At 41.2% G+C, this 113,751-nt stretch overlaps 2 protein-coding genes across 10 annotated transcripts; one reads left to right on the top strand and one right to left on the bottom strand.

The window, feature by feature from the left end:
• The first annotated feature begins 18,207 nt into the window (after nucleotides 1–18,207).
• rubcn (rubicon autophagy regulator) lies at nucleotides 18,208–80,203 on the top strand. 5 transcript variants are annotated; one of them, XR_005946253.1, is made up of 22 exons: nucleotides 18,208–18,491; nucleotides 22,222–22,375; nucleotides 24,660–24,743; nucleotides 27,893–28,040; nucleotides 30,996–31,102; nucleotides 38,394–38,550; nucleotides 39,462–39,992; nucleotides 44,746–44,841; nucleotides 46,617–46,732; nucleotides 48,538–48,742; nucleotides 50,134–50,232; nucleotides 52,284–52,358; nucleotides 55,549–55,609; nucleotides 62,802–62,934; nucleotides 63,339–63,484; nucleotides 63,602–63,666; nucleotides 64,132–64,370; nucleotides 65,290–65,351; nucleotides 68,466–68,619; nucleotides 71,206–71,299; nucleotides 73,629–76,746; nucleotides 79,027–80,203. XR_005946253.1 is itself a non-coding variant. In XM_041214102.1 (21 exons), the coding sequence occupies exons 1-21, from the start codon at nucleotides 18,424–18,426 to the stop codon at nucleotides 73,790–73,792; spliced, it is 2,958 nt and encodes a 985-aa protein (XP_041070036.1). In that variant the 5' UTR covers nucleotides 18,208–18,423; the 3' UTR covers nucleotides 73,793–80,203. The 5 variants fall into 5 exon arrangements, 4 of the variants coding, with proteins under 4 accessions (XP_041070036.1, XP_041070057.1, XP_041070047.1 ...); XM_041214102.1 differs by having other exon boundaries at nucleotides 73,629–80,203; XM_041214123.1 differs by lacking the exon at nucleotides 52,284–52,358 and having other exon boundaries at nucleotides 55,555–55,609; nucleotides 73,629–80,203.
• A 7,625-nt stretch (nucleotides 80,204–87,828) lies between these two features.
• On the bottom strand, nucleotides 87,829–112,131 carry LOC121268992 (CPD photolyase). 5 transcript variants are annotated; one of them, XM_041173334.1, is made up of 10 exons: nucleotides 111,970–112,131; nucleotides 106,887–107,485; nucleotides 106,147–106,292; nucleotides 101,134–101,316; nucleotides 98,134–98,292; nucleotides 96,510–96,708; nucleotides 91,719–91,871; nucleotides 90,588–90,709; nucleotides 89,962–90,121; nucleotides 87,829–88,138 (listed from the first exon to the last, which is right to left on the bottom strand). In XM_041173334.1, the coding sequence occupies exons 1-10, from the start codon at nucleotides 111,981–111,983 to the stop codon at nucleotides 87,978–87,980; spliced, it is 1,896 nt and encodes a 631-aa protein (XP_041029268.1). In that variant the 5' UTR covers nucleotides 111,984–112,131; the 3' UTR covers nucleotides 87,829–87,977. The 5 variants fall into 5 exon arrangements, with proteins under 5 accessions (XP_041029268.1, XP_041029286.1, XP_041029258.1 ...); XM_041173352.1 differs by having other exon boundaries at nucleotides 106,887–107,425; nucleotides 111,970–112,085; XM_041173324.1 differs by lacking the exon at nucleotides 111,970–112,131 and adding an exon at nucleotides 109,334–109,489.
• Between the last annotated feature and the right edge of the window lie 1,620 nt (nucleotides 112,132–113,751).

The following is a 113,751-nucleotide window of genomic DNA, read 5'->3' as shown; positions in this document are numbered from 1 at the left end:
ATATCTGCTACATTCTGCGGGAGGATCTAATGCCCCTGTGGAGTGGGAGGACATCCCCTGCCAGTGGCCCTAAAGTTCACACTGCACTCTATTTTTCTGTCTGCGGATCATTCCAGGGATCCACAGGGGATCTATGCAGCATTTCACAGTCCTCAGCACATAAACTTGTCAAGGAGGTGACAGATGCCCTCTACCATAAGGCTCATCACTATGTTAGCTTCACACTTGAAGCTAGCCAGGCTGCTAGATTTCAGGGGTTTGCAGAGATCTCAGGTTTCCCTAGAGTACAGGGTGCAATTGATTGCACACAAATGGCATTGTTAGCTCCATGACAATAGCCGCTGATGTTCATTAACAGGAAAGGTTCTACACCATCATATTTCAACTGGTGTGCGATCATCAGAAGCATATCATGCATGTTTTTGCCAGGTACCCTGGTAGTTGCCATACATCCAGAGTCACTCCCAGGTGCTTCACATATTCGAAGGGCCTCAGCGAATACAGGGATGACTGCTTAGGAATAAGGGGTACCCGATCAAACAATGGCTCATGACACCCATGTGTCGTGCTTTGAGTCTCTCGGACAAGAGATTCAACGAGCCACATAAGGCAACACAATCCATCATTGAGCAAACTATTGGCATCCTGAAGATGCTCTTCTGATGCTTGGACTGCTCAGGTGAGTCTCTTCAGTATTCTTCAGAGAGGGTGTCCCAGAACATCACAGTGTGTTGCGCACTTCACAGCCTGGCTCTTCAAAGGGGGATCCTTGCCAGAGGGAGACATGGAGGAGGCTGAGAGCTCCTCGGATGACAAAGTGCAGGATGGGCAGGAACCTGAAGAGATGAGGGTCAATTCCCAGATAAGAATGTCCTTGAAGAAGCATGACATGGAAAATGTGCCCGTGACACACTGATAACCTCAAGATTCTAGAAGGAGTAAGGTATAGGCAATGGCAAACATCCAGATTATTTCTGCCCCTTACTGCCATGCCTTACTGAAAGGCCTTCACAACCAGTAACATTGATAGCAATCTCAACATTCAGCCTTGCACCTTCAAACCTCATTCTTCACTAGACCATGTTCATTGGAAAGGTTAGAGGTGAATCCTCCATTGGTGCACTGAGGGAAGTAATTGTTGCTACAACAGTGCAGATGCTGGGTCAAAAGCCTTGATGCAATGGTGGCCACCTTTCTGGGAAGGTTTTTGCGGACACTGAGATGCACACATGGACGGAGCATCATGGCTGCAGGTCTTGTGCTTTGACACTAACAATGAAGGCAGTCTTCTCCATTGGAGAGACAATTATAGTTACCCCTCCAAGATTAATGAGGATGCCTGACTCTGTGCTATCTTGTAAAGAGTATGATTGTTAGCGCATTTTGTAGATGCTTCAGTAAAGAGTTTCACACATCTCCCTGACATGACACAAGGGTAGAATAAGGATCACTAGTCAGCTACAAATCACATGAATGTGAGGTTCGTAAACAGAGGTGAACAGTGAGTGGGAGCATGGATAACCTTTGGAATAAGTGGGCACATAGATGCACATGCACAACGTTTTCAAATGAAGACACCATTCTCTTGAACAGCAAACGTATTTACAAAGTTGCATGATATTTACAATGACTGAGTACCCATGACCCAGAAGTAAAATCGAAGCTTCTTTATTTTTCTAACCCTACTGCTACATTCTCGACATCCGCAGTAGAGGTGGAGGCATCCTGCTGACTGGTATGCTAAGTTGTCTTTGATGACTTTGGCGGCCGTCCTCTAGAGGGTTGGGAGCTGGAAGGCCCTGGCCTACTTTGGGTGACCTGCTGTGAGGCAGATGCATCCTCCTTGGCCTGTGAGGCTTGAGGTGATAGGGTCACAGGCAGAAGGGATTGGGATTGGCTGGATACTCTTGCAGTCACCTGGGTGGACGGCCCTGGGGTGTCCGGCTGCTGGTCCTCCTCCCGCTGGGTGCCCGAGGGCCACTACCTGACTCCCTGAAAAGGGGTACCTGGAGGAAGGTCATGGTGCCCCGCCATCCACACCCCCCTTCTTGCCTAGCTATTGATGGATCCCATCAATGCTTATAGCGATGGAGTACAGGTCCAAGCTCACATCCAGCAGGATCTACTGGACCAAGGTCTCCAAGGCGGTCGCCACCCTTCCCACAGTGACCTCGAGACGCACGCATGTTGGAGCCAAGACATCAGACAGAACGTGGACAGACTCTTCCATCCTTCGCTCTAGTCTGCTGATTGCGTCTCGCAACTCTACCTGATTTTCTGCTGCCTGTTATTGCATCTCCAGCATGTTGGACATGGTCGTTTCCAGAGGCGCTTCATCAGACTCGGACTCAGTGAGAGACCTTGGCTTTCACTGTCTCCCACTGCTGTGGTGATGTCCCTATGAGGTGTTCCCTAGGTTGGGATCCTGACCCTACTCTACAACTTGGATTCACTAAGGTGTGTGTCTCTGGGCTGGTGGAGGGTGCAGGTGAATGCAGTGACGGGTCTTTCTCGAATGGATCCTCAGTTTCATCGTCTGAGGTGGCCTGGGGCTTATGTTGGCTCTGCTGACGTGTCTGCATCAGCTGGTACCTGTAAAAGTGAGCAGGTAGATTTGGTTTATTAACAGGCTGAAGACAACATTGCACGTCACTCATTCAGAATGTCAGCATGTGATGAACTCATCCGTACTGACTTGCTGGGAGAGGCCGTTCTCGCCTTCCCCACAGGAGCAGTCCCTGCCCTCCCATGCCAACTCAGTGACATCCTCCTCAAATTTAGTCAGGTCCACTGTATCGGCCCTCCCTCCTCTAGTCTGGGATCTCTCCCTCCAGTTGTGTGCAAGCTTGGCCTGGAAGAAGACAAGTAGATGAAATATGATGAGAAGAGATGGAGGAGAGGTTGGAAAGCATGCATGCCTTCTCTGTGTGCTGAGCCTTCCGCAGTAAGGAGTGAGGATGGAGCTTGTGCAGCACAATTAAAACAAATATACTGGCATGGATTGAAAATTGACTAACAGACAGGAACAGAGTAGGAATAAATGGGTCCTTTTCCAAGTGGCAGGTGATGACTAGTGGGGTACAACTAGGGGTCAGTGTTTGGGTCCGTTATTCACAATATATATCAATGATTTGAATGAGGGAACCAAATGTAATATTTCCAAGTTTGCTGACGACATGATACTGGGGAATGTAAGTGGTGAGGAGGATCTCAAGAAGCTTCAAGGAAATTTAGACAAGTTGAGTGAGTGGGTAAATACATGGCAGCCGGGGTCAAATTCTGGTCATAAACCAGCTGATTGCCACCATGTTGTGGTACTGGCTGGTCACTTTGACCCCTCCCCTGGACTTTGTCACAAAAATCCAGAGACTTCTTCTGGGACAAAAGGCTGCAGTGGGTCGCTGCTGAGGTTCTGAGTATCCCGCTTAGGGAGGGCGGTCAGGTGCTGGTGTGCCTACACACCCAGGTGGTGACTTTCCGTCTTCAAGCCCTGCAGTGATACCTTTACATTAAGCCCCCTCCGAGATGGTGTGCTCTGGTGACATATTTCTTTTGCCAGGTGCACGGCCTGAATTATGAACTGCAGCTCCTGTTTGTAGACAGGAGGGGCCCTCGTGGCTCCTTGCAGGCGTTGCCCGTCTTTTACAAGTTTAAAGTCTGGATTATGGTGGCCTTGCGATGCAGTTCTCTGACGTCAGGAGTAGCGGATATCATCAGAAAGCTGCTGCTAAGGAATCCGCCCTTCCGCCCTTTGCAATGCCTGGTGGAGAGGAGGGCTATAGCTGCTGGGGTGACCAGGATCAGGGATGTGCTGGGTGGCGGAGGAGTGGGCTGGATGCTACCACAGGAGTTGGCGCATTGCGTGTCCATGAACGTCCAGCTTGCAGCCTGTGCCATTCAAGACCTTGGGACAGTCATGGTCGGCCCTGATGTCATTCTGGGTCTCGAGGTGGTGCAGGTATGTGCTGGTCTTCTGTTCAAGCATACTCCTGGTCGGATGGAATTCCACATTGGCCCCAAGCCCCAAACCCTCCCTCAGGAGCCGGTGCCCTGCAACCTGAGTCACAGCGCAGAAATGCCTTCCATGGCCTTTAGTACGGTACAAAGGGGTTTCCTGTGTGGGTCACAGCGGCACACCCTTCACTTCCTTGCCTGCCGCTTGGACATATCCTGGCATGCCTTGTTGCCGCCTAGCGGCGGCGTTCCCCAGTGGGGGGCCTTCTACAGGGGTGTCCTCCCACTTTCCATTGGGGACCTGAGGTGGAGGGTGTTGCACACTGCAGTCCATACAACCGTAGGTTGTGTCGGTTCACGGACTCCCAAGATACCTGCGTCTTTTGCAGCCTTGTGGAGTCCGTGTACCATGTATGCATTAATTGTTGCAGGCTACACCCCTTTTTTAGTTTCTTGAAAAACCTTTTACTGTTGTTTTGTTTGCACTTCAGTCCCACGCTCCTGATCTACTGGCACCTGGTGTGGAGGGGGGCTGGGAGGGAGGGGGACCTCCCTGTGAGCCTGCTCCTACACTGCTACACAGGCTGACCTCCATCGTTGACACCATAGTTGACCTCCAACAGTGTCAACACGATAGGGCTGTGGGGCAGCTTGATCTCAAGGAGTCAGGCAGGGGCCCTCGGGCACCCATAGAAAGGAGGATCAACAAGTGCACACCATGGGGCCATCCAGCCAGGTGACTCCAGGAGTGACTGGCCCTTACGAATCCTTCCTTCCTGTGGCCCCAGCAAATGTAGCTCCACAGGCCGAGGAGGGCGCCATTGCCACACAGTCAGAGGACTCAGCCCTAGAGGATGCATCAGGTTCACAGACAGACATGCAGTCACTGCTATGGGAGGCCATCAGCAGCAGGTTCATTGTGCCGGACCCCGAACTCCTGGCCCCATGCACTCAATGTACAGCACAGCAGGGTTAGGAGGGCAGCCAATGGAGTTGGTCACATCAGTCGGGCGCATGCAGTGTTTCTGACAGACCCGTGTAGAGTGTGGATGAATCATTCATCAGAAGGTGGCGTTTGCCTTCACTTGGATGTTGGTGAATAGAAGAGGTGGTTATGTGGAGTGTATTTGTGTCATTGTGTGTCACTGATTTTAGTCTAATTCAAGATGTCATGGATTGTTGGCTCCTTGTTTGATGTGTGTGTGTGTCATCTGACGTGTCTGGTTGAGTTCCATGGCTAGGTGTACGTTAGTCATGCTCTCCTCTTGTTGAGTGAACCTCTCGACAGATGGGTGTGAGTATAGTATGCCTGCATGGGTCTTGCTTAGGAGAGTCGTGGGGAATGGGAGTTGATATGCTCTTATGGATTTGGAGTGGTGCGATGGCACTCCCATTTCATCAGCATTGTATCCGGTGACAGTGTTGTCCTGAAGGGTTCCGCTCATGAAGGATGCCCATAGTATCAGGAGAAGTTAAAGGTTCCCTGCTGCATCTCCATATGACCCTGTTCACAGAGTGCAAGTGACAGCCAGCAGGAATCAGACATTCAATAAGCTATATATGAATCTATGGAATGTCCACACTGCATGTGATCGTCATCCTCCTGGAATGTAGGGACTATGGGCATCCATTGCGTCTCCATGACAAAAGCCTTATCACTGAAGGTATGTGCACTGCCATCAGCCAGACAGGAGTCAAAAATTCACAGATGCAATGTGAGGATCTATGGTGTCTCCTCACTGCATGTCATCACCTTCCTCCACGAATCTAGCAGCTACAAGGGCCTCCTGAGTACGCCTGCGTTGTCTGCCCAGTGCAATGGCCTCATCGACGTCCTCCTCGCTTTTGAGGATATCCTCACCCTCATCCCCGTCTATGTCCTCCTCATCTTAGGAGATGTGCAGCTCCTCCATCTCCTCCTCAGCCAGCTCCTCTCTCCAGTGCAGCGCCAGATTGCAAAGGGTGCAGCGACAACGATGCGTGACACCCTCTGAGGACTGTATTGCAGGGCTCCACCAGACCAGTCCAGGCACCGGAACCTCATTTTCAACATTCCGATTGTTTGCTCCACCAAGGTGCGCGTTGCGGCATGAGCCTTGTTGTACCTTCTCTCTGCTACAAACTTGAGGTCGCCGCATGGGTGTCAACTGCCACGTCCTCTACGGGGAACCCTTGTCCCCAAGGAGCCAACCCTGCAGCCTCTGTGGACCCTGGAAGACATCGCGGATCTGAGACCTGAGAATGTAGGAGACATGGACACTCCCTGGGAAGTGTGCACAGACCTGCAGGATGCATTTGTGGTAGTTGCACACCAGTGTGGTAGTCGCACACCAGCTGAACATTCAGAGGGTGAAAGCCCTTGTGGTTGACGTAGTAGACCGCTTGTTGACATGGAGATCTGAGCGCTACGTGAGTGCAGTCCGTGGCACCCTGCACCTCTGGGAAACTCGGGATCTGGACAAATTCAATCACTTTCGTATCCTGGCTTTCCTGATCGCGAGCAAAATGCACAAAGTTGTGTGCCTTCACGAAGGTGGCATCTGTGGCCTCATGGATGCATTTGTGCATGGAGGCTTATGATGTCCCACAGAAGTCACCTGTGGAGCCCTGAAAGGAGCCACTGGTGTAAAAATTGAGCACTGCAGTCACTTTCACAGCTACTGGCAGTGGATGCCCTCCATGTCCTGGGGCGCCAAATCCTGCAGCAGTTGGCAGATGTGACTGACCAGTTCCCTGGACATGTGCAGTCTTCGGTGGCATTGGTTCTCGATCATCTGCAGGAATGACAAGCACTGTAGACCATGGGTCTAGCTAGGCGCCAACCAGTGATGGCTCGCTGTGGCTCTTCAGCAAAGTGCACGTAAGCCCCAGCCACCCCTTGTTCCTGAGGGTGCTGCTCCTCCCTTAGCTGAGCCAGGCGCCTCCCTTCTTCGTCTCTGCTCCCTGTAAGCCATGAGTTGTTCGGCTAGGTCACCAAGCTCCAAGCTCCTGATGTACTTCTCCTGCAGGGTGAAAGAGAGGGAAGCATGGGTTAGCTTGGATGTCCTAAGAATCTCTCCTGGTTAAGTCTGAAAGGCACCTTGATGCACCCCAGAGAGTGCTGGCCACTACTTAGATGGCCAGATTTAGTGTGCTGCCTGGCTGCCCGAAACCTCACCCACCTTCACCTGACCGATTGGCGTCAGCTTCATCCATTGAACTACATGCTGTGCCCTCAGCTCAGGCACAGACATTCTGCTAACCCACAATGCAAAGCTGCACTGTTAGCTTACACCATGGGGGAGACTGGTCCAATCCTGAATGATGACATAGCAAAAGGGGCTATAAGCACCTCCATCAGTGACTGCTCCATGGCCAGCTTTTGCAAGGAGATTGTACAATGTGCCCAGTTGTCCAATTGTTCTGCAGTCCACTAAAATGCTCATTAGTTTCAGTCTATGCCCAAGGGTTGAAAAGCCCTGAAGCATTTGGTGGCACTTTCAGGCCTCTGCATTGCTTGAGTGGACAGACAAGTTCAAGGCCTGACTCCAAGCATGTCAATGTGGCTCCACCTGAACTGTCTCAGCTGCGGAGGAATGGTCACTTTATACAAGGTTTCTCGAATGCGTGGCCGCCTCCCTCCCCAGCCCCATCACCCCGCACATGCTTGTGCACTACCATCAACTGCAGTGCAGCCCTTGGAGTATGTGTACAGTTCTGATTGTCTCCCCCCCAGCTTACTTGCCTCAACCACAATGCAGCCCTTGCCCCCACCCCACCACAGCTCACCTCAATCACAGTGTAGCCCTTGCTCTGGCACCGCACTGTCAGCACCAGCCAGGAAAATGCGACTTGCCTGTGCCCTCAGCTGAAAGCATGACACTTCAACCTGAAATCCAACAGGCAACCTTTGCGAGCTGGATACCACAGCTTCAAAAGGATATATTGGCATTGGAAGAAGTGCAGCTTCGATTTACCAATATGAAATCTGTACTCCATTAATTAAATTATGAGGAGGGATTACACAAACTAGGGTTGTATTCCCTGGAATTTAGCACGTTATGGGATGATTTGATCAAAGCTTTCAAGATATTAAGGGGAATTGATGGGGTAGTAGAGAAACAATTTTTGCTGGTTGGGGAGCCTCGGACAAGTGTACAGTCTAAAAATTAGAGCCGGATCTTTCAGGATTGAAGTTAGGAAACACTTCTGCACACAAACGTTGATAGAATTTTGGAACTCTTTTTTGCAAATGGCAATTGAGGCTACAACAATAACTTATATTCTTATAGTGCCTTTAACATAATAGCAAGGTGTTTCTCAAGAGGATAACACCAAGCCACATAAGGCAATATTAAGACAGATGATCAAAACTTCGTCAAAGAGGTAGGTTTCAAGGTGTGTCATAAATGAAGAAAGTGACGGAGAGAGGAGGAGAGGTGTTGGGAGGGAATTCCAGAGCTTAGGGTGAAGGCAGCTGAAGGCACAGCCACCAATGGTGGAGTGATTAAAATCAGGGATGCTCAAGAGTCCAGAATTAGATGAGTGTAGATATCCTGTCGGGTTGGGCTAGGGAGATAGGAAGGGGCAAGGCCTTGGAGGGATTTGAAAACAACAATAAGAATATTAAGATCAAGACATTGCTTGATTGGGAGCCAATATAAATCTGCGAGTACAGCAGACATAGATAAATGGGACTTGGTGTGAGCTTAGACATGAGAAGCAGAGTTTGGTTGATCTCAAGTTTATGTAAGATAGAATGTGTGAGACCAGTCAGGAATGCATTGGCACAGTCAAATCTAAAGAAAACAAAAGGCATATTTAAGGGTTTCAGCAGCATATGAGATGTGAAGGGTGAAGTTGATCAAAATTACGAAGGTCGAAATAGGTCACCTTCATGATGCCTTGAATCATGTGATCAGAAGCTCAGCTGTTAATTTTAAATTTGAGGCTGATAGACTTTTGTTAACCAAAGGTGTGAAGGAATATGGAGCAAAGGTTGGTTTATGGATTTAGGTAACAAAGCAACCATGATCTCACTGAATGGCAGAGCATCTCAAGGGGCTTAATGGCGGACACCTGTTCATAGATAACAATGGTATTGTCATATCACAGGAATCAATCCTGAAATGTTGTCACTCTGCTTGCAAGGCTTCCTGGTATAATAAACCAATGCCAATCTTCAAACCTTACATCAGTCTAAATTGGAATGAAAAACACAATTTCTAAATTTACAAATGAGACCAAACTGGGAGGGAATAGTTCATGCTGAGGTGGACCACAACAAGTTATAAGACACGGAGAGCTTATAGAATGGGTGTATAGCATGGCAAATGAATTTCAGTGTGAGTTAGTACATTTTGGTAAGAAAAATAAAGGAGGTCATATAATCTTGGAAAGTAAGAGTCGAAATGAGAAGAGGAGCAAAGGGACCTGGGAGTACAGATACATGAATTACATACTAAAAAAGTAGCGATAAAGGTTAATAAATTCATTAAAAAGCAAATTTAGCACTGAGGTTTATTTCTGGAGAGCCAGAACTGAAAAGTAGAGATGCTATGCTAAACTTGGTTAGAACTTTGATTAGATCACAATTGGAGTATGTGTACAGTTCTGATTATCACATTATATAAAGGATATAAAGGCACTGGGAAGAATGTAAAAAAAATTACAAGGATATGAGAAATGCAAGGTTCTATCTATCAGGAAAGGATGAGCAGGCTGGTTCTCCTTTCTCTAGAAAAGACTGAGGGGTGACCTAATATTAGTATTTAAAATTATGAAACATTTTGACAGAATAGACAGAGAATGTTTTCACTTGTGGAGAAGAGCAATTCTCAAGGCCATCAATATGTAATAGTTATCAAGCAATAAAATAGAGCAGAGCACAAAAGTTTTCCCAATTTTCAACATTGCTACCTTAAATCTTCCAAGATTTTTGGGGCACGATCTTAAACTGGAATTAATGTCACATACTCTTAACAACTGTATTCATGTATTCTTCCAATGCTCAAGGTAACAATATCCACCCTAGAATAATGATTCCCTGTAATGCATGATGAACTCATTAAGTGACAATAGTTTTATGATCATCTCAGGGAGTATCCATCTAGTTTAAATAACCAGCTGTCCGTAGTGAACTGCCATAGAAAACCAGTATCCATAATTTACTAATTTGCTCAGGCATTTGGACTGTAAACTCAGGTCAGTTAGCATCAATTACTCCAATTTACTTCAGAGTCCAACATAGAATGATTCAAAATAACACTTAGACGCATACCTCCTGATAAATAAAGAAGACAGTTAATAAACTTAAGACAGCATTGGCTTATAAAAAACTCAATGACTAAAATGCTTATGCTACTCCTAATATTAACAACAGGGTCTTGAGAGGGTTAAGCTGCTTCTCGTTCTGTAAAAAGAAAAAGGGTGGAGACAGTTGCAACATGAAACAGCAGAAAGCAAGCACACATTTAAAGAGACAAAACAGTAAAACAAAAATTCTGTAGCCTTTCATTTTAATCCTTTTTCTCCTCACAACAATTCTAGTTTGTCTGCTGTGGGCTTTTATTTTCTTTCTCTTCCTAATTCTTTTGTTACTCTTTACATAGCTACAATAATTTTATGCAATTTTACAACCTTTGCCTTCTATATTAATCTCTCTTCCTGCATAACTTCTTGCTATCTTCTCTTTTGGAGAAGAAAAACAGTGTAACACTGCAGAATTAGTCAGAAGTCCCAGGTCATTTCTGGGTTGCTGAACCAACACAACTGCCTCTCTCACTACTGTTCTCAATCCTGCAACTCCTGTTCTGCATCCTTTAAGACCATGCTTACATCCCTCAAATTTTTCCTTTCCATTGAATGCCTCTTCAGTTTTGAGACGGTCCTTTTCTACAGAAACTTCGGAGCAAGCTATAACCTGCTTGTTGGTGAACAATTATTCTTTACGTTGCCAGATTTCATTAACCGCTGCTTCCATTTCCAACTGTTTCTGCATCAATTTATCATTCTTTTCTTTCTCCTTAATTAATTCAGTAAGCATTTATTTGTGCTTGATATAGGGCTTGGCCAGAGCAACCAACCTATGTATCACAGTGATCTTAGCCCTGTCCTTTTTAAGTAGCCCCACAACCTTGCTGTGGGAGTCTTTTATTCCCTGTAGGACATACAGCTTTTAGGAGTTTTCTATCATCTTTTGAGGGAAATTGGTCTACATATTCTCCAAACTCTTCCATTGTTTAATTGGCCAAAATGAGAAATTAATCACATTTATGACTACAATGTTTCTCACTGGGGTCTGTAGACTCCTTGGGGGGGGCCATAAAGACTTTCCAGGGGTTGATGAAATAGTTGAACAGTATCTAAAGATGCAGGGCTGGAGATGGGCTTAGTGTGATTCGGGAAGCAGGAAAGGGGTGTGGCTGCCACATGTGCAGCACAGAGTGGGCTGGCTGTCTCATTTCCAAGGCAGCACACATAAATGAGCTGAGAGTGGCGGGAAGATTACCAGGTAAACCTGAAGTTACTAAGGCTGGTGGAGGGTGCCAGCTGAATTCTGCCTTGTTTAAAAGAGTAGAGTTTTAAAAAAAAATTAAGTGCTACATACCAATAAACTCAATGAAAGGCTGCCAAAGTACAAGTTTATCCAGGTATTATCAGTATTATAATTTAAACATGGAGTCTGTGATTACTAATCCATTTGAAAAGAGATCCTTTAACAATACAACTTATATTTATTTAGGACATTTAACATAATGAAATGTCCCAAGGTGTTTCACAGGAACATTATAAAACTAAGTATGATACTGAGCTACATAAGGAGTTATTACGTCAGATAACCAAAGCTTGGTCAAAGAGGTTGGTTTGGGAGTGTCTTAAGGAAGGAAAGCGAGGTAGTGAGGTACAGAGGTGTAGGGAGGAAATTCCAAACTTTGGGGCCTTGGCAACTGATAGCATAACCACCAATAGTTATAATTGGGAATGCCACAAGAAGCCAGAATTAGAGAAGCAGAGATATTTCAGAGGGTTGTGTGGTTGGAGGATATTACAGAAATAAGGAAGGGCAAGGCCATGGAGGGATTTGTAAACAAGATTTTGAATTTTACATTTTTAAAAGACATTGCTTGACTGGGGCAAATGTAGGTCAGCGAGCAGAGGGGTGCTGGGGGGATGAGACATGCTTCATGTTCTGACAGGGGCAGCAGATTTTTGGATGACTTCAACTTTACGAAGGGTAGAATATGAGGGACCAGCAAGGAATGCGTTGGAATAGTCGGTCTAGAGGTATCTAAAGCATGAATTAGGTTTTCAGCAGCAGGTGAGCAGAGAAGAGGTGAAGTAGAGCAATGTTATAGACGTGGAAAGAGGCAGTCTTACCGATGGCACGAGTATGAGTCTAGAAGCACATCTCAGGATAAAATGTGACACAAAAGTTGTGAACAGACTGGCTTAATGTCAGACTGTTGCCAGAGAGACAGATGGAGTTCATAGTTAGGGAACGGAGTTTGAAGAGGGCACCAAAAACAATGGCTTCAGTGTTCCCAATAATTAATTGGAGCAAATTTCTTCTCATCTGGTACTGGATATTGGATAAGCAGGTTGATAACTTAGTAACAGTGGAGGAGTTCAGAGATGTAGTGGTGAGGTAGAGCTGGATGTTTCAGCATACATACGAACATATGAAATAGGAGCAGAAGTAGGCCATTGGGCCCCTCGAGCCTGCTCCACCATTCAATAAAATATCTGAGTGTAATCTCCACTCCATATACCTGTCAACCCCTGATAACCTTTCACCTCTTAGTTAATCAAGAATCCATCTAGTTCTGTGTTATAAATATTCAAAGATGTTGCTTCCGTTGCCTTTTGAAGGAGAGTTTCAAAAACTCACAACCCTTTGAAAGAAAAAAATTCTCCTCATCTCTGTCTTAAATAAGCGATCCCTCATTTTTAAACCATAACGCCTGTTTCAAGACTCTCCCACAAGAGGGAACATCCTCTCCTCGTCCACTCTGTTAAGATCCCTCAAGATTTTAAAGGTTTCAGTCAAGTCGCCTCTTATGTTTCTAAACTCCAGTGGATGCAAGCCTAACCTGTCCCAACCTTTCCGCATAAGACAACCTGCCCATTCCTGGTATTAGCTTAGTAAACCTCCTCTGAACTGCTTCGAACACATTTACATCCTTCCTTAAATAAGGAGACCAATACTGTACATATTACTCCAGATGTGGCCTCACCAGTGTCCTATATAACTGAAGCATAATCTCCCTACTTTTGTAATCAATTCCCCTCACAATAAACAGTAACATTCTATTAGCTTTCCTAATTGCTGTACCTGCATACTGGCCTTTTGTGATTCATGCACTAGGAGACCCAGATCCCTCTGAATTTGAGTTCTGTAAACTCTCACCATTTAGATAATATGCTTCCTTTTTTATCCTTCCTGCCAAAATGGACAATTTCACATCTACCCACATTATACTCCATTTGTCAGATCTTTGCCCACTCACTTAACCTATGTAATTTCTTACAGCTTCACAAATTACTTTCCTACCTATCTTTGTGTCATCAACAATTTTAGCAACCATGCCTTTGATCCGTTGTGCCTCTGGATGATGTCACTGAGGGGCAGCATGTAAAAGAGAAATAGGAGTGGGCCAAGGATAGATCCTTGAGGGACACCAGGTTAATGGTGTGGGAGCAAGAAGAGATGCCATTGCAAGGGATACTCTGGCTATGATTAGATAGATTAGAATGGAACCATATAAGAGCAGTTCCACCCAGCTGCACAGCAGCGGAAAGGTATTGGAGGAGAATGGTGTGGTCTACCACTGGAAAGGCTGCAGAAAGGTAAAGAAGGACAAGAAAGAAAAGTTTACCTTTATCACACTTAGGATGCCATTTGAATACTGTGGCAGAGGAGAAAACCTGATTGGGGAATTCAAACATGGAGTTCAGGGAAAGATAGAAACAGGTTTAGGAGACGATAATATGTTCAAGGACTTTGGAGGGGAAACAGAAATTGGAGATGGGACAGTAGTTTGCAATGACGGTGTGGTCAAGGACTTTTTTTTAAGGGGAGGGGTGATGACAGCAGATTTAAATGAGGCAGGGACAACACCTGAAAAGAGTCAATTACAATATCAAATAACATGGTGATCAGCAGAATAATGGGAATAGTACTGAGGGAATGGGAGGGGAGTCTCATAGACAAGATGAGCTCAGAGAGGGCATGAGGGAAGATAGGAGAGAAGCTGGAGAAAGATGAGAGTTCATGGCTTGAGTAGGGGGCAGCATTAAACAAAGTTTGGCCAGGTGAGCTAGTGGTAAGGACATGGCTGATTAGATTGTCTCAAACTTAGTGACAAAAAAGTCTACAAGCTCCTTGTGCTTGTTGATGAGGGTAGAGAGGTATAAGAAAATGGTTTACAGTAGACAGAAGAAGCCAAGGGTTATCTCTAGTGAGCAGTTTTAACAGATGAGAGCTGTACTGGAGTGTGTTCCGTGGTCCAGCCAGTTCTGGCAGTGAATAGCGAAAACCAAAAAAGTTTGAGAACCACTGTACAATCGTATTAAATTGGAGTGAGGCATATCAAACTACATGACTACTTGAGTTTTTCACACCAAGGGCAGTAGATATTTGTAATTCCCTCCCCTAAAAGGTTGTGGATACTAGATAATTGAAACGTTAAAAACTGAGATCGATAGTCTGAACTTAACAAAATTCCATCAAGGTATATTGATGGAGCCAAGGCGGAAAAATTGAGTTGAGCGCAGGTAAGCCATTATCGGCACTGAAATGGAGTAGCAGGCTCTCGGGGCTGAATGGTTTGCCAAACAGGCTACCGGGTTCAACTTCTGGTAGGCCCATCAATGAACGGTGCAGCCGTGCGGTTATAATGTAGAATGACGCACCGCCGAATGGCCGGCGGCCGAAGGAATCCTTAAGCCCATAAAAATAAAAATAAAAACAAAAAAACTGCGGATGCTGGAAATCCAAAACAAAAACAGAATTACCTGGAAAAACTCAGCAGGTCTGGCAGCATCGGCGGAGAAGAAAAGAGTTGACGTTTCGAGTCCTCATGACCCTTCGACAGAACTTGAGTTCGAGTCCAGGAAAGAGCTGAAATATAAGCTGGTTTAAGGTGTGTGTGTGGGGGGCGGAGAGATAGAGAGACAGAGAGGTGGAGGGGGTTGGTGTGGTTGTAGCGACAAACAAGCAGTGATAGAAGCAGAATATCAAAAGATGTCAACAACAATAGTACAATAGAACACATAGGTGTTAAAGATAAAGTTGGTGATATTATCTAAACGAATGTGCTAATTAAGAATGGATGGTAGGGCACTCAAGGTATAGCTCTAGTGGGTTTTTTTTTTTATTTTATATAATGGAAATAGGTGGGAAAAGGAAAATCTTTATAATTTATTGGGAAAAAAAAAAAGAGAAGGGGGAAACAGAAAGGGGGTGGGGATGGGGGAGGGGACTCACGACCTAAAGTTGTTGAATTCAATATTCAGTCCGGAAGGCTGTAAAGTCCCTAGTCGGAAGATGAGGTGTTGTTCCTCCAGTTTGCGTTGGGCTTCACTGGAACAATGCAGCAAGCCAAGGACAGACATGTGGGCAAGAGAGCAGGGTGGAGTGTTAAAATGGCAAGCGACAGGGAGGTTTGGGTCATTCTTGCGGACAGACCGCAGGTGTTCTGCAAAGCGGTCGCCCAGTTTACGTTTGGTCTCTCCAATGTAGAGGAGACCACATTGGGAGCAACGAATGCAGTAGACTAAGTTGGGGGAAATGCAAGTGAAATGCTGCTTCACTTGAAAGGAGTGTTTGGGTCCTTGGACGGTGAGGAGAGAGGAAGTGAAGGGGCAGGTGTTGCATCTTTTGCGTGGGCAAGGGGTTGTGCCATAGGAGGGGGTTGAGGAGTAGGGGGTGATGGAGGAGTGGACCAGGGTGTCCCGGAGGGAGCGATCCCTACGGAATGCCGATAAGGGGGGTGAAGGGAAGATGTGTTTGGTAGTGGCATCATGCTGGAGTTGGCGGAAATGGCGGAGGATGATCCTTTGAATGCGGAGGCTGGTGGGGTGATAAGTGAGGACAAGGGGGACCCTATCATGTTTCTGGGAGGGAGGAGAAGGAGTGAGGGCGGATGCGCGGGAGATGGGCCGGACACGGTTGAGGGCCCTGTCAACGACCGTGGGTGGAAAACCTCGGTTAAGGAAGAAGGAGGACATGTCAGAGGAACTGTTTTTGAATGTAGCATCATCGGAACAGATGCGACGGAGGCGAAGGAACTGAGAGAATGGGATGGAGTCCTTACAGGAAGTGGGGTGTGAGGAGCTGTAGTCGAGATAGCTGTGGGTGTCGGTGGGTTTGTAATGGATATTGGTGGACAGTCTATCACCAGAGATTGAGACAGAGAGGTCAAGGAAGGGAAGGGAAGTGTCAGAGATGGACCACGTGAAAATGATGGAGGGGTGGAGATTGGAAGCAAAATTAATAAATTTTTCCAAGTCCTGACGAGAGCATGAAGCAGCACCGAAATAATCATCGATGTACCGGAGAAAGAGTTGTGGAAGGGGGCCGGAGTAGGACTGCAACAAGGAATGTTCCACATACCCCATAAAGAGACAGGCATAGCTGGGGCCCATGCGGGTACCCATAGCCACACCTTTTATTTGGAGGAAGTGAGAGGAGTTGAAGGAGAAATTGTTCAGCGTGAGAACAAGTTCAGCCAGACGGAGGAGAGTAGTGGTGGATGGGGATTGTTCGGGCCTCTGTTCGAGGAAGAAGCTAAGGGCCCTCAGACCATCCTGGTGGGGGATGGAGGTGTAGAGGGATTGGACGTCCATGGTGAAGAGGAAGCGGTAGGGGCCAGGGATGATGCCACTCCAGCATGATGCCACTACCAAACACATCTTCCCTTCACCCCCCTTATCGGCATTCCGTAGGGATCGCTCCCTCCGGGACACCCTGGTCCACTCCTCCATCACCCCCTACTCCTCAACCCCCTCCTATGGCACAACCCCTTGCCCACGCAAAAGATGCAACACCTGCCCCTTCACTTCCTCTCTCCTCACCGTCCAAGGACCCAAACACTCCTTTCAAGTGAAGCAGCATTTCACTTGCATTTCCCCCAACTTAGTCTACTGCATTCGTTGCTCCCAATGTGGTCTCCTCTACATTGGAGAGACCAAACGTAAACTGGGCGACCGCTTTGCAGAACACCTGCGGTCTGTCCGCAAGAATGACCCAAACCTCCCTGTCGCTTGCCATTTTAACACTCCACCCTGCTCTCTTGCCCACATGTCTGTCCTTGGCTTGCTGCATTGTTCCAGTGAAGCCCAACGCAAACTGGAGGAACAACACCTCATCTTCCGACTAGGGACTTTACAGCCTTCCGGACTGAATATTGAATTCAACAACTTTAGGTCGTGAGTCCCCTCCCCCATCCCCACCCCCTTTCTGTTTCCCCCTTCTCTTTTTTTTTTTCCCAATAAATTATAAAGATTTTCCTTTTCCCACCTATTTCCATTATATAAAATAAAAAAAAAAACCCACTAGAGCTATACCTTGAGTGCCCTACCATCCATTCTTAATTAGCACATTCGTTTAGATAATATCACCAACTTTATCTTTAACACCTATGTGTTCTATTGTACTATTGTTGTTGACATCTTTTGATATTCTGCTTCTATCACTGCTTGTTTGTCGCTACAACCACACCAACCCCCTCCACCTCTCTGTCTCTCTATCTCTCCGCCCCCCACACACACACCTTAAACCAGCTTATATTTCAGCTCTTTCCTGGACTCGAACTCAAGTTCTGTCGAAGGGTCATGAGGACTCGAAACGTCAACTCTTTTCTTCTCCGCCGATGCTGCCAGACCTGCTGAATCCTTAAGCCCGTTTACTAATGGCGCCCACTTTAGCCCGGTCAGACCTGATGCCACGCCCTGCCGGAGGGACGGCGTGTCGATCATTCTTGTGTCAGGAACCCGCTATCCGGGGGGCTGAGACACAGGCGAATCTAAGGCTGCAGAGCGCCACAGCTGAGAGGAAAAGGCGCACCAAACAGCGCTCGGGGCTTAGTGTGCGTATGGAGGCCGATATCCGGGGGGTGGGGTAGTGCCGGTTGTACACGGGCGCGCCCGGGGTGGGTGTGTGGAGCAGCTGAGGGTATGGAGGAGGAGCTGTATATGTGTATGTGAGGGGGAGGGGTGGTGGTATCCGGGGCCGTTGTTAGGGCGGGGCATAGCCTGACATCACGTGTTGTGAAGGAAGGCGGCGGCCTGAGAAGAGAACGAGAAATCGAGTGTCGAGGTAGCGGTCGCGGGGAGGTGGGCTGTGGCTGGAGTGTACGGCCTTGAGAGGTTGCGCGAAGCGGATGCGGAACAGGGATCTTACAGCGGCCGAGACGGTTACTTGAGAAGCCGGGGATAGAAGCTGACTTCTCTGGGAATGCCCTGGGAGAGGCCGGGGCTGATGAGGACATGTTCTCGACATGGAGAGAGGATAACTGGCACCTTGACATGGAGAGCGCCGAGGAAGCAGAGTGCAGGTACTAGCCCGAGTCTGCTGCCTTCAAATATGTCTCCGCTTCTGCCTTTAACTTCTTGTCAACGGGTAGCTCCTGGTTTGTATTATTCTGTGTCTGGGGTTTCCTCCTCATTCACGATTTACAAATCTTGTACAGTACTTGGTCTACAGGTTATAATTTTAGTTGGTACAGTAACAGACATTACTCAGTTTCCAGATTATAATTTATTTAAATAGCACAGTAATAGTGAGCAGCTGGAGGCTGCTATGATGACAGGTGCCTCCAGAGCAAATTTGACTCCAACTGGCTTGCAAAAAACCTTGGAGCAATTAGCTTGATAGGTAAGTCACAGATTTCCATAATATAATTTATGTTCTTGTAATCTTGTTGCTGAAAGGTGAGACTGAATTTCACGTATTTTGCGATGTATGTCTGCATGAGCATGAAGATATGTGCATTTTTAAATTTTGGATTAGTAAAGAATTTTCAGGAGCAGCTTATGGTATAATGGCAGATAGATTTTGATGTCTTTAGTTTGAATCCTTTAAACTGTTTGAGGTAGACTCCAGACAGGTGGCTGTATTCATTTGATCTGTTGATGTGATGAGTGGGTTTAAGTGGTTCCTAAAGGTCATCTTTTGCATTCATGATGCCACTCATTATATATTTTAGAGATTTTTTTATTATGGAATATGAATGGTGACCTCCAAGAAAAAGGTTAGTCCTGGAGAATGGAATTCTTTTAATTTTTAGCCCTTGACCTTAGTCCAATCATATGCTCCATCACCAACCTCAAGAGCAACATCTTACACCATATGTGGCTGTTTTTTCATTAAACCTGGCATCCTGCTGCCTTTAAGTGAGATTGCTGAGTATGCTTGTTAATTGTGATCTGGTTTGAAAAAAGTTGACTAATTCAGGTGTATGGATTAAATAGTTCAAATAAAATAAGGCTTTCTGCACCACTTCCAATAACAATTTAAATTAAACACCTTTTGAAATAAGAGGAACAAATTGCAGTGCCAAATTAGAAATAGTTTTATGCTCTAGACCCATGCCCACTAGAAACTGTAATGAGTGCCCTTTTTTTTCATATAAGATATTTATAACTAACAAAGGAAACTCTTATCCTACTAGTTTGGGCTCAATTTGAACTTGTATTCTAGAGAAGTTAAGTCTCTAACCACTGTACCAACCTGTTCCCAGGTTATAATTTTAGTTGATACAGTAACATACATTACTCATTCCCCATTATTCTTTCATTCAAAAAATTGTTCCTTTGTTTCAGATCTTTTTGACTGAAAACACAGCTAATTTATTCCTAGGCCACTTCTAGTTTTGCAACTGAATGGTCTTGTGCCTCTGGCAATCTGATTTTTTTCCCCCTTGTTCTTACATTGGCAACTGAATGCTGTTGTAGGATCATGGAGAGGATCCCACATTGCAGCATTTTGTGATGCTACATGATTTTTTTTTATTGTCCCTTGTCAATTTATTTGCCACAATTGGTACTGCTCTTCTGCCCTCTTAAATTCAAGTCCTGCCTCATCTGCAAAGCTCCTACAGCTAAGCGCAGAACATTATTGTTTGATCAGGTAGTTGCTCATTCCTCTTGTCCACCATTTGTCCTTTTACAGGATAAGTGTTTAAAAAAGTTGTCGTAATAGGATTATAGCACAGAAGGAGGCCATTCACCGTCAATGCTGGCTCTCTGCAAGAGCAGTTCAGCTACCCTCACACACCCACCTTCTCTCTGTAGCCCTGTAAATATTTTCTCTTGATGATAATCAAATCTCTTTTGACAGCTATGATTGAATCTGTCTCCCTTACAATCTCGGCAATGCATTCCAGATCCTAATTACTCTCTGCGTGTGGCCGGGGGGTGGGGGGATAGCTTTCCTCATGCCACCTTTGGGCAGGATATTTGGAGTTACTACAAAATGTGATATAGTGGTTTGCATAGCTATTTAGCAACTTTGCGGAATACTAATTTTATTCAGATTACATTTTATACTTACTATGACTATTTGCTCAGCTGAAACATGTTGCTGTATTGCCTGATATAAACCTCTATTATAAACCAGTACACTATTGCCAGTATTTTAGAAATAATTTATGTAGCTAGATTAAATGTGTAGGCATTGGTGTCATGTCTAAACTGGCTGACTGCTCAATATAAATTGTTTTTCTCTTGTGCTACTTAATGTTGGTGACATTGCATAACCTCCAAGGCATCTTTTCCCTTCATGGTAACTGCCAGTATACACTTGCGCCTCATCCTCTTCTTTATTTATATAATGTCACTTACTGACATTACCCAGAAAGTAGGGATTCGGTTTTCATGTATGCTGATCACAAGTTGCTTTATTTTTCTACCTTCTCTTGATTTCAAGGTTATTGCTTGATCTTCCAACTGCCTCTCTAACATCAAGTCTCGGATGAGTCAAATGGAGCAATCATTTTTGATTCCAGTAGGCTTTTACATGTTTGTCCTCTGCAGTACATTAGTTTTGTTGAGTCCAAAGTGCAAAATATGACGTTGATGGATCCAGAATCACGTTTCTCTTTGCATCTGTTCCCTCGTCTTATTTGTCTTCACCTTTGCAGTTACTGTTACCTATTCACGCTGCTGCTGAATTTATTGATACGTTTGCTTGAAGCTTGACTCCTCTTATGCTCTTATAACAGGCCTTCCTGCTTCCACTCTCCATAAATTACAGTTATTTCAAAATGTTGCCACCTGCATTCTTTCTTGCTGAAAACTTTTTACTTTCATAATCTCTATATTTATTGTGCTTCCCTGCCTCCCAGTCCTCTTAAGATTTTTATTTTTGAAATCCTTGCCCTTATTCTTGGACATCTTTGATAGCCTCATTCCACCATGTTTCAGTAACTTCATTCAAGTGTGTTACTACTTGCACACTTCACTCCTCCATCACTTCTGTGCTCTTTGCTCCTTATCCTCTTCAATCCACTCTTGGTGACCATTCTTTCAGTTAGCAGGCTATTGCTTTTTGGAATTCCCTTCCAAAATCTCTCGGCCCTACTCCCTATGCCCCTGTTCAAAAAACCTCCAATTCTCAGCACCCAGTCTTTTGTTTTGTCTTATTTCATTCTTCCCTGCCACCCTGTGTCTTTTTAATCCTCTGCTCTGTTAAGACTTCTAATAATTGATTTCAATGTGAGCAATAGTAGATAAATTCAAGTTGTTGTAAATATAGGTTTTATAATGACCTATGTATTTACGTACACAATCCATCTGCTAGGTTTGATTTGCTCTCTGGCCTGCTATTTGCAGCAATATAAGTGGGCTATTCAGTCAATTATTCTAGATGAATGAAGTTAATTTAAGGGAATGGTGCTCAGTTAAAGAAGGTGGCTGGTTTTCTATTGCCTTCTCTTATATATTTCCATTTTCAAGATTGGTTTAATTAACTTTGGTGTTTCTTTTTTTTTTGAAGGTACAAATTCCTTTTCACACCACACATGTATCCAGGCTATTTGTGTTGTTAAAGGGTGCACTGTTTTACACACAAGCTCATCGGAGGAGATGATTAGTGAATATCAACCATAGAATATAATTAACTTGTTATTTTGCATGAAGGATCCTATTTGTTGTAATAGAAAGTGTCATTGGAAATTGGCAAATAACAGCTGAATTTTGAAGCAAGTGTTGTTAAAATGTGTGACCTCCATAAAATAACTTCATTTAGGTTTGCAAATGTCTTAATTTGTTTTTAATCTACTACAGACAAGAACAGTGGAAGCTCCTGGGAGGTCTGAAGACCACTGTGGAGGGGCTGCTGTCAACCAACAACCCCAATGTTTGGTCTAAGTATGGAGGATTGGCACGACTGTATAAGGACATGAACAAGATTATGTGTCATGGACTTCTGGAAGACAAGGTCTCAGTTATTGTGTTTTTTTTCTTGCAGTCGGGTGGAGAGCTTGTTCTAATTAAATATTAATGACTATCTATTTGCAATAGCAAGCAGAACTTGAGCCAATAAATAATCTAGTCATTGCAATCAACAATTCCAAAGAATCTAAATTATCATGCTCATTGGTTCTTACTCCACACATTCCACTGAATTTATCAGATTGTTGAAGGAGTTTTGGTTAAAAGTAACCTTTACCAACATGTTCAGTTTGCTTGAGCCACTGGGGAAAAGTAATTCAAATATGAAAGGGATTTTTCTATTACTATAGTTGTGAAGACGACTGCAACAGAACAAGTTCTATTTTTGGTAGGACGTTATGATTAATGCTACTTTGTGATTATTTTCTGAATTCTTGAATACTATGCACAGTTATCATAGTAAGATTGCATTTAATAACTTAATTTTACAATTGAATTGTAACTTAAATCTTGTAGCACTGAACACCTGGACCTTGCTAAATTGATTCTGCTCCTATGCGCCTTTTAATATCTGATTGAATGTGCTTGTGTTATCTGCAAAACTGCACAGAACAATTTTACTTGAGTGACTTAAATTGTTTACTGCATACTGGACACTGCGCTAGCTCAACTGAATCCAGTATGAAACTAGTGGTTAGCTTTTGGACTAGATTCATAATACACTAACAAGTTTCTTTCTTCCCTTTATCCATCTCCAATCTCCCCACCCTTCCATAAAAATTTGACAATCTGTTGTATGATATTCCAAATTAAGAACTGTTTATTTAAAAAAAAACTGCTCGGATGACCTATCAATTTTTGCTTCATTTGCTGTCATTTGGCCTCTTATGGAGAGATTTCAAACAAAGTTTCCAAGTCCTTCTTTCTGTGGAAAGAGTTTCATTGTATTTTGCTACTTGACTAAGTTTCCATGAACTGGATAGTGTTACTACTGGTTGTATTATATCGTGGGAAGCAATGATCTTTATTCCAGTCGTTTGATTTGTACAAAGCACTGCAATCTGTTAAAATGCTGAAGCAGGTTAAGGTTCAAATTTAAAACCTGCACCTTGGTAGAAAGTTTGAGTTGTAGCCCGTAGATGCTGATAGTAACTGGAATGGGTTTAAGGCTGTTTAAGCTTTTTTTGTTTATCTAAAAGTAACTATCTTGCATTGATTGGAGTAGATTTTAATTAAAGCACCAGGTTCTGATACATTATGCTCATACAAAGGAGAAAGGTGTTTTTATATCAATGAGCTTAAAATAACTTTCTTCTTTGTTGTATAACGCAATGCTGTCTTTGCATTCAAATGGATTTTTGAAGATCCAAAAGAAACACTGCCATAGATTTATAAATCTATAGAATTCACAGGCTGTGTCAGTGAAAATCAAAGCTTTCTTTCCTAATTTTTGTGGTAACATGTTGAAAAGAAATAATTCACTTTGGTGCAAGTCTGTGACATAACTTAAGAGGTTTGGACACTGTGCTGAGCCACTAAATTGTCCATCATTCTATTTGAAATTCCGATAACTGGCTCCCATGGCTACTGCATATTACATGAGTGCTACTGCAGTACTGTTGCACTCATGTGACTCATACTGCAGATGTGGGGTTTTTTATTCACTGTTTAAAATAACAGCATGTCAGAATAGTTCCTTACCACATTCTCTATTCAAACAAGCTATTTTTCGTTCCTCTTGGTGGGAAGTTCACAGCTTCAACATCTGCACAGCTCAGTTCAGGAACTTGATGAAGAGGATTTTGTGATATCATAGTATATAAGGCAGCATTTCTTTTTTTAAAAAAAATGTATGAAATATTTTGGTTTGCATTCCTGTTACTTTGTTCACCTGGAGTTACTGCAGTTATTGTGACAACAAAATAAACGTATTTTACCAGGATAGTCAATATTTTAAATATATTTGACTATGGGCTCATGGAATCAAATACCCAACAATGGGGAAATAGGGACATGTCTAAAGAAGGCTTGTTTTTGGAATGTATTTGGTTCTGTACTTTGCATACCATAGGGTTTGTCAGTAGTTTGTACAAGTTGCAAAGCAGTTATTGTTACATCACTTGATGTATTAATGTTCTTGAGTTACAGGATGTTAAGGCTACAACTGTCATAGGGAAGTACTTAACAGGATTTGCTGTCAGAATAAGGTTACCATTGAGACTGCTGGTAATTGAGTCTGGATTAAAGAGGAATTAAATGTGTGAAGAGTTAACTAGTGCTTGAGAGGATGTAAATATTTAACTGATGGCTGTATTTTTCAAATTAAACAGGTATACTCAGAACATAAAGATTACTGGCCGTTTGTAAGAGATGTCGGCTGGGTCAGCTCTCGCCTTGCTCACCATATTGAGCAGGTAAGCCAGAGAGGTGGGGGGAGGGGGGGAAATGCTATTACCATTATTATAAAATGTTTACTGTTTGCTTGATCATTGTACTTAATTCTTCGTCTACTCCAGTGGGAAGGTTTTGTGGGCAAATATGCTTTCAATTTCTCATGTTTCTTGTTTTTTTTTATTGCTATGGCTTTTTGTTTTGAAAGCTGTTGAAACAAGTTAACCTATAATAGCGCATTTCAGGACTTTCAGGCACCCTGATCTTCAAACAATATATTAACTAATATGGCTCAATTGTTGCATTTTCTACTTGCAGGCAGTTTTGTGGTAAAGTATACAAATGTCTCCCTTTCAACAAACAATCATTCTAATCCTTCAACTTTTGAAACCTTTTAATGGTTCTTCAAATTCAGCTGAATTTGAAATAGTTTTTTCTCTGGGTTTAAAAAAAAAATTGGCAGCCATTATTTTCGTGCCTCCATTTCCTGATGTGGCTCCCACAAATGCTCAGAACTAACTTGAGGTGTGATGTGCAGCAAAATTATAAACAAAACAATTTATAGTTATAAAAATTATAATAATGTGCACTTCATCTTCATTTTACCATTCTGAATTATTTCCCAAAATATAATCATTTTTGCTTAAAAGTGGTTTTTCTTTGTAACATCGATTATAATGGCTCAACTTTCGGCTGAAACTCATTGTGTGACAGGCCACTCATTTCTTCCGCACATAACAAAGTTGCTGTCAGTGATATTTTGCAATCAGCAAAATTTTAGTGGGACATTATAATTGGTATTTTTCTGAATGGTTGGAAAATCGTGCCATGGGAAGTGCTCCGTTACTGAAAGTTGGCATGACAGCCTAAGTTTCCAGAGGCATTGCTGAAAATATCAGAATATCCAGATTTGCAACTTTATAAATCTATTCCCATTTGCAAATTAAATTTGGGAGCCAGTGTGCCCAAGTTATTCACAAGCTGGTTTTGAACTTAAGTTCATACCATGTTACTGAATGCACTATTAATGTTTTAATTAAAAATGGTGATAAATGTAATCTCAAAACTGAAGTTTTATAAATAAATATGTTCAGTCCTTTTCATATAAAGATTGTAACTGAAAGTTAAATTGAACACGATAAATTATTTCTGGGACTAAAATAGAATGATCAGTAGTCCTGGTGGAAACAGATGCATAAAAGCCCCATTTCTCATTCAAGCATTATTTCTTAACTTTTCTTTAGTTTTGACTTGTCTGAGAAGTGAAACTACACACTTCAACTTAGTTCTGAGCATCTGTTTAATTTAGATTGTGCTAGTTTATAACACTGATTAACAAACAATGCTATTTTAACACGGTAGTTAATCCATTAAAAATAATTGTTTACAGGCCAAATTTAAGCTCATTAGTTAACCCATTAAAAATAATGAAAATTCACTGGATTTGCTTTTAACATGAGTGCTGGTCATCTTGTGCAGTCCCTTGGGATCGAGGGTGACTTGCTTCCACCCCGGTTCGATGAGTTCTGAGATGGCTGATAAGTTCAGTGCACGATTGTAGACTTGGCCACATGCAGGGCAGGTGGTGCTTGAAGGGTTGGGTTGCTTGCAGATTTGTGTGCTCCCTCCGATACCTTGACTTTGCTTCTACACATTCCCAATGAAGTCCCTTGCAGTGCTTGGTACATTCCCGGATGAATTTTCTCCATTTGGGTCAATCACAAGCCAGGTAGTCCCCTGAATCAACAAGGATGTTTGGACTCTTCAAGAATGCTTTCAGGACATCCTTAAAGCTTTTCCACTGCCTCTTGGGAGTCTTCTGCCACAATCGAGATCCAAGCGGAGAACAGTTGCTTCAGGAGCCTGGTGTCAGGCATACAAACTATATGTCTCGCACAGTTTTGAATGATTTGTGCCTCAGAGCTAAGCAAATTGGCTTAGGAGAGGACATTGCTGTAGGACTGCTTTTCTTGCCACCAGGTTTGGGAGATCTTGCGAAGGTACCGCTGGTGGTACTTCTCCAGTGCTTTGAGTTGCATGAGATCATTGCTGCCCAGTAAGCCATGGCCTTTGTCTTGGGTTGGAGATCCTGGTCCTAAAACACATTTTTCCTCAGTCAGCCAAAGGCTGAACTGGAACATTGGAGGCAATGATGAATTTTTTTTGGCTATGTCTGCCTTTGGCAAGAGGCGGCTCCCAAGATCTTACCATTGATTTTAATCGATGGGAGAGGTGCTGTGCTGTGGGAGCTGGTTGGGAGAGAACCTTACTTTTCCAGGTGTTTAATGAAAAGCCTATTTTCTCATCTGCTTTGGAGGAGTCATCACTGGATCACTACGTTGGCACTCCTGTTAAATACAGATATGGTGGCACAGCGTGTGGGAGTTCTTATATGTAACATTGCTTGTTCATGGGATGAGTGCCTCCAAAATATATTATCTTTTTAAATTGAGACAAATAACAAAGCAATGTGAGGCAAAAATGATCAAGGGAAAATCTGTAGGAAGATGTTTTAAAACTATATATAATAGATGCATTTAATATCCATCTCCAATTCTTGTTTCTTAATCTTGGTTTTATTAGTTCTTGCGTTTCCTTGGCTTGGTGACTACTGAAGGGGGTTTAAAAAAAAAAAAAATCTTTTTGGGGTTATTTTCCCTTTTGTTGAAATTGAAATGCTGGGCTGTAACAATTGACTGTTCAAAATACATTTACCAGTTAAGTGATGACTAATTCAAATCCTTTTCCAGTATTAGAGGAAGTAGAGCCAAAATCTGTAGAATGGCAAGGTATTAAAATGTGGAAATAGTAAAATAGATTGAAGAAAGGGTAAAGCCAAAGGTTACAGGATAAGTGATAAACCAGAGTAGAGAAGGAAAACAGTATTTTTGGAAAAGAAAGTTAGAGGAAGAGATTGGTATGTGCTTTCTTTTGTGACATCACAAGGTAGAAAAGAATTGGAGAGAAAACAATGTAAATCCAGAAGTATTAGTTCCATATTGCTGACTTGAGCTTTCAAGCTCTGTAAATTATAGGAGAAAGGTAAGGAAATCCATATATCAATGCTGAATTGTTTCTTCTGTTTTCCCAACCAAAGTATATAAGATGTTCAGTTTGAGGGGAATTGAACTGAAACACGATTTTGTAATTTTTTTTTTGTTTCTCCCCTCAGTTTACGGACAGTGATGCACATCCTGTTCCAAAAAGTAATTCACAGAAAGCACAGTGCTGGCTCCATCACAGCCTTCAGTTCCACTGCCTGTCATCACAGCTAAGGCCATTGCTCAGCAACTGTGAATATACTAGGAAATTCTACAAAGGTACAAAATAACTTAATGTGCTTTAGACTACATTGTGTAGGGTTGGAACTTAACACATCTGCTCCATACTAATGCATATGATCCTGAACATGCATAGCTGAACAGAGTTTTCATTCTAGAAGCTTGAGGGTCTCCATTTTTAACCCTTAAATTGGGCACATAGGTATAATTAGCTACAGTGAGGAAACAAATATTACACATCCCATTGCCTTTAGCCTTATTGTGCAATTGGGCACTCCAATGAAGGGTAGCAATTGCAGGAAGTCTTAGTTGAGAACTGGCTCCGAGGGCTGTTTTTCAATTTTAATTTAATTGGATGGAAGATCAAGCATGGAGGGCTGTTTAATTCCTTACTAGTCCTCCATAAAAGTACCAGAATCATTCAATTGGAATCAGCCCTAATATATGAAAGTCTGTAGGGTTTACTCTGAAAGGCACACCCTGATGATTAAGGCCATTGGATAAATACTACAGTAATGGGATTGCATGCACTAAAAGAGAAAATTACTCAAAACATTTAATCGTGGCAAAGCTCACTTCTGTATTTGAGATGCGTGATTTGACAAGTAATTTGAGAGAAGAGAATAGAAGTGGAAAGCAATGTATACGTCAGCAATAAAGTGATTTGTGTACAAAAAAGGATAACTACTCACATCAAATCGCAGACTGAGGAGGGAAAAATTAGAGTACAAGAGAAAGCTAGCTAGTAATAGAAAGATGGTTAGTAAAAGTTTCTATAGATACTTAAATAAAAGAGTTAACAAAGTGAGCATTGGTCCTATAGAAAGTGAGTCTGTGGGATTGATAATGGATAGTAGGGAGATGGTGGATGAATTAAACAGGCATTTTGCTTCAGCCTTCATTATACAGGACACAAGTAACATCCTAGAAATAGCTGTAAATTGGGAAATGGGAGGGAGGAACTCAGGGAAAATTATAATCACCAGGGAAGTGGCATTGAGCAAATTGTTGGGGCTGTAGGCTGACAAATTCTCAGGTCTGGATGGACTTCACGCCTTGAAAGAATTGGCTAATGAGATAGTTGATGCATTGGTTTTAATTTTCCAAAATTCCCTAGATTCAGGGAAGGTTCTATGATTGGAAAGTAGCAAATATAAATCCTTTATTCAAAAAGGGAGAGAGACAAAGCAGAAACTACAGACCAGTTTGCCTAACATCTGTCATAGGGAAAATGTTAGAAGCTATTATTAAAGATGTTATAGCAGGGCACTTAGAAAAATTCAAGGTAATCAGGCAGAATCAACATGATTTTGTGAAAGTGAAATCCTGTTTAACCAATTTATTGGAGTTCTTTGAAGGAGTCAGATGTGCTGTGGGTAAAGGGAAACTGGTGGATGTACTGTACTTGGGTTTCCAGAAGGCATTTGATAGAGTGCCACATCCAAGGTTATTGCAAAAAATAAAAGCTCATGGTATAGGGGGTAACATATTGACATGGATAGAAGATCGGCTAGCTAACAGGAAGCAGAGAGTTGGCATAAATGGGTCTATATCAGGTTGGCAGGGTGTGATGAGTGGTGTGCCACAGGCGTCAGTGCTGGGGCCTCAACTTCTTACAATTTATATAAATGACTTGGATGAAGGGAACCGAAGGAATGGTTGCTAAATTTGTTGACAACGCAAAGATAGGAAAGTAAATTGTTAAGAGGACATAACCGATGGCACTCTGTAGTCTCCTTAAGTGAGTGGACAAAGATCTGGCAAATGGACAATAATGTGGGCAAATGTGAAATGGTCCATTTTGGCAGGAAGGTGAAAAAGAAGCTTATTATGTAAATAGTGAGAGATCGCAGTGCTCTGAGATTCAAAGGGATCTGGGTGTCCCCATGCATGAATCACAAAAGAGTAGTGTGCAGGTAAAGCAAGTAATTAGGAAAGCTAATAGAATGTTATCTTATTGTGAGTGGAATTGAACACAAGTACGGAGGTTCTGCTTCACTTGTACTGGGGTGAGACCATATCTGGAGTATTGTGTACAGTACTGGCCTCCTTATTTTAGGAGAAATGTAACTGGGTTAGAAGCAATTCACAGATGGTTTACTAGACTGATACCAGGAATGGGCAGGTTGACTTATGGGGAAAGGTGGACAAGTTAGGCTTGTCTCCACTGGAGTTTAGAAGAGTAAGAGGCGACTTGATTGAAACATATAAGATCCTGAGAGATCTTGATAGGGTGGATGTGGAGGGGATGTTTCCTCTTGTGGGAGAATCTAGAACTAGGGGTCATTGCTTAAAGATAAGGGGTTGTTTATTTAAGACAGATGAGAATTCTTTTCTTAGGGACGTGAGTCTTTGGAACTCTCTTCCACAAAAGAAGTTGGAAGCAGAGTCCTTGAATATTTTTAAGGCTGAGCTGAATAGATTCTTGATTAACAAGGGGGAGAAAGGTTGTCAGGGTAGGCAGGAATGTGGATCGGAGGTTGTTATCAGATCCACCATGATCTTATTGAATTGCAGAGCAGGCTCAAAGCGCCAAGTAGCCTACTCCTAATTCATATGTTCGTATGACACTGCTTCAAGAGAGAAGGAAATGACTTTGCATCACTTTGAGATAACTTCCTCAGAGCTGCTTTTTAAAATGAACTTTGAAATTCCAGAAACCACAGCTGAACTGTAAATGAACGAAACTACTGCCATAGTAAATTTTTATTGATAGATTTCGAAATAAGAATTCATCAGAGCACCCATATAATTAATGAGTGACATAGCTGGCAGAAGTTCTTAATGAAGTATATTCACAAATTGAAAAAAAATGAAGTGTTGGCTGTGTCCTTTGAAAGGTTAAATCATGTACAGCAGGGCTCAGAACCAAATGTCATAGAAGAAGAATGAGTTATTGGAACAGATCCTTTGGTATAGAATATTCCTGCTATTGGATCTAGCTTACCATAACTTTGATTATGAAAATAATTGCAGTCGGTTTATCTCTTGCAGATACTGCTTTTCTGTTGAGTGATCCTCATGTGACTGCTATGTTCCAATGTCTGGAAGCTGTGGAACAAAATAATCCTAAAATGTTAGCTCAGATTGACACATCTGTGGTAAGACTGATCTTTCCCTTAGAAAATACTTAACTATGTGCACAGATTGTAATGCAGAACTGTTTTAAACACTGGAATTATATTTGTAAAGGAAGCCACGTTTGAGATCAGAATGATGTCAGATTTATTCAGGCCTCCAGAGATGGTCCCAAGCTCCAATACATTTTGTATTAATTTTTCTCTCTCCAATTTTGGATTTGTTTTATTGTGCCTGCCCCACCCCAACTCCTTTCCTGAAGGCTTTGAATCATGTTGGAATAAGTTTTAGCTCCCAAGTATCTTGTCCAAGTTGCTACTTTTCATTTGAGCCTGCCCAGCGAGGCAACTTGCTATTAATTGTTTTAATTCTGTATATTTCTAGATGCAGTCAATTACGTGAGAGAAAAGATGTTATTTGAACTACCAGAATGCTGCCTAATGTGCCTATGTTTGTTATTTGTGGTGTGCTCCTAGTCCTTCACAAACCACTGTCTGAATTTTTTTAGCTTTTCTGCTCCCCATTTTTATAACCAGAATTAGCCAGGGGACGTAACTTATTGTAGGCTGATGCAGCATTCCTTGCTTTATCAAACTGGTTTGACTAAATGGCCACATATTTGTGTTAATAAGCAAAAGACATTTTCAGGTTGGCAATTCAGAGGGACATGGAGCCAGCACTTGAGAGAGATTTCAAGTGCTGTGATTGGGAGGGAGAGGCAGGACTGGAAGTACATAGCCAGTGATAAGATTTTTCTTTCTCTATCAAATTTATTTTCTACCTCCTTCATAGGATTTTTCAGTCAACCCTAATTGAAGGTGGGCTTGTGACCTGATAGGCTTCCACTTTGAGCCAATTTGCTAGGATGTGTGCAACCATGCCTAGAGACATTGGGCTGAATTTTCCCAGAATTGCACCAAGTGTGATAGTTGGTAGGTAAAGTGGAGTCCTACCCGCTGATGAAAATGGCGGGTTGTCACGCCAAATCTTCCCGAGCCCACCTCATTATATATTCACTCCTGCGAAACACGTCGTTTCCTTGGCGGGCGGGCTCTCATGTGCTCACTCGCCATCACCCTGCTGTTGCATCACGCCACCAGCAAAGCGCTCACCTCCAGCCCGGGAGACGTCACCAGCAAAGGTAAAAAGACTGCAGCCCCCCCCCACCTCAATGACGGATCCCTCGAGAGACTGCTGGATGTCATGGTGGCCTGCCGGGATGTTCTCTAACTCTGCTCTGGCCGTAGGATGGGTAGCAATGTCACCCAACCCCGGCTCGGGAGGTGGTGGCGTGGTGGTCAGCGTGAACGTCCTGCAGAGGAGGACAGCCACCCAGTACAGCAAAAGGACGAATGATCTCCTCAGTTCCGCCAGGGTAAGTCACTCTTTCTATCCCTCCCAACTTACACGCTCTCAAACCCATTTCACACCCACAGGGCCCTCACTGCCAGTGCAAGGGACATCGCCATTCACCCATATCGTCATTGTCCTCATCCTGTCCATGGGACCACTCACCACCCACATAGGCCAAGCATACTTATCATCTGGTCCAGCAGGAGTCCTGAAATACACTCTCCCTATCTCTATCCATGCAGGATAAACTGGCTCACAACAGGAGGGAAAGGTCACAGACAGGTGGAGGGATGCCAGAATTCGAAGTTCTCTCAGAATTTGAAAACAGAGCCATCCAGCTGGCCGGCGATGACCAGGACCGGTCCTGTGCTGACGGTGAGGTTGGTGTTGCTCAACTAAGTGAGGATCCAGCAGTGCAACATCCGTTTGACAACCATGTATTGAGTGATGTGTCCTCTTTCACAGGCCACTGACATGCACTAATTATCTCCCCTTGCTTTCGCAGGCACAACTGAGAAGCAGCCGACGGAGTCCACAATCCAGAACCTCCAAGCAAGCTCCAAAGAAACCTCTGAAGAGGAATCTGAAGGCACCCTCCTTGAAGCCCCATCACAGCGTTCACCCACATCCTCCACCAGAGCAGAGACATGCACCTTGTTGGGACCTGGCTGTAGAGTAGCCTTGGGATCACAATCTGATGAGCAAATTGCACTTTCGGATCCACAGCAGATGGAGACAGGGACTTCCCATGTACTTGGTAGTAGGAGGACTTCTGGAGGCCAGAATATTGCTGAGTCTGAGACAGATGATTAGCCTCTGGACTTGGTCATGGCATAGTAGTTGGAGCTGTAAAGGCAAGCTAGGGAACAATAGGAAGATATGCACATTGCACTCCTCGGGTTGCAAGGCATGATGGACGAGTCCACCTGCTTTCAGACTAAGGTGATAGCGCCGGCATTGCAACGCACCGAGGTCAACACTGGCAGAATGGTGGCTGCCATGGAGACCTTGCTCTAGGACATCACTCCTACACTGCTGCATAGGCTAAACTCCGTCACTGATACAATAGTTGGCCTCCAACAGTGTGTATGCGAGAGGGGTGCTGGGCAGCTCGATCTCTCACCAGCTACCCCTTCTGCTCAAGGGGTCAGCCAGGGGCCCTCGGGTACCCATAGGGAGGAGGATCAGTAGGTTCACTCCAGGGCCATCCACCCAGGTGACTCTAGGAGTGACCGGTCCATCTGACTCCCTTCTTCCTGTGACCTCTGCAGAACCAGCTTCACAGGTTGAGGAGAGTGCCACCGCCACACAACAGGACCCCGAAAGCAGGCTGTGTCCTCCAAGTCTCAGCCCTCCAGAGGATGGCCTGCCAAAGTCAGCACAGGCAGGGCATCACAGTCAGCAGGCTGCCTCTGCCTCTGCTGTAGATGTCCGTAGAGCACCAAGACGAGTGGCAGGGTTAGGACAGTTAAGGAGAATTAGTCGCACAGCCAGGCATTGGGTGTTAATCACTTGTACATAATGTTCACTATTGTCAATAAACTCCCAAGAATGTCTCCCTGCCTATGGCTCCTTGTCCTGATGAGCAGTGTTCTTGTCACTCAGATGTGAAACCTTTCTGCACAAGATAAATGGCAGGTGTCTCGGTCCAGGGCCTCTTCCCTGTGCTCTGAGTGGCCTTCAGACCACAGTGATGGTCCAGTCTCTAATGATTACTGATGCCTGCATCTCGGCAATGCTGGTCATTGCTGCTAGAATGTGGTGGGCAGGCGCCACAGTTCTCTCATACTGTGTGTACTCTCAGCACCTTTTAAGATGAGGCTGGCCCCCATCACACCAGTATCTGCGACCAGTGACGCTGTGCACCAGCTCTTGAAGGGCTGAGGGTCTGAAGGCGGACAGAGCATCAGATGTGTCTAAAGTTTCATGGCTGCATCTCTGAGATAGCCCTGGTCAGAGCGTAAGCGATCTGCCCTCAGCCAGACAGGAGTCAGACATTCTCAGGGGCTATCTGAAGATCTATGGAGTGTCCTCACTGTATGTTGTCATCATCCTCCTACGATCGAGCGACTATTAGGGCCTCCACTGCATCGCCATAACAGGAACATTCTCTCAGAGGGTATTGGCGCTGTGATAAGCCAGAGTAGAATCAAACATTCACAGCTGTGATGTGAGGCTTTACGGGGACACCTCGCTGCATGTCGCCATCATCCTCCACAAATCTGGCAGCTATGAGGGCCTCGAGTGTGCCTGCCTCGTCTAGCCAGTGCAAGAACCTCATCCCAGTCGTCATCACCACTGAGGACCCCCTCGCCCTCATCCCCGTCGGTGGCGTCCTCATTGGAGGAGACATGCAGCTCCTCCATCTCCTCCTCAGCCAGCTTCTCACCCTGGCACAGCAGGTGACAATGATGGGTGACACCTTCTGTGGACCATATTGCAGGACTCCTGCAGACCGGTCCAGGCACCGGAACCGTGTCTTCAGCATCCTGATGGTCTGCTCCACCAAGTTGCGAGCTGCTGCATGAGCCTCATGATAGCGTCGCTCTGCTGTAGTCTGAGGCCGCCGCATGGATGTAATCAGCCACGGCCTCTGCAAGTAGTCTTTGTCCCCAAGGAGCCAATCCTGCAGCCTCTGTGGACCCTGGAAGACTGCAGGGATATGCGAGTGACTCAGGATGTAGGCATTGTGCACACTCCTTGGAAACTGTGCGCATACCTGCAGGATGCATTTCTGGTGGTTGCGTACCAGTTGCACATTCAGTGAGTGGAAGCCCTTGTGGTTGATGAAGTCCACTGAGTGTAGCGGTAGAGACCTGAGCTCCACATGAGTGCAGTCAATCACACCCTGCACTTGAGGGAATCCTGAGATCAGGGCGAATCCAATGGACTTTGCATCTTGGCTGTCCTGTTCCCGGGCGAAATGCATGAAGTTGTGTGCCTGGAGAAGATAGCATCCATGACCTCAAGGATGCATTTGTGCCTGGTGGATTGTGAAATCCCACAGAGGTCACCTGTGCAGCCCTGAGAAGAGCTACTGGCATAGAAATTGAGCACCGCAGTCACTGTCACAGCCACTGACAGCGGATGCTCTCCATTTCCCCTTGGCGCCAAGTCCTGCAGTAAGTGGCAGACGTGAACCACCAGGTCCCTGGACATGCATGGTCGCTGGCAACACTGGTTCTCAGTCATCTGCAGGAATGGCAGGCTGTGTCTATAGACCTTGGATGTCACTGGGCGCCGACCAGCCATGGCTCGCTGTCACTCCTGGGCAGCGTGTGCAGGAGTCCCTGCTGCCCCTTCATGAGGTTGGTGCTCCTGCCTTTGCGCAGCCAGGTGCCTCAGTCGTTCTCCCCTCTGTCTTCTACGGTCTCTGTAGGCCATCAGGCATACAGCTAGGTTCACCAGGATCTATGATCCTGATGTGGTTCTCTTGCAGCATGAAAAAGAGAAAGAGAGATGTGGTTATCATGGCTGTACTTAGCACCTTTCCTGGCCCTGTGTGACTGCCCCTTAATGCTTCCCGGTAAGTGCTGGTCACCCCTTGGATGGCCAGAGATGAGTGCGCTGCATGGCTGCCCTGTCAACCTGCAACATGGGGGACACTGGTCCAAACCAGGGTGCTGAAATTGCGAGGGGCTGTGAGCGCCTCCAGCAGTGACTGCTACATGGCCAGCTTGGCGTGGCGATTGTACAATGTGTGCAGTCCAACTGCTCCATGGTCCAATAAAGCGGTGGCAGTCTTGAAGTCTGAGATGGGGTAGTGGGCAAGGTATGGAACAGTTGGTCCTTTGGTGCCTCTGTGTTGCTTGTATGGGTGGGCAGGCTAGGAGCCTGATCCCAATCATATCACTGTGGCTGCGCCTGATCTATCTCATTTGTGGAGGCATGGTCAGTTTATACAGGTGTTCCTAATGCATGGCCACTTCTCTTGCTCACCCTGCCCCCCAGCTGTGTGGGGAATGCTGCACCAGGGCCACACACACACACACACACACACACACACACACACACACACACACACACACACACACACACACACACACACACACACACACACCTACCTCTACGGTTGGTCAGCAGTTGCCTCTAAGTTCGGCCAGCATGTGCACCCAGACACCTCCTATCCCCACCTGTGGAGGTAGCTGACTGCGATTGGTTGAAATTTGAGGATCTCACTTGTTTGAATGTAAGATTCAATAATAATCAAAATCTATTTTTTAACAAATTATTCACCACGCCAAAGTGAGTATGTGGCATTGAGTAGCAACATCTACACAGTGACTATTACTGGCTTGGGTCTGCCAAGATTTAATGTACCTCTTGTTTGTGATTAGACATGATGCCTTCCACAATTAAATACTTCCACTGTGTCATGAGTAACGTGCCAGGAATACCAGGAAGACATTCGTTTAGATAATATCACCAACTTTAACTTTAACACCTATGTGTTCTATTGTACTATTGTCGTTGACATCTTTTGATGATCTGCTTCTATCACTGCTTGTTTGTCCCTACAACCACACCCCACCCCCCCCTCCACCTCTCTCTCTCTCTCTATCTCTCCGCCCCCCACACACACACCTTAAACCAGCTTATATTTCAACTCTTTCTTGGACTCGAACTCAAGTTCTGTCGAAGGGTCATGAGGACTCGAAACGTCAACTCTTTTCTTCTCAGCCGATGCTGCCAGACCTGCTGAGTTTTTCCAGGTAATTATATTCAAACAAGTTGACCTCACATTATCAGGCCAAGTGTGTTCTTTTGTAATAGGCACCCACAGCACCTGAAGTTGCATATTGGCCCCATAGTGCCATGTACAGGAATAAATGCTTATATTCAAGGCATTTAAAAAGTTTAGTTAAGTATATCTTGCTTATATAATATTGTGTTTTCTAAACCTTCAGCGCTGAACTTCTGTGCTTTATAAAGAAAAATCACTGGTTAGCCTTTATCAGGAGTATTGAGGACAATTCTGGGCACTCTCTTCAGGAAAAATCTAAAAGCTTAGAGAGGGCGTAGAGGAGGTTTATCTGGGATGTGGGGCTTCATTTACAAGGTTAAAATAGGTGAGACTGTTCTCCCTGGAACAGAAAAGTTTAAGAGCTGACCTACTAGATGCTTTCAAGATCCCACTGCCTTTGTTGAGAGGCTTTGATAGAGTAGATAGAGAAAAGATACTCCCCCTGGTGAGTGTCATTAACCAGAAGTCACAGATTTAAAGTAATTGGCAAAAAAACCTAGAGGGGAGATGAGGAAAAATGTTTTCCAAGAAGGGGTCATACGGACACGAAACATTAACTCTGTTTCTCTCTCCACAGATGCTGCTAGACCTGCTGAGTTTTTCCAGAATTTTCGGTTTTTCCATATTTCCAGCATCTGCAGTAGCTTGCTTTTATTTTTCCAGTGTGGTGTTGGGATCAGGAACGCTAACTGAAAAGGTGGTGGGATCTGAGTCCATAAATAATTTTACAATGGAGTTGAGAAGGAACTTGAGGATGGGGATCTTACAGGAATGAGCATAACTGGACTTTCAAAGTGACAGCACAGGCCAATGGGCAAATGATTTCCTGTGCTGTTTTAAAAAAAAAATGGACAGAATGCAGAATTCAATTCTCAAAATATTGTTGAAAAAGTTTTGCAACATCTTCTGTAGTAAAACAGTAATGGGCTTTGTGTTCTTTTTAAATCTATGGCCGTATTTAATTGTCAACATAAGTTTTTTTTCGAGGAATCGAGCCTTGTCAAACAGAACCAACCTCAACATGGCTAAAACCTGCAGTTGATAGTGCTGTAGGTATAACATTTGTTGTATTACAACAGTATTCAAAGGGAATCAATTATGAATTTGTCATGCATAACAATAAACTGATTTAATCGCTTTAGACCTTTTCAGTTTCAGAAAAGTGAAGATAAGCCATAATCAGTGTGTTTATTTTAAATGTATTTTACAATATTTAGTTTGCAAGGAAGTGTAATTCCTCCTTACCAATGGTGAAGAGTCAAAGTCTGACTGCTCTACCTGGAACCAAGTGCATGTCCCATGCAGAGGGAGGCCAGCAAAGACATACAACCTCATATACCAGCCTCTCAGGTCATCCTGCCACTTTGAACTTGGGTAAGTGAAGAATAATTTTTAAAATGTATCCATTTGTTTTTAGTCTTTTTTCCCCCTGCATGTTATGTTAAATGGAAGATATTTTCTCGCAGTTTAGATAAAATATTTTCACCATCTTGATCTTTTGAACATTGTTGACCAGATAATTTGTTTCAGCACTGAGCTTCCAACTAGTTATCCTTTGTTGGATGGTTGGGTTATTTATTGCAGTGTGTGTCAGTCTGTGATTTGTGCCAAAGTTTTCAGTGTAGTTAAGCAATCTAATGTAATACAGTAATAATGGAGAATTTATTTTTCATCTTTACAGTTCATGAGTTGAAACAAATCATCAAAGAATAGTTTGTCAAATCTTTCATAATTTCCTGGAGCTGTTAACAATTAGAGAGTGTAAAACTCTGGTTACATTTGTAAGAATGGCTAAACAATCCTAATCTACACAAATAATTAACCAAACCTTACTGAACTTAGCCCTTGATCACATACATTTGATTTAGATGGTAGGTTTCTCGCACTCCTTTCCTCCTCCCCTGTCATCAGAGCAATCAGAGTAAAGTGAATACAATGCCATGAGAGTAAAATTCATATTGTAATATGAAGTGACAGACTGTAATAATGAGCTATGAAATCCAAAAATTTGGACAAAAACCACGTAAAGCACTATGAACAAACACGTTAAACCTCCATGTCCTGGCTCTTTATTTGCTAGTCTTTATTGGGAAGCACAGTCTAGCTCATTGCAGATCTTTGTTTTACTCAAGGAAGATCAGTATATGATTTAGACAAATAATTTATAATCTTCAGAAGCATAAACTGTCTATAGTTTAGTCAGTAATGTAAAGCCATTGTATTTGTAGAAAGTACAACTGATAATCCTTTCCCCTTTTTTCCCCCCTCTTCCCTCATTGATCTAGGTGCTACTCCACAGGATTTTATTAATGTAAATCAGACCCAGCAAGAGGCCAAAAAGAGGGCTAATTTGACATTTTTTCTAGATTCTACAGACCAACTGGTACCAGACCAGGTCTCTGGCAACCACCAGTTCAGTGTTATGCCCTCTGTGGAACCATTTTCTCCAGTCAGTGAGACAACAATTAGTACTCCAGTTAGCCATGGTGAGGACTCTTCGGGTGAAGTACAAGATGAGGGATCAAGTGAAATGGATGATGGACCAGAGTATTTGGCTATCGGAAATCTGGGACGGAAGGATCGCAGCTCAAGTCAGTTCAGCAATAGTTCCTCCTCTTGTTCTGGAGGTTCACAGAAACTAGTTCCGTTGTCAGATCAAGTTCCTAAAATGACTGTTAGCTATAGTGAATCTCGACTGAATCTCCCAAGATGCTCCAGCTTCTCTGAAACCCAGAATCTGGAACGACAGGGCAGTTTCAAGAAAAGCCATATCCGATCTCATTCTGATACTGGTATAGCAACAACAAAGACATCAGGTATAGTGAATTTTAATTCAAGGATTTATATATCAACATTTGCTTGCTGCAAGATACGTTGAGTAGAATTTTTTCTTTTTAATTTCATCTTGTGCTAACCAAAAGGAGAGGAGATGGAAAATGTACTAATTGGCAGCTCCCACAATGGATGGCGTTGGTACTGAGACCTGTAGATCATTTAATTCCCTGGCCTGCATTTCATCCTCTGGTTGAAAGAAGATCAAGTTCAGCCGTACATTAAGCCTTGCAGTGCCTGGGCTAGAAAGGAGCAAAATCAATCCAAATTCCTACTCCTAATGTCTGTCCAGTGACACCTGTAGGCTTGTGCACCGTTCCACAAAGTTAATTGATTTTGACAGATGTCAGCAAAGAAAATATGTAGAACTGTTGGCTCAGACTTTTCTTTCAGTGTTAGTTTCAGAGCAGTGTTGGTGCAGGCCTGAGAAAGTTTTCTTGTTTTTTCAACTTGTAGCATATGACCAAGGAGGTTTTAAAAAACAAGAACAAATGCTGAAAAATCTCCCCCCCAGTGAACTATCTTGCATATTAAGTAACTGAACAAAAATGTTTATCTATGTTTATTTGCAATTATTTTGCTGCCTTTGCAAAACATTGAACATCTGTTGTTATACAATTTGTAATGAAAACCAGCCAGCCAGATTGTTGCAATATTTGTGTATCATGACCAATTTTTGAATTCTAATCTAAATTGACGTTTGTCCTTGGCCTTGCTGTAGAAGCAGGTTTCATAGTCTTGGCTTGGTCATTTGGAGGAGGGATAGAAAACCAAAGAAAGGTGCCTTCTTGCATACTGAAGGTGATACTTCGTGGCAAGTCAGCCAAAATTTGATGCTAACTGGGTGGTATAGGTTAATGGATGAGTTACACAATATTGCAGCATTGGCCCAAGAAAGATGGGGGAGGGCAGGGAGCAGAGGGGGAGATCATCTATTGGCACTAATCTCTAATCTTTCTGTCTTGTAACCTTTCATTTCCCAATTTTTATTCTTCGGCTTTCTCAAGGAGACCTCCGGAAAATCACTGTTATAGTAGAGGACCCAGTGGAAGGTTTGCAAATGGCTGTCATAAATTTCATTTTCAAGATGATGAAACAGCATGCAGTCTTCATTGTAATTAACAGTACCAGCACTCAGTTTAATCATATGTGAAGTGCAGAAATGGAACTGGTTGGTGGTCTATTTTTTTGAGGTTGCTTCAGCCAATAAAATTCCCCCATCACCTTTACCTTTTTTCTGTGATAATTATCATTACCTCAAAAGTCAATTTTTACATTTTTGTAAAAAAAAAAGGGTGTGTGGAAAAGTTGTTAATATAGCTTTCCGATAGAAGTGAGAATAAATCTCTTCATCCAGGTAATTGGACTTTATATTAGAAGAAAAGTTACATTTTATAATATAATTAAATATGCATTTTGTCTACATTATGTCCATATTCAGGCCTGCACAATCCACAACTGAAGTATGTGTGGGTTCAATATTATGTGTTTGTTTTACTTGTGCTGACACTGTTAGGAAATTGTGTACGTGCACATGCTCACACATGCCTGTCCTAATGGCAGATGTATAAAATAGTAAAACAGTAATTCTTTCCTTTTGTGGGGGAAAAAATTGCAACGAGAGCATTTGTAGGCAATCATAATTTAAAAAGGATTTTGCATAAAGTGAAAGATTTTCTCCAAAAATTTATTCCATTTTCCCAGTAAAAGGGAAATTTTCCAAAGATCTTTCAGTATATGAAAAAAGTAGAGACAAGAAGCCTTTGCAGGGTTAGCTATCAATGTTATGATCAATTTAGAATCTATAGTGATAAAAACCAAAAAAACTGCGGATGCTGGAAATCCAAAACAAAAACAGAATTACCTGGAAAAACTCAGTAGGTCTGGCAGCATCGGCGGAGAAGAAAAGACTTGACGTTTCGAGTCTTCATGACCCTTCGACAGAACTTGAGTGAATCCAAGAAAGGGGTGAAATATAAGTTGGTTTAAGGTGTGTGTGTGTGTGTATGTTGTGGCGGGGGGGTGGTTTGGGTGGGGGGAGAGAAGTGGTGGGGGTTGGTGTGGTTGTAGGGACAAACAAGCAGTGATAGAAGCAGATCATCAAAAGATGTCACAGACAACAGAACAAAAAAACACATAGGTATTAAAGTTGGTGATATTATCTAAACGAATGTGCTAATTAAGAATGGATGGTAGGGCACTCAAGGTATAGCTCTAGTGGGGGTGGGGGGAGCATAAAAGACTTAAAAATATTTAAAAATAATGGAAATAGGTGGGAAAAGAAAAATCTATATAATTTATTGGAAAAAACAAAAGGAAGGGGGAAACAGAAAGGGGGTGGGGATGGAGGAGGGAGCTCAAGACCTAAAGTTGTTGAATTCAATATTCAGTCCGGAAGGCTGTAAAGTGCCTAGTCAGAAGGTGAGGTGTTGTTCCTCTAGTTTGCGTTGGGCTTCAATGGAACAATGCAGCAAGCCAAGGACAGACATGTGGGCAAGAGAGCAGGGTGGAGTGTTAAAATGGCAAGCGACAGGGAGGTTTGGGTCATTCTTGCGGACAGACCGCAGATGTTCTGCAAAGCGGTCGCCCAGTTTACGTTTGATCTCTCCAGTGTAGAGGAGACCGCATTGGGAGCAACGAATGCAGTAGACTAAGTTGGGGGAAATGCAAGTGAAATGCTGCTTCACTTGAAAGGAGTGTTTGGGCCCTTGGACGGTGAGGAGAGAGGAAGTGAAGGGGCAGGTGTTGCATCTTTTGCATGGGCATGGGGTGGTGCCATAGGAGGGGGTTGAGGAGTAGGGGGTGATGGAGGAGTGGACCAGGGTGTCCCGGAGGGAGCGATCCCTACGGAATGCCGATAGGGGGGGTGAAGGGAAGATGTGTTTGGTGGTGGCATCATGCTGGAGTTGGCGGAAATGGCGGAGGATGATCCTTTGAATGCGGAGGCTGGTGGGGTGATAAGTGAGGACAAGGGGGACCCTATCATGTTTCTGGGAGGGAGGAGAAGGCGTGAGGGCGGATGCACGGGAGATGGGCCGGACACGGTTGAGGGTCCTGTCAACGACCGTGGGTGGAAAAACTCGGTTAAGGAAGTTCTGTCGAAGGGTTATGAGGACTCAACGTCAACTCTTTTCTTCTCCGCCGATGCTGCCAGACCTCCTGAGTTTTTCCAGGTAATTCTGTTTTTGTTTTAGAACCTATAGTGCTTTGTGGGGTTTTTTGGTTTGATCCTTGGAGAGAAAAATGCCCCAGTTGGCTTTTTCCCCTTTGTGCCACTTTCAAGGTGGAAAATTTAAGTGAAGAATTGTAGGTACAAACTTTGTTCCATCGATGGGTGGTGCAACTTGTTGGAACACCAATGACTTTTTCATAATTTGAAATGCAGCTTTGAGGTAAGCTTTAAAAATAAAAATACACTTACTGTATGTTTTAAACTCTCATTAAAGGAAGAATAATGTGATTTAGGCATTATTGGTTGATAATGGAGCCCCTGGTTTCAACAGTTGAAAGTAATATGCTTGTGGCATGGTGGTGACAGCAGTGCCACAAGCGGTGCTTAGAAAAAGATCTGTTTTTGAAGTGGTTTTCTGAGGCCACTCCAGACAAGGCAGAACTACCTAAAGTGAACATAAGCAACTGGAGCAGCTACTTTTGAATAGTTGGTGACTGAACTCTACAGTTTTATTATTGCTAGCCTATACAAACTTTAGAAGACCAGAAATATGGCTGTGATGCTACACAATGCACTTAGACCATTATCAACAAGTAAGAAATTCATGCGCAATGTAAATAGATTGCAGTTCTGATTAATACAGGACCTACCACATTGTAGACCCGTTTCCAGCATAAACGAGTCATAATATTTCTTTTGGTTTTATCTCCGAGGCTATCAAATGGGTGTGATTAGAATCTAGATGCTGCTGTCAAACAGGAATTTCTTGATGCACTGCTTTGGCTGACAGGTGCCTCCTGAAATTAAAATAATTTGTTTTATTACTTTAGTAACTGCAGAATTACTGCTAAAGTAAATCTGATAAGGTTTCATTGTTGGCTGTTAAATGATTGTTTAAAAAGACACTGTCTTGAAGTTACTCATTTCAAGGTGCTGAGGCTGCATGTTCCCATCCTCTGATCTAATAGAATCCACTTGTATCTACTGAAAACACTGAATGGAAGCCCTTGAAAAAGATTTCAATGTTAAAATGCACAATTTAGGCTGAATTTGTCTAACATCTATTATATAAGTTGCAGAACATAAGTTTTTTAAATCCTTCCACTGATATTGGTTGATGCCTACTTGATATGACCACTGACACCACTTCTATGCTTAACTCACATTTCATACTATTGTGCATTTCATTTTTTTCTGTTTAATCTGTCATGCATGCTGGATTCTATTTGTTTGCTTTTGCAAGTATTGATATTGTTTCTCTCCTCTTCTCCAGTGAGGTTCCTTGTTTTTTGTATGCACTGGTTTCTTGAAACCAATTCCCAGTATCAAGTAAATAATTTGAACAAAAAAATTTGACCTCCCAAAAGCTCCTTTCGTTTTAAAGCATGATTCCTTTTGTCTTAATGTAATATTGTAAGTACATTCTGAATAACATTTTCTTTTCCCAGTATAGCAATACAAATCTCAAATTGGCCGACCCTGTGAAATGTAATTGAAGAATAAAAGCCCCTGCAGTAAAGTATCTTGTCCCTTGAATGAATGACTGACTGCATTTTGTAATTTAGAATCGCATCTGGGAGTCAGAAACCTGAAGGAATATGTTCCTTTCTCAACTCAGAGCTGTGACGTCAGCAGTCCTAGCTCTCCCTACATGGAAGCTGGTAAATATTACTTTAAATCTGTTTTTTAATTGTTGTTTAAAGTTGCATGCTAAATTCTTTTGTTTTGGATGTTTCTGATTGCACCCAGTGATTTGGTAGGTCATGAGGATTGAGCCTTTTTTCATTAATTTCAATAATTTAGATTTCCCTGCCTTTTGGTGAGATTTTTTAAACATTTTTTGTGCGCAGTGTGAATAGACATTATGTAACTCGCTTTTTTCACTTATCTCAGCTTTTATTTTTCTATCAACACTTCACCAAAGCAGTATTCAAGTAATTTAGGACCATTGCTAATTTTATCTTACTTTTACACAAAGGTACAAGCTTAATTAATTTGACAGTAACTAGCATGTTCTTATAATTTTCCTCGGCGAGCACTTAAATCACATTTTGGTGTTGCAGTATCAAATGTTAAATTAGTGAATTAATTAGGTTATATTATTTAAAAGATGTACAAGAATGATAATTGCCCTGAAACACATGATACTATATTTTTGGGTACAATCAATAGCAATGTATTTAATTTTAGGAAGGGAAACTTTAATTGTATGTCATGGCCTTCTGATAAGTTCTTAATACCTCTGAGCAGTTCATGTCTAATCAGCCTATTCAAACATCAACAAATTAGTTTTTTTTAGAAGGTAACTAAATTTCAGATGTGTGTGGAATCTTCCAGTTATGTAGTTAAGACCTCACATTTTTGCTGGCGCTTTTTCAGTTTTTAGGTTATTTAGCATAATATGATGTTGCAGAATTCCAGAGTTTACTGAGATTTCGACATTGAGTGTTACTTGACAAAACACCTCAAATGGGCTGGGGAAAAAAATAATTGCAACTGGAGCATTTGTAAGCAATCATAACTGAAAAAGGATCATGCATTAAGTGAAAGATTTTTCCCCCCAAATTTCTTCCATTTTCCCAGTGAAAGGAAAATTTTCCAAATCTCTGACAGTATATATAAGAAAAGTGGAGACAGCCCATGTTTCTGACCCTGATTGAAAGATTTGGGCCATTATGCTCGCTGGTCTGTGACTGTTTATTGTCTGTTTTACCAGCTCATTTGAGGTGTTTTGATGTCAAGTAACACTGTATCAAAATCTCAGTACACTCTGGAATTCTGCAACATCGTCAGAATCCATGTTTCTTACCCTGATCAGACAAAAAAAGCACCCACTTACTTTCCTCCCAAATTTCTGGGTAATCTTCCAATGGGGGATCATTCCAAACTCACTCAGCACAGGAAACTCAGACATCAACAAAGGGAATTCATGCAAAAGCCACGTCCCCTTTATATGGTACTAGCTGCCATATTCAGGTAAGTAAAGAATTTAAATATCCCAAAGTTTCTTTGAAAAGCTATGGAAAGTAAGAGGGTAAGGTGGTTGAGATAACGGAGCAGGGTGGTGAAGTCGGGTGGGGTAGAGAATGGAGAGGCAGGGGTGAAGTGGGGTGGTGGGGGCTGGTCAGTGGCATAGACGGGGGATCAGTTAAATGTTTACCCAGGAGACTAGGATTTTCTGTCTAACATTTCCTGAGTGACTCTTCAGGTAAGTAACTTGGAACCGTTTGAAGTCTCCAACTTTGACTCGAGTTGGAGCCACTTTTGGAGAAACTTGAGGAGCAGGGATTGCCCATGGAAGTTCAAATGTCATGGGCAATTCCCATAGTCAGTGTTTTGGGACTTCTGATGGTATCTAGAGACTGGAGGAGCTGGGCTAATGTTTAATGTATAATGATTGAACTTAAACTTGCAATTTTGGTTTATTTTATTCTAGAGGGTGCCAATTACACACACAGTTCTGATGGAATGTTTCGCCGACCGTCACAAGGCCAGTCTCTGATCAGCTATCTGTCGGAACAGGACTTTGGAAGCTGTGCGGATTTGGAAAAGGTATATTTATGTTTCCTTTTTTATTTGTTCATGGGATGTGGGCGTCACTGACTGGACCAGCACTATTGCCCATCCCCAATTGGGCTTGTTCAGAGAGCATTTTAAGAGTCACAAGGATGGCAAATTTGCTTCCCCAAATGACGTTAGTGAGCCAGATGGGTTTTTACAACAATCGCCAATGGTTTTGTGGTCACCATTAGACTTTCGATTACAGATTTTTATCTACCATGGTGGGATTTGAACCCAGGCCCCCAGAGCATTACCCTGGGTCTCTGGAATACCAGTCTAGTGACAGTACCACTATGCCACTGCCTTCCCTTAATGATAAATATATGAAACATTGCTCTGGGTCTTCAATTTCTGTTCTCTTATTTTTTATTTATACTTTTGTGTTTGTGCACTGGAACTTTTTTAAGGATGAAGTAAATTAGGCTGTAGTGATAGTATGGGCTTTGAATTAACTTTCTTTTAATCCTGATTTATGTTAATTCTTGAGAACCACAGCTTATTCCTGGTCAGTTTTTTTTTGCCATGTTTAAAAATCGCTTGCCTGTTGTCTTATTTTATTTTCATTAACCCCACACCAAATCTTTCTTCAACTCTGTTTCTCTCAAACTTAGCACACCCAGACCACCTACCACCCAGTTTGAATGGTGTCATGAAGTTTTTTCTACTCTGATCTAATATTTGTACACAACTTTATAGGCACTTTCTCTGTTGCAATAGCATGATGCTTTAGTTTCTAACATTAGCTATTAGATGAGCTTAGAGTTATATTAGCAATGGCAAATCATGCTTTGTTTTTGTTCTGTGAGCTCTTGCCCACCCAAAGCCAAGTTTAACTGTCTGACAGATGTCTTTCAGGCAGACTTTCAGCCCATCTGCTTGGGTTAGGTTTATCTTTGGGTCCTGTTCTGTTTCAGATCAGCGTCTTTTTCTTTCTTCTAATTCCATGGCTATCTTGTGTGATGACAAACAGACCATTGAAAATTTTTATAATCTGTGAAAAGGTTTGGTTTAGGATAAGCATCAGTTCATTCTAAAATCATGTTTTATTTTCAGGCATGTTTGACTCTTTAATGCCTCCATTTTCCATGGTTCACTGTTTAAGTTCATCAGGTAGCAAAATGTTAAACGTGATATCTTGTTTACTAGAGATTCACTCTGAAGATGCAATGGACCTTTTTCAGGGCGTTTTAAAGAAGAGATTGAAATATGGAGCAAGTTTTTAGTCACTCGATAGTCAACTAACTTCTTTATTTTCTATTCTCTAACAGTCAAATATGGTTTGAATGAATATGAAAATTATAAAGCTAGCCTGTCCCTCTTCATCCATAGTGTAGGTATCCATGCTGAGCTAGGAAAAGCAAGGACAAGGTGTAGGATGACCAGTCCTGACCCAAACTCAACAGAAAAACATTTTTGACCCTTGAGATGAAATTTTGTATTCCTCTAAGTAAGATTCATGCTTAAAATTGTAAACTTGATATTAATAAAAACCTTAATATGCTACTTGTCTTTGGAAGCGCAGGGAGAAAGGATCTGAAGCTCCCTTTCCTGGCTTTGAGCTCTTAACAAGAACTGTTTTCTTTTTGAGGTGCAAGGGCCTAGAACTGACCTGTTTGACCAAGTACTCTCATTTCATCAATGGTAAAAATGTCTGAGGTTCACATCCGGATAATCTTAGCTTAATTTATGAGAGCTCCTTAGTGTGGGGGTGTTCTCATTAATTTTCCCCTTTCTTCTCACTCTGTGCTATTTTATTTACAAAATATATTGATATGTAAACTCAACCCTTTACTTAGGAGAATGCCCATTTTAGTATCTCTGAATCACTGATTGCTGCCATCGAACTGATGAAGTGCAATCTGATGAAGAAACAAATGGTGGATGATGATGAAGAGGACAGTGACAAAGAAATAAGAGAACTAAAACAGAAGATCCGTATTCGACGGCAGCAGATCCGTACAAGAAAGCTTCTGCCTGGAATGAGGGGCACTGAGTCAGACGGTATGTATGGATAATAAATCTTTGAATATTGAATCAGTCCTGATGTATGCTGAAGTGGCAGAATGTAGGAATGGTATGTGAATTTAATTTCCAGCACTGACGGAGAAAAGTGCAGCTGCCTTTGTTAATTAAATAGGTGTTGGCACCTTAGGAGTAGGTGGGATGTTGCATAGTAAAGTGCATTATCTTTAAAGAACCTAGCAGGGTGGCTGACCACTGCCATGCCAACCTGGTAGAGAGAAGTTTTTTAAATAACCTTGCTGCATGACCCCAGAGCCAAAATGATTCATTGTCCACTCCTAAAAGTGGACATTATCTGTGAGCCATCCCTGAATGGGTAAATAACTACGAAAGCAATGAATTGGGAGTGAGTGCATATATAAATGCATAAAATGGTAAAGGGAACCATTCTGACTAACAGCCTGCACCATTACATAATACCATTGGTTAAACAGATACATTAAACACATTAGAAATTAATTTAATTGGAACAAACCTTCAGGAAGAAAAATTGAAGTTGGATAATATTGAGTCTGGATTTATAATACTTCAAATGTGATTTAAACCATGGTAAATTGCAAAAATTCTGGATGTCTTCAAATTGTTGAAATATCTGCAGATACATTAGAATGCAGAGAATTCCTAGTTTAAAAACAGAATTTGTAGTTAAGAATTCTAAGTCAGTGGTACAAATTTGAAGAAGGATTTCTAGAAATTAATGATGCTTCAGCTCCATCACATTATCTAATGCTGAGTGATCTGGAGTCACACTGTCAGACCTATTTTTCAAAAAAGGTTCTGGTTGTGACTCTTCTAATGTGAATAGACAAATACTGATTTTATTGTCATTTAAGCAAAAAAGAAAACACTTGCGTTGATTTAGCATTTTTCACCACCTCAGGACATCCCAAAGTGCTTTCCAGCTAGTGAAATAGAATCACCGTTGCAATGCAGGAAAATATGGCAGCTAATTTGTACGAAGTAAAGTCCTAAAATAGTAATGACATAAACGGCCAGTCATTAATTTATAAGTAATGTTGCCTGAAGCATAAAATTTGATAAGGACTGTGGGGAAAAGTCCCTTGCAGCTTTGAATAGTGCTTTGGTATGTATTTTGCCAGCAGGGCAGATGGAATTTTGGCTTAACATCTCATCCCAAAGACAGCAGTCCCTCAATGCTGCACTGTAGTGACAGCCTAGTTTATGTGCTCCAAACTTTAGTGGTGTTTGAACCATGATCTTCTAACTCAGGTGATGTTGCCACTCAGCCATGCTGAGTTAATTCATCATGGGTGTTATCTGCGCATTTCTTAACTTTCTATTCAGTTCAATTGCTAAATAAACCCCTTGTAAAATGCTAAATTTTTACAAAAATGTTTTCTCCTCCACAGCCTGCACCACAGAGAGTGGGTCCCCTATCAGTTCTCATGATTCTGCACCGCTATCAGATTCTGGATCTACTGATGGAGTGGATGAATTTGAGTTGAAAGGTATTGTCAGAGGCAAAAGTGCAAATTGTGGAACAGTAAAAGTTCATTTTGCTTATGTAGTTGCTTTTCAGTAGATTACATACAATTGCACTATCCTGGATTTTCTTCAACTATTTAATTTTGAGAAAGGTGAGTAACCCAGGATAAAAATTGTAAGACCAAAACTCTGATTTTTGATAACTTGGAGTTTTACTAATTATTTCACAAATGACATTCTAGTAGTGACAGTATGTAGAACATTTCATAAGCTTTGTCTAGCTTCTTAATATATACCTGCAATCATTATTGGTAGATACATAGCTTGTGAATTAATTACATTTGGCATATAATTCACATATCTAGCACTTTGCAAGGGAGAGCAAAGGGAATTCTTATTATTGTCTCCCTAAAATTGCACGCAACCTTTATTGAAGAATGTGCTCAAGTTGGGGAACTTTCATTTTAAACATTTCAGAACCTTGGATCTTGTATCTGTGTTATCTCAATGAAAATAAATTCAATTCTGTTAACTTCACCCTTTATAAGTTTGCATTCTGAATACTGAAAGCAGCTTTTAGTTTTCTACTATATTTCAGTGCGATTACATACTTTTTGAAGGAGTCATCACTGTTTAAGACAAATGCATCAAGCAAAGGACATTATCATCACTCTACAGGGGGACTGTAGCCAATTTGACTATCATTGGTTGCTTTATCTAGAACGTTTCTTACCATTCTATTTAGATTTGATACTATCTTTGCTATACATTGTCAACTGTCTCCACTTGTAAAGATATTTTGAATGGGAAATTCAAAATAACCATATTTGCATTAAAGAGTCAACTTTGTTTTAAAGCTTGAATTGTCTAAGGTTATCAAGAGGCAGATGCTTTAAAACAGAAGTTTTTTACCGAGAGAAAGGGTCAAATGCTCTCACTTCAGGCATGTTGCAAAGTCTATGCCGTATGAGCGCTCCAAATGTGAGGGAAGAGACAATGTCAAAGAACATGCCAAGAATGCAGGTGTTAAGAGCAAATTCGAAACCAACAAGAAAAAATAGAAGGGAATAACTTTTTAACTATCCTAAAGCAGCATCACATGCTGAAGTTAAATCCCAGAAGTCTGAGCTTAGCTGCAAGCTGCCTATATCAATTATATTTTTATTCTGTTCAATCTGCAGTAAAGTATCCAGGAGTCTAGAAATAGACTGTATCCAATTTTGTAATGTACATCAAAATATCAATTTATCCTCCTTTTTCCTGTTCCCCAAATTGACCTGCTCTTGCTTGACAAGATAAGCAGTGGAGACCATTCTGACATTGGTCACTGTTCTTTCTCTACCTGTACTCCTTTAATAAAAGAGGCATATGCAGAAGGTCATAGTGATCGTAATTTTTACAAAGTTTGTACCATCTACTGTGGTTTAACATAATTAATAACACTTCTCTAGCTACCTGGACCTTAACTACTGTTAATTTTTTGTGGCTTCATAAACATAAAATTATTGCAGCTGATTGGTATTAAATGTGACTTAAAGAAAATCTAGCTTACTGTACATTAAATATCTATGTATTGGTATAATCGTTACTGCAGTCTGCAAATAGTGATTTCACAGTTTGACATCTGCAACGCAACAAGAGGTCATCTGTTTTATTATATACCTTCTGTTCTTTTCCCCCACTCCATTAAATGGCATGTTTGAAGAAGTGGCACACTTGAGACTGTCTCAGATCTGTTTTAGTTGATCTGTTCAGCAATCATTAGTAGACAACATTTTGAGGAAAGAAATCTTCTAATACCTCTCAAAGTATTGTGCTTTTATTTTGAAAATTCTACTGTTGAGCATTCCCTTAAGATGTAAATTCTGTTTTTATTTTTCCATTAAAACCATTATATTTTTAATTCAGCACATTTAACCATTAAATGGATAAGTATTAGAACGGTAGTTGTAGTTTACTTTTAGCTTCATTAGGCAGGGCTTTACTGCCAACCTGCCTGCATATTACTGCTCTTAACTGCTGCGGGGAAAAGCTGTTAAAATGATGTGAATCTTATTATCACTGTGTCATACAGATTGTATTGATGAGTCAAACCTCATTCACATGTCAGCGAATGGGCTCTCAGCATCAATGGCATCATTGTTTTCAGGTATTTCATGAGTGATTTAGATGTTGTCTGATTTATGTTCCCAATGCTTGATTTCCGCAGTACTTCAGGGAGAGCTCAGTCTGCTAGCAATAGGCTTTTTATAATTTTGTCTAATTTTCTAATTTTATTTTCACTCATTTATTTTCTGGTGTTTAAAACCAATGAACCCCTAACACAAAGGTGCAAGACTTATTGTACACTTGTCAAACTTTGTCATTTCAAAATTGCCAAAAAAATTGTCATTCACCAATTAATGTGACATGTGAGACCAATTTAGTGCTAAAAGAAATATTGAATCCTTCACAGGCATCAGACAGGTGAGGCCTGCATCCTATCAAAGATGAAAAGGGATTGTTCCAGTGTACTCCTTGCATTTCAGACAAAGGGATCAGGAGACTGTTTTGCCTTTCTAAATTTGAAGGAAAGCTTTCTTTCGAAAATATTTGTATTTAATGCATAGTACACATGAGTGTCTAGTTTCTGAGATTTCTGCTGCTGTTGGTGAAACCAAGTGCTTCCCCACATGGGAACAGAATGGGTGAGAACCAGAGGGCTTGTTGAAAGTTGTCCCTGGTCAACTGTTGCATGTCAGCAGTCAAGCAGCAATGGAAAAGGCCTTTAAGTAGGCTGATAGCACAGGAGAGAAATCAGAGAGCAGAAAAAAACATTTTTTTTTAAAAAGCGATTTGTTATTGAAACATTGTTTTGTGTACTTAAATACAAGTTCATCAAAGGTCAAGCTCTTAAATCAAGTCCTAAAGGTCCACAAAAACACTTGTATTTTGTGAGCGAAGATCCCTTGTTTTGTTTCCACTGATTTTCTACTTTAATTTTCCCACCTCTTTAACACAGCAGCTTTAATTTAGATAAAATTCCATAGGTGTCAGTAGCCCATGTCCAAGTGGTCATTTATCATGTGTTGCCATCATATCAAGTAGCAGGTTATTTACAGCTGAGGCAATTGCAACTCTAGAATCACTTTCTACAAGTTTCTGGAAATGAGATCTCATTGCATTTTGGAAGGAGGATCCCTAATTGGTTGATTTTCCTTTCTCCTAATCTGGAGGCATTGAGGCCAGTTGTACTTTTCAATGCTATCCCAACCAAGCTCATCTAACTCAGTGCAGTTATTGGTGCTCTTGAATGTTGTGTTTATTGTTAAACTTGTATTTTTTTTTTGCTCCAGCAAATTTGTAGTCAAAGTCTGTAGCTCTCCCTGGAGTTCTCTGGTTCTTTGTTTTGTGTTGGTTTTTGTTGTAGTTAGGCTCCAGAAAGGACCTTTCCTTTAGAAAAGTAAACAGTCTGTTTATTACTTGGGGTTGGAAAAATCTGATCTTTACACTATTATATGGCTGTGCAGTTAATAAATTAGAGTTACTCTCCATAATGTTCCCTTCCATTTTCATATAATTATCATCTCTGAGGGGGATGTTGGCTAAATAAGCTAAACTGACACTAATAAGGAAAAGTACATTTGAAAATAAGTGCTGTGAATTCTTGTGTACGGCCATGTCAGAACTCCGAATTAACTGATCTGCTAGACCAAGACCAGTAAGATTATCAATAGACCAGTTGCCGTTTGAGTTTGTCTGGTCTGATGTATTGGGAAAGCATTCTAGTATTTGGCACATTTATTGCATAGCCCTCATACATAGGGTTAAGATCTCTTCTTTTGGCATTTTGCAAATTGGCCTGAGACTTGGGTTAAAGGGCAGAATACTTGTGAATTCTGTCATGTTGGCAGATCACTACAGTGACCAATCCTGGCCTCTGCTCATTCTGCAGTCTTGTGAACTTCCCTATAAGAGCGAATACAATTAATTAGGGTTATAAAAGTGGCGAAACTTGCTATCTTTTTTCCAACCCTGGTTCATAATTAGCATTAACTTTTTTTTTATTTGAAAAGGCGCTATTTCTTGTGCTTAAGAACTTTTGACTTTTTATTCCACTACCTGTCACAGTTTAAACTGCTAGCAGTGTTCTAAGGAATGGTCCTTTTGCAAGTATTGTGCTGTCTTAGCGTTCTCCATTTTTAACTGGATTTAATCTGCGTCCATTGTTAAACTTGGTGGTTAGGTTTGTTGTTGAGTATAAAATGTTGCCACGTTTCATCTGCTTTTTGAGTACAGTTCCAGAGCTAGCTAAATGTCTACGTTTTCGTGTTCCATGGGTTTGATTTTTACTGTAGAATCCCTTAGCACAACTTATTCCTGTTCACAAAAGTTATTATGTAGTTTTTCAAACGTGTGCCAATGATTACAGATGATGAAACTCAACAAAATATAACTTCTTTTCTCTTAATTATAAAGAAACTAATGTAGCTCATTTGTTAAGTGTTGTTGAGCTTTAATTGTCTGTTGGTCACGTGGACTTTTATAAATGTTACCTAAGTGACATTTACTTAAACTTTTAAATGAGCAGTTTGCAAGATGTGTTGTCTATATAGTGGGGAAAAAAATTGTCTCATTCAATGTTCATTATGTGGATGAAATCTCACCTTTTTGTATCAAAACAAACCTGACAAAAGCGCAATAACTTTTTTTTTATTCATTTAGAGGATATGTGCTTTGCTGGCTGGACCAGTATTTATTGCCCACCTCTATTAGCATAAAATTGATCATGATACTGGACAGTCACTATTGTTCATTTGAATTACTGTTTAAAATAGTTATGACTTTAGTTTGGGTACATTTTTTTCTCCTCCTTGGCTAAAGGGATGGACATGTGACACTTAAGCTTCAACCAGTGCCACACTATCACTGGCTTCTAGGAATTGTGCAATGATTTCTTCCCCCACCACCACCCCCCTCCCACTCCAATATCCCCTGGTCCTGTTGGAAACTCATTGTAGGAAGTAACAGGCGTAAGCATGTGCCCTACTGTTCTTTGATCAAATATTTAGACCCCCAAGTCATTAACAATTTCAGTATTGTTAATCCATTGGTCTTGTTTGAAATGAGTTGCAGGTTGTAAATTGCATTTTTGGGCTTACATGCAGTAAAGTCCACTTTTACCTTGCCTATTAGCACTCTGAAAATCAGGATCTGTATTTGCAGAAGCTTTTTTAAATCTGTTAGGCATGCTGTATTAGTAGTGGAATGGTTCCTTCAGACTTTGGAAATATCCTTTTGAGTTCAGGTTGTGGTCCTTAAGGAATATCTTGAGAGCTGTGTGTTGTTTTGTTTTCCAGATGCAGATATTAGAAGGAGTTTGGCTTCAAGGAGTAAGTCGGCGATGAACTCTGAGGCCATGTAAGACTAAGTAAAAACTGTATCGAAGTTTTCACTTGGAGAGTTTAACCATATATAAAATCTATATATAATTGATGTGAATTGCACTTTTAGGTAATAAACTTCACCTTCACTGTTGATTATAAAATCTGTTAATTTTAATTTCCATTGGTTAGGTCAGCAGGTTTGAAGAATTGTAACCATTCCCACCAAAACTAGGGAGAACATTATAAGACAAATTATGAACCAATAATCCAAAGGTGGGGGGCTGGTAGTGCGATTGTTGCATGATATAGTGCACCCTCCCTGATTTAGTTTTGTTGAGGTTACACACCACAGAAATAACATTGATTTGCAGTTTAAGATATTTGCTAGAGTACTATTATCAATTATTTTTGCATGGCTTGTCTAACTGACAAACGTTATTTTAAACGATGTTTGAGTGTTGCTCACACCATTCTCTTCTGACGTATCTTCTCCATATGTCCCTAGGTGTGACTTCTCTTCTCTGTTTTCACCCTTACCGGTTCCATCATAGCCAGATTATCTCTGCCAGTAGCTTCTCTTTTCAGCCCACACTATTCCTGTGGGAGCCCCTCAAGGATTTATCCTGGATCCCTTCTCTTCCTCACTATTTGCTACTTTTTGACAACACCACACACACAGTCAATATCCACACGTCCTTCTCACTCAGGCGTAACCACCTGTCTCCACATGTGCCCCTTGCTAAATAGAATATTTTGAGGAAGTAAGTAGGAGGATTGATGAGGCTAATGCAGTGGATGTTGTCTACATGGATTTTAGTAAGGCATTTGACAAGGTTCCACGTGGCAGACTGGAAGTTGGTGAGTTGGATCCAAAATTGACTCATCAACAGGAAACAAAGGATAATGGTCGATGGATGCTTTTGCGAATGGGAAGCATTTTCCAGTGGTGTTCCACAGGCCTCAGTGTTGGGGCCTTTGCTGTTTGTTGTATATATTAATGATTTGGACTTAAATGTGGGAGGCATGATTGGGAAATTTGCAGGTGATGCAAAAATTGGCCATGTAGTTGATCGTGAAGAGGGATAGCTGCTGTCTCCAGAAAGATATCAACGGTTTGGTTGACTAGGCAGAAAAGTGGCAAATAGAATTTAATCTAGAAAAGTGAGGTGATGCATTTGGGGAGGTCAAACAATGCAAGGTAATGCTCAATAAACATGAAATTATTGAGAGGGATTGAGGAAGTGAGAAACCTTGGAGTGCGTGTCCACGGGTCCCTGAAGGTGCAGGACAGGTGGATAAGGTGGCCAAGAAAACATATGGAATGCTTTCCATTATTGGATGAGGTATTGAATACAAAAGCAGGCATGTAATGATAGAATTGTATAGGATGCCGGCCACAGCTGGCATTTTGTGTACAATTCTGGTCACCACATTACAGAAAGGACATCATTGCTCTGGACAGAGTACAGAGGGAATTTACCAGAATGTCGCCAGGGCTTGAAATTTGCAACTATAAGGAGAGATTGTATAGGCTAGAGTTGTTTTCCTTAAAACAGAGGAGGCTGAATGGTGACCCAATTGAGATGTACAAAATTGAGGAGGCTAGATAGGGCAGACAGGAAAGACCTGTTTTCCTCCTAGCTGAGGGGTCAATTACCAGAAGGCATAGATTTAAGTTGATTGGTAGAAGGATTAGAGGGGACATGAGGAAAATCCTTTTCATCCACAGGGTGGTGGGCATCTGGAATTCACTGCTTAGATTGGTGATTGAAGCTGAAACGCTCAACTCATTTGAAAGGTACCTGGATCTGCACTGGAAGTGCTATAACTTGCAAGGCTATAGACAAGGGGCTGGAAAATGGGATTTAAAATGAGTGGCTGGTTTCTTTTTTTTTGTCTGACACAGACACAATGGGCCGAATGGCCTCTTTCTGCATTGTAACTTTACTATAGTCCTATGGTATGCTGATGATTCTTAGCTCTACCTCTCTACCAGTTCTCTGGTTCCCTACTTTTCCTGTGCTGTCAAACTGCTTGCCTGGCACCCAGTCTTGGATGAACTGCAATTTGCTCCAGATAAACTTCGGGAGGAGCGAAGCCTTGTCCTGAATCCCCATCATGTTAATGACTCCATTCAGCTTCTTGGCCAGACTGTTTGCCATCTCAACATCCCGATCATTCTTAAGATAAGCTTCCGATCCCAGCTCCTCTCGATAACTAAGAGAACCTAATTCCACCTGTTTAACACCACCCACCTCAGCCCATAAACTAGGAAATGGTGAACTGGGGGCCACGAGAGAGTGTTGTTCTGATATAAATAAAACATATTATTTAAAGAATTCAGTCATTACATGCTAATTACAAATTAAAACTAATAATATAATCAACAGTCAAGGTTAAAAACAGACCTTTTTGTTAAAAGGAAAATTATTCACTGGTCCTCATCATTTAGTTCTGTTTTCTATTGAGGGCAACAAAATAAATTTCAATATCTTTGGAGTTGGGCTTGAAAATGTACAAGGCTGCAATGAGCTGCAAGTTGGTAGAAAATGCTCAAGGAGACAAACCTGTACTGCAAAGTATTGCAAATATATGAATTAAAATTGAAGCAATGTTCTATACAGGAATAAAATTCACAAGATCTAACCCCAGTTATAAGTTTTCTATGAAGCTGCTGAACAGAGGAGCAGCTGAATTTAGACTGAAAACTAACTTGCCACAAATGGGTAGTTAATGGCATTGACTTTTTGGCAGAGCAGGCAAAGCCTCGAGAAACGGAATAAAATGGTCCCGTAGTTACAAGTGATGTCATTTAAAAATGTACACCACTGATTTAACTGTAGACATCAGGGAGGTTGAGCATTTCCCAGGCATTATATTCCAGGAGGTGATCACCCCACAGGCAGAGAGAGTTCAGGATAGTAGATGGGTGGCCATCTGGAAGAGCAGGAAGTGAAGAAGACTTTGGGGTGTGTGCCACTCTCAAACCAGTACTCAACATTGGAGATTGCTGGGAATGATGACACCTTGAAGGAATGCAGTTCAGACCTGAGTACTAATGACCAAGGGACTACACAGTAGGAAACAGCAAAGCATAGAAATGCAGTCATTATAGGAGATTCCATTGTCAGGGGACACAGAGCATTTCTGTAAAGATCACCATAAGTCCTGCATGGTGTGCAGTCCCCTGGTGCCAGGGTGAAGGGCATCATGGAGAGGGTGCAGAATATTATGAAAGGGATGGGTTTGGGGTTGCGGGGAAGAGAGAAAGTCAGAAGTGGTACCAATGAGCTATGTTGGTACCAATGGGAGAGAGCAGGTGTTAGGTCCTATGTTCAGATTTTCAGGTGCTGGAGAGGAAGTTTAAAAAGTAGCATTTCAAAGGTAGTAACCTCTGATTACTCACAGTGCTGCATGCTGGCAAGATTAGAAATAAGAAAATAGAAAGGAATAATGTGTAGTTTTAAGTATAGTGCAGGAGGGAGGGCTTTAAATTCTTGTAGCATTGAGGCCAGTTCTGAGGCAGGAGGCACCTATTCAAAAGAGATGGACTGCACTTCAACAAGGGACCAGTGTCCTTGTAGGGAGCTTCACTAGTGCAGTGGCTAGGGTTTAAACTAAATTGGCAAGAGGATGGGCACCAGCATATAGAAGCAGAAAAGAGGAATAAAGTGCATAAAGTGAGTGTGTTGGATACTAGAGAAAGAAGTAGTACCATATTAGATAGGAGCAGACTAAGAAGGAATACAAGGACAGGTTTAGAATCTATATATGTAAACAGCATGCTGAATAAGTTTAGTGAACTACAAGCACAAATAGCCAGATGGGAACATGATGTACTGGCAATAATGGCAATATGACTTAAAATAGTGAGGACTGGGCACTTAATATTCATGGATACAAAGTGTTCAGAAAAGATCAGGAAAGGAAAAAAGGGAGTTGGGGTGATATTACTAATCAGGGAATTGTAGTGTGGGAAAGAACATAAGAAATAGGAGCAGGAGTAGGCCATTTGGCCCCTCAAGCCTGCCCCACCATTCAATAAAATCATGGCTGATCTGCCCCAGGCCTCAGCACCTCTTTCGTGCCAGCTCATCACCCTCAATTCCCCGATATTTCAAAAATCTATCTACCTCTTTAAATACTTTCACTGATCTCGCCTCCACAACTCTCTGGTGTAGAGAATTCTAGACATTCACTACCCTCCGAGAGAAGAAATTCCGCCACATCTCAGCTTTAAAGGAGTGTCCCCCTATTCTGTAACTATGTTCCCTAGTTTGAGATTCCCCCACTAGTGGAAACATCTTAACACCTATCCTGTCAAGTCCTTGGATGTCCTTGAGGGGATAAGCAGAAAGGGTATGATCATGTTACTGGGTATATTCCCTAGGCTTCAATTGTGAAGAAAGTGAGATGTAGGAGCAAATCAATAATATTAAGGAACTTTATCCAAGCATTGATTGGAATAGTGTTGGACTAAAGGAGGGGGAGGAATTTATGAAACATGTTCAAGAGAATTTCCTTGACCAGTATGTTCATGGTTCAATTAGGAAGAAGGCATTTCTGGATCTGATGCTAGGGAATGAGGTGGGGCAAGTGAATCAAATGTCTGTGACAGAAGAATGATCATTGTATCATAACGTTTCAACCAATAATGGAGAAAAGCAAGGAACAATCTAAAATCGAACATCTAAGTTGAAGGAGGGGTAACTTCAATGGGATGAGAGAGGATCTAGCCTGAGTAAAATGGAACCAAAGACTGACAGGAAAACCTGGAACAGAACAGTGGGTGGAGATGATGTTTCAGATACAGGCTAGTTACATTTCAACAAGAGTGAAAGGTAGGGGAACCCAAGCCAGGGTCCAGAGATGAAGAGGGAGATAGAAAGCATGATGAAACAAAAAAACAAGCGGGCGTATGATGCATGTCAGATGCCCTTTTCAAGAAGGGCCAGGCAAAATACAAGAAGTTGAAAACGGAAGTGAAGAAGAAAATAAGACTGGCACAGAGAAGAGTATGGGAATAGATTGGCAGTTAACCTAAAAGGGGTACCCCAAAATCTTCCACCAGCATGTAAATAGTAAGCAGTTAGTAAGAGGTGGGATGGTTTCTATCAGGGACAAAATGATGTATGCTTAGAGGCAAAGGCTAGAATAGTTGATGAGTACTTGACATTGGTGTTTACTAAGGAAGAGAACACTGACAAAATACTAGGAAAGCAAAGTTTGGTACAAGTAATGGATCGGTGAAAACTGATAGGCAGAGTGTGTTGGAAAGGCTGGCTGTCTTTAGTGGATGAGTTGCCTGGTCAAAATGGTTTGCATCCTAGGTTGCTAAAGGAAATTGGGGATGGTGATAGCTGAAGGTCTTGCCATAATCCCCCAATCTTCCCTAGATGTGGGGGAGCTGCCAGAGGATTGGATAGTGGCAATTATGACACCCTTTTTCATGTAGGGGTATAAGGACATCCTTCGTGACTATAGACTGGTCAATTTAACATCAATGGTGGTAAAGTTTTGGAAATGATAATCAGGTAAAAAATCAATAGGCACTTAGAGAGGTTTGAGTTAATTAAGATCCAGCACGGATTTGCATTAATCTAACTGAATCTTTTGATTAAGTACCAGAAAATGTTATGAAGGGAAAGCAATGGATGATGTCAGTATGGATTTTAAGAAAGCGTTTGACTACATAAAAGACTGGTTGCAATTTGAAGCTCATGGAATACAACAATCAGTGTCAGCTTGGATTAAAAAATACTTAAGGTAGACAGTGGTTTTGTTAAAAACTTAATTTTATGGGATGTGGGCATCGCTGGCTCATCCAGCATTTATTGCCCATCCCGAATTGCCCTTGAGAAAGTGGTTGGTGAGCTGCCTTCTTTAAGACAGTTAGGGATTGGTAATAAATGCTGGACGAGCCAGAGACACCCACAACCCTTAAAATGAAGTTTTAAAAAAATCACTATCTACCGTCCATCAGTCTGAAAGTAACATTCACCAAGGATCAGTGCTGGGATCATTGCTTTTTTTATTGATTATATTTGATTGACTTTAATATTGGAATATGAGTAAAATTTCAAAAGTTGCCAATGATACCAAACTTGGAGCGGCAAACAGTGCGATGGTATTGATCAACTGCAGCAGGGCATAACCTAGCGGAATGGGCAGACAAGTGGCAGCTACAATTTAATTCAGAAAAGTGTGACATGACGCATTTTGACAGAATGGATCGAGAGGGGTAATATAGACTTAATGACACAGTTCTAAGAATGTGCATGGGGGCGGGGACTTGGGGGTTCTTGTACATAGATCTTTGAAGGTGATGGGAAATATTGGAAAAAGTAGTTAGCAAAGCATATGAGGTCTTGGGTTTCTTAAGTATTGAGTACAAAAGCAGGTAAATTATGTTTAACCTTCATAAAGCTCTAGTTAGGTCAGGACTAGAGTATTGCATTCAGTTCTTGATTCACTTTTACTATTTCGATCAATTTGAGAAGGATGTGAGGTCCTTGAGAGGGTGTAGAGGAGATTTACCAGAATGGTTCCAGTGATAAGAAATTTTAGCTACAAGGTTAGGTTGGAGAAGCTGGGGTCCTTTTCCTTGGAGCAAAGGAGATTGAGAGGCAATTTAATAGAGGTGTACAAGATTATGACAGGCTTAGATATGGCAGACAAAGTAAAGCTGTTCTCATTAGCTGATGCTACAAGGACTAGGAGACACAGATTTAAGGTTTTGGGCAGGGGACGCAGGGGGGGGCAAGTGGTAATGACCTGGAACTCACTGCCCATGAGGGTGGTGGAAGCGGAGTTAATGAATGATTTCAAAAGGAAATTGGATGGGTACCTGAGGGAAATATGAGGATAGAGTGAGAGAATGGAGCTGACGTGATTGTTCTACAGAAACTGTTCTCAACTCAGTGGGCCGAATGGCTCCTTTTTGTGTTGTAATGACAATGACTCCATGATAAAGTTTGCTAAAAGAGGATACCTGTGCCTACCCAGTTGTTTAATAGTGTAGATAGAATGGCATGTTCAAGATTCTTGCTCTAGTTTTGCAGCTTCAATATAAAAAGTTAATTGAACATGTGCAGGTTTTTATTGCAACAAAATATTACTTTTATTCTGTACAAATATTTAAGATCTTCAGAAATCTGTTAAATGTTGAGATTTCAGGTTTTAAAAAAAAAACCACGTGGTAATTTGTATATTTATTTGTGTTGCAGTTCATTCTCATTCCTTCATTCAAACTCAGCTGAGGCTGTTGCCATGGGTCTTTTGAAGCAGTTTGAGGGGATGCAGCTTCCTGCTGCCTCTGAGCTGGATTGGTTGGTTCCAGAGCATGATGCTCCTCAGAAGGTAGGAATTAAATTTATTTTGCCACCTTGCAATTGTAGAGAAACTTGATGCGATGACTAGTAGCTTGGGAATCACTATTAAATGAAACAAATGGTTTTAGAATACAGGAACCTGAAAAATTTCTTATCCTAAAATGAAATAACCAGGCTTGCTACATCTAAACATTAAAAGCAATGGCAGCTTGGTTATTCATTTTGCAGAAGGGACTCCTGGTGTTTAATGGAAATTAGTAGATCATCAAGTCACCAAAGTACACTGCTGATCATTCAGAATTTCAAATGTTACCTTCTCCAACCGATGTGCACTTACCCCTGCCCTCTCAAGTAGAACTTTCGATTTTGTTACTTTTAGTAAATTTAGCTGATGCTGGATTCTAGTTCTACATACAGTTAACTTTCTTATAGCTTTTGCCAATTCCAGACTCTTTTCCGGTGTCGCCTGATGATGGTGAGCATGCTGATATTTACAAACTACGAATTAGAGTGCGAGGAAACTTAGAATGGGCACCACCTCGGCCACAAATAATCTTCAACATTCACCCGTCGCCCAAGTAAGCTTTTCTGTACAAACCAACCTGGCTAAACTTTTTCTACTTGATTGCTGTTTTATATATATATGAACGTAAGTTGAGACTGTATATGATGAGATGATGTTTTTGTCATTAAAGGAGAAAGGTGATTGTTGCCAAACAAAATTACCGCTGCGCAGGATGTGGTATCCGAGTAGAGCCAGGTAAGCGATGTTCAGGAAGTTAGCAATGTGGTGATCAAGTTCTGCTTGCACTTGCATATTCAGTAACCTGTTTCTCAGTAATGGTTGAAATATGGTTTATTTAGAAAACAATAAAAATCTGGCGTAATGCTGACGCACTTCTGAGTTACTGGATGCAAAGCGAATGGGGAGTAGGTTTGTTGGCAAGTCACAGTCTTGGGCATCATAGTGTTCGATTTTAAAAAGGATACCACAGGAGGCTGAAAAGCAAATTGTTTGTTCAAACATTATTGACAATGAGTCATTCATTATTTGAGAGGAAGAAGAGTGAGCCATGTCCTCCAAAAAAAGATACATATAGATGAATGCAAATTCTCATGTTCTTTAAGTCATTTTATACAGTGGAATTATGATGCTGTTCTATTGTGAACATATTCTTTCCCAACAGCTCCTAAATTTGTAAACTACTTCTCCTTTTCCTTCCAGACTACATAAAGAGACTGCGGTATTGTGAATATCTGGGGAAATATTTCTGTCAGTGCTGTCATGAGAATGTCCAGTCAGTGATTCCAAGCCGGATATTGCGGAAATGGGACTTCAGCAAGTACTATGTCAGTAACTTTTCCAAGGATTTGCTGAATAAAATATGGAATGATCCACTCTTCAATGTTCAGGACATTAACCATGTTTTGTATCGAAAAGTGAAGGCTCTGGATCAAGTCCATGTAAGCATTTCTAAGTCATTTTCCTTATTGGGACTGTAAAATAGATAATTCCAATGATTAGGATATGCAGCTCTCCTGATATGAGAGTGGCACAATTACAGTGTCTGTGGACTGACTGCACTTATTGTTGTAATGCCACCAATATGGTATTTATTTTAGCGTTATAGTTAGTATTCTAATTAAGTTTTTAAAACATCTAAGAACAATGGGCACCGATTTATTGTAATTGGGAAATGAGCCGGAGGGAAGATTAAGAGAATTTTTTTATGTAGCGAGTTTTTGTGACCTGGAATGCACTGCCTCAGTAGTGACATTCAAAAGGGAATTGGATAAATACTGGAAAAGAAAGATTTGCAGGGCAACGGGGAAAGAGCATGGGAATGGGACTAATTGGACAGCTCCTCCAGAGAGCCTGCACATGTTCGATGGGCTGAATAGCTTTCTTCTGTGCTGTAGTGTTCTATGATTCTTTAATACTGTTTCCCAGATTATTGATCAATTCATTTATATGAAAAATTATTTTCAAGTATTACATTGTTCCACCCAGTGATTAAAATAACAAATATATCTTGTTCATTAGCTACAGTTTTTAGGGTCCAAGTATTGTATAAGAATTTTTTTGCACCGTATTTCATAAAGTATCTAGCAATACCTGTAACTGAAACAATCCTGTGATTTTTTAGTTTTTAAATTGACTTTGTATTATCCAAGGATGTGAAAATTGTTAAATCAAATTATAATCATAGTGGGAAAAGTGGTTAAAAACCCATAACTGAAGTGGCTGCCAAAAACTTTAATCTGTAGTTTTCTACAAGGAACATCAAAATTGAAGCTTTCTCCCAAGCTGTGTTTTTTCAAAAAAGATTAAAATGTCATAAATGTACATTAAATCATCTTCTATTTTTGAAAACGTTTTCAGATGCTGAGACTCCAATTAGTTCACATGAAAAACTTATTCAAAACATGCCGGCTGGCAAAACAGTGAGTTGGATTTTTGTGAAAAAAGTGATTCTTTTGTTTCTCATTTTCATAACACTTCTGTGAAGTAGGACATAAAGGGAAGAGAGTGAAGATTGATTGTGATGCTGCTACTGGCTTGGGAGTAATAAAATATTGTATTTGAGTAGCCCAGGCTGGAAATTCAAACTTAACTAAATATGACTTATTGCAATCGGTAACAAGATGTCAAACTCTCCCATATGTGGAATTTCTTTCTGCCATCAAAAAATTATTTCAGACGATATGCCACATAGGTTCCATTTACTTTGAATACTGATGTTGTGCATCACTTGAAAAATTATTCAGAAATGGCCTTTAGTTATCTATTGCCAACTAGCACTTGTTTTTCTTAATACCAACTCGCAGCTAACTTGTTTGCTAATCTTCTATGCCTCAACATTGTTGTAACTTCGTTAAATCCTCTAACTTAAATAGTGTTGGACAGTTGATATTGACGCAACCTCTGCAATGTGCTTGGTTGCATCTATCCTTAAGATGAGTTAAAACTGTTAAAGCCAGTGACAGATTGTGTTTCTAGTAAGGTTTACAGTTTCAGTAATTAATGCATGAACATCATCCTCTCCTTTTTGTGTTGTGGAGAACTCCAGCCTGTAAGATGGAGTGTGGGAAGATGCCATATGTAGATTTTCTGAGTCCTCACCTATGGAGAGGGACCTTGCTCACTATCAGCGTGTATTGGAAAATCCTAAGGATATTGCCCACAATTTTCATAAATTTATTTCACTTCAATCGACTGAAAGCCATGTGTGCGTACACTAATGGGCAAGGTGCTCAGAAAACGTACCCTCATTGCTTCTCCATCATCCAATCCAATATGGACGCTTGTGGTTATTCAAGCAGTCTATCAATTTGCAGTCTGATTTTCTCGAAGATTTTGACCCCAGCAAAAGATTCAATCAATAATCTGAATTTTGCAGATATATTCTGAAATTTCTTGGGCTGCCCTGTCCCCTCAATGTTCAAGTTCACTTTTGTTTTAACACAATTCCAGATTATTTGGCAATTTACACTGACATGTTTGCCTTTTTTTGGACAGTCTGGTCAAGGTTGCTGAGCTTGCTTTCACCTCCATTGGTTGCTCTAGATAAGAGAAAAGTGGGCATTGGAGAATTCAGCACTTGAAGAATGGTAACTAGAAGTTTGTTGTTTTCCATAGTTTGGCATCCTTTCTAAAGTGGACACCACACTTTAGTAAGGATGCCAAAGCCTTGAAAATGGGATCAGGAATGAGAGAACTAAAGCTATGTGGATAGACGAAAGAAGCTAGGATTATTCTGCAGCGAAGATTAAGGAGAGATTTCATGAGATGCTCAAATTGAGGGGTTTTAATGGAGTAAGTAGGGAGAAACTATTTCTCCAGGCAGGGAGACTGTAGGGAGAAATTTAAGTGGTCAAAATAAAGAGGAGAGATGAGATTTTTTTTATTTAGAGTTATGATGATCTGGAATGCACTGCCTGAAAGAGTAGCAGAAGCAGATTCAATAGTAACATTCAAAAGGAAATTGGATAAATACTTGAAGAGGGATGAAGTTGCAGGACTGTCAGTTAAAGAGCACAGGAGTGTGACTAATTGGGTATCGAATTAGCCAAAGAGCCAACACAGGCATCTTGGGCCAGATAGCTTCCTGTGCTGTCTAGTTCTATGAAAATACCCCAGTATAAGTTCACCCTTAGATGAGGGCGATAATTGGAAGGTGAAAGACAGCGAGAGCTGTGAGCTGTCTTGCACCTGTGGAAAAATTAATTTGTGGCAAAACAGCCGCACTTTCGAAATAGGATTGATGCATCAGATTTCAGATGACTCTATATTCAACATGAAGCAGCAGACTGTTGTACCCGTGTAATGGATTATCAAAATGTCAGTTATTAGCGAGTTAGCATTTTTAGATGCAAACTTATGTTGAATTGAATGAGCACTTAGTCCACCCATTCTTTAATCATTTTGAATACACTTTTAAAATTTGCTACTGCATGGCCTGCACTTTGCAGACCAAAGGAGTTGGATGCAATGTCCAAACAATCATTTAAGGGATTATTTTTTCTGGCTGAATGGGGATGCAGAATCTGGTCAGTTTCACCTCTAGCCTTTAAATAGCATTTGTAGGCCACAAGTTTCTGACGATGGTGGGTCTGCCTGAAAGGGTGAAATGATAGGTAATTGCACTTTAAAGAGGTGCAAACTGCTGTTTGAAGCCTGAAATAGTTGGCATGCTTTCTTTGTTTTAAGCAATGCCTTTTTAATTGACATCAGTGGTGATGGCAATTGATGGGCCCCGTTTTCCTGATTCCTGGTGGCTGTCTGGGATAAGTGGGGACAGTGTAATTGGTAGGGACTGTAGTAACAACATTCTTCACCTGAAGTTGACTATGAATTGTCAAGTATTTTAACAATTATGTTAACTAGCAAGAACAGAATTGAGACATTGGAGGAATAGGATGTTGGTCACTTGTGTCAAAGACTGCAGAGAGGAGGAGTAGGAATAATGTGCTATTTTTGTCTCAGAAATTGTCATTCATGACTCCGGGCTGTTTTGATCCTGTGGGAGAAAGAGAAATCTGATCGGAGAGATTCGATAAGGAAGTTGTAAGAGATGGGCATGCATCTGGGAGGTTACAACACTTGGATTTTGGAGAGATTTTCCTTTAACTTAATGGAATGCACCAAGCAACTACACTCTTCTCCTTCCCCACCAATGGAATATTATAGGCAGCAGTTCTCCATTATCATTCATAGTTAAAACACTCAGTTGAAGATTGTACTTAAGAAATGGTTTCCTCTATAAATTTTGCTAAAATCACAATCATCAACTTTATTGATGTGCTTGCTTTTTAACTGAGATCTATTTAGCTTTTGTATTAATTCGATAATTTTATGTGCTGAGACTACATATAATTTTACATTGGGGATATCGTCATAATGACTGAGCTAAAGCAATATGTATAGTTGCTGAGCGAATAGCAACCCCTAAAATACCCAATATTAATTATTGTTGGAGCATGTGACGCTTTTTGTTTGCCTGGATAATCAGGTTTTTAATCTCAATTGTAGAATATTGTAATGTGCTTCTTTTGTAGTCTACTGGATAACTTTGATACAGAACCAGGTCATCTGACTGAGGATCATCATCTATATTCACTAAATGATCTCACTGCTGTAAAGAAAGGGGAATTGGCTGGAAGGTTGAAAGAACTGGTGAAGTTGGGTGCAGCACATGTGGAGAACTGCATGGTATGTACAAAATAAACTTACATTATGACATTCAGTGTAAATCAGCAAGGCGATAACATTTACATTATGTAGTTTTACAGCATAAGCATACATAGTAGTATAAATAAGAACATGATGCATCCAAAAGATGTTACATATGGGGGCTTATACATTCCACATGGTTGATTGAGAGAGATAAGTGCTGCTTTCATTTCAAATACTTAAACTTATGGTGTACCGTATGAACCCTTCCATCCATCTGGAAACTGACTTCCAAGGTGTTCTGGTTTTATTGTTTTCTGCAATGGTGAGATTTTACTGCCCATGAATGGGTTACATCTTATTTGATTAACGGTTTGCCTTCAAAGTTTTCTTTCTCTTGAGGCTAAGTGTTGCCACAGGGAGATTGGCTCCAAATTATAAAATGTTAAACTAATGATAGCAAGATTTCTCTGACATGCCCCCTCATGTGACACTGTCACATGTGTTGGGACATGTTCATCACTTTTACTGAAACCTTCATTAAATATTTAAAGACCCTCATGAAATCTCATCCCACCTGTGGATGAGGTTTCATGCTTTTCCTTAAACCCACCATGGCTCCCGGCCTGCCCGCTAACCCTAGGGTTGGATGGGCAGGCCCATTAATGATAATTACTTTTCAAGTGGCCTCAATAAGCCGTTGACAGGTCAGCGGGTGCACAGCTGATTTGGCTGCTCCCCCGCCAACCTGAAAATGGAAATGACGTGGGGTGACATCGGGAGTTCCGCCTGACGTCATCCTGCACCATTTTACGCGTCGGCGAGCTGGCCCCACCCCTGCTCACCGACTGGAAGATCCTCCCCCATGAGTTCAATTCAAAGCTGGTAAACTGTAATTTCATTCATTGCCAGTGTGGAAATAGGGAAGTGTGAATTTCTCCCAGGGCTTTGAAGTCTTGTACGTTTGCATTGAAATATGGAACCTATTAAGATGTATTTTAAGTTTCCTACATGTTTGAATAAAAGTGAAGATCACTGAACTAAAGCAGCAGACAAATTACAAAAGCAAAGGCAACTTTAGTAATAAAACCTGCAATGTGAGAGCCACATTGACTACTATAATAGAGGCCATTGCCTAATTCGATGCAGCTTGCAATGACACAAAGGAAGAAAGGACATTAATCGAAAAGCTGAATACATTGTGCTTTCTGGGACAATGCAGGCTTGAAGTTGACTGACTTGGCCTCGCCTCAGTGAAAGGGATTTACCTGCAGAATGTGCTTCTCTCTCCCTGTGAGCTGTTGGCACACTCCTGTACACCACATCCTTCTGTGATGATGGCTGCCCCTTGAACACTCTAGTAGCTGATTGCATTGAAATGCCAGGTGGCACCCCTTGGGTAGAGGCCATTGTCAGGATTGACTCACTCCTGAAGAAGCAGGCCCGTTTCCTGGATACAGGAATGTCTTTATTGGCCGAGGCATAGAATACAAGAGCAGGGAGGTTATGCTGGAACTGTATAAAACGCTGGTTAGGCCACAATTGGAGTACTGTGTGCAGTTCTAGCCACCACATTATAGGAAGGATGTGAGTGCGCTGGAAAGAGTGCAGGAGAGATTTACCAGGATGCAGCCTGGGCTGGAGGGTCTGAGTTACGAGGGAAGATTGGATAGGCTAGGTTTTCCTTGGAGCAGTGATGGTTGAGAGGTGTATAAGATTGAGGGGTGTGAATAGGAAGGCACTTTTCCATTAGTAGAGCAGTCAATAACCAGGGAGTGTAGATTTAAAGTAAGAGATAGAAGGCTAAGAGGGGAGTTGAGAATATTTTTCACCCAGAGGATGGTGGGAAGATGGAACTCACTGCATGAAAGGGTGGCTGAGTCAGAAACTCGTAACATTTAAGAAATATTTAGAAATGTGTTGCCATAGCTATAAGCACTGGAAAATGGGATTAGTGCAGCCAAATCTTTGTTTACTGGCGTGGACACAATGGGTTGAATGGTGGCCTCCTGTGCTGTAAACTTCTGAGTCTACATATACACGCAGACACTCCTCACTCCCACACATGCGCGCGCCCTCTCCCTCTTCCCCTCCCCCCCGCTCATAAGCACAGCCCCTCTCACTCAAGCACACTCTCACTCATGCACACACACTCTCTCTGTCACACACACATATGCTCTCTCACTCGTGCATGCACACTGACTTATTCATTTCTCACTCACACACTCACTCCTGCACACCCGCTCATTCCTTACTCCCATACTTGCACTCTTGTCCCCTCGCCAGCACCCCATCGCTCCCTCCCCCCACAACCTGGGGTTGTGCTCCACAGCAGCTCACTCCTGGTCCTCGCAGCCAGCCTCACCTCTGCTCCCTGGGACCCCAGCACTCGGATCCATTGCACTCTGTTCTTCGGACCCTGGTTGGAGGTGGTGCCAGAGCGGGAGCCACCACTGGCTCACAGGCCTTGCTTTTAGAAACACTGCTTTAGTTATTAATCACCTTATATTCCTCTAATGGTGACCGCTTGGCTGACTCAGGAACTGCTGCTTTTAGAGTGAATTCCTACTGTAATAGAGCACTGTTTTAAAAAGAAATAATATAACTGGTCTGTTTTTTACTCAGCTTTGTCAGGCTAAAGGCTTCATCTGTGAATTCTGTGGTGATGGTGCTGATATCATCTTCCCTTTTGAACTGCACAAATGTAAACGATGTGAAGGTGAGTATTTTGAAGTTACACCAAGATGAACAAAAACAGACCCTGCTGTATAGTGTCTTCAAATATCAATAGTATTTTCATAATTTAACATATATATATATATATATATATATATATTTATCTTCATACCCTATTTATGCTGTAGCTGCTTGTTTTTGTGCCCTGTGTGTTAAAAAAAAATCACAAAACCAATTGTCACATATCAACACTTAATTTTCCATGGGCCTTTTTTTTGAGAAGTAGTGTATTTACTTTGTAAAAAAAAAAATCTGTTCTGGATCTCAATCCATGACCTTCTTTTTTCCTTAATTCTCTTGGAACCATTCCCACCTGTTCTTCCTGTCACCCAATTATACCACCTTTTTTTTCTTCCTTTTTGTTACTTTGCTCCAAAGTTCTCTCCTCAGCCTTCCTACTTCCTCCTATCCTGTACGTTTCCCTTGGCCACGTTATCCAAAGATACTGGGTCAGCTTCTACAAATTTCTGTACTGCCTCTCTTGACCCCCCACCTGCTACTTCTGTGGTGTCAGACTACTTGTCCAACATCGTTTGATGAACAACAATTTCCTACATTAAACGTTGGACAGACTGAAGTATTCTTTTTTCTTAATCATTTGTGGGACATGAGCATCGCTGGAAAGGCCAAAATTTGTTGCCCATCCCTGATTGCCCTTGAGAAAGTGGTGGTGAGCTGCTGTCATTGTAGCGTAGGTACATGCACAGTGCTCTCAGAAAGGGAGTTTAGGCTTTTGACCCAGCAACAGTGAAAGAATAAATACAGCGTTCCATGTCAGCGTGGTGTGTGACTTGCAGGGGGTCTTGCAGATGATGTTATTCCCATGTATCTGCTGTCCTTGACCTTCTAGGTGGTAGAGGTAGCGCATTTGGAAAGTGCTATCAAAGGAGGCTTGACAAGTTGTTATAGTGTGCCTTGTAGGTAATAGACACTGCTGCCACTGGGCGCTGTTAGTGGAGGGGGTGAATATTTTAAGGTCGTGAAAGGGCTTCTGATCAAATGGGTTGCTTTGTCCTGGCTGATGTCAAGCTTCAGTGGTGTTGTTGGAGCTGCACTCATCCAGGCAAATGGAGGGTATTCCATCACACTTCTGACTTGTGCCTTGTAGATGGTGGGCAGGCTTTAGGGAGTCAGGAGGTGAGTTACTTGCCACAATTTCCAGCTTCTGACCTGCTCTTGTTGCCACAGTATTTATATGGCAGTCCAGTTCAATTTCTGGTCAATTATAACTCCCCAAGATATGGTGGGGGTTTCAGCATTGGAATGCTGTTGAATGTCAAGCAGCAATGGTTAGATTATTATTGGAGATGGTAATTGACTGGCACTTGTGTGGCATGAATGTTACTTGCCACTTATCAGACTAAAGTTGAATGTTGCTCAGGTCTCGCTGCATTTGTGCACAGGCTGCTTTGGTATTTGAGGGTTTGGAAATGATACTGAACACTGCAATCATCAGTGAACCTTCCAACTTCTGACCTTATGATGGAGGAAAGATCATTGAAGATGGCTGGGCCTAGGACACTATCTTGGGTCACCGCCACTGATGCCGTTCTCTTCCCAGGCCTCTATCTTTACTTGTATCAGCATGTTTGCATTCTCGTTGTCCTATGTGACCCCATGACAAGCTTTCAACCCCATAATCCCGACAACAATGTCTATTTCCACCTCAACATTGCCTGCCTCTACCCCTACATCAGTCCTTTTCCTGAAACACTGATACATGTCTTTCTTACCTCCAAGCTCCTGTGGCCGTCCCCCACCTTGAACTTTTTGTTCTGTTCTTCCAACTCTGGCTTTTGTGTATCCCCCTCATCCCTTCAACCCACTATTGACAGCCACCTAGTTCCCATGTTCTGCAGTTTCCTCCTGAAATCCCTTGCCTCCACTACTGTACTTTTTCTAAGACCTTCCTCAAAACCCACCTCTTTGACCAAGCTTTTGAATACATCTGCTTTGACTTGGTCTCTATTTTTCATTTGAGTACACTCCTGTGAAGCCCCTTGAGATGATAACCAGCTTAAAGGACCTATATAAATGGAAGTTGTTGATGTTCACCCTTGAGCTTCTTGTGTTCATTCTGTTTGGGAGGTTGGGATGGTTTGTCCTAGGGAAATCTCCCATTCAAATTCTTTCTCATAGACTCTGGGATTTGAACTTTATCGTATCATTGCTGCAGCATTTATAACACTTTTTAAGTATTAAACTGCTAACACCAAAAAATGTTCACTTCTGTTTAAAATGATCTTTTGAGCTGCTGTTGTGAGGGTTTGAATAGTGTTAAAAGAAAATTATATATCTTTTTTATTCTGCAGAATGTAAAGCATGTTATCATAAGTGCTGCTTTAAATCAGATCAGTGTCCCCGGTGTGACCGGTTGCAGGCACGTAAAGAACTCCTTGCCAAGCAGACCATAGAACTGTACTTGGAGTCTGAGGGCGAAGAGGAAGAGAGTTCACAGAGTACGAGTTGTGACTAACCAAGAAGAAGACAGCAGATGTTCACAAAAGAACTTGAAATTTTGGATTGAAGCAGAGTTGAATTCATGCACTTTTTATCAGAACTGGCACTATAACCTACACCTATACTGCATAGCTATAACAGCTATAATGAGGATGCTATCTATTGCCTTCCAGGAACAGAAACTTTAGTGATGATGTCTTTGCTCATCAAATAGTTAACAACTCTTCATTTGTCCTTTGTTGAATATTTTTTGTTTATTTAAAAGTTTTTAGAGTATCTTTTTATGTGAATGTCTAAAGCTCTTTTTGGGAGGGGAGGAGGCTATCAAATCCTTTGCAATCCTGGTATTGTGTGTATTATAACAGTCACTATTCATCTCTCTTGCTACAGGTTACATTCCTGGAACGCTTTATATTCCTGCCAAAGTGAGGGAGTTTTCAGTCAGCTGAACAGAATTGTACTTGTCACTTGTGCATCTGCTTCCATCCATGTTCTTTCCATTCTGGTGAAGGCAGATACATAGAGGTCTTGAATCAATCAAAATAATGTCTATAAACAAAAATTCTCACCTTTTGGTATTGGGTGTTCCAATTTGCTTGTAGCACTTAAATGTTGCTTACTATGGCATTGGTACCTTATCGGTGCTGCAGTGATCTTATCTGATAGTTTAGAACTAGCTGCTGCAATGCTGGATGATGCCAAAGAGTCTTTAGTATTCCATTCATCAAACTTTCACAACTAGGGTTTTTGGATACTGCAGGTTTAACTACATAAAGTTGTTTTATGTTGCTGTCCTATTTGAGCTGCTATAACGTACTTTGTCTAATAAATAAGACTTACCAATAATGAACAGATTTATTTTAATTTCAGACTCTGTTGGAAGGCAAAAGGGTTATTCAAGAATGAAGCGTTTGGCTTGAATGTAACGCTTTTTTTTGTTTGCTAGCTGTCAGAACCTAACATTTAAAGGATCATACAACCAGGTTATTAGTGAAGTGGGATGATTGGAGGAGTCTTGAGGTACTATTTGTGAGCAGACCATTTCCTCATGCTGTCACAGGGATAATGAGCTGTGATGGATTAAACCAATCCCACATAAAATGCACCATGGCTTCTAGCAAGAGATATATATGTCTACTTTTTAGACTCCCAATATTATAAGGATGAAGAGATTGTAAAAAGTGATATTGAATACCTTCAGGAAGCATTTCAGATGTTGCTTGCTATTGTTGCGATTTGTTTGGCTAATATTCTCTACTGTTATTTTGTGTGCTGTTCGTTGAACGATCAGTTACTTTGTTCAGCTTTACTTACTACTGTGCAATGTTAACATCCTATGCAGTGAATAGTTTGGAAATTAATTTTGGTGAACTTGGTACACAAAATCAAATGGACTTGGGGTTTGTCAGAATGGAACAGGAGGAGAGAAAGCTATTTAAATGTTGCGTATGTTGAAGTTTTTGTAATTGTGTTGTTTAGGATCTAGATAATGCTAATTAAAACCCATATACTAATGTGGAAAAATCTGTCTCTTCACCGCAGTGCTGGAAGGTTTGATGTTTAATTGTAATGTGATGTCTTAACTCTGGTGGAGGTAAAGCTAGTCAGTATTATGCCCATATCAGACACTCCTGGTTGAACACAAGGGTGGTATTGTGATTGAAGTTATGGACATGCTTGCTTACCAAGCATTTATGACAAATCTAAAATTTTTGAAAGGCAATATTTTTTCAAAACCATGTGAAATCTGCCTTAGTTGTTACCCTAACTTGCTTAATGCAGGATTCTAAAATTCCAAACTAGTTGTTTCTAATGATATTTGTTCTGTGTGAATGGTGCTGCTGTGAAGTTCATAAAAATTCATCCTTTCAGTTATCCTTACCAGCTTAATATTTAGGGCCCTTTCATTTTTGTTTGGGCCATACTCTTTGCTATAGTTAACCTTTTTATATTATTTGTGTTCTATACAAAATATAAGGTTTAGGTCCATTGCAATCCAGTAATAAAACAGACATTTTGTCTGTCATTCTATTATCATGGTGAAAATAAATATCGTATTCTTGTGTAAAAGGAAATATGCAATAGAATTATGAAATTTGAAACAGATTCTCACTTTTTAAAATATTTCCCATTTCATAAAGTGCATTGGATGAGTATGTGTGAATTACATAATTGAAGGGGCTCAGATGATATATTAACATGAAGCCTGAGTTTTGTAAGTCATCTGAATCTTGGTTGAGCGATCCAGTGCTTTTTAAAACCTTGTTTTATTAGTCTTTGCTGCAGTTTCTGTCCAATGTAGGATCTTGGCTGCTGTGGAGTTCTTTTGGATGGTGAATTACAAAAAAATTTTCAATCCCCCATTTAACAGTTTGCTTTTGTTGCATTAACTGGTTTGCCAAAAGCACTCTGCTAGATTAATAACTAAAATATTTTTCCATGAATAGAAATTCATTTGGAAATAATATCAAGGAAATGTAATCAAAACAGTTAAATATTATTTATGTTTATGCTTGTATAAGGTAGAAACATGGCATTGTGCAGAGATGGTCACTGATTTGAAATTATAATTGTAAACTGGGTAAAATTTGTGATCTGCACCCTTAACCAAGATTTCCTAGACCTGATGGGCTGTTAGCCAAGTGCCTCATGTGATGTGATACTGAGCCAACAGGCAAAGGAAAAATCCCTGATTGTGTTTTTATCTGGTCTTGTCAAGAGTAACAGTGAAGGTGCCACGATACTTTTAGTGCATCTAGAACTGAGAAGGAAGAAACTGGCCATGGATTGCACTTTTGACTGTTATGACTTCAACTGAAAGTGCATGCACGTGAATGCTTGAAGGCAGGATTGGACTTGTCTGTGATGCAAACATCCACCAGGTTATTGCACACGGAACAGGCACTGCCAAGGAGTCCCAGTTGCACAGGCAGCAGCAGTGTACAGCCCAGATGATCCACTGCCTGGAAAGTAAGGTGATCATTTCAAAAAGTAATAAATATGATTATTTATTCTCAGTTAAATAAATGGGTGCATTTTTCATTTCAAATTTCTCTTCTTAAAGATTGACTTTTTCCTGGGGATTATCTCCGCTACTTTGCTGCGGTCATTATTCATATGTGAGCCATGGCAATATGCTTTACAAGCTATTTGATAAATTGGAGGCATTGTCCACAAAAATACTCCTGGCAGAGATTACTGTTCAGTAATTAGGAATGGAAAAATCAGGATCACATTTCTCCTACCGCCTCATCCAGCAGATCATTTTAGAGCTCCTAATACTGGCTTGACTGAGATCCACTAAGTCAGCACAGACCAGAGAGCAAACCTTTTACCTTTCTGTTCTTGGTGAATTGAATCATTGGGGAAATTGGACAGATTTTGACACAATAATGATAGAGGATTTCAAAAATGTGACAATTTATCAATTACAGCTTTTGGTGGGGTTTCTTTTTAGTTTTCTCAAATTTACATATGGTTTAAAACTTATATGGCAATTACTTGTGACCTTTTATTTTAATGTGAGCATGAGCCTGTAATGTACATTGAGTGGGTGTACAATGCCATCTTCATAATAACTAAGCTTGGTGGAACTGCAAAGACTTTTCCTAATACATTTTAGCACCTCAACTACATTAAATATCATTTGATGTCAGGCAAGGGCAAGTCTCACTGTAAAATGTTCCTGCTCTTTTCGGTTTAACAGTGATTAATCTTCAAATGAATTAGGTAGCTCAAAGCACTTGTTGAATTACTGAGACAGCAGATGCATGGGAACCTGCAAGTTCTTCCAAGCTGCATGCCATTCTGACTTTGAACTATGTCGCCATTATTTTACTGTCACTGGGTCAAAATCCTGGAACTCCCTAACAGCAATGTTGGTCTACCTAATTACATGGACTGCAGCAGTTCTAGAAGGCTGGCCACTGCCACCTACTCAAGGGTAATTGGGGATGGGCAATAAATGCTGGCCTAGCCAGTGACACCACACTCTGTGAAAGGATAATTTTTTTTTAAAAAAATGCCCCCAATACTTCGTCATGGTTTACATTGACAAACATTTTCATATTCATCTATTTCAGAAAATGTGCCATCTTGGAATATTGAGAACTTTGCTATTAGTGTTTGTCTATAATGTTTTCTCTTAATTCTTCAATTTCCCTTTTCTCACAACCACACCGCCCCCTGCCCTTCCAGTCTTTAACCAGTAATGCTACGTATTAGGTCTATAAACATGAGAGAAGATAATAAATTTTGTATTCCGGCAAACTGACCAGCCAGTCTCGTGCCATTGTATAGCATATGCACTCTGGCAGTTGGGACAAGAAAGAGGCTCAGATACAATCAGTGTGCTTTTGAACATTGGGTGGAATTTTATGGCTCCGGCGAGCCATTCAATAGTCCATTGACTTTGGCAGGACCATAAAATCCCACTGGTGTAAAATTCCATCCAATGTTCTTGCAGCCTGTGGATTATCTTTCTTCCACGTCCCCCAAATCTGTTGTTAATTTTGTGCTGTCTTTTTGAAATTAGGTTTTGTGATACTAATTACTTTTTCAAATTGTGAAATGTTGTTAATTACTCTCCAAATGATCTCATGAACTGAATATTAAAAATGAAAAAGTTGTAATTTTTCATTCAGACAATATAAAGTACCATTAAAACAATTTTGCGTTGCAGGCTTCCTTTCAATTGAGTACACTTTATAAATTTGCTAGAAATTGTGGGAATTAAAAATTAATTATGCACTCGGAAGCCTGTTATCTTTATAAGGTGGGGAGGAAATAAGAGCACTTAAGTTTTTGATTTGGCTGATTGGTACAGCCACAAATAGTTAGAGCTTAAGAATATGGTGTCTAGACATTATAGGACAGACCATGCGAATGTATGTACTGAAATATTGTAACAGTTCATTATCTTAGTCTCAACTATGTAATGTATACTACAGTAAGCATCAAATCAGGATGTTTGTAAAATAGCTATTGAATGCCATTCTTTTGAATGTCTTGAGACCTGTGGTGAATGTAAACATACATATAAGGTGCAAATGCTAGTGATACATTTCTTTTTTCTGAAGGGGAGTTAGACCTTCACATTTTAATTTTTATACTGCAGGTGTGGTGAAATATGCCACTAAACAATGTTATGTTCAATAACTATTTAACAATTTATATAGCCAAATTCCTCAATGTCTTTGAATAGTTTCAAACATTTGTCTTCATTTGTATGACAACTTTCTTCTCTACTAGGTTGTTAACTCCGTGAAGAGCATTAAAAACCATCAAGTGGTTCAACCATGAGGTCTTATGGAGATAAGCTATATATCCTGTTAGCTTTTCAGTTTACATTCTTTCCATGTAAAGCTGTTAAAGCCTTAATTCATTAGTTGGCAGATAAAATGCAGATGAATGATCATTCTTGTATGTGATGCTGGTTCTCATGAGCTGATGTTTTTTCTTAAGTGTAAGGTTATTTCAAAATTGTGCATCAAAAGGTCATTACTTACTAGTTAAGCACCGTGGTCCATAAGTTTGCACACTGAGTTTTTGGTTTTGTTTAGCTTATGGCAGCTTTTGAGACACTGTTTCAGGAAGTTCATTTAAGATTTTAAAAACTGCAAAAGGCAACATTACAGGAATTTTCTATTGTATATTTGTAATTTCTATGAATAAAATGTACAGAAATGTAATGATTTAAACAAGCTGAGAAATATTCTGACTAGCACTCCATCAATTCAATGGACAGGAACATTGTCAGAGTGTCTATTAGGTGATAGATACACTACTGGCTGTTATGCACCCTCACCAAAGTTGAATTTCAACCCTAAGACTACTTTTTAATGATTTAGCAAAAAGAATGCAGCAAACCAAACTCTATTCAATCAAACCTATATAAGAAGAGTGCGAGTTCTTCTGGAGAATGGGCATTGCATTATTTATAGAATTCTTTGGCTTTGAGAAGCGAGTTAATGCATTTGCACTGACAGTCTAATAGAGAGCCCTATTTAATCAATGTGTAATATTCTAATGTAACCTATATCTGGAAATATGTGCTAAAGTACTCATTTCATAAATAAAATGCATTATTCCCTGTTAAATCCATTAAATTCTGGCTTAAGCATTCAATTTTTGAACACCTTGCAGGCTTTTAAAGATTTTTGTTGTGTTTTATGCTTACCTAATTTTGAATAGCAGTGTGCTCATTCTGAATGTTCTAAAGTTGAACGGCAAAGAAAAATACTTTTAAGCTGAAAAACAAAGCACTGACATTGATATTTAAACTGTACGTAAATTGAAAGTGTAATTTTGTAAACCGTCCTATTCTGAAAAATCTCTTGTGTGGTTTGGACTGGAAGCAAGAACATTATATAATTACATGGCAACTATATTCAGTAACCCATCCAGAATAAAAAAAATTACTTCCAAATATGTTGTTTCTTTTCTGAAGTACATTTAGTGCAAAGGTTTTAGTACATGCAATATCAGCAATTGAGTTTTCTTGCACAGGACAAATCAAATAGAGCTTTTATTGCATTTTTGTAACAAATCCCAATCCTAGGTTGTATCTAATTTGTTTTTATCTTTAAGGATCTGCAATTATCTGAAGTTCCTGGTTAGTATCCCCGCCTGTCATGCGGGAGAGGGGTTCATTCCCCCAACAGGGAGCTTTGTTTGGTTCGCCTGATTTCGGCGGTGGCAAATTATTGGAAACAATTGAGAGACAGTATCTACTGTCACTTGGAAATTCACGGATTGATCAGAGATAGCGTTTTTTTAGGGGAAGATTGTGTCTTACTAGCTTCATAGAATATTTTGCAGAAGTAACAAGGAGGATTGATGAGGGTGGTGCAGTGGATGTTGTCTACATGGATTTCACTAAAGTATTTGACAAAGTCCCACATGGCAGACTGGTCAGGAAAGAGATGTCATGGGATACAAGGGAAGGTGGCAGGTTGGATCCAAAATTGGCTCAGTGATAGGAAACAATGGGTAATAGTCAATATATGTTTTTGTGAATGGAAAACAATTTCCAGTGGTGTCCCACAGGGCTCAGTGTTGGGGCATTGCTGTTTGTTGTATGTATTAATGATTTAGACTTAAATGTGGGAGGCATGATTGGAAGTTCACAGATGACATAAATTGGCTGTGTAGTTGATAGTGCAGAGGATAACTGTCGACTCCAGAGTGATATTAATAGTTTAGTTGAGTGGGCGGAGAAACGGCAAATGGAATTCAATCCGGAAAAGTGAGAGGTAATGCACATGGGGAGGGCAAACAAAGCAAGGGAATACTCGATAAATGGGAAGTTATTGAGCGGGGTTGAGGAAGTCAGAGACTTGGGAGTGTGTCCCCACAGGTCCTTGAAGGTGGCAGGACAGGCAGACAAGGTGGTCAAGAAAGCATATGGAATGCTTTCCTTTAATAGGCGAGGTATTGATGTAATGGTGGAATTGTGTAAAACGCTGGTTAGGCCACAGCTAGAATTTTGTGTATGTTCTGGTCACCACATTACAGGAAGGACATAATTGCTTTGGAAAGAGTACAGAGGAGATTTACAAGAATGTTGCCAGGTCTTGGAAAATTGCAGCTATGAGGAGAGATTGGATAGGTTAGGGCTAGTTTCTTTAGGTCACCCCTTAGCCTCCTTTGTCATAATTGAGGTGGACGAAATTGAGGGGACTGGATAGGGTGGACAGAAAATACTTGTTTCCTCTAGCTGAGGGGTCAGTTACTAGGGGGCATAGATTTAAGGCGATTGGTAGAAGGTTTAGAGGGGACATGAGGAAAAACTTTCACCCAGAGGATGATGGGCATCTGAATTCACTGCCCAAGTTGGTGGGTTGAGGCTGAAATGTGCTCAACTCCTTTAAAAGGTACCTGAATCTACATCTGGAGTGTTGTAAGCTACAAGATGCTGGAAAGTGGGATTAAAATGAATGGTTAGTTGTTTCCCTTTTTGGCCAGCGCAGGCAAGATGGGCTGAATGGCCTCACTGCACTGTAACTTTTCTATGGTTCTATGAAGTATAGTTGCTGTTGTAATGCAGGAAAAGCAGCAGTCAATTTGGGTGAGCAGGGTCCCATGTTTTATACTAAGTTTTTTTTTTCTCAGCCTGCCTTCAAAAAGATAAGCACGTGTGCGGAAGACCACACATTCCCAGTTCAGATTATAAGATACTATAATTAATATCCCTGTAATACACTAGTGTATAGTTAGAAATTGAACAATATGATTTTAATTTATCTAGTGTAATTGCTAAATTCCTGTTATTTACAATACTTAGATCAATTTTTTTTTGCACAAAGGACTACTTTACATTACCCTTTTTGCTACTTTACAGGAATGGATCATATTTTAGCTTTTGTTATTATAAGATTCTCATATGGCGAACAACTTGTATTTATGTAGCACCTTTTAACATAGCAAAACCTTCCTGTGAAGTCCCTTGGAATGTTAAAATTTGCACCAAGCCACAAAAGGAACAACTTGGACAAATGACCAAAAGCATGCTCAAAACGGTTGGTCTAAGGAATGTCTTAACTGAGGAAAGAGGTGGAAAGCTTTAGGGCTTTAGCTGCTGAAGCTATAACTGTCAATAGTGGAACAATTGAAAATTGGGAAAGCTGAAGAGGCCAGAATTAGAGGAGTGCAGATTTCTCATTGCTGTATGCCTGGAGGAGATGACAGAGATAGGGAGCAATGAGGCTATGGAGGGATTTGAAAACCAGGATGAGAATTTTAAAATTAGGGTGTTGCTTAACTAGGAGCCAATCTAAGTCAGCATGCGCAGAGTGATGAGTTAACCGGACTTGCAGTGAATAAAGACACAGCAGAGTTTTGGATGACCTCAACAGGATAAAAAAATTTCAAGAACACTGGATTTCTTGCCAGTGAGTTCATATTGCAATTTGTTCTACCATGGAAAATCTATGACCTACCTGTTAATGTATTAGCAGCTGCTGGGAGCGTAGTTGTTGAGATCTCATGTCTTGCTTACAGCTGCCTTCACTTGTATTGCTCTGTTATTGAATATTAAATAAATCTAAGGGAACTGGAAATATGAAAGAAAAATAGAAAATGCTGTAAAATATGCAGTGAGTCTGCCAATATTTGTTAAGTGAAAAGACAGCTTAATGTTTTCGATGCATCATCTTTAAAGAAACTGTAGTGAGATGCATTGTTCCATTTGAGCCACTGTGGTGCGCTCTGGCACTATAATAAACTAATTCTGCACAGTAAAACATGAGTAGCTGCAGTTGGTAGTTCTTAAAATGGCTCAGAAACTGATGGCAATATGAAGCTGAGTTCACAATGTATATCAATTATTAGAGGAGAAAAACCTAGTAATTGGTGGAAAAATGTGCTATTGAGTGGTGAAACACCAGAAATTGCTGGATGATTTGTACCATTCAACTGTTAGCACTTGCAAAAAAGCAAACTCACCAGCAACGTCATCTTTTAGTGTTTAAAAAATGACTGGATATACATCATAATTACAAGTCACTCTTGCAGCCATTCAAGGCTGCTATTTGATGTTATAAGGCCCTTGTTCATATTGAGTTATGTTCCTGATGTGCAATTTGTGGGGGCTCGAAGGAAAATGGCAACCAGAGTCTCACTCTGAATTGTAAATTGTTCCTAGCAGTTTGTAACTGATGTTTTAAAAATGTTTGTACTTTCTTTTCTCTTTCTCTCAATCCAACCTTTCTTCCCCAATGAATTTGACTCTGAAGGGTAGGATTTTTCCTGTGAGCATGGCTCTGAATCACAAGGATCTGGGTTCAAGTCCCACTTTGGGGCTTGAGCACAAAACTCAAGCGCGGAGCTGGGGAAGTGCTGCACTGTCAGCGGTACTGTCTTGGATGAGATGTTAAACTCAGGCCAGTGTCCTAGCCTGCAATCAACATCTCAAAAACAGGATTTTCTGTCATTATTGCAGTGCTGTTTGTGGGAGTTCTAGTGTGCACATTGGCTGCTGTGTTTCCTATATTACAATACACCTGGCTGTAGAGCGCTTTGAGACATCCAGTGGTTGTGAAAGTGCTATGTAAATGCAAGGCTTTTTTTTCAGCTGAAAGGGTTAAACAATTTGTTAGAAGTGCCTTTTAGTAAAAATAAAATTTGAGCAGAACTGGAGAGTCCGTTCTGAAGAAGAGTCATATGCACTCGAAACGTTAACTCTGTCTTTCTCTTCACAGATGCTGTCGGACCTGCTGGGTTTTACCAGCAATTTTTGTTTTTGTTTCAGATTTCCAACATCCAAAAGCAGTATTTTGCTTTTATCTGGAGAGTAGCAGATGTACTTTAGACAGCATAAGGAATGAGACAAGCTAGCAGGACAAAAACAGAAAATGCTGGAAAAACTCAGCAGGTCTAACAGCATCAGTGGAGAGAAAGACAGAGCCAAACAGAAGTAAAATGTGATGAAATTTATACTGTTTAAGGGGGGGTGGAGCAGGTGAAGCTGGATAGAAGGCCAGCGTCAGGTGGAAGCAAAGGAAAGATTGACAAAGATGTTATGAACGAAACGATAAAAGGGTGTTAATGATGATGGTACCAGCTAAAACAGGTGCTGATGGTGGCATAAAGTTCAGAAAGCAGAATGTGGTAAAAGCAGGACAAGGGTCAGCAATCTGGAAAGAACAATATGAACAAGTGACAGATGGCCCTAGTGGGGATGGGGTGGGGGGAAGGGACGGTGGTGGGGAAAAAGATCAAAAATAGGATAGAATGGGGGGATAAAACAATGAATAAAAATGAAAATAAGTATAAAAATAAGTTGATAAAAATAAAGATAAATGAATATAGAAAATAGTGGTGAGGATGGAGGAGAGAGTTCATGTTGAACGCGATGTTAAGTCCGGAACGCTGTAAAGTGCCTTCTCAGAAGATGAGGTGCTGTTCCTCCAGTTTGCGTTTAGCTTCACTGCAGCAGGCCAAGGGCGGACAGGTGGGCATGATAGCAGGATGTTGTGTTGAAGTGGCTAGCGATAGGAAGGTCTAGGTCATGCTTGTGGACAGACCGAAGGTGTTCCCCAAAGCGGTCACCCAGTCTGTGTTTGGTACCTCCAATGTAGACTGCATTGGGAGCAGTGAATGCAGTAGTACACCTGAAAGGAGCGTTTGGGCCCTTGGACGGTGAGTTGGGAGGAGGTAAAGGGGCGGGTGTTGCACCTTCTGCAATTGCATGCTGTGGAAGGGGGATGAGGTGTTGGGGGTGATGGTGGACTGGACCAGGGTGTCCTAGAGGGAATGGTGCTTATGGAATGCTGATGGAGCGGGGTGAAGGGAAGATGTGTTTGGCAGTGCTATCATGCTGAAGATGGTGGAGGATGATCCTTTGGATGCAGAGGCTGGTGGGGTGAGAAGTGAGGACAAAGGGAACCCTATCATGGTGCTGGGAGGGAGGGAGAGGAAAGTGTGAGGGCAGAGGTGTGGGAGATGGGTTGAGGACCCTGTCAACCACAGTGGGTGGGAAACCTCGTTTAAGGTAGAAGGAAGACATGTCAAGAGCCGTTTTGGAAAGTGGCATCATCAAAACAGATGCAATGGAGACGAAGGAACTGAAAGAATGGGATGGAGTCCTTACAGGAAACGGTGTGAGAAGCTGTAGTCAAGGTAGTTGCAGTAGTCGGTAGGCTTGTGACAAATATTGGTGGACTGTCTATCACCAGAAACTGAGATAGAGAGGGCAAGGAGCGGAAATGTCAGAGATGGACCATGTGAAGGTGGAGGGGTGGAAATTGGAAGCAAAATTAATACATTTTTCCAGGTCCAGATGAGAGCATGAAGCGGCACCGAAACGGTTATCGATGTACTGATTAAAGGGTTGTGGCCTGAGTAGGACTGGAGCAAGTAATGTTCCACATACCCCATAAAGAGATAGGCATAAATGGGGCCCATGTAGGTACCCGTAGCCACACCTTTTATTTGGGAGAAGTGAGACAAGTTTAAGGAAAAATTGTGTGGTGAGAGAATGAGTTCAGCCGGACGGAGGAGAGTGGTGGTGGATGGGGATAGTTTGTTCAACGAAGAAGCGGAGAGCCCTCAGACCATGGCGGGTGGAGCTGTAGAGGGATTGGACGTCCATGGTGAAGAGGAGGCAGTTAGGGCCAGGGAGCTGGAAATTGTTGATATGACATAGGGCATCAGAGGAATCATGGATGTAGTTGGGAAGATACTGGACAAGGGGAGAGAGAATGGAGTCAAGATAGGAAGAAATGAGTTCTGTGGGGCAGGGACAGGCTGACACGATCGGTCTACCGGGACAGTCCTGTTTGTGGATTTTGGGGAGGGAGGTAGAAGCTGGCTGTCCGGGGTTGGGAGACTCAGGTTGGAAGCTGTGGAGGGAAGACCTCCAGAAGAAATGAGGTCAGTGACAGTCCTGGAGACAATGGCTTGGTGTTCGGTGATGGGGTCATGGTCCAGGGAGAGGTAGGAGGAAGTGTCTGAGAGTTGGCGCTCAGCCTCTGAGTTGGAAGTCAGTACGCCAGACAACAGCACCATCGTTTTTGTTTCTTCATCCACTTATTTTTATTTATTTTCATTTTTATTCGTTGCTTTATCCCGAACTTTTATCCTATTTTCAATCTTTTTCCCACCACCGTCCCCACCCCTCACCCCACCCCCACTAGCGCCATCTGTCACTTGTTTATGTTGTTCCTTCCAGAGTGCTGACCCTTGTGCTATTACCACATTGTTTTCTGACTTAATGCTACCATCAGCATCTCCTTTAGCTAGTACCACTACCATTAACACTCTTTTGTTCATGATATCTTCTCCTTTGCCTCCATCTATCATTGGCTTTCTATCCAGCTTCATCTGCTTCACCCCCCCTTAAACAGTGTAATTCATTACATTTTACTTCTCTTTATCTCTTCTTTAGAGTCATACCCAAAATATTAATTTTGTCTTCTCCATTGATGCCGTTAGACCTGCTGAGTTTTCTAGCATTTTCTGTTTTTGTTTCAGATTTCCAGCATCCAGTTTTTTGCTTTTAAGCTAGTAGGACAAGTACAGGGAGTGGGTGTTGAAATCAAGGAGGCCTAGACTCCTGCACAATCAGCAAGATATGGTGGTCTTGCATGGATGAGAACAATGCTTGACATATGTACTTATGGGGAGACAAGTAACTGAGACTGGAGAAGCATGTGATTGTAAATTGACAAGATTACAATATGTGTACATGACCGAAGGTGTATATAAAGAGTTAACACTTGTAACCTTTTAGAGTACAGTCTTGGACTGCCCAAAGCTGTGTCTCTCTGTGAATGCTTGAACAATAAATAATCGAAATCTGTACCTGAGTCTCCTGGTGGTTTATTAGCACAGGACTATGTCATCAGGCTCAAATGGGGGTCAGAAGCCCCACTATGAGAGCAATGTTAATTCGGTGGTTGTTTATGGTTAGCGAGTGGGCTGCTGAAGATGGAAAATCTCAGCCTCCCACAACAGGTGGGTATTCCTGGCATGACCCAACCCACCTCTGGGGTAAATGGCCTGGGAGGATGAGGGTGTTATGGAACTGGGGAACCTGTGTGATGGAGTGAAATTCTGTGCCCCACCACTTGGGGACTAAAAATTTCAGCCATAATTCTCAACCCATTTCCTTCCATGATTTGCTCTGTTTCTTTACCTTTAAAATTCATTGGTTGAGATCCCCGATGCCCCGTTTGCATTACTGTGCCATTTTCAATTTGCATTTCCTGGTTCCAATGGTAACCCCATGGACTTTGGCAGGGACAGCAGCAGAGGCCCTAAACAGGAACATCTCAGCAGTCATACTGGGATATGTCCTATATGGTGCCCTATGCATCAGAGTACTGGCATTCCCTATTCATCAAAAGCCATGTCATCATTGGAGAGAGATGAAACTTGCAGAAAGCAGCAACGGGGAGTCAATGGAAATGGTCAGCATTAGTAGAAATGGATTCTGGAATATTGTTCGACTGCCATTGGAGATCAGGGAGTTTCATTCAGAACATTTTACGAGATTAAGTGGGATAAAGCATACAATAGGGTAATCGATACAAGGCCTGTGAAGAAAGTGAATCTGGTTACTCAAATGGGCTTTATTTGCTCTGCACATATCTTTCTAAGTCTACAACCCCCCAGATCCCACACTTGTCTTGAATTTCAGATTTTAAAACAATAGACAAAACTCCAAAATATTCAATCTTTGTGGAAGCATATACATTGATCTACAATGGTTTTGTAAGCTTCTTGTGATTGTATTTCCTTTCGAACTGGCCAACGTCAAATTTTTTCTTGCAGCCATTGTAATTCATGTAGCGAATCTTGCCAAAGACAGGTCGCTCTGCCCAGCCTTGGTCATGGATTCCACAGATTGACCACATGCAGCCTATAACAGAAACAAGTCGGACACAGGGCACAGGTAATTAGGAATAGATGACAAATAACTGCATATCTTGTGGTGAGCTGAACAGTCGTGGTTCATCAAAAAAATGCATTTCTGGGCATGATTTGCTTGCTGAAACCTTTCAAGGTCATCAATGATGAACTTGTGTAGCATTTCACAGCTGTTTGTCAATGGGAAGATTATATTTCAAGTCAGAGTTAGAAGTTATGAAAAGCAATGATGGTTTTGGCAAGTTAGGGGTGTATTGTGGGTGGGACATGATTATCATGGTCAGATTTTAGAGCAGAACCTGTTTCTGCTGTGCTTTCAAACCAATAATTTTTGGATCAGATGGGAAAGGGGCATTTCCTCAGCAGCCCTTCTTCATCAAACGTGAAAATGAAATGCTCAGCTTAAGGTGTTAGAATTTTGGCCATTGCCAGATATAATTGCCATCAGTGTAGCTTAGAGCATATAAATGTAATATAATGTTGTCATGAGCAGATCCACTTCAAAGATGTTGGCTTACTTTGCTCACATTTCAACTTTTCCTGTGTATTAGAGGAATTTATTTAAGCTTTGCAAAGCAATTGGATTGTACATTAAAACATCAGAGTGAGAAGCTCTTTAATCACCCATCCACTCGTCGGCCCATCTGATCACTGGCCCATCTCAACTCCTAACAACAGTAAGAGAAACCACAAATCAGCAGGGATTTGTCTATTTGCAATCTTGATGGAATGGTTTGGGGGGGGAATTGGATAACAGAAGAGGGCAATGGAGTGTGAGGCAGCATCAAAAAGGGACGGGGCCATCCTGCTTTCACCTCCCACAATGAGTCCAGGATGTTTTTGCGTTTTGCTTTCATCAACTTTTGATTCATTAAGCAAAACTTCAAAGAAGTGTATGGCTTGTTGCACAATATGCTGCAGTCCAGATTAAGTCAGTGAGCAGCTCTGCTAATAGCTGTCAAAGTCAGCAGAACTCTCAGCATTTGTGTAATGGCTCCTTCCAAACTGCAGCGGGTTGGGATGGAGGATTGTGGCATGTTAGGTCGTGAGCTGTCCAAGACTGCATAAATCACTGATACCAACTTCAGGAGAGATGAGGAATTCATCCAATTTGGGATGACTCCTGGGAATTAACAATGACAAGGCTGTTCAGCTCCAACATTTTGCTAGTTCTCCAAATTTCAGGAGGCAATACATAGTACTCACAATAAATAGATGCATAGCATGGAGTACATGGAGTAATTTCCTGAATAAAAAGATTACGCACCCTCGATGTTCAAATCGCTCGTAGTTGACTACGATAAGTCCTGACAGTCAATGCCAGATTTCTAACTCTATTCAGTGAAAACAGTCAAGTGTCAAGATGGCTTCTAAGAAACGAGGTCTACTCCTTGCTTCCAAAGTTCATCAGTCTACTTTTTAACAGTGTTACAAAATCCATTCATCATCTAAAGTGGTCATTGAGAGAACTTCAAAGCTTCTAAAGACAAATTTTCATTGCCTTGAGAGATCTGTAGGGACACTGCAGTATGCTTCTGAAGGGGTGTCTTGTTTTGATGCTGCTCACATTATCCTTCACAGCTTTGCTATTCACAAAGGAATGGGAATGGAATCCCAGGAGTCTGACTTTTTTTTGGATGGGTAACATTTTCTCATACCAAAGGGCAAGGTAGGGACTACAAATTATCTATTTACGCAAATTGTCTATTGGCGGTTATTTTTAACTTCTGAGTATGCGATAATTACTTATGCTAAGACTCGATATATTTGTGCACACAAATTTATGAGATAAATATAAGGCAATTTAATACTTACCCACATATCCATTTGGATCTTTGCCATCGAGTTGATAACGGTCATTCAAGTAGATGGAGAACTGCAAGGCTTCCTCTGGAGAAGTGGTCCACTCTAGGATCTTTTTAGCCCAGTACATTCGTAGAAAACCATGCATCTTTCCTTCAAGGACCATCTGAAGCTACAAAAAACAACAAAAAAGATTGCAGCTGATGGTATTGCACTTCACAAAAATAAAGGCTGTGGGGTGGTGGGTAGGATCGGAGTGTATGTTCATTTTGGGTGAATGAATCAAAATGGGCTGAATCCCTTTCTTCATTTGGAAGTATCCCATGAAACTGTGATTTTTAAAAATTTCTGGAACTTATGAATTTTAAGGCGTTCAGCTTTCAGAGCTGATTAAGGTTATGGTACTAATGCTCATTAAACACAAAAGGATATTGTGTCCAACGTTACTCCTAAAATGTGCATCAATAGCACACATGAATTGAAATAAACAGGCTGTTGGCAACTTTACCAGTTAATTGGGAGAATTTCCAGCATAATGCAAGTCGTGACTTTAAAAATGCAAACTGCCCATGATAAAAACATAGTGCTCAGAAGATTTTCTAACATTTGGAAGGAACATTGCTAGTGTCTGTATGTACCTGTGCAGCATTCCACAAGGGGTCATGTGTTTTCCCATCTTCCAGTTGTTTCAATGTGTAAAGATGTGATCGTTGGTCTTTGCTGTGTATTTTCAGAGTTTTCTGTGCCCAGTCAGAGGCGCCTGAAAGAAGCAAATTACTCAAATGGTAACCAAGCACCAGCTTTTAACATCTGAACTGGTGGTTAAAAAAAAAATTTCATATCACCTCTGGTTCTTTTGCCATTCACCTACAAATACTCAAGAACACAATTCTCCATTTCTTAAAATGTAATGAGGCATTTTAACTGCTAGTAGATTTCCAGTAAATTAGACCATGACAATTTTAACCATAGTCTTATTACTGTGCTCTGGTTCACTTGCCACCCAGAATAGGCTGGAATTGGACAGGAAGAAGCTGCTGGCCTTTGAACAAATCAGACAACCAAGGGTCATCTGCTGGCACTTAGGTACGCGTGGAGTAAGTGACTCCAGAGGGTCTCAGTGTAGGAGTGGGGTAAGGGTGGGGGTGGGTCCGGGCCAGAGAAAGCCGTAAATGTATTTTGGGGCCTGGAGGAGCATTCTACAAAAAGAGAATTTAAAACTTTCCCTTTGCGGCCTTTTCTTCCCAACATGTCCTGAGTTGGTTTAGCCTGGCTGGAAAATTATGGCAGCTTCCCTGCTCAAGCTGCTAAGTAAACATGTTGTTAGAGTCCAACTGATGTTATTGGAGCCTGATTAACATTCTTAAAGTAGAATTTTGGTCAAATTAGCTAACCCACCCATCCATAAATCCCAAGTAAAAACTGTACAGCAATATCTAGTCAGCATGAGGCTGGGTAAGTAACTTGGATGATTATAATTGCTTGTGCAGCCAATTGCTGCTGGGAAAGAGGGATTGCTCCCCCCCCCGCCTCCCGCAGCTATATTCTATTAGCAGTGCACAGCAGTAAACCAACATAAAAAGAAAAGGGCACATTATGTTAGATTCCACAGATTTGCAAGATGAGGATTTTTAGTTTGTTATTCAACTGAATTGAATTCAATAATTGTGATTATCTTGTAAGATTCAAACAACAAAAAGCTAACATAGTGTGATCACTTGTTATTCAATACTCCACTTGATTTAAGATGAAACAAGGCTACTGCTCACCTTCAATCTTGTCGTACTGTTTATTGTAAAAACAAAAATTGTCCGCCAGCTCCCGCCGCACCACAGCTTCTTCGATATAACTGTCCACACTGTCCTTGAACTTGTTGCGGTACTTCCTTATCTCCAGGATCGCACGCTGAACTGAAATCTGACCTGCGAAAGGACATAGAGATACTCACCCTCACTGAAGATATTATTTCTGAATTGCCTTGTGGTAATCTGGGGAAGCGGCAAAATTCCATGCTTTTGCAGAATTGATCATGGAAGGAGGCCATTTGGCCCAATAAAGCAATATTAGTTGCCAACTCAAACTGGAGGTTTCTAACAGAATCTAATTTCTTTTCCCCTTCCCTGCTTCCTTTAATATTCCTTTTCAAAATGTTTATTCAATTCCCTTTTAGGTGATGTCACAGTGGTAAAACATTCCATTCCCAATAACTTGTGTGTGGGGGAAAAGTCTTCTAACACACCCTTGCTTGTCTAGTCAGGATCCTGAGTGTTTGCCCCCTTCTTTTGGATTTGCCAAACAATGAAAACAACTTTTCATAATTCACTCTCTCAAAACCCTTACAATTTTAAAACCTTTTAATATATGCGCCTTTGGAACTTTTCAACAGAAAGTTAATTGTTTGAATCTTTCATCATAACTTTAACTTCTCAGTCATGGTATAATTTACATGGATCTATACATAAATCGTCCAGGGCTTTAATACCCTCTCTATTAGGTGACCATTGGGTATGTGGCATACTCCAAACTGTGGCCCAACTATTGCCTTGTACAAATCCAACATCATTTTCAATGCTCTTATGCATAAAACTCAGAATACCATTTGCAAATCTATATATAGGCATCCTGGGTCTTTCTGTTCCTCCACTTACAAATCTTGCCAGTTAAGATATTCTTCCTTGTGCTATATTTCATCTTCCAACATGTACTACTTCACACTTCTTTGTATTAAACAGCATATGCCATCTGTCTGCTCATTTTGCTAACCTACATAGCCTGTTACAATCTTACTCAGTTTGCCAAACCCTAAATTTAGTTTCTGCTTAACTTTTAAAATTGTTCCTCGTTCTGCATCTTTTCCAAAGTTTTACATAAATAAGAAACAAAATAGATGCCAGTTCAGAAAATGGGGCACACCACCTATATCATACATATACCTTTCTAATTCAAACAAATATCATTTTATCCCTACTCATTGCCCTAGCCATTAATCTATCCATATGGCTACATTCTGTTTAATACCAATTTTCACATTTTACATTTTTTGACTATTTTCCCAAAGGCAAGGTATTACGACTAATATTAAAATATTACTTGTATGTTAAATCCATTAGTCATGAAATTAAAGTAACAACTGACAGAGAATAGGAAATGTGTATTAAAGCTACATGGATCCTTAGATGAGGAGATGGTTAGAGGTCAGATGTTTGTTTCCCTTCCCCAAGCAAGAGAGAACAAAAATAAATATTTTCAGGTTGATTTGATGCAAGATCTGGTAATTGAGACAAGGAGTGACAGTTAGTGTTTGAGAGAGCATGGACTAGGCCTGGAGAGGGTAGATCAGCTTCAGTGATGACCTGAACTAGTTAAGTGAGCCAACTAATAGCGTTAGTATAGTATACTATATGTTTCTTGTTCATAAAGAAGGAACAGACATTAGTTGGATTAAGTTCAGATTTAATTAGTGCTGTAATTCTGTATGTAAAATAAAGCAGCTTTACCATTTGTACCTGCTCGCTACTCATTAAGGTGTTAGCAGGCCACCTACCAAAGGACCAGAGGAGTGCAGTGAGGACAGGGCCAAAATATAAAATTTTAATTTGAGGTCACAGAGTGATTGCATGTTGCTATGTCTCTGATTTTTCTTATTGTATGATCAGATATTAAACAGTATTTATAACACTTATTTATAAATTCTGTGATTTACTGGAGGGGTTCCATAAACATTTCTTGAAGTACAATTTCCTTTTGAGTATATATCTCAGCAGAGAAAAAGTACTGGAGAAACTTAAGGGACTAAAATCCGACAAATCCTCAGGTCCTGATGGCCTGTTTCCTACATTCAAAAAGAGATAGCAGCAGCAATAGTGGATGCTTTGACAATGATTTTCCTAAATTCTTTAGATTCTGGAACAGTCTCAGTAGATTGGAAGTTAGCAAACGTAACATCACTATTCAAGAAAGAAGGGAGAGAGAAAACAGCGAACTACAGACTAGTTAGCCTGACTTCAGTCATCGGAAAAATGCTGGAATCTATTATTAAGGAAGTCTTAACAATACACTTAGTTTGTTTTTACAAAAGGAAAATCATGTTTGACAAATTTATTTGAGTTTTTTAAGGATGTAACTAGTAAGGTGGATAAAGGGGAACCAGTATTTGTAGCATACCTAGATTTCCAAAAGACATTCAATATAGTGCTACACAAAAGGTTAATGGACAATTTAAGGGCCCATGGAGTTGGGGGTAATATATAGCATGGACAGAGGGTTGGTTAAAGGACAGGAAACAACAAGGAGGCATAAATGGGGCATTCCTAATGTGAAAGACTAACTTTGCTTTTTATAAAATATATATAGAGATATACTCATTACTATCTCTAAAAATTTCAAACTGGACAAAGACCTAAAATGGCTGAATCTATGTCTGTCTGTGACCCCTAACAAAAGAAGCTATCTGGCAATATTAAGGAAACTCGTATATTGTTATCCCTGAAGAGCCACTAATGACTCCCTGTGGGCTGCACAGATCAAGTTCTGAGAGGTATACAAAGGCCATCTGCATTTCATAACCCAGGGTGGACAACAGGAGTCTGCTAAGACAAAGGGCCCTGCAACCTTCCTTTCAATTCTTAATGATTGAGACATTTAACAACCTGGGGGATACATGTCCTTTGACAATGACAATGTGGAGAGGTGCGAGTCATGTGACATGGGCCTCTGACTTGTAGAATCAGTAATATTACCTTGCCGAACTACAAAGTTGCAGTATGCTTTTTTATCATCTGGCTAGCAGCCTCCCAGACAAGGAGCTCTCACCCAGGTTGGACTCCTAGCCCCATCTACATTGCTTCCGCTGTAAATTCCATGCCATCGCCTACAAGACTGATTAATCTCTGCATGCCTATCTCAACATGCGAAGTCAACACCACTGGAAAAGTGAATTATCCAGCATCGGTTTTTAGCTCACCGACCTCTGTGAAACAATACCTCATTGTACTTTGATTCTAGCTTCTGCAACCCATGTGAACCAATATTTATATTCTTTGTGGTCTCTGTACTGTAAATCGTTCTTTTTTTCGATCCCTCTCTTTATTGTCTGAGTGTGGAGGTGAGGTTGTGACCCTTCTCCCATGTTTTGAGTGTTTGCAAATCAACTAACCCCTTTGAGTTCATCCTGTCTCGAGTTTGTTGTGGGGTTATTAATAGAAAGTTGGGTCGCACCAAAATCATTGGGTTGGGGAATACATCACTGCTTATAAAGAAGGGAAACAAATTAAAACACCTTTCTATTTATGGGTGGGTGGTGAGAGGAGAAATTAGTGCTGTTTAAGTTAGCCCCACTCCTGTTTGTAACACTAAGTCAGAAGGCAGTGACTAGTGGAGTCCTGCCAGGATTAGTGCTGGGGCCTCAGCTATTTACAATCTATATTGATGACTTTGACAAAGAAAAAGAGAGTAATGTATCTAAGTTTGCTGATGATACAAAGCTTGGTGGAAACGTAAGTTGTGAAGAGGAGATAGAAAGGCTGCAAAGAGATACAGAGAGGTTAGTGAGTGGGCAACAAGATGGCAGATGGCGTATAATGTGGGAAATTATTCACTTTGGTCATTAGAGTAAAAGATCAGAATATTTTTAAAAATGCGCGAAACTTGTAAATGTTGTTGTTCAGGGAGACTTGGGAGTGCTGGTACAAGGGATTCAAAGTTGGCATGCAGGTGCAGCAAACAATTAGGAAGGCAAATGGAATGTTGGTCTTTATTACAAGGGGATTGGAGTACAAGAATAAAGGAGTCTTGCTACAATTGTACAGGGTTTTGATGGGATCACACCCGGAGTACTGTGTGCTGTTTTGCTCTCTATATTTAAGGAAGGATATACTTGCATTGGAAGCAGTATAATTAAGGTTCACTAAATTGGTCCTTGGAATGAGGGGTTGTCTTATGATGAAAGGCTGAGTAAATTGGGCCTATATTCCTTGGAGTTTAGAAGAATGACAGGTGATCTAATTTGAAACAACCAAGATTCCGAAGGGGCTCTAAGATACTGAGAGGTTGTTCCTGTTGGCTGGGGAATCTAGATAACGGGGCACAGTCTCAGGATAAGGGATTGATCATTTCGGTCTGAGCTGAGGAGAAATTTCTTCACTAAAAGGGATGTGAATCTTTGGAATCCTCTACCCCAGAGGATTGTGGATGCTCCATCGTTGAATATATTTAAGGCTGGGATAGACAATTTTTGGTCTCTCAGGGAATCAAGGGATTTGGGGAGTGGGCAGGAAAGTGGAATTGAAGCCCAAGATTAGCCATGATTGTACTGAATGGTGGGGCAGGCTTGAAGGGCCCTATGGTCTATTCCTGCTCCTATCTGTTGTGTTCTCTGGTCACAGCTCTTTCACAGAGTATACTTATAACAACAAACTTTCTAACAATTTGTCTACAATTCTCCTTCACTGTTTTAGAGGCACATCTACTGAGGTCAGTCTAGCAGTGAAGTTGAAATACTTCTTTTGAGATGAGAAAAAAATCCAAGGATTCCCAAAGTTAAATGCTTCCTGGACACTCACCAAAATGAAACCATGGTGACATATTACTCAAGGCAGTTTTATTTGGGTTGTTTCTGTCTGTGCTGAAGTACTTAAGCTGTTCCTCAATGAATGACTCCATTCTAGTTAGACCTGCTGCAGTCCCTGGTTTGGCCCAGTCAACTTCCTTAACCTTCAGGTCCACCTGAAGTTTTGCATAGGCCGCATCCCAATCAATCAACTGGAAAGATAATTGCAAAACAAATGAAAGCTACAATTGACAGATTATTTATAATAATCAAATCTTTAGTAAACATAGAGAGAAAGTAAACAACTATTAGATATTGTAATCATATGGTGGTGGTACGTTACAGTTCACTCAGGGAGTCCAAGTTGCTGTGGCAACATGCACTTTTACATGTATGTTGTAGTCTGGAGCTATACATAGTGATGGTAGAGGCTCCAACTTTCTTTCTATCACATGGCTAACTAGAAATCTCTCCCACTCTTACCACCTGCCACTGGCATGTCTTGGAATCATTTGCAGGTTTTTACTCAACCTGTCTGGCTGCATTATGAATACATCTTCCTTGGCCACCAAGTCCTGGGCTGGGAATCAAACCTAGAGCTTCTCACTCTGGGGCTGGGATAAAGTAACAAAACCAAATCAGCAGTAAATCAGAAGACAACCACAAAATTCTCATTTACCTGAAAGATGATTCATAATGATTCAACTAACACAACATTATACATGTTTCAAGACTGAAAAGCTGTATGATAATTAGTTTTAAAATTGTCGCAATGTAATGAAACAAAATGTGGAATATCCAGTAGAACTTAATACGGCACATAGTTCCTTTAGGTGAGCCATACTTACTTCCTTTTTTGATGTGGCAGGGAAGAGATTAGCATGGCTTTGAGCACCAGGGTTTCAATAACTAACTTTACAGCATTGCAAGGAAAATATATTACATGAAATATTGAACAATAAAACAAAAATCAAACTGTGTGGATAAACATGACATGCTTAAAGCAGGTAGCAATAAAAGCATCTGTTTATTTATGAAGATTTTCCATATGAAAATTATGAATGTGCTCACTTGGTTTTAGACCCAAAATATGCTAAGCATTTGCCCATACAAAAACAATTCTACATCAGACTTACTGTTAGAATGAGAAAACTGGCTTCTGGTCAAACTTTGATTTTGTTCGATCCAAATAGCTTTGTAGCAAAATCTGACCAGCAATTTTGAAATTCTTGTGTCATAGTCAAAGGCACAAGAGAAATCCTCAAATCTCAAAACTGGTCTATTGCCTAGGAGAAGTCATTAGAATCCAACTATAGGCAGAGAGGATTCGTCACACAATCATCCCAATGAATGAATTGCTAGTCATAAAATTGGCCAGCAAACTTTGGGGGCCATTGGAACTAAACATAATAGAATTTTTAAAATCACTTTTTAAAATAAAAAAGCAATCTTTTTTAGTGCTTAGCAGAGATTAATATTTTAAATGATTATGCAGATTCCTGGTGTTACATTGCTGACCTTTCAGACAGCAATAATTACAAATTAATTGTGGAGTTAAAACAATGACTTGTTTCTGTATTTTCCAATGTTTTAATTAAGCTAGTAAGCTTCTAGATTAAGTATTCCATGATACCAACCTGTGATTTCAGGGGAGAGGTATAAGGATGCTGGACAACTGGAGGGAAGTCTGTCAGAAATTGAGGGAGTTTGTCATGAATTTTCCTCCTGATTGTTCTGGCACTGTATTCTTGTTTCTCTGAGGCTACCCAGCAGGGTACAATATTGTGAGCATCAACCTAAACACCATAAACAAAATACCTATGCATTATAAAAAGAATAAGGGAAGCAAGTTGCAGCAGCATTCTTTGTGTTGCAACATCTTCTTATGTATAATCTGTAATTTAGTCAGTTTTTGTTCCTCTATAAAACAAAATGGAATGCATCTCCAAACCTGAGGTATATGGACTAAATACTGGTCTGTTCTTTGCACCATATAGATGTATATATATTTAAAAAGTTGCATCTAATTGAATTTAGCATTTTTAACAGATACAATGCGCAGCAACAGCAAGCAATGCTAACCAGATCTTGGCATGTACAACACAAATCCCAGGAGGTGATGTATCTGATACCGGCATTGAGTACTGTGTACAATTCTGGTCGCCCTGCTACAGCAAGGATATCCAGGCACTGGAGATGGTGCAGCAACGAGCAACCAATCGGCTACATAATTGAAAGCATCGGAGTTATAAGATGGGTGTCAGTTAGCTAGATGGCTAGCATGTGATACATATTGACACTGACAACATGAGTTCAATCCCTGTATAGCTGTGGTAGTTCATGGAGGCTTTGCCTATGATTGATGTGGAGTGGCGCCCCTCTAGCTATATAATCAACTGTCCCTAATGGAGAGAGATGCTTGTAGCCCCTTGTTGACAATGGATAATTACCTGAACTATAAGGAAAGGCTGAAGGCCTTCCAATTGTTCACAATACAGGAGAAAAGGCAACTGTGTTTGTTTCTTCATTGCCTTTTGGTTTTTGAAGAATAGATCTGGGGATGAATTACATTGAAATGTTTTATTTCAAAAAATATTGTATATGTTTCAAAAGTGAGAAGCGCGATGTATTAATACTGTGAGGCAGGTACTGGCCGTGGATTTCATGCTCATCTTAGATGACCAACAAATTTTCACAACCATTGTAGTGAGAACAATTTTATTCATAAAAGTACAGCAGAAGGTTTCTGCTGAGTCCAAGCTTTTGGGAGGGTATAGTCAATTTGCCTAACATCAGTTGTGAATCCCAGGATGAATTACTGGACAGAAAAGTGTCAGAGATGCTGTCCTTCAGCATCTTCGGGTCATAATTAATGAAAAGAATGGAAAAGCAAAACATTTTCATGGCCATTCAGGTTTTGAATAAAGGGCTACAGGGACAGTCCTTGCCCTGGAGGGCAGGGGGGTGGGGGTCAGTTTTTGCAGTTGGATGTTGTTTGAAAGCAAGGTACTGCCTCAAACAAATCAGCCCACAAAAAGCACAGGGTGTGTGGTTTATTATTTTTTCCCATTTTCAAGAAGATTGAGTGAAGTGAGTGGAATTTGCTTTGACTGTTAATCCCTACGATCACTTGCTGTCTGTAAATAAAGCACCTTAATAATTCATGTCTGGCCTTGTCTCACTAACTTTTTTTCAGTCTGCCTTCAAAAACATGTCAGAAACTCATGATGGCAGTCTGAAAGACACGATATCCAGCTCAAGTCATAAGGAGGTGCTATTGTTACATTCCTGAATTACACTATCGTGTAAGAATGTATTGGGCCACAGGAGCACACTGCTGAAAGTAAGGTATTCAGACTACTTACATGAGTGACAATACCATAGTATCCAAGGCCTCCAAACAACGCATCTACCCAACCCTTCAAGCACCACCTGACCCACATGTGATAGAGTCTGCATATCGCGCATTGGACTTATCTCAGAACTCATCAAACTGGCATAGATGTAAGTCATCCTCAATCCCAAAAGATGGCCCAAGCAGGAGAAGTGTATCCAAGGGAATATTTAGCAAAGGCCACAAACCTGATTAATAGCTCCTCTCGGCTGTTGAAAATAATGCAGGATCCTTAAGCAAACCAATAAATTTAGCTGCAATGTGCCATACTTTCTAGGACTAGCTTAGAAGAGGGAAGGTACACTTAAAGATAAAAGCAAAATACTGCGGATGCTGGAAATCTGAAACAAAAACAAAAACAAAAGTAGCTGGAAAATCTCAGCAGGTCTGACAGCATCTGTGGAGAGGAATACAGTTAACGTTTCGAGTCCATATCACTCTTCATCAGAGAGTACACTTACAGTTCAGGTTTAGCTACTTGATATATGAGGGTGGTAAATGTGTGGAACAAGTTGCTCAGAAAGGCAGTGGAATCACTGCAGAAAAAATAAAACAGGAGAAAGACTGGGAAGCAGGATTACAAATTATTTTTCGATCCTGTAGTTTTCTGTTAAACCTGAACTGTCAGTGCACCTTCCCTTTTCTAAATTGGTTCTAGAAAGTGTGGAAAACTTGAACATATTGCACTGAAACTTATTAGTCTGCTTAAGGATATTAACAATACATAGAGATTTATGGAGATGCGAAGCCCTGTATTGTAGCACAACATAATAAAGAAAAGAAAAACTTGCATTGATATAGTACATTTCAAGGTCTCAGAACTTGCCGAAGTACTTTACAGCTTTTGAAGTGTGGTCACTGTTACATTGTAGAAAACATGGCAATCAACTTGTGCACCACAAGGTCTCACTAACAGCAATGAGATATTGACCAGGTAAATGTTTTTTAAATTATGTTAGTTGAGGGATAAATCTTATACTGAAATTGTATTCTTCACAATTAAAGCTCCCTGTGATGAAATATGTAAATATTTTATGCTGTATAATAATTAGGTCCATGTTTTTCAGAACACTGATGTTCTTTTGAGAAATTCTGCTTGGAAGATAAAGTGCAATGCTCCCAGAGTTTATCGTTAGTGTGAACCTCATTGTACTGACATGTTGCACTGTCTACCAAATTTCAGTCATTTACTGCAGTCATTCAAAAGATCAATTTCATTTAAGAAAACGATATACACACATACCTGGACAAATTGTAAATCTTCCGGTAGATTGTGTCTCACATTCTCGACCCACTGAAGTGGGGAACGCAATGGAGAGAAATCTGTAACCACACTTCCAATGTTGTTTTCTTTAACAAACTCTGGCAAGACATCTTTGGCAAATCCAATGAGTAGATGGAAAGAAATATCCAATTGTTTGCACTCCTGCAAGGTAAGATCAGCAATACTGTCAGTGAGGACGAGGAAAGTCAGTGTTTCATATTCTGGTTCATCAAATTTACCAGCACTCTTTATTTTTCTCCTTCTCTTTTGTTCAAAGCCTTTTCTCCATAGTCCTCTGTTTCAACTTTAAAAGGTAGGAAGACAATAACATTGTATCCGAAGCCTCCAATTATCCCAATTGGAAAGAAGATTGACTGGCTAACAGGAAGCAGAGAGTAGGCATAAATGGGTCTCCTTTCAGGTTGGCAAGATGTAATGAGTGGTGTGTCACAGAGATCAATGCTGGGACCTCAACTGTTTACAAGTTATGTAAATGACTTGGATTAAAGGATGGTTGCCAAATTTGCTGATGCCACAAAGATAGGTAGGAAAGTAAGTTGTGAAGAGGACATGAGGAGGCTACAAAAAGATATAGATAGGTTAAGTGAGTGGGCAAAAATCTGGCAAATAGAGTATAATGTGGGAAAATGTAAAATTGTCCATTTTGGCAGGAAGAATAAAAGAGAAACACATTATCTAATTGGTAAGAGATTGCAGAGCTCTGAGGTGCAGAGGGATCTGGGTGTCCTACTGCATGAATCACAAAAGGTTAAATGCAAGTACAGCAAGTAATTAGGAAAGCTAATAGAATGTTATTATTTATTGCAAGGGAAATTGAATACAGTAGGGAGGTTATGCTTCAAGTTGTACAGGGCACTAGTGAGACCACATTGAGAGTACTGTGTACAGTATTGGTCACCTTATTTAAGGAAGGATGTAAATGCATTGGAAGCAGTTCAGAGAAGTTTTACCAGACTAGTACCTGGAATGGTTGGGCTGTCTTATGATGAAAGATTGGACAGACTAGGGTTGTATCCACTGGAGTTTAGAAGAGTAAGAAGTGACTTGATTGAAACATATAAGATCCTGAGTGGTCTTGACAGGGTGGATGTGGAGAGGATGTTTCCTCTTGTGGAAAAATCTAGAGCTAGAGGTCACTGTTTAAAAATAAGGGGTCACCCATTTAAAACAGACATGAGGCAAAATTCTTTCACTCAGAGGGTCGTGAGTTTTTGGAACTCTCTTCCCGAAAAGGTGGTGCAAGCAGACTCTTTGAATATTTTTAAGGCAGAGATGGATAGATCTTTGGTCAACAAGGGATGATAGGCTATCAGGGTTAGGTGGGATGCAGATTTCAGGTTACTATCAGATCAGCTATAATCTTATTAAATGGCAGAGCAGGCTCGAGGGGCTGATTGGCCGACTCCTGCTCCTTGTTCGTATGTAATTGTTTATGTCTTTTTTTGGGTTCCAGGCAAAACACCAGAAGAAAACAAAATAGCCATGAAAGCTGCAGGATGATGTCAAAATCCAACTGGTTCTAAACCCCTTCAAGAAAATGTAATATTCCTACCTGGCCTGGTCCATATGTGACGACAGTCCCACACTATGCACTAGATTCATATTGCCCTCTAAAGTATCACAGCAAACCATTTCATTGTAAAAACAAATTGCTACAATAAAGGATTTGACACCTCTGGAGAAACTAGGAATGGATAATAAATACACCCTTGTAGTTCTCTGCTCTCTGATCACCTTATGACAATGTGGCATTATCATCAACGGGTAACAGCAACAGCTTGCATTACTCTCAAATGTAGAAAACATCCCAAGGTATTTCAAAAGGAAAAAAGGAGTGGAAATCTTTGTTGTGGGAAAAAGTGTTGACTGAAAACTTGATCAAAGAGATGTGCTTTGAGAAGAAGAATTTGGGAAGGGAGTTCCAAATAATAAGGCTAAGACCCCTGAAGGCTGCAGCTTTGAAGATGAGGTGAGGCAGAAGAGTGGGAAGCCAGAGTCAGAAGAGTGAATGTAGGAGGGAATTTGAGATTAGAAGGTTGCAGAGTTTGGGTGGGCCAAGGATGTGGGGGAGATAAACAAAGATAAACATTTTAAATTTAATTGGGCATTTTTTTTGGCTGGTAATTTTTTCATCCTGCTTGTAAAGTCATTCAGGCCCATAAATGGGGCAGTTTACTTGCAATGGAGCATATCTATGAACATACAAAAGTACTACAAAAAGCAGACATATACAATAAATACATTGTAAGGATAATGGATGATTCATATGAGAAATCACATCACAAAATCATTCAATAGCCTACTAGCCAAAAATCATTGCATTTGGTTACAAGGAGAGTGTATGAAACTTCTTTCTTTATTTATGTCAACATATGCTTTTATCTACTAAGATAAAAGCAAAAAACTGCGGATGCTGGAAATCAAAAACAAAAATAAAAATACCTGGAAAAACTCAGCAGGTCTGACAGCATCTGCAGAGAGGACCACAGTTAATATTTCGAGTCCATATGACTCTTCAACAGAACTAAGGAAAAATAGAAGAGAGGTGAAATATAAGCTGGTTTAAGGGGGGGGGGGTGGCGGACAGTTAGAGCTGGATAGAGGGCCAGTGATAGGTGGAGATTGCCAAAAGATGTCATAGACAAAAGGACAAAGAGGTGTTGACGGTGGTGATATTAGCTAAGAAATGTGCTAATAGGTGACATTAAGGGTAGAAACCCGGAGGAGCAAGGTACAGATAGCCCTAGTGGGGGTGGGGTGGGGGGAAGGGATTGAAATAGGCTAAAGGGTAGAGATAAAACAATGGATGGAAATACATGTAAAAATAATGGAAATAGGTGGGAAAAGAAAAATACATATAAATTATTGCAAAAAAGGGGGATCAGAAAGGGGGTGGGGATGGAGGAGAGACTTCATGATCTAAAGTTGTTGAACTCCACATTCAGTCCGGAAGGCTGTACAGTGTCTAGTCGGAAGATGAGGTGCTGTTCTTCCAGTTTGCATTGAGCTTCACTGGAACATTTCAGCAGACCAAGGACGGACATGTGGGCATGAGATCAGGGTGGTGTGTTGAAATGGCAAGTGACAGGGAGGTCTGGGTCATGCTTGAGGACAGACCAAAGGTGTTCCGCAAAGCAGTCACCCAGTCTGCGTTTGGTCTCTCCAATGTAGAGGAAACTGCACTGGGAGCAAAGAATGCAGTAGACTAAATTGAGGGAAGTGCAAGTGAAATGCTGCTTCACTTGAAAGGAGTGATTGGGCCCTTGGACAGTGAGGAGCGGGGAAGTAAAGGGGCAGGTGTTGCACCTTCTGCGGTTGCATGGGAAGGTACCGTGGGAGGGGGTTGAGGTGTAGGGAGTGATGGAGGAGTGGACCAGGGTGTCCTGGAGGGAACGATCCCTGTGGAAAGCCACCGGGGGGGTGAATGGAAGATGTGTTTGGTGGTGGCATCATGCTGGAGTTGGCGGAAATGGCAGAGGATGATCCTTTGAATGCGGAAGCTGGTGGAGTGATAAGTGAGAACAAGGGGGGACCCTATCATGGTTCTGGGAGGGAGAGGAAGGCGTGAGGGCGGATGCGTGGGAGATGGGCCGGACACGGTTGAGGGCCCTGTCAACCACCGTGGGTGGAAAACCTTGGTTAAGGAAGAAGGAAGACATATCAGAGGAATTGTTTTTGAAAAGTAGCATCATCGGACAGATGCGACAGAGGCGAAGGAACTGAGAGAATGGGATGGAGTCCTTACAGGAAGCGGGGTGTGAGGAGCTGTAGTCAAGGTAGCTATGGGAGTCAGCAGGCTTGTAATGAATATTGGTGGACATATTTCACCTCCTCTATTTTTCCTTAGTTCTGTTGAAGAGTCATCTGAACTCGAAACGTTAACTGTATCCCTCTCCGCAGATGCTGTCAGACCTATTGAGTTTTTCCAGGTATTTTTATTTTTGTTTTTATGTTATCTACCCTTGATTCATAAAAAGAAAAAGAAAAAGCCTGGATTTATTTAATACGTTTCACAAACTCAACATCCTAAAGCAACTTACAACCTATGAGTTATTTTTGAAGTGTAGTTATTTTTGTTATGTAAGGGGCCCTGACAGCAACTTGCTCACAGTAATGAGCTAAATAACCAATTAAACTTTTTGGTGGTGTTGGTTGAGAGATAAATGTTGGCCAGGTCACTGAGAAAACACGCCCCCACCTTTTCTTTACATTGTGCCATAGAAACTATTATGTCCAGCAAAGAGGGCAGATTGAACAGTAATTTTTAAAAAAATACTTATTATTTTTAAAATTCTTGCTTGGAATGTGGGTTTCACATTGGTTGCCCTTGAACTTGCTAGGCTATTTAAGAGTCAACCACATTGCATGTTGGCCAGACGAGGTAAGGATAGCAGGTAAAGGACATTAGTGAACCAGATGGGTTTTTACAACAGTCAATGATAGTTTCAGTGTCACAATCACTGAGCTTTATATTACAGATTCATTAACGGAATTCAAATTCCACCAGATACTGTGGTGGGATTTGAAACCGTGTTCCTCAGAGCATTAGTCTAGGCTTCTGGATTACTAGTCCATTGACATTACTACCATACCACCATCTCCGTTCATAATGCACTGAAGAGTAAGCGTGGATTATGTGCTCTAGTCTCTGGTGGGACTTGAAAGGACAACGTTTTGACTCAGAGCTACTACTGCATAAAAGATTGAACTTTACATTTCTAATGTATAATAAAGTACAGGATGTTGCAAGTATGCAGTCATACAAGTGAAAAGCACTGTTGCACCACCTTGTCTCATCAAGCCAAACTCGTGTATTATTTCACAATCACTTAAAACCGAGACAGGTGTCGGGTGCATAATCTCCTAGACATCATTATCCCTCTTCAAGAGTCCATCCATTACACATATCTAGAGATTTGAAAACACTAGTACAAGGTTTTAATCAAACACAGAGTACATGACAGTATTTACCTCAGCAACTTCCTGGAGTCCCTTCAGCATGAAATCAAAATGGCGGATAGTGGCATCATGGAACTTGGGTACCAGGCAAAAGCAGACATGGAGTGGGAGTTTATGCTTAAGAGCCAGCCATTGTGCATATAAGAAAGCCCAGTTATCTGTGGGAATAAATTATTCAAACTTGCTAGCAAGATGATACTTATCATAATAACTGATTTGATTCCAGCCTCATGCTAAAAGAAAGCTTGTTTACATGTTTGGTTTTTGGGTAACTCAATGAAATTGGAAATGGACAACAATCATACCAAAACCCTTCTGATACTGTTTGTTTAAAATTAACAGTCCATATCGCTATACACAGCTAGAAATAGGTTTGTTCTCTCACAGACTTTATGTATCCTACTTTATGTAGGCTAAATAATTTAGATGAGAATCTTGTCTGATTGCCACTCTGATTCAAGGACAAAAAACAGGAAATATCAGACAGTGAATAAGTTTGCACATGTGCATAATTGGTGGCAACTAATGCATATCATTATAGGGTGTATGTTGAATGTAATGTACAATTATAAATCATTTGAAAAATAAGCAATTAATGATTAAGACATGCTTATTATGAGATTCATTCTAAGAATGATGTTATGCCAACTCTTGTGACATTTTATAAGGATAAAACTGCAACATGTCACATTCAGAATGCAAGCCTATTGTTTGCATGAAGACGACAACGCACAACTCCCAAAGTGACCTACCCTGTACTCGTTGGTCACGGGACATCCAGTAAATAATTCCCTGACAGTTGTCCCTGATGCCCTTTGTTTTAGAAAGAAGACGAACACGTTTTTTGTTATAATTAAATTCTTCCACTGATGTTGCTGTGGACAAACGTGACTTTTTAATACTTTCCGACAGGTCCCCCCCTCTTGAGGGAGCGGCCTTAGTCTGCTGTTCAACCTTCCTCTTTTTACCATTGCTAGGATTGGACAACTCTCCCTCATTCAATCCTGGAGTAATCTCTTTCACTTTTCTCTTTTCCTTAGCACGGAGGTTCAATGCTTCTTTTTGATTGGAGTCATTCTGATTAAGTTCCTTTCTCGATTCCTTCTTGGATGTATTCACACTGTTGGAGGAGCCGGAAAACGTTGTTGCCATTTTTTTTGAGCTCTCTTCAATTTTCTTGCTGTAGTCAGAACCTTCAGCATCACATCCGGGCTCTCTGTTGGCCTGTTTCCTGTTCTTCAACATGTTGCTTCTTTGTTTAGCACTCTGCACCCACACACGAAATGAAAGTCTGAAGAAACAAATTACAGAATGCCTATGGCAAAATGATTGGCAAGTGATACTGAATAACCTGTAAAAAGAAAAAATGGAAATAGGTTTCCAAGGTTTTTACTATTTTATATTTAATAATACCGCAGGGATCCCGCATCTGATAAGTCACTTATCAAAATGTTCCTACACAGCTTTGAACATCTTGTGCATTTCCTAAACTAAAAAGGTATATCAACTCTGTTAAATAACAAAAATGCTGTGCGAGTGTTTATTATGAGTTGTTATTATGAGTTAATTTATATTCAAATTATCAAATGCAAACAACCTAAAACAAAGTAAAAATAAAGTTGTTAAACTTGCAGCTTGCCTGCCATTGGGAGAGTGGTCATATATCGATAAGCTCTACTGAGCTGAAAGAAGGCTGATAGGATCGTATGCAAATTGAAATATTTTGTCTGATTCTGGTTCAGTTTCTTCAAATCCAGCACATTAAAAGCTGTCAGGTGTTTCCTGGTACTAAGCCTAGTTTTTTTTTAAATCTTGCAATTTTCACTGGTTGCAGGTTTAAATCAAATGCCAACAATGTTGTTTGATGGATTCAGTTTACAACTGCCAGCTCCCTGTAAGGGCGAGATATTCAAAACCACGGAAGTCCTAAATATAGAAAAGACCAATTCTTTCTGAATAAAAGACGGCATTCAGTTTGAAAGTCTCAGAGAAAAAAACTGGTTGACGTAAAAGTCTGCAACCACCATCTGTAAAGCTTCACATTGTGGGTAGGACCCCAAAAATACAGGGCTTACAGGTCACTAATTATGATTATAAGGGAAGAAATTAATTTGGTGATATCAGGCTTAGGTCAATTCCCCAGCGCCACTACCTATGTGGTCCACATGGGCTTCATCATTAATATGAGGAGATGGTGGCATAGTAGTAATGCCACTGAACTAGTCAATTCAGTAATGGTGACCATCAAATTATCATCAGCTGTTGTAAAAACCCATCTGGTTCACTGATGTCCTTTAGGGAAGGAAATCTACTGACCTTACCCAGTCTGGCCTACATGTGGCTCCTGACCCAGCAATGTGGTTGACTCTTAACTGTCCCCTGAAATGTTCAGTTTAAGGGCAATTAGGGATGGGTAACAACTGCTGGCTTTGCCAGAAATGCCAATATCCCATGAAAAAATGAAGAGAAAATATATCAAAGGAGGACGCTTTGCAGGCCACAGCACTGTCTGGCCCTAGAAAATCAAAGTTGTCTGTGTAGTACCATTACATGAGGGAATTTTTCTCTCATAGAAACTGGAGGTGGCCATTCAGTCCCTCAACCCTGTTCTGCCATTCAATTAGATCATGGCTAATCTATTCCTTAACTCCATTTTAGTTCTGTAATCCTTAATACCCTTGCCCAATAAAAAATCTATTAATCTCAGTTCTGAATGTTTCAAATGACACACTTGCAACAGATTTTTGGGGGAAGAAAGTTGAGATATCCATACCCTTTGAGTGAAGAAGTTCTTTGTGACAACACTCCTGAATAGCCCAGCTCTAATTTTAAGGCAATGCCCACCACCAGAGAAAGATACCCCCACCCTCAATTCCTCTAATTGTCTAAACACCTCAGATAGAATACCCTAATCTTCTCTACTCAAGGGAGTACAAGCTTAGTCTATGAAACCTAGGTAAACATTTTTTTCAGTGCAATTTGATCTATTTCGATCTTTGACCTTTTTTGAAAAACGCACGATCTGTTGCACTCTTGTTGGCCATAAAATTACACTTCCAACATTTGGCCTCTTGTTTTATCTGTTGTGAATTTCTCAATTACTGTAGACAGTTTTACAGGCACTCTCTTATCGCTGATTATTAGGTTTGGTCAGTATAATCTCATCTGAACCAGTTGGCCGGCCTCCCCTGTTTCTTACCTGCTCAGGTTCATGCAGACGAGCAGCAGGCGCTCTCAGTGTCCTGTTGCAACTGCCAGTCTAGCTACAGTCTCTTTGTTCAATATCGCCCTTATGCAAGAATCAACATCGAAATGTTGTGTAACTTTCTCAATGTTATATAATTCCACTGGGCATGCGCACCCGCCCAGCTTCCGCATGTGAGGGGAAGGAGATTGCTGTGTTTTAAACTGTTCGAGTATTAAACTGCGACGCACATTTTCATTTTAATATGCTCCAATGAACTTTAAACAAATATTATAAATGATAAAAAATCTCAATAGTTTAAGGGGCCAAAACAGTATTCCAAAATAAACATGACTGAGAAAAGTGATTTAGTTCATCTTCGATCATCAGACATGCCAACTTTTCTTCAGCTGCTTGCTCTTCACACTGGCGGCTGCAAACGATGCCAAAAGTTCCTGCATTTCTTTTTTGCACAAAGATTCCGTGCATGGGCAGATGGAGGGAGTATATTTGGAGTCACAGGTCAGCCAGCGGTTTCCTTGTCGCTGTCGAGAAACAGCTGCTCAATGCGCGTACACAGTAGGGGGGTGCCTCAGCAGCCCTTGGCCAAAGTCTGATGCCTACAGTGCAAACTTAACTTTATCCGCATCTGCCCTCACGCCTTCTCCTCCCTCCCAGAAACATCTTAGGGTCCCCCTTGTCCTTACTTATCACCCCACCAGCCTCCGCATTCAAAGGATCATTCTCTGCCATTTCCGTCAACTCCAGCATGATGTGACCACCAAACATATCTTCCCTTCACCTCCCCCCCATCCCCCCCCCCACCCGGCGGCATTCCACAGGGATCGTTCCCTCCGTGACACCCTGGTCCACTCCTCCATCACCCCCTACTCCTCAACCCCCTCCCAGGGCACCTTCCCATGCAACCGCAGAAGATGCAACACCTGCCCCATCTCCTCACCGTCCAAGGGCCCAAACACTCCTTTCAAGTGAAGCAGCATTTCGCTTGCACTTCCCTCAACTTAGTCTACTGCATTCGTTGCTCCCAATGCGGTTTCCTCTACATTGGAGAGACCAAACACAGACTGGGTGACTGCTTTGCAGAACACCTTTGGTCTGTCCGCAAGCATGACCCAGATCTCCCTGCCACTTGCCATTTTAACACTCCACCCTGCTCTCATGCCCACATGTCCGTCCTTGGCTTGCTGCATTGTTCCAGTGAAGCTCAACGCAAACTGGAAGAGCAGCACCTCATCTTCTGACTAGGCACTTTACAGCCTTCCAGACTGAATATTGAGTTCAACAATTTTAGAGCATGAACTCTCTCCTCCATCCCCACCCCCTTTCTGTTTCTTCCCCCTCCTTTTTGTTTTTTCCAATAATTTATATAGATTCTTCTTTTCCCACCTATTTCCATTATTTTTAAATGTTTTGCCACCCATTGTTTATCGCTATCTTTTAGCCTTTTTAGTATTCCTTCACCCCACCCCCACTAGAGCTATCTTTATCTGGTTTGTCCTGCTTTCTACTCTTAATTAGCACATTCCTTTACATAATATCACCACCTTCAACACCTCTTTGTCCTTTTGTCTGTGACATCTTTTAGTTATCTCCACCAATTACTGGCTTCTTGTCTCAACAACACCCCCCCCCCCCCCCCACCGTTAAACCAGCTTATATTTCACCCCTTTCCTATTTTTCCTTAGTTCTGTTGAAGGGTCATGAGGACTTGAAACATCAAATGTGCTCTTCTCCGCTGATGCTGCCAGACCTGCTGAGTTTTTCCAGGTATTTCTGTTTCTGTTTTTGTTTTGGCTTTCCAGCATCCGCAGTTCTTTGCTTTTAACTTTATTCTTGTTCTGCAGAATCTGCAGCCAATTTTATATCCACTGTCATGGATATTTTAAAGGATGCTTTCCTAAAGTCGCCCATGAACGATGTATTTGTGTGTGTGTGTGTATTTTCTCACTGGTGGAGTGAGAAATTCAATTCAAAATAATCCAACAGCGTCCATTAATATGAACCTTGATAATGAGCATCACCTTGCTTTCAGAAGGTGGTGAAGTGGTGGGGGCAATTTAAAGAATACCAAACTGCTCAGTTAATCAAAGGTTGGAACATATGGCCTATGTACCAAGCATCACACTGAAATTCATATACCACATTACTGACTTGGCAGAATGTCTTTTTTGGCTTGACGACAGCATCCTGTTTATGGCGAATACCATTGGTGTTGCTACTGCATAGTAGCAGTGTGAAACAGCTAGCTTCACCTGTTGTTTAAATTGTTACAATCAGTTTTGAATGAGTTTTGCACATACATGGTCAAGGACTCCTAATTGTTTAAACACCCCAGATAGAATACCCTAATCTTCTCTACTCAAGGGAGAACAAGCTTAGTCTATGAAACCTAGGTAAACATTTTTTTCAGTGCAATTTCGATCTTTGACCTTTTTTTAAAAAAAATGCACGATCTGTTGCACTCTTGTTGGCCATAAAATTACACGTCTAACATTTGGCCTTTTGTTTGATCTGAAGTGAATTTCTCAATTACTGTAGACAGTTTTACAGGCACTCTCTTATCGCTGATTATTAGGTTTGGTCAGTATAATCTCATCTGAACCAGTTGGCTGGCCTCCCCTGTTTCTTACCTGCTCAGGTTCATGCAGACGAGCAGCAGGTGCTCTCAGTGTCCTGTTGCAACTGCCAGTCTAGCTACAGTCTCTTTGTTCAATATCGCCCTTATGCAAGAATCAACATCGAAATGTTGTGTAACTTTCTCAATGTTATATAATTCCACTGGGCATGCGCACCCGCCCAGCTTCCGCATGTGAGGGGAAGGAGATTGCTGTGTTTTAAACTGTTCGAGTATTAAACTGCGACGCACATTTTCATTTTAATATGCTCCAATGAACTTTAAACAAATATTATAAATGATAAAAAATCTCAATAGTTTAAGGGGCCAAAACAGTATTCCAAAATAAACATGACTGAGAAAAGTGATTTAGTTCATCTTCGATCATCAGACATGCCAACTTTTCTTCAGCTGCTTGCTCTTCACACTGGCGGCTGCAAACGATGCCAAAAGCTCCTGCATTTCTCTTTTGCACAAAGATTCCGTGCATGGGCAGATGGAGGGATTATGTTTGGAGTCACAGGTCAGCCAGCGGTTTCCTTGTCGCTATCGAGAAACAGCTGCTCAATGCGCGTACACAGTAGGGGGGTGACTCAGCAGCCCTTGGCCAAAGTCTGATGCCTTCAGTGGAAACTTAACTTTATTCTTGTTCAGCGGAACCTGCAAGACTTTGGTCTGCAGCCAATTTTATATCCACTGTCACGGATACTTTAAAGGATGCTTTCCTAAAGTCGCCCATGAACGATGTATTTGTGTGTGTGTGTGTGTGTGTTTTCTTATTGATGGAGTGAGAAATTCAATTCAAAATAATCCAACAGCGTCCATTAATATGAAACTTGATAATGAGCATCACCTTGCTTTCCGAAGGTGGCGAAGTGGTGGGGGGCAATTTAAAGAATAGCAAACTGCTCAGTTAATCAAAGGCTGGAACATATGGCCCACGTACCTAGCATCATACTGAAATTCGTATACCACATTACTCACTTGGCAGAATGTTTTTTTGGCTTGATGACAGCATCCTGTTCATGGCGAATACCATTGGTGTTGCTACTGCATAGTAGCATTGTGAAACAGCTAGCTTCACCTGTTGTTTAAGTTGTTACAATCAGTTTTGACTGAGTTTTCCACATACATGGTCAAGGAATCCTTCACACTTACGAACGCCATACAGGACTTGCATATTGATAGCAATGCTGTGCCAATGTGTTCATTTGACATTCTACCCTATTCACCAATGTTCCAATTAAGGAAGCCATAGGTATTTGTGCTACAGCACTATATCATGGTGACCCAGACCTGGCACCATTGCGTGAATCAGTAATCATTGAACTTATGAATTTGGCGACTCACGGAGTTGAGTTCAGCTTTAATGACACCATGTGTGCCCAAATAGATGGTGTGGCCATTGGATCCCCTCTAGGCCCAACTCTCGCAAACATCTTTGTTGGGTTCCATGAGAAACATGTCTTCGATGAAATAGAAAGTACATACTCATAAGATTAAGGACAGTTTTAGAGTGAGAAATATGAAATAAATGTTCTTCTTGCTTTTTAAAAATACTTTTGCTCATCCCTGAAAAAAATCACCGGCAAACTGGAAGCGCCATATTGCAGCAGCTGGAAATCTGAAATATTAACAGAGAATGCTGGATGCAATCAGCAGGACAGGTAGCAGTTATGGAAAGAGAAATACAGGTTTAATGTTTCAAGTTGATGATCTTTCACCAAACTTGTCCTGTTCATTAACCATGTGACATTAACATTGAAGAATTCCTGTCTTTATATCAAATTTGTGTCCC

Source organism: Carcharodon carcharias, chromosome 2 (genome assembly GCF_017639515.1).
Source record: "Carcharodon carcharias isolate sCarCar2 chromosome 2, sCarCar2.pri, whole genome shotgun sequence".
Taxonomy (NCBI): domain Eukaryota; kingdom Metazoa; phylum Chordata; class Chondrichthyes; order Lamniformes; family Lamnidae; genus Carcharodon; species Carcharodon carcharias.
Note: the sequence above shows the minus strand (reverse complement) of the source record. Positions and strands in the feature narration are given on the sequence as shown.

What these genes read in the sequence shown, in the direction of transcription:
- LOC121268992 (XM_041173334.1), bottom strand. An exon ending in GACTCCAGGAAGTTGCTGAG is followed by an intron (nt 101,317 to 106,146) that starts GTAAATACTGTC and finishes CTTACCTTGCAG; the next exon opens with GAGTGCAAACAATTGGATAT. An exon ending in GTCACCATGGTTTCATTTTG is followed by an intron (nt 91,872 to 96,509) that starts GTGAGTGTCCAG and finishes GTCCTTTCGCAG; the next exon opens with GTCAGATTTCAGTTCAGCGT.
- rubcn (XM_041214102.1), top strand. Translation starts at nt 18,424, where the DNA reads ATGTTCTCGACATGGAGAGAGGATAACTGGCACCTTGACATGGAGAGC. An exon ending in TTGCTCACCATATTGAGCAG is followed by an intron (nt 24,744 to 27,892) that starts GTAAGCCAGAGA and finishes TTCTCCCCTCAG; the next exon opens with TTTACGGACAGTGATGCACA. An exon ending in AACATTCACCCGTCGCCCAA is followed by an intron (nt 63,485 to 63,601) that starts GTAAGCTTTTCT and finishes TTGTCATTAAAG; the next exon opens with GAGAAAGGTGATTGTTGCCA.